Source organism: Girardinichthys multiradiatus, chromosome 20 (genome assembly GCF_021462225.1).
Source record: "Girardinichthys multiradiatus isolate DD_20200921_A chromosome 20, DD_fGirMul_XY1, whole genome shotgun sequence".
In the NCBI taxonomy this organism is placed as follows: domain Eukaryota; kingdom Metazoa; phylum Chordata; class Actinopteri; order Cyprinodontiformes; family Goodeidae; genus Girardinichthys; species Girardinichthys multiradiatus.
In genome coordinates, this window is record NC_061812.1 from 44,304,497 (window position 1) to 44,428,444 (window position 123,948).

At 39.4% G+C, this 123,948-nt stretch overlaps 1 protein-coding gene across 1 annotated transcript; it reads right to left on the minus strand.

Annotated features, from left to right (window-relative positions):
- Positions 1–13,676: 13,676 nt before the first annotated feature.
- On the minus strand, positions 13,677–117,111 carry cntn3b (contactin 3b). The gene is made up of 23 exons (XM_047348174.1): positions 116,688–117,111; positions 106,905–107,039; positions 100,795–100,930; positions 75,762–75,937; positions 70,068–70,166; positions 65,974–66,177; positions 63,465–63,567; positions 62,959–63,143; positions 62,340–62,476; positions 57,095–57,224; positions 54,793–54,943; positions 52,163–52,290; positions 49,611–49,786; positions 42,981–43,098; positions 42,094–42,252; positions 41,841–41,990; positions 39,582–39,652; positions 38,972–39,206; positions 38,443–38,552; positions 25,607–25,793; positions 20,868–20,980; positions 20,610–20,775; positions 13,677–20,099 (listed from the first exon to the last, which is right to left on the minus strand). The coding sequence occupies exons 2-23, from the start codon at positions 106,957–106,959 to the stop codon at positions 20,008–20,010; spliced, it is 3,081 nt and encodes a 1,026-aa protein (XP_047204130.1). The 5' UTR covers positions 106,960–107,039; positions 116,688–117,111; the 3' UTR covers positions 13,677–20,007.
- Positions 117,112–123,948: the final 6,837 nt, after the last annotated feature.

The following is a 123,948-nucleotide window of genomic DNA, read 5'->3' on the forward strand; positions in this document are numbered from 1 at the left end:
ATTTTCAAAATTATTCCGCTTCGTATCCCCTCTGGTTAAAAAAGGATTTGCAATTGCAAAACCCCATCTTAAAACGGCTGCATCAAATATCGCTTCGGATGTCATCGGTAGAGCCGTGAGTAAAATGAGTGGTTCTACACGCACCGACGGTCAAGAAGGTTCAGGAATTATGGTTTTATCCAAAAGACCCAGAACAAGACCCCCTGGTGATCGTTTAAGGACGGTTAAAAAACAACGACAAACGCGAAAAAGGAGATCAGTCACAGCTGACAAACGAAGAGGAAGGACGTCATCCGCAAGTTTTGATATATTTAAATAATGGCTCTTTTACATAACAAATCATCAGAGTGCACGCTGGCAGAGTTGGACTTATTTTCTGCCCCGATGACGCAGCTATCGATCGAAGATAAAATTTACACCGAGATCCAGCCTTTATCAGCAATCACTGATGGAGGGCCGATCGAGTTTTTCATTCCGTAAACCTAACCATCACTTTCCCAATATAAATATTCATTTGGACGAGGGACAAAATTAGTTGTATGTATTTAAAAATGTAAAATTACTAACGAGAATGGAACAAACCTGCCAGATGATGCACCTGTAGGGCTCATCAACTACCCGTTAAACACCATCTTCAGTCAGTGTGACGTCACTCTCGGAGATCGAATGATTTCACAATCCAGCGCTACACATCCATATAGAGCCATGATTGAGACATTGTTAAACTTTTCTGAGGATTCTTTAAAAACCCAGTTTAGCTCTGGTCTTTTTTATAAAGACACTGCAGGTGCTCTGAACTCTATTGTTACAACTAACGGCCCTAACCAAGGTCTTAACAGCAGAGCAGGCTTTACGGCAAATTCCAGGGAGGTACATCTCCTAGGCCCCCTGCATGCAGACATATTTTTCTGCGAGAGACTTCTTTTAAACTCTGTTGACCTTAAAATTAAACTTACAAGAGCCAACGATGCCTTTTGTCTCATGGCCGCAAGAGACTCCACTTACAAACTCAGGATATTAGGAGCATCTCTTTTTTATCAAAAAAGTTACTGTCTCTCCAGCTGTACGACTGGGGCACGCTTCAGCTTTAATGAAAGCAAATGCTCTGTATCCACTTTCACGTGTGAATGTAAAAACATATTCCATCCCTGAAAATTCAAGGGTATGCAACCAAGAGAATCTTTTCTTAGGCATCTTTCCCAAGTATGTGGTGATTGCGTTACTGGATCATGACGCTTTTACAGGAACACGCAATCTAAATCCGTTTGACTTTAATCATTTTGATATGGAATATTTAGCTTTGTGTAAGGATGGCAGACAAATTCCTGCTAAAGCCTTCCAGCCAAATTTTAACCAAGGTCATTCAGTGAGAGAGTATTACAACTTGTTTACGGCTACAGGACGACATCTAAAAGATCTTCCACTGAGTATAACACGTCAGGAATTTAATCAAGGATACTCTCTATTCACATTTAATCTTAACCCAGGTGAGGACACAGATGCTCTATCTCCAGTTTCCAGTGGGAATTTAAGATTGGAAATGCGCTTCAGAAACCCGTTGCCTCATACCACCACGCTGATCATCTACGCTTGTTATGATTCTATTTTAGAGATTGATTCAAAGAGGCGTGTGCTGGTGGATTATTATTAATCTAATCAGGCATGAATAATCATGAAATTGAGAGCCTGATGCGTCATCTGCTGGGAGATTTGTTTTGCGGTGTGTGGCCGTGCGACCAGCTGCCGCTGCTAGCTGACAAATTCCCAGGGCCGGCCTACTTTATCGTGAATACACATCCTTCACACATGGGGGAACACTGGCTAGCTCTGACATTGGATGAGAATGGTCAATCCAGCTTTTTTGACTCTTATGGATTCTCTCCGGATTTCGAGTTCTACCCGTCAAGCATCGTAACATTTTTAGAAGACAGATCCTCAAAAATATTGTATCATAATAATCAGCTTCAAAACACTCTGTCCACTGTGTGCGGTCACCATTGCATTTTTTATCTATGTCATAGAGCGTGCGGATTATCAATGCAGCAAGTGTTGTCGAAATACACCGGAGATGTGATTAAGAATGATTTAATGGTATCTAACTTTGTGAAAAAATATCAGAAATGTGTCATTAATCAAAGTTGTACATTTTATACTCACGGAACATGCTCTTTGGAGATGTTTCTGGATTGTTATGGAATTTAAAATGTCTTATTTTTTTTTTCATTGTTTTTTTTTCTTCTTATGATTTAATATTTGTGTAATGATATCATATGTTAGTGTGTGAAGTAGAGAACGAAGTTAGACTTGAAAAATATAATCAATAAATATTTTATTGAATAAAAGAAATAGACTACATGTTTCATTTTTCTTATAACGGTTTATGGTGAAAATGTAATCCATCGGGGTGGTAGTGTCGTCTTACGAAGAGACCTTTTTGATCTCCCATCAGCATTTTTTGGATCTTCCAGCTCAGATCTCGACCAGTAGGGAGAATGAGTTATCTGCCTTCTTCTTCTTTTTCTTCTCTGCTACCCCCATTTTCAATCGATGTACCCTCTGTTTTGAAACGCCTATATTCTTCACGAGCATAAGGGTTAATGACTGAAGATATAGGTATGTTTACTTCTGACATGGAGTGTAGAAAATCAGACCATCCTTGGGTTTGTGATGCTCCAGATTTTTTAAACGGAAGCATGAGATTTTTCAACAAATCAATCATGTGGGACCCTTTTATAACATTTCCTTTAAATACAAATTCACCTCGCGAAGTCCAACTCTCACTTCTTTCGGATAATTTCTTCAAAATGTACTCGGCATTTTTACGATTGTGTTTAGGAAGGCTTTTCAGTACTTCCGTAAGAACCTGATCCTTAGGGGCCTCGTCCTGCCCTGGGCCTTGTTTTTCTTGGGACCGCTCATGTTCAGGAACCTCTGTGTCACGCTGCAGCGTTAAACTGACCCGCTGTTTTTCTTCTTTGACACCTTGCTTAAGTAAAGTCAGATACCTCTGGAGAAGAGCATCGTATCTCTTGATTTTTTCATAAGAAGTCAAACCCGGCTCGTTTAATATCGCTCTCATTTCAGCATCCAAATTCTCCTCCGCCGTCTGTCTGATGGACGTGTCTGACTGGGTCAGACGCTTGAATTGATGAGGTGAAATGAGAAACATCTTCTGCGATGTTCTGAGAGACATTATCTCCTGATGATTCCACCCACTAGATCACCGATCAAGGGTGCAAGAGCCGTTAAGATGGGGAGAATAAAACCACCTCGTTGCTTTTTGAGAGCCAACTGTTTAGTTTTTATCCCGGTTCTTTTATCACCCAACAATCTGATGATATTTCTTTGTTTCTTCAATTGTCGGTGTTGAGAGGGTGATAGTTTAATGTTACCTTTTAGGATATTCAGTGCAATCTCGCACAGAGCCTGAATAAAGTCGGGAGAGCAGTGTGCGAGAATATCTTTACGTTTCTGTGGACAGGCCTGGTACAAAGCTCTGAATAATGGTAAATTCCTTTTTATACGCGCTGACATGATGACTTACTTTGTTCTGGGTACGTACACAGCAGGCCACTGCTGAGGAAGTATCCCCGTTCTCAGTCTGAAATGTTCTGGGCAGGTAGGCCTAAAATCGATGATTAAATATCCATGAGCTTCTCTCGTTGCGTCTTCAAAACTCTCCAAGAAGAGACCCTTTTGAGATGGAAACATTTGGCGGGCCAGTATATTCAGCTGCAGCTTATCTCTCGGGTTCTTAAACAACACCATATAATTACAGTTCAAACTAATAGTGCGACTGAACTTTCCCTGATGAAAAACATTCTGAGTCAACATCATAACACTCATATTACGATGGTGACGAAACTGGGTAAAGACCTTCATCACGTTTTCATCATCTGAGGCTTGAGCAATAACATCGTCTAGAATAATCAGATGATTCTGATCAGGAGGAAACAGGTTTTCATCTTCAAAAGAATGAGGCAATCCTTCCACAAAGGTAATATTTTTATTAATCTTCTGCAATTCAGCATACATGGGTTGAAAAGATGTGTAAATCCATACAATATTTTCTGGAACAATATCCATGACATGATTACAGTTTTGTAAAATACTTTTTACAAAGAAAGTTTTCCCGCAGCCGCTGGGTCCAACTATCATACATGAGAAAGGGGCTCTAAATCTAGGATCAAAATCAATCTCCTGTAAATCCATGTGACTTTTTATTTTATTTCTTCTTCAACTCTAATAACCGAAAGGCAGAGTTGTCCCGTCAGAAAAAAGACGTCTCTTATCATACACCAGTCGAAACGTTTTAAGAAATGTCGCGTTTGTCAAACGGAATCTCTTTTTATCCCTCCTGATCGTGTGCTGAGGGATTTCAATGACCCCCTCACTTGACCCCTGTAAGTAGCCCTCGACCAGCCCTTTGATGCTGTCAAAATTGACCCTCTCGCTGCATTCATGCGTCTGAGTGATGCCTTTAGCACGTATCACTACTTTTTTACGGTTTTTAGTTTGGTATGCATAACTCTTGGGTCCTGTCGATGCAAACTCCGAAATGCTGTCACCATCTAACTCGTCAGTAAGATCACCCAGATAATTCCCCAATTCCAGAGGAGTTTCACCACTTTTTGTCACATAAATCAAACTGTCCGTGTCAATATAAATCAATCTGTCCTGTAACTTCTCCATGCTGCTGAGAAGTTTTAAACGTGCATAAGCGGTGGTGAATGCGGCTATAAACACATTATTTGTCTTACTTGGTGGATATATGACACGTTTGCTGTAGTTCCACTGCACTACACACATTTCAGGGTTGAAAAAATGAAAATAGTTAACCCTGTATTTACTCGAGAACATGAAGCTGAAAAAGTCTTCAGGGTTAGTGATGACTGTGGTCTGAGACAGATCACTTCTTTGCGCAAATTTCCCCCAAAAACTGTTTAAACACAATTTTGCAACCTGCCTTTTGGCAGGATTCATCTCGATTTTCTCAGGGTCTAATTGGATGCCCTGATGCAGTTTGTAGTCGCTTCTATACTTTGACTTACTCTCCTGATCCACTGCTTCAGACGGATAGCCTGAAGCCTCCTGCTTACCCTTTAAAAAGCAATTAATGTAACCTTTAAAGATTGTATCACTTCTCTTTTCAAAATGCCACACCTCTGTGATTTTAGCAAGACGATAACTACACTCCAACGCTTTACAGAGTTCTACACTCGCCCACACTCCCATCAAAGCTCTTTCTTGATCATTATGCGTGCAAGGACCTGACTGGTTATTTAATTCAGCGCATGAGTGAAGAGAGTGAACACAAGTTTACCTTGGGATGTTCTGTAAGGTAAAACAGGGAACAATTGAGATTTTCACCCACTAATTCCAGCTGCACAACGTCGTTACATCTGGTTAACGATCTCGCAGCGTCGGCTAATTCAATTATAATACGCATGATGTCTGTATAGAATGCTGCTAAATCTGGAACGTTACTTGGACAGGGCGGCGGTATGGTAAAAGGTCTCCTTATTTCATGGTTATTAAAATGTTCACGTTCAACCACAGCTGGAGGATCTCGCTCTATTTGATCAGAACTAACTGCTACGTCCGTATTGAAATGACCCCCGTGCTGATCTGCGGCGTGTGACGTAGAAAGATTCTGATGACTGTCAGGTGAATCATTTTCCTCAATGCTGCTGTGTGGAGACGGTGCGCTGTTCAAATCGGAAAGAGCCTGATTGATTACGTTTAAAACGTCACCGTGCCGATCTGCGGCGTGTGACGTAGAAAGATTCTGATCATTTTCCTCAATGCTGCTGTGTGGAGACGGTGCGCTGTTCAAATCGGAAAGAGCCTGATTGATTACGTTTAAAACGTCACCGTGCTGATGTTCATTTATTACATTTTCACTGTTAGCAGGAGATGCATTTAAAACGATGTTATCTGTTACTTCTGCATTAACGGGGATTTCGTTAAGTTCATTAACTAAATTTCTTATTTCATCCAGGGCAAGTCTGATTACTTGATCAGAACTAACTGCTACGTCCGTATTAAAATGACCCCCGTGCCGATCTGCGGAGTGTGACGTAGAAGGATTATGATAATTTTGCTCAATGCTGTGTGGAGACGGTGCGCTATTTACTTCTGCATTAACGGGAATTTCGTTAAGTTCATTAACTAAATTTCTTATTTCATCCAGGGCAAGTCTGATTCGGTTATCCATTTCTATGAACATCAGAAACAAAATAAAAATAAAACTAACCTACAGAAAAAAAACAAAAAAACAAAAAAAAAAAACACAGTGATCAGTTCAGTTTAAAATCACCTTGATGTCACCAAAATGCTTCTTTAACAGAATCTGACATGCTGCCAGAAGCGTTAACGATGAGGCCTTATTACGAAGATTCCGTGAGGCTGTAGAGACTGTCTTCCTGCGCTGTCCGTTTCTGTGACCAATCTGTCCTACCATCAACTTTACCTCTGTAAGGAGAATGAACAAAAAATAAATAAATAGATAATAAATATATATATATATATATTGAAATAATCACATTAAAGCTGAAAAAAAAATAAAGGAATTCAAATTAATTCAGTATGTATGTATGAATTAAAACGTACCGTTCATTAATCCACTCACTAGTGTTGCTCTGCTTTGTAGCGCAGAGAGTCGCTGTCTTTTGGCCGGAGTTAAATATTCCGTAAAAACAGAAGACAATAAAAGTTATCTTACGCTGCGCTGCACAGCGTTCATAAATAAAACGAAAAATAGTTTTTAAAATACACAAGTTTTTTTTATTTTTTTATCTTACTCCGATTCTTTGCGGTAAAACCTCCAGATTTCACTTCTTGTTGGACTGAAACGGTGCCTTTCTGCTGAAAGCTGTCTTGATCTTTGAAAAGCGACCTTCTGGTGGGCGGATTCAATGTGGCATCTTTGGATGTATCTGTAAACAGGTTTCTATGACATTTTATTGAACTATGCTTAAAATACATATATATATATATATATATATATATATTGTTTTTATTTAATTTTTATTTCCTTACCTTGCTCCTGCTCGACAACTATGTCTTCCACAGAGCTCTCAGTCGAATCTGTAAACAGTTTTTTATCTGAGGTTTAAAATACATTCACTCTCAAAGAAAAAATAGATAGTTCTTAGGACTTACTTACTTTCTGGTGGTGCTGGTAACTTATCCTGTGTGTCTTCAGGGGAAATGATGATAATTGACGGGGGGGTATTCAAAGAATCAGTTTTAATTTCTGTGTTAAAAGAAAGTTCAGTTGTTGCGGGTTTTTCTTGTTTGGAAATAATTCGCCTTCTCAATTTTGACTGTCGATTCCAGCCACTGAACCCTCCAACTTGATCATTCGGGTTTACCTCTCTCATCAAATCTATAAATTGAAACATTGTCAAGGGTTAACTATAATATATATATATATATATATATATATATATATATATATATATATATTTTATTGCATTTAACATTTACTTACCATAATCTGATTGTGTCAAGATGAAATCATCAAGGTCATCAGCGGTGGGTTCTATGACAAAGAAACAAATATATATATATATATATATATATAAACAATATATATAAACAAAATTTGAGAACATTCACATGCATTTAATGATTTCTTAAAAATGAATACTTACTTACTTACTTACGTTTAAAGATGTCATTGTGCTTTTGTGAATTATCAGAAGTAGAAGCCACAATTTCCGGATTTCCTGAAATATTTACCGACATTTTTTCTTGTCAGTACTGGTATTTTTCAATGTAACAAGTGTTATGGTTCAAAGACATTCAGCATTTGAAGACCCTGACACTGAGGTTAACCAATGAAACAGAGCCCCAACATTTACACACAGTATTTATACCAGAACATGACAGTGTTATCTCAACTGCAAAGACTATGTTTTTAAGACCAAAACCTTTCTTGAGTTCAAAGGTGATATGTTATCTAAGAAACAGACGTAACTGCCCCTTCCTGAAATCGCCCCTAACAGTTGGATATGGTATAACTGTAACCCTGTAACTCTAAGATGAAAAAGTAAAATGTTTTAGAAAAGCTACAGGTAACTAAAATTATCATTCCTTTTTCCTAAAATGGAGTCTCTCATGATTCAAAAACAAACACATCATTGCTAGTCAATTTGTAACTTGGAAACAGTATACTGATGTTCTTTTTTTTTTTTCTGTTAATCTGATATTCGTCTTACCTATTTCAGCTGCTTTTCCAGTATGTTGACGCAGAAGCTGAAGGTTTTTCTCGTTCCATCGATGTAGTGAAGCACAATTTTTTTTATTTACTTTTTTAGGTCTTTTCTATTTTGAACGGATTTAGACTGGCTCATATATTCAACAAATAGGTCCTGCTGTAAAGCAAAATTAACTTACAATTCTGTCAGGTTACACAGTTCCTTTATTAGGATTTCATGTGATAGGTCAACATTAAGTTGATTATACCTTTAAAATATAAAAGGATGCATGTCTTTTTTTTTGTTTTGTTTTTTAGATGTATTAACACCTGAAAAAACATACAGATTATTAATAACACCCTTAAACACACCCCTGTGTGTTTTAATTGGCTCATTTAAGGCCTTCCCCGTAACACCCTTAAACACACCCCTGTGTTTTAATTGACTCATTTAAGGTATCGCCCCTAGTGACGACAACCAATCAACATCCACTGTTACGCCCCTTGGACACACCCCCCTGCCCACATGGCAACCACATGGCGCCCACATGGCCCCCACCGGAAGTCCCGCCCTCACCGGAAGTCCCGCCCACCTGTCAAAATGTTTGATGAAAGGGTGCACTTAAATTCTCTGTCATGTTTGCTGGCAACCTTGCCGAAGACATGTAGAAAGCTTTAAATTAATTTACCTCACTCTGAAAAATGTTGAAAAATCCAACCTTTAATATATGCACATTTATGGAAGGATTTTGTGTCTGGTGAACCGTTTCTGTGTTGATTTGAACATATGCTTTGGATCATTACTCTCATAAAGACATAATAACATTACCATTTGTTTCATGGAAGAGTCTGTTAGATTTTTATTTAAAACTTCATGGTTCAATGCACTCTACCTAGATTCTCTAAGAATCTTGGTAGAGTGCATCTTCCACAGTGCAGAGAAATAGACCCACAGCATCACAGATCTACCACTATACTATACACTAACAGTAGGCATGAGGGGTGTTTATCTCATCTCACCAAAATCTCAGTTTCAGATAAAGTCACAAAACTTTACTTGGTTAAGTTTTTCTGCTCTCACTCCCAGTCAACCAGCAGGGATGTATATAGTGTCTGATAGTTGTTATGGGGTCTTGATGAGTCAGATATGCAAGTCTTTGCTGCAGTTCTCTGCTGCAGTCACCGTTGATGGCCACTCATATATAGCCACGTTCAGCTGGAGGTCTCTTCATGTTAAAAGTGAGCCAACTCTCTCCATGGCCACTACATGGTTACCTAGGAAGAAGAATTGCTCTGTTACTTGATGCAGTTAGCTGGTCTTTAAATAGAAAACATTTTACCAGCTTGCATTGCAAACTGAATTTGAATGCACTGTATTATCAATATGATACAATTTGAATGTAGTTATTGAATTTTAATCTGTCTATGTGGCTGGATTGGTTTGATTATATATTTCTGCATGCAAGGTGAATCTGTTTGTACTGTATAGCACATTAAGATGGCATTTGTTATGAATGGGAGTAGTAAAAATAAACTGAACTGAACACTGAGCATTGGAGATTTTTCTTACCTTTTGCACCATCCTGCTCAGTTTGTGTGGAGGCAGGATCAATATGGCTCCACGTTGAGCCAATAGCTAAAAGAAATGGGCCTTTCTGTCACACGTTAGTTATGCCCCATGAAACAGAAAATCATGGATTGAAAATACTAAGTTTCTAGAAACTCTGATCAACCTAAAGACTTGCATTTATATTAAAGGCATTGTTCTGGGTGATTTTGTTTTATGTCTTAACACAGGATTTGTTCCACAGAATCGTAAATACATACTAAATGTGTGTGTGTGTGTGTGTGTGTGTGTGTGCGCGTGTGTTCCTGTCTTGGCATCACAGTGAGAACCATTTTCCCAATTTCACCATCAAATTGAGGACCGTTTGTACCAAAGTGAGGACATTTTGCTGGTCCTCACGACCTATTTTGCTAACGGTTAGGTTTAGGACTAAGGTGTGAATTGACTTTAGGTTAAGGTTAGGGTTAGGCATGCACTGGTAATGGTTAGGTTTAGGGTTATTGTCAGGGTTAGGTCATAGAAAGGGTTGAAAATGACTGAAAATCAATGGAAGTCAATGGGAGTCAACACATGATCCTCACTACATATAGCAAAACAAGAGTGGGTGTGTGTGTGTGTGTGTGTGTGTAAGTGTGCGGGGGGGGCATGTTAAAGATTCATTTTTATTTTAAATTTTTGGTGTAAGATGAATTTATTTTAAGACTTTTGACAGATATTAACAAGAAGTCCCAATAAATTTGGCTGCAGTTCCAAACTATTGGTACATACAGCATTTATCTTACATACATAAACATGAATCTATATTTAGATTGTCACAATCATCTAAATGAGATAAAATACCCTTTTACAGACAGTTTGTTAGGTAGCTGGTCCTTGTCAGCTCTGATCCATTCATTCACCCCCAGCTTATCTTGTTCAGGGTTGTGGGAGTGCTGGAGCCTGTCCTAGTCTTAAATCGTCGAGAAGCACGGTACATACAATAGATGAGGAAATGCAGACAACCATGCACACTTATTCTGAAGGTCTGTTATCAAGAATAAAACTAACATTCATACTTTTAGATAACAGGAGCACACAGGAAGACAGCCTAGAGCTGAACCTCCTTACTGTAAAAATAGCTCTACATCATCATGCCATCCTTAATTGTGGACGGCCTGTTGGCTTTCGAATCTAAGTTGTCATTTGGGTCCACCCTGCCTATTTCACTGTTATTTTTTATTATTTTTTTATGAACATTATCAATAAAGCCTCCACAGGGATACTTACTAGTTTATGTTTTTTTTAAAAACTACAAAAAACTACTGATCATATTAGCCTAAATTGAACAGCATCAACACAAGCTCTCTTGGCAATAATTAAACTTCTATTTTTCCGTGACTGAGCAGCACTAATGATGGATAGAGCGTGCAGCTGAACAGGCAGTGCTATGTGCTTTGATAAACTGAGTGATTATATTCCAAAACACTCCTTTACTATACAAACTGCCCCGACATATAGTAATCCTGTTCAGATCTCTTGGACTAAAAAGGGCCTGCTTTTAGAGACGTGCCAATCCCACAAGAAGCCGCTTTCTGCAGCTTTTGTTGCTTTGGATTATGGAAGGAGGTGTTTTGAGTTTGATCAGGCATTCCAGTGATCTTGCCTGTCTGTGTTCGAGTTAATACATCTCATTAACTCATTAGATTTCACTTGGTATCTGCTAAATCCTCCCTGTTGAGGTTAATGAATTATTCAGCAGCTAGGCTTATAGATCTATAGATCTTTTTTGTACAAAGTATAACATAAAAAGGAATTTTAATGAGTTGGGGTTTTGATGTGTCAGTGTATTTTCTATCTACAACTACAAATGCTATCATAAATATATAACTGAAAAAACTTTTGTTTATCAGCAGCAAAATACCTTTTTAATTTGGGAAGATTGTCCGCACCTGGAAATATCCAATAATCTCTTCCTGAAGACTGAAACATGTCTTTTATAAGATTAAATTAAACACAGTTTACTTGTTCTGCATGTATGAGAGACAGAGTAAGCTCCCATATTAAATCCTTAGGTGTTTATTAGATTATGTATTAAAGCATCAGACACAGTTAGCCAATCTGATGAAATATTAGGAAACAAGTGGTTACATTTTCCATCATGCAGTATGATTTAGCATAGCAATATCAACATTATGTGAAATATTTTCATTTAAATTTACCACAGCTTCACTTATGTACCTAAACTGTTATCTTTGATGAAAGGAAATTGGTTACATAATTGTAGATTTTAACAGAAACAGGGAAAGGTCAAACACTATTTCCATCATGGAAGAAGAAGAGGAGGTGGTGGAGGAGTATAAATACCTTGGTCTTTACCTAGACAACAGACTGGAGTGGAGATATACAGGGGTTGGACAATGAAACTGAAACACCTGTCATTTTAGTGTGGGAGGTTTCATGGCAAATCTTGAGCTGTGGACAATGTCAAACATGTATTGTTCTCTGATGAGTCCACCTTTACTGTTTTCCCCACATCAAATAAGCGTACCACCCAGACTCTTGCATGCCTAGAGTGAAGCATGCGGGTGGATCAGTGATGGTTTGGGCTGCCATATCATGGCATTCCCTTGGCCCAATACTTGTGCTAGATGGGCACGTCACTGCCAAGGACTACTCAACCATTCTTGAGGACCATGTGCATCCAATGGTTCAAACATTGTATCCTAAAGGCGCTGCCGTGTATCAGGATGACAATGCACCAATACACACAGCAAGACTGGTGAAAGATTGGTTTGATGAACATGAAAGTGAAGTTGAACATCTCCCATGGTCTGCACAGTCACCAGATCTAAATATTATTGAGCCACTTTGGGGTGTTTTGGAGGAGCGAGTCAGGAAAGGTTTTCCTCCACCAGTATCACGTAGTGACCTGGCCACTATCCTGCAAGAAGAATGGCTTACAATCCCTCTGACCACTGTGCAGGACTTGTATATGTCATTCCCAAGACGAATTGACGCTGTATTGGCTGCAAAAGGAGGCCCTACACCATACTAATAAATTATTGTGGTCTAAAACCAGGTGTTTCAGTTTCATTGTCCAACCCCTGTAACTGTTAGGCCATCTACAAGAAGGAACAGAGCAGACTGTACTTCTTAAAGAAGCTTAGGTAATTTGGTGTTCTTCTATAAGTCTGTTGTGGAGAGTGTGATCTCCTCTGCCATCATCTGCTAAGGTAGTAGCATCAACGCCAGGCACTTATAAAAGCTCAACAAGCTAATAAAGAAGGCTGGCTTTGTTCTGGGGAATCCTCTAGAACCTCTGGAGATCATTGTGCAAAGAAGGATTCTTCATAAAATGAAGAACGTTATGGAGAACCCTGAGCATCCTCTCCATGAGACTGTTGTACAACAACAGACTGTCTTCAGTCAGAGGCTTCTTTAGATCTGCTGAAAGACAAGAGCGCTACAGGAGATCCTTCCTGCTCACAGCCATCAGCATCTACAAAGGCTTTTCGAAGAAACCTGCATAATATGAGCTACAACAACATTTAATTGTCCTATGGGATTAATAAGGTATTTTTAAATTGAATTAAATCAAATTGAATGAAGGACTCTGTGTTTCTCCTATGTTTCAAATTCCAGGTTTCTGTATGTTGGTCATTTTCCAATAATGAAGAACATGATTTATTGCATTTAAAAACAACCAAGTGAATGACTATACAATCTTGTTCTATACTAAAGCTTTAAAGCATTGTCATTTTCACTTTAAGATTGGAAGGCATAGAAACAAAAGATTAAGATTGGACCTATATGTTGTTCTTGATTTGTGCTTATTCTCTAACTATGCAAGGACTGGCTGACTATATCCCTCACTGTAAGACAGCTGTAGATATTTCTGTCATTATGGTGGAAGAAAGCAATGCTGGCTGGAATAAACATTTTTACTAAGTTACAGTTATAGAAAAAAACACAAATTAACAATAATTACCATGCACAATTTTAGTATATTATACAGTTACTTTTCAATATGAAAATGCCACTCTACATGTCAGTATCTCACAGAGATCATTGATTAATACATCAGTATTAAAGCCAGAGAACACACTATATAAAACAAGTAAGGTTGTCTTTGATGGCCATGTTTAAAAATCATATGCAAGCTATATACATTATACCATTTTCTCTCCTTTCCAACCACTGAAGCTCATCTGTCTGTATGGAGATCATGGATATTAATAGACATGTTGCTGTTCTTTGATCATTTCAGTTCTAATCCATAAAGCTGACTGTGATAACCATCTTTCCTTAAGATTGTACTTTGTAGCATTAATTGAAGCACAAGGCCAAGAATATATATATACTTGTTTTTTTCGCTTTTGAGCATGAGAATAAAAAAAAAGACATTAGGCTTAACACAAAAAAAAGTTGCCCACAGTTACGCAATGTCAAGTATGAATATGTTAGCATACGATTTGACAGTTAGGATACTTCATTTGGAAATTTCACACACCACTTTTATCAAAGAGCCTTGAAGCTGGGTCACACCAGGAAACTCCACTGCATTACATGTTGAAATTGAATTGTACTTAGCACCATAAAATGTAATATTGAAAAACTAAAATGAAGCTGATCAAATATTTAACTAAGAAATATTCTTTTGTTTTGTAAAAAGATTTAAAAACGTCTAAAATAATTACAAAAAAACTCTAAATCATATGAGAAAAAAGTGGAAAAACCTTATGAAATGCAGAAATATTGAAAAAAAGTAGAAATTATTATAAAAAGGTATATCCATATTAGAGCCAAGATGAAGAGAGAATGGCTTCCCAGTGTCCTATCAGTGGTAGTTAAAAAGCTATTTTACAATTCCTAGGGAATCTGGACTAGATTTGATAATCTCTATTTCAAAATCTGAAAAAATTGGACTGGTTAAACTTGAGCTTTGTCATTTTATTGAACAGCATCTTTTTAAATCATCAATTTGTGAAGTGCATAAAAAAAGGAACTCTTTAAGTACGATGTTGTAGATTCTTAATTGCCGTCTACTTGACAATCCAATGTGCTTCAATAGACCACCTCAAATTTAATCATACCAGTTATATATCATTTGAGACACAAAGTGTAATCTATTATTATAAATATTTAGTACATTTTTGAAAACAAAAAAACTGGATTAAAATTTTGTCTCATCTAATTTTCATGAATTTAATAATGTGTATCGTCTGGTCTTATGAACTGGATGCATTGTTACATAATTAGTAATACACTTTACCCAGTCCGAAACATGATAGCCTGTTGTCGTACCATTTTACGTGCTTTTTGGCATTAGGAGCACTTTAGAATGAGACATATATGAAACCACAGTCAATCAATAGGTATTGATTGAGTCAACATTTTCTTAGTTTAAAAATTCTTAAAAAGGGTATTGACTGAAAATGTACCCCAGACATAGGCAACAACGCATGTAACCCACACAAACAAACCAAAGCAAAGCAAATCAGTCCACATGTAGCTAAAAGATTCCCATTGATTTTCAGTTGGATACAAGTCAGATGATGAACTGGGCCATTTCAGCAGTTTTACTTTCCTCATCTGAAACTCAAGAGTTTCCTCTTTGGGACTATCGTCTCTCTTGAAAATTCCCATTTGCTTTATATGCAGGTTCTTATCAAAATGTCCCAGCACATTTCTCCACTTACACTATCTTCAGTTATACAAAGTTTGTGAGTACTATATACAATAAGACATCCCACATCAGGATGTTCTCACCTTTAAACATCACTTTTAGAATGGTGTTTTTGGGGCTACATGCATCATAATTTTTTCTCCAAACATGGTGAGTGCAGTGACATCCAATGAATTCAACTTTACCCTCATCTGACCAGTATTCTCCATTATTTCACATGTATGTCCAAATCTTCTGCAGCAAACGTTAAACAATCCTCAGCATGCAGCACACGGTGAGTGTGCATAGAGGACATTTTGGTTGGTTGCCTTTCTTATTGTTTTTCTGTGAAAACCTGTACCTGCTATTTACTGGTCTTTCTGGATCTCTGCAAGTTCACCTTGGCTCTTCGGTAACTCTTTTATTATTCTTTTGACTTCTCTGTCAGAAACCTTACAAGGGGCATCAGGTTTATGGTTAAATGGTTTTCATTTCACCTTCAGCTGTGCTCATGGGAACCTTTATAAATGTAGAACTGCAGCTGTAACCATTGCAATTAGTATGTTTTGTGACAGTAAGATTTCTTTTTTTGCTCTTACCGTACCACTCTTTGCAATACTTTGTTAATGAGAAACCATTTTGCAGGTCAACAGTTAATATTAAACCAGCTGATGTGGAATTGCACATGGCAGCTGGAATGCCTTCTAAATACTTACAGATTTCATCTCGTTTTGGCTTTCTATGTATTTTTGAACATTCTTTTCTTCGTGTATTTAATACATCTCTTGAGTGGCATTCAAATTTTATTACCTATAGTTTCATTGGTAGACTAAGCTGCATGGATTTCTCTGTGGCTGCAAAAATGCTTGGGTTGTTGCCAACACCTGGTGTGAATTTTACATTAATGACCCCTGTACATCAGGTGGTCAAACTTGGACTAGATTGTTCTACATTGATAAGAGAATCTTTCCAAAGCATTGTATAGTTCGTAAAATCTTTGCTTAAAATCTCATCTTGTCATGTTCTCGTGAACCCTTGTGTATCCTCTTGTGTTAATCTTTATTAATTAAATGAACAAAGTTGACCTGAAGTTGAGCTGATGGGTAATAAAGCTCCTAAGAAGTTGCAGTATTTGAAAATGTAACTCATTATTTGCCCAACACAAGATATTGATTAGTAATATAGCTATAAATGAATTATTATGGTTAAATTAATGGTAATGTTGCAACATGGATAATAATATAAGTGCTATCTATTTTTGTTTTTATGTCTAAGAACATTGTGAGTGGCTCAATTATTTCAAACTGATTTAATTTAGATAAAAAAAAGCAAAGCAAAAAAAAAAACCTTGATTCAAAATGTCAAAGCACGCATGACTTGTTGTCAAGGGTGGATTTTACAGTTTTTAAATCCTGGTGTGACTGGCTTTCCATGCTCCTAAAAATAACGAAACAGCTAAACTACAATGAAAACACATTGCTGGGTTTGTTTTGATATGTAACTCAAAGAAGCAACAAGATCATCAATTTCAGGTTAGTGCTCCAATTCACAATTCACTAATACACCAATGTTTCTAAATCAAAAGATGAAAACCTTCCAAAAAAATCGGAAATTTCTAAGAAATTTCTGTTCAAAGCAAAACATTAAAATGAAAAGAATGACTATAAAGCCAATGGATGGGAAGTAGGAAGCGGAAATAGTGGAGGACATTTAAAACATTACAGACTGTAACACAATAGAACAGGTGCATAAGAGCTTGCCCATCAGTCAGTCAAACGGCTGAAATGTGACAGCCGCAATAATGGGCTGGGAAAATCAATATCCCATTGACTGGTCTGCAGGAGTCTAATCAACGAGCACAGAGTTTTATGAATCCAGTCAAGGAGCAGATAGGACAGGCTGATAATGTTGGCCGTTTGGACCTTTTATGATTCCTCCGAGGTCTCGCAACACCTGCTCAGATGAGGTGAAGACTTCCAGTCACCTTGCATCAATTCTTTGTGCTTTTATTTGACTTCGGCTGCGAGGTTTTTGGGGGTTACAGAGTTCAAAAAAGGCTGTAAGCTAAGGACTGTACACAACCACATGTTTGGAAAAGGCACAGTAATTCAACATTTAAAGTTCAACTGTCTTTCCATCCAGCTAACATTGCCTGGACCATATAAGTCACACCTCAGTTTCTGTTTGGACGATGAAAGGCTGCAAAAAGGGGGCCTCCTCAGCAGAGTGGTCATATTCCATTGTTACTCTTCAGCCCTGTGAGTCCAACAGATGGAGGTACAGTGGGGGTAAAATGACAGCCACGCCTTCAGCACCGCTTCTAGTCAGACCCCTTCCATTATTCTGATACCTTAATAGCTCATAAATTATGATACAGATGGAGTCGTACATTTATTATACCGCAGATCAGAAATACTGACAAAAATTTCCACTTTTGTATTGAAACCTATTGAAGCTTTTGTGAATCGGCCAACCCTTTTAACTGGAAACGCTCCCAGGCCCCAATGAAAATTTAATCAGCATACCATTTCTGATAAGGGCATGCTTCTACATTCCAAGCTTCCTGTCTTTTGTTGCTAATATTCTTCAGAAAAGCAAACAATTCCCCTGTCACAACATGAATCCTTCTGTACTCTATTACAAGGGAAAGAAAGAAAAACGCTGGGGTGAGCTCCAGTGAAGGCACTGTTATCTTGCAGTTCATTGTGCACTGTGGCAAGTGCTAGTTTGGCATTGTTGATGGTACACTTTCCGCTATATGATGTAGAACACGTCTCTGTCTAGAGATGGAACAGTACACATGGGATCAGCTTGATGTAGCTACACCACATGTGTGCTCTCCTCTATCCCAATTTTTCCGCTGGACTTAGAATGCAGAGTGTGATAGGCATTTATTATTAAGAGGAGCATGAGATGGAGAGCAAAATGCCAAGATCTATCAGAGTGTTGTGGAAGGGGTCTAAAGCTCACAAACCTGTAACTCTAACAGGTTTAATAATATTTCAGTAGTCAGCGATAAATGGGTTTCAGGCCCAGCTGATCAATTATGCATCAATCATATATTTGACAAAGCCTGGTAAAGCTCTTATAGCTGCAATGGATATTGATACAATGCCTTGCAAAAGTATTCAAACCCCTGGACCTTTTTCCCATTTTACCACATTAATTCAATGTATTTTATTAACATTTTATGCAACACACAGGTCAACACAAAGTAGTGCATAATTTTGATGTGAAACAAAAAGAAAACTTGTTTTGTCAATCTTTTACAACATAACAATCTGCAAAGTGTGGTGTGCAAATGGATCAAACCCATTTGAATCTAATTCCTCTACATAAAATCCAATGCAACCAATTGCCCTCAGAAGTCACATGAATAAAAAGCAAGATAAATGCATAAGTGTGTGGGACTATAAATACAGCTGTTCTGTGTGGAAGCCATATGGAGTGCCATTTGCATTTTACCACACGTCTTGTAAAGGACAACACAACATGTGGAAAAAGGTATTCAGCTCAGATCAGATCAGGGTATCCCACGTTCTGCAGAGTGGCTCATGGTGGTAGCAGCATCATGCCATGGGGATAATTTTCTTCAGCAATGACCAGGAAGCTTGTCAGCTTTCATGGAGAGAACATTTCATAGCAGTCCTGTTGGAGGGTGCAAGAGACTTGAGACAAGGGTGGAAGTTCACCTTTTTGTATGACAACGAACCTAAACATAGAGCTGGGTCTACAAAGGTTTTAAAGCACATTTATGTGTTAGAATGGCCCAGTTAAAGTAGAGACCTTATTCAACCTCGTAACCATTCAACTTGACTGAGCTTCTTAATATTTCTTCAAGATGATGAATGCATTTTAAGATGACTGCTAAAAGCAATAGTTGCATTGGCTTTTTCAGAAGTGTCAAAGAAGAGTAGGCAAAACACATATGCATGCCACACTTTTCATATTTGTACTAATAAAAAGCTTAAAAACAACATATCCATTTACTTCCATTTTAAATAAAATACACTGAGGTAGACGGTTGAAACATGACAAAATTTAGAAAAAGGTCAAGGGATGTGAGTGGTTTTCCAAGGAACTGCATTAGCATCAATTTGGTGAACAGCATGCATCTGAATGAATGGTTTTAGATTAATCTGACAAGCTAAATTAAGGGCCCAACCAAAGAATAATATGTAAAGACTCTGCTGTGAAAATTACTGTGTTTTTTTGCAAACACTTTTGTATATATAAGCAGCCACTTTTGCCTACTTTGGTATGGACCGTTTCATCAAAGTGGGTTTTAAGGCAATTTGATCTTAAAAGTTATGAAACAAGGTTAAGACAACTTCTAAAATGAAATCTCGAGAAGGGTGGCACGTTTTTGTCAAAGGAAGAAGTTGCAGAAAATATCATCCAGATGATTCGTCACTTCTTTTGGATGGCTATTTAAATGAAGAGGCATGTTCCCTTTAAGAGTTTTATGTGGTCTCGTCCTTTTCCCCTTTCTTCCAAGTTCTGCTTCTGAAACCCGGACCTTTGTCCAGTGGGGGGGTTCAACATAGGACAAGCTGAATGAAGGGATGAAAGAAGAGGGGTGGAGGCTTGACATCACCAGACAGAGCAGAAGAATGCACTGATGAGGACTGTGGAGCAAGACAGACGTCTGAGACTGTTGGCTCCAGAACCCCGAGCTCCCATGCCTGCAACAGAAACCCAGCAGAAGAGTTAAGAACGACCAGAATTCCACCAAGATGTAAAAAAACTTCTACCATCTAGTTCCTACAAGTCATCATAAATCAAAAGGCAAGAGTGATTTTTTTTCCATATTTAGACTACCACTGGCTAGACAGGAGAGGCTATTAAAGCATTGCGAGGAAGATGAAGTTTGTATCACATCAAAGAGGAGGTCGGCAAACCGAGCTGCCTCACAATGTTGCTCGCAGGCGAGTTGGGAGCTGCTTTATATGCTGCAGCCCTGTGCAGCCAGTCAACAAGGAATAATAACCCAATGGCAGAGATGGATGACACAGTGCACGCGTTTGGAAAAAGGTCGCTTTTCTTACGCTCAAAATAAGTCTATTACATGTGGTTGGAATCAGATCCAATGAAGCGAAATTACATTTCTTGTCTAAATGAATAAATCCTCAGTTGAACTTTAGCAGTGGTCAAAAAAGGGAAGAGACACAAAGTTAGAAGAAAGGCGAGCTCACTTAATTTGTGGATGTGAATGGGTTCGCTGCCCACACCTTCCCCGCCTTCGCTCAGAACCTTGATCTGAATAAGATAGTTGTCGCTGGCTGAGAGACTGAGCTCGGCAGTGGTTTTGTTGGTGAAGATGGTGTGAATGTCGTTGTATCGATGTCTTTTTAGCATCACCTGTAACAGGGGACGGTGATGAAGGGAAATTAACTAATGCAAATGATAAAATCAGATGATAAATTAGGGGTTTGGAATAAAACAGAACCTACCAGATATCCTGTCACCTTTGACTCTGTCTCCATGGCAACTACGCGGTCCCAGTGCAGCGTTAGTGTGGAGCCAATCATGTTCCATTGTATGTTGAGCGGAGCCCTGTCTGGTGCTTGAAAGGAAAATCAGACATAAAGATATACCAATAATTAGCTGGCTGTTTGCCTTCTGAAAGACTGCATGTGCTATATGTTTGATAGTTTACATATTTCTAGTTAAAATAGAACACACTAAAGATTTCTATGGTCGAAGTCGACCTGAGACACTAGATTTCTAATACATAAAAATAAAAAATAGGTGGCAAATACTTGTTAAGTGGCTATCGCGCTGTTTCTTACAAAAGTACTCATACCGCTTAAACTTTTTTTCAATATTATTCGATTACGTTTAAGCCTATATTCAAAAACACTATTTTCCTCAATTCAAAAATATCATAGCTGTAGCCCTCCAAAATTACAATGTAGAAACATTGCACAAAACCCTTTCAAACCACAGGAAATTTATATAGTGTGTCCATAACTTCATTTTTGAAATATACTCATTTTTATGAACAGAGACAAAAACGAACATAAAATGTACATTGTGAACAGTTTGAGAAAATATAATATGTACATCAAAATAAACTATTTACAGAAGAGTAATTAAATGTCTAAGTGTGCCAGATACATATGAGCACACATATATGTTCATAAGACCAACGAAACAACGAAAACAACGAAAATGAAAAGTGCGAGCGAAGTTTACCGTGGAAGAAAACTTCTGGGAAAAAAAGACCACTCCCGGCCGGGAAAAACCACCCGGGAAATGACATCACTTCCGGTTGTTGCGGGCATTAGTGTGAAAGAAAACCATGTGATAGTCCACCAATGTCATCACGTATATTCCGATGTAGGAAGTACAGTGCGGTCTGGATTTTAATGTTTGTTTTTGCGATTTTTTTCCAGGATTTCTGCAACAGTTTCTGGAAAATAAAAACGGTGCTCTGGGACATGTGGTGAGTAGAATATTTAAGTTGAACTCTCCTGTTTCATTTGCAAAAAAAAAAGTATTGTTCTAGCTTATTTGGTCGCAATTCTACAGCCGTTTAAAAATAGATATGCAAATGGGAGCGCCGGCGCTCCCGCCGGCTATTAAGGGTTAAAAGGTACAGAGCTACAATATCAGCCCACAATAAAGCAAACCTTCCAGTAACTATTTTTTCTTTTTCCCTACATAATAGTTGTGTGACCGTTTGAAGATTGTTCAATGGTTTGTGCAAAGTGTATGAGTGCTTTAAATGATCAAATACAGGTCCTTCTCAAAATATTAGCATATTGTGATAAAGCTCATTATTTTCCATAATGTCATGATGAAAATTTAACATTCATATATTTTAGATTCATTGCACACTAACTGAAATATTTCAGGTCTTTTATTGTCTTAATACGAATGATTTTGGCATACAGCTCATGAAAACCCAAAATTCCTGTCTCACAAAATTAGCATATCATTAAAAGGGTCTCTAAACGAGCTATGAACCTAATAATCTGAATCAACGAGTTAACTCTAAACACCTGCAAAAGATTCCTGAGGCCTTTAAAACTCCCAGCCTGGTTCATTACTCAAAACCCCAATCATGGGTAAGACTGCCGACCTGACTGCTGTCCAGAAGGCCACTATTGACACCCTCAAGCAAGAGGGTAAGATACAGAAAGAAATTTCTGAACGAATAGACTGTTCCCAGAGTGCTGTATCAAGGCACCTCAGTGGGAAGTCTGTGGGAAGGAAAAAGTGTGGCAGAAAACGCTGCACAACGAGAAGAGGTGACCGGACCCTGAGGAAGATTGTGGAGAAGGGCCAATTCCAGACCTTGGGGGACCTGCGGAAGCAGTGGACTGAGTCTGGAGTAGAAACATCCAGAGCCACCGTGCACAGCCACCGTGCAGGAAATGGGCTACAGGTGCCGCATTCCCCAGGTCAAGCCACTTTTGAACCAGAAACAGCGGCAGAAGCGCCTGACCTGGGCTACAGAGAAGCAGCACTGGACTGTTGCTCAGTGGTCCAAAGTACTTTTTTCGGATGAAAGCAAATTCTGCATGTCATTCGGAAATCAAGGTGCCAGAGTCTGGAGGAAGACTGGGGAGAAGGAAATGCCAAAATGCCAGACGTCCAGTGTCAAGTACCCACAGTCAGTGATGGTCTGGGGTGCCATGTCAGCTGCTGGTGTTGGTCCACTGTGTTTTATCAAGGGCCGGGTCAATGCAACTAGCTATCAGGAGATTTTGGAGCACTTCATGCTTCCATCTGCTGAAAAGCTTTATGGAGATGAAGATTTCATTTTTCAGCATGACCTGGCACCTGCTCACAGTGCCAAAACCACTGGTAAATGGTTTACTGACCATGGTATCACTGTGCTCAATTGGCCTGCCAACTCTCCTGGCCTGAACCCAATAGAGAATCTGTGGGATATTGTGAAGAGAACGTTGAGAGACTCGACTCAACACTCTGGATGAGCTAAAGGCCGCTATCGAAGCATCCTGGGCCTCCATAAGACCTCAGCAGTGTCACAGGTTGATTGCCTCCATGCCACGCCGCATTGAAGCAGTCATTTCTGCAAAAGGATTCCCGACCAAGTATTGAGTGCATAACTACATGATTATTTGAAGGTTGACGTTTTTTGTATTAAAAACACTTTTCTTTGATTGGTCGGATGAAATATGCTAATTTTGTGAGATAGGAATTTTGGGTTTTCATGAGCTGTATGCCACAATCATCCGTATTAAGACAATAAAAGACCTGAAATATTTCAGTTAGTGTGCAATGAATCTAAAATATATGAATATTAAATGTTCATCATGACATTATGGAAAATAATGAGCTTTATCACAATATGTTAATATTTTGAGAAGGACCTGTACTTCCTAGGAGGGTTGGCCTAAAAGGATTCAGACTTAAGGCATTTTTCATTCCGGCAACATGTTGATACATTTCTTGAGCAATTATCTTTATAGCTAACTTCAAAAATGATAAAAAAAAATGGAGAACTATTCCGCACAAGACAGTTTACCCTGTGTAAAGCCTGGGCATTCAGTCCCCACAGATTAAGCAGAAATTCATAGTCCATGTCCTGCAATTCAAATGTTTTCTTGCCCTGTCTTTGGAACCCTAAAGCGAAAGAAAACTCCAAAATGCTTTCCTCCAAAGTGGAAAGATTGTAGTGTTTCTTTTTTTAGTATTTCTGATGTAAGTGATAGGCAAACACCTTAGGAGATAAGGGAATTTTAAAACAAAGATAAAATGGTTACAAAGTTCACGTTTAATACTGTGTCTAACATTGTGCAATAGTGATTATCATAGCTAGCATTCAGTGGCGGATGCTGCTCTTTCAAGGAGGGGAAGCTCAAGTTCAAGATCGCTGATTCACTGATTCGCTCATTTCGCTGTCAATCAAAAAGGGATTCAGCCTCAGACAGATGATCCAATCATCATGCAGAAGCTGAGCGTCCGGGCCAGCCGAGGCCAGCACACTGGCCCAGACCCCCAGAGACGCTGAGCGTCCAATGGGCGGGACAAAGCCCAGCATTTATCCAATGACTCGTCTCGTTTCGCTGCCTATAGATAGGATATAGGGTAGGATATATACTAAAAGTGCACATATGCCCAAAAGCCGAAAATGGCATATGCCAAAGAAAATCAAGATTCACACCTGTTAGCAATTTCTCCTTTTTAAATCACAGCTGCACCTCGGTGTTTGCGTACAAGGTTCCGCCTCATTTCCTGCCCTCTACACGCCCACATTCAACCATAAAAGGTCATTGCAAAGCACCTCATGAATGTCAATGTGTATTTAAATGATGTGTATTTCTTTTGTGTCTCTCTTTTTATCATTTACTGCTGTTTATGTTCTTTACTGTGTTTAGTTTCTTAGTCTATTCTTGTGGCCTGTTCTTTGTGCATTTGGATTTATTTCTGTTACACTTTTCTTCTTGGTTTCGTAGCTTCTTTGTGTCTTAGTTCAGCACCATCCATGTTAATTATTCTCTCTCTATCAGTCTCTCTCCTTTTGCCTTAGCTGCTCCACATTATCCCTTGATCAACACACCTGCATTATATGTCATTCTCCACTCATCCCTCAGTATTTATGCTCCCTGGTTGTGATTGGTCATTGCTGGATTCTTTCATTGCTCTGCGTCCCCGCCTGTTTCTCCCACGGCGATCATAGGTCCTGTTCCCTTTGGGTCTAAGTTATAAGTCCTTATTATGTGATTATTAAAATTCTTCACTTCTCTGCCTCTGATTCTGCCTCCAACTTAAAACCAGACATGACAGTTAAATCTGTTACCACCAACACAAAAAAACTCTTTTTACATTCGTCACTAATTGTATCACTTTCTGTAAGTTAATAGTGCTTTCACCTGCTTGCCTCATTGCTCTGGTTCAAATGTTGTTTTTATTTTCATATGATTAAATAAAGGTGTGTCTCCACAGAATGAACTTTATAAATCTTGTGAACATGTTAAGCTGTATACATCTGTTTCTTTCTGAAACTTTTAGTCATGGGTTTTAAACATATATTCAATATTATAGCTAAGACCAGCAGGATTTTCACCATCATCTTTCAATGTGAACCTTACGGCTTTCATGAAGCTCTTCCAGCAGATGTTCTTTAAGAAGGCAGCATAGCTAGTTGAAAAGAGAAGTAATCTAGCTTTCATGCTGGGGACACATAGCATCATTGCCCCTCCTGGGACATACTTACGTGGTCTCCTTGTGGTGTTGTTGATAGGTGCTGACTGTGGCCCGGGCCCGGCAGTATTAAAGGCAGCCACAGCAAGGTAGTACACCGTGTTTGCTTTCAGCCCTGTGATGTTAACCTGTGTGTAGTTTCCAGTAATGCGCACTTTGCCAACAGTGTCAGGCTTGGTGTCATCTTCCCAGTATACAACCTGAAAGGGAATGTGGAAAAAAAAGAGGCTAGGATGTTGAAACATGATTTCATTGGTGCATTTCATTACAGTATTAAAATTTCAAAGAATATATCATGATATGTGAGCTACTGTTTGTATTTCAGAAGAGGAGATGGGGGGAAATGAATAAAACATTTTTCACAAGTGGAATGTAAATTAGTAATGTATATCCTCTCAGCCATTCAGGGCTCATAAACAGCGCATTGGGTCTTGTGATCACATAGTAGAGAAAAAGATCATCCAAATTTTCTTTTTAAAGAACCTGGATGTTGAAAATGAAAGAGGATGAATATATTTAAATGCAATAATTTTGAAATGAAAAAACATATTAACACAAAAACAGCACAGCAGGTCACTTTAGCATCAGGCTGTTTGCTGACACTGATTGGTGCAGGTGGTGCAGTGATTAATACAGCAAATTGGCAGATTTTTGGCTTACTTTAAGGTGTCTGCCATTAATGAGTCCATTTCCAGCAAAATAGTTAATACTCCTGTATTTTTTCTTTTACACTTTTTACAGTTTTCCTAGTTTGTAATTACTTAAAACCAACAAATGAAAAGTGCCAGAGTACCACTTACAATAACATTATCCCCCTGAGAGGACTTGATTTGGAATCTAATTAGTGTTGCAATCCAGCATCTAATTTAGTGTAAACACCTCACCTGTGTAGTAAATAGGTCTGTTGCCATATGGTTGGTGGTCTATTGAGATTCAGCAGCTTCAATCTACTTCAGGTCTGCGATTTGAAAATTTTGCAATGGTCGGAAAGGACAATGAGACTAGCGCTATGGCAACAAGACTGCTTTGTGAGACGGTGCCAGAGCTGACAACTATTTAGAGAGCACTATAGGGAATAAGAACAGCAAGGCCCACTTTGCATCTTTGAAAAAATTAGGATTATTTTCTTTCTTAGGGCTTTTGTTGGTGGTGTGCCAAAGTTCTGAAGCCAAAAACAAAATGTTTGTGTTGATGCACATAAAGATGGAAAAAAATTATATACACTCAACTGTATTCACCTCACCGCATACTTTTCTGTATTTGGTGACATTACAGCTGCATAAATGTTTTAGAAAGGAAATTTGAAATGTGTGATATGCCTTTGTATTTAGCTCCTCTGAGTCCAAGCTTGTTAGAAACACCTTTCCGCTGCAATGAATGCCACAAGTATTCCAACTAGGGATGCACCAATATGAAAATTTGGGCCAGTATTGATATCCAGTTTCAATATTGGTGGCCAATAACCAGTACTCATTATAATTATAATAAATATAATTATAATGTCCCCTCCTTGAACCACCACCTTAACGTGGTGGAGGGGTTTGAGTGCTCAAATGATCCTAGAGGCTATGTTGTCTGGGGCTTAAATGCCACTGGTAGGGTCTCCCATGGCAAACAGGGTCTAGGTGATGGGTCAGACAAAGAGCAGTTCAAGAATCCTTCATGAGGACTAATATATCGAGGCACCTGACGTTGCCCGGTACGGCGGAGCCGGGGTCCCACCCTGGAGCCAGGCCTGGGGTCGGGACTCGCCGGAGAGCGCCTGGTCGCTGGGTTATTCCTCGCGGGACCCGGCCGGGCCAAGCCTGAACGAGAGACGTGAGGCCATCCCCCAGTGGGCCCACCACCTGCAGGGGGAACCGTGAGGGACTGGTGCAAAGAGGATTAGGTGGCGAACGAAGGTGGAGACTTCAGCGGCCTGATCACCGGATGCTTAGGCTGGCTCTAGGGACGTGGAATGTCACCCCGCTGGGGGGTAAGGAGCCTGAGCTTGTGCGGGAGGTCGAGCGATATCGACTAGATATAGTCGGGCTCACCTCCACGCACAGCGTGGACTCTGGAACCCATCTCCTTGAGAGGGGTTGGACTCTCTTTTACTTTGGAGTGGCCCACGGGGAGAGGCGGCGGGCTGGTGTGGGTTTGCTTGTTGCCCTCCAGCTCAGCCGTCTCATGTTGGGGTTTACCCCAGTGGATGAGAGGGTCTCATCCCTGCGCCTTCGGGTTGGGGATAGGTCTCCGACTGTCATTTCGGCCTACGGGTCGAGCGGTAGTGCGGAGTACCCGGCCTTCTTGGTGTCCCTGTCGGAGGTGCTGGATAGTGCCCCTCCCGGGGTCTCCATTATTCTGCTGGGGGACTTCAACGCCCATGTGGGAAACGACAGTGACACCTGGAGAGGCATGATCGGGAGGAATGGCCTCCCCGATCTGAATCCGAGTGGTGTTTTGTTATTGGATTTCTGTGCTAGTCATGGATTGTCCATTATAAACACCATGTTCAAACAGATGGGTGTCCATCAGTGCACTTGGCACCAGGACACCCTAGCAAGGAGGTCAATGATCGACTTTGTTGTCGTATCATCAGACCTTCAGCCGCATGTTTTGGACACTCAGGTGAAGAGAAGGGCTGAGCTGTCCACTGATCACCACCTGGTGGTGAGTTGGATTTGCTGGAGGAGGAGAAAGCTGGACAGACTTGGCAGGCCCAAGCGCATAGCGAGGGTCTGCTGGGAACGCCTGGCGGAGCCCTCGGCCATGGATGTATTCAACTCCCACCTCCGGGAGAGCTTTGACCAGATTCCGGGGGATGTTGGAGACATAGAGTCCGAGTGGACCATGTTCACTGCATCTATTGTCGATGCTGCTGCCCGTAGCTGTAAGGTCTGCGGTGCCTGTCGCGACCACAATCCCAGAACCCAGTGGTGGACACCGGCAGTAAGGGATGCTGCCAAGCTGAAGAATGAGCCCTATCGGCTGTGGTTGGCTTGTGGGACTATTGAGGCCCCCGCGACCCGGTCCCGGAAGACGATGAGTAAGAGTAATTATAATGTAATGTAATAATTATTACATAGAATTCCCTACTCTTTTGAAACCACAAAAAAAACAACCCTACCGCTTACATTGGCTTCTCTGCTTCAGTTAAACACCCTGTCACTGTCACATGCCCAAACAAATACCACAGGGCCGACCACCTCCCCTCCCCCTTACAAAATGCATACACAAATGGCAGCAAGATGGGAATAAACATTGGTTATTTATATCGGCCCAGTTTTATTTATCGAACTGATATCTTAAAAACGGACTAAAATCGACCTATAGTGATGTCGATATGTCGTGCATCCCTGGTTCTAACACATGGACATGCTTTGATCTAAACCATTCCATGGTACAGGGGTCGGACAATGAAACTGAAACACCTGGTTTTAGACCACCATAATTTATTAGTATGGTGTAGGGCCTCCTTTTGCGGCCAATACAGCGTCAATTCGTCTTGGGAATGACATATACAAGACCTGCACAGTGGTCAGAGGGATTTTAAGCCATTCTTCTTGCAGGATAGTGGCCAGGTCACGATGTGATACTGGTGGAGGAAAACCTTTCCTGACTCGCTCCTCCAAAACACCCCAAAGTGGCTCAATAATATTTAGATCTGGTGACTGTGCAGGCCATGGGAGATGTTCAACTTCACTTTCATGTTCATCAAACCAATCTTTCACCAGTCTTGCTGTGTGTATTGGTGCATTGTCATCCTGATACACTGCACCGCCTTTTGGATACAATGTTTGAACCATTGGATGCACATGGTCCTCAAGAATGGTTCAGTAGTCCTTGGCAGTGACACGCCCATCTAGCACAAGTATTGGGCCAAGGGAATGCCATGATATGGCAGCCCAAACCATCACTGATCCACCCCAATGCTTCACTCTGGGCATGCAACAGTCTAGGTGGTACGCTTCTTTGGGGCTTCTCCACACCGTCCGTAACTTTCCCAGATGTGGGGAAAACAGTAAAGGTGGACTCATCAGAGAACAATACATGTTTCACATTGTCCACAGCCCAAGATTTGCGCTCTTTGCAAACCTTGAAACCAACGTTTGGCATTGGCATGAGTGTTCAAAGGTTTGGCTATAGCAGCCAGGCCGTGTATATTTACTCTGTGGAGCTCCCGACGGACAGTTCTGGCGGAAACAGGAGAGTTGAGGTGCACATTTAATTCTGTTGTGATTTGGGCACCCGTGGTTTTATGTTTTTTGGATACAATCCGGGTTAGCACCCGAACATCCCTTTCAGACAGCTTCCTCTTGCGTCCACAGTTAATCCTGTTGGATGTGGTACAACCTTCTTGGTGGAATGCTGACATTACCCTGGATACCGTGGCTCTTGATACATCACAAAGATTTGCTGTCTTGGTCAGATGCGCCAGCAAGACGTGCACCAACAATTTGTCCTCTTTTGAACTCTGGTATGTCACCCATAATGTTGTGTGCATTTCAATATTTAGAGCAAAACTGTGCTCTTACCCTGCTAATTGAACCTTCACACTCTGCTCTTACTGGTGCAATGTGGAATCAATGAAGACTGGCTACCAGGCTGGTCCAATTTAGCCATGAAACCTCCCACAGTAAAATGACAGGTGTTTCAGTTTTATTGTCCAACCCCTGTAGCTCTGGCTAAATGTTCTTCTGGCTCACTCTGTCAACAGATTCTTGCAACTGAGCTGATGACCTCTCCAGCTCCTTCATAGATATTACAATATGTTTCTCTAAATAATCCTTTCCTTGCCCTGCCTGCCATATCAAGTGGAAGGCCATGCCTTCATAAATTTGCAATTGGGAAGTAGTATGTTAATCAAAAAATTGATTGAAAAGTACTTTTCAAATGTTCAAAGCTTAGGATCTGTTCCCTGTTGAAAGAAAGCTTTGGAAACCTAAGGTGACGGTAATGACACTGAGCTGGAGCTCTGGGTAACGCCACTTCCTGTTTTCGCTGTTGCACTTCGTGAATTGTTTGGTGTGTGAAGGCTCTCTCATTTGATCTGATTTCTCTCTACTGTGATATCTCTTACTTGTTATAATACATAAGCACGGTAAAACACATACTTTCTGTTGCTGTATTTAACGTTTGGGGACTCTCCGTGTCTTACACGGTTTTTCTAGTAGTGGTAAGGGGTCGCTAGCTTAGCGTTAGTTTTAGCTCCACCATGGTTACCCGTTCTGCTGTTTCTCTCTCTGAGTCTCCTCCTCTTTCCTGCTTTCTGTGTCAGATGTTCAGTTACTCCTCTGCCTCGTTTAGTGATAATGGTACGTGTAATAAATGTAGCATTTTGCAGCTTTGGAGGCGAGGGTGTCGGAATTGGAGGCCCGGCTTCGCGTTGTTGAAAAACCAGCAGATAGCCGAGGCCCCTTAGCCAGCCATCCAGGGTAGCTCCCCATAGCAGTCCTCCAGCAGAGCCCGCGCAGCTGGGGCCTCAGGCCGGCTGGGTGACAGTACGTAGAAAGCATAGTCCTGGATCCCAGCCCACAGGTCACCACCAACCCGTCTGCGTTTCTAACAGATTTTCCCTGCTCAGCAGCACACCCGCTGAGAAGCCAACTCTGGTAATTGGCAGCTCCATAGTCAGAAACGTGGCACTAGAGACACCAGCGACCATAGTCAAATGTCTACCAGGGTCCAGAACGGGCGACATCAAATCCTGCCTGAAACTGCTGGCTAAGGATAAGCGTAAATACAGAAAGATTGTTATTCACACTGGCAGTAATGACACCCGGTTACGTCAATCGGAGGTCACCAAAGTTAGTGTTGCTTCGGTGTGTAAGTTTGCCAAAACAATGTCAGACTCCGTAATTTTCTCTGGCCCCTCCCCGATCTGACCAGTGACGACATGTTTAGCCGCATGCTGTCATTCAACCGCTGGTTGTCTAGGTGGTGTCCAGAAAACAATGTGGGTTACATTGATAACTGGCGAACATTTTGGGGAAAACCTGGCCTGATCCGGAGAGACGGCATCCGTCCCACTTTGGATGGAGCAGCTCTTCTTTCTAGGAATCTGGCCGAATGTATTAGTTCTCCAAAACTCTGACAACCCAGGGTTCAGACCAGGAAGCAGGGTCATAGTTTAATACTCCTCTTTGCAGCTTCTGTACTGCTACCCACCCATTACCCTATTAAGACAGTGTCTCGCCCATGGCCAAAATTGAATAGATAATCTAATAGGAGGAAATCAAGAAAATCTCATAAAAATAAACACAAATTAGATCGAAAAGAAAAATAAAACAATTAAATGTGGCCTACTGAACATAAGATCTCTCTCTTCAAAGACATTGTTAGTTAGTGACCTGATTTGTGACAATCAGATTGATTTATTTTGCCTCACAGAAACCTGGTGCAGCAAGAGGATTATGTTACTATAAATGAGTCAACTCCTACTAATTATTAAAATTTTCACATTCCTCGAAATACTGGGCGAGGAGGAGGAGTAGCAACCATCTTTCAGTCCGATTTATTGATAAGTCCCAGACCAATCAATAGCTACAACTCTTTTGAATATTTAATCCTTAGTTTTCCTCATCCAAATTGCAAAGCACTAAAACCACTTCTGTTTGTTGTTTTGTACCGTCCACCAGGCCCTTACACTCAATTTGTAGGTCAGTTTTCAGACATTTTATCTGAGTTAGTGTTAAATACCGATAAAGTTATTATAGTGGGGGATTTTAACATTCATGTTGACACTGAAAGTGATAGCCTAAACATAGTGTTTAATGCTATCTTAGACTCAATTGGCTTTGCTCAAAACATTAACAAACCTACCCACCTTTGTCTTCATTGTCTAGACCTTGTGCTGACATATGGCATTGAGTGTAAAGACATAACAATATTTTCTCATAACCCTGTCCTGTCTGACCATTTCTTATTAACCTTTGAGTTTAATTTAACCGAGTGCTCCACACCTGAAAGAAAATGTCATTATAGTAGATCATTATCGGAAAATGCTGTAACAACCTTTAAAGAATCTGTTCCACTTTTAATTTCCTCATTATCACTGAAAAGCACAGTGGAGGGCAGTAATTCTGTTTCTGCCCCTTCACAAATTGATTCTTTTGTTCATTGTGTTCATCATTGCGTGATGCATTAGACAATGGAGCCCCCTTGAAAAAGAAGGTAATCATTCATAGGAGGCAGAATCCTTGGTTTAATTCAGGTCTGCATACTTTAAAGCACAATGTTAGAAAATTGGAGAGAAAATGGCGCTCTATACACCTAGAGGATTCCTACTTAATCTGGAAAAATAGCCTAATGTTGTATAAAAAGACACTTCGCCAAGCCAGAACAGCTTATTTCTCATCATTAATAGAAGAGAACAAGAATAATCCTAGGTTTCTCTTTAGTACAGTTGCTAAACTTACACAGAGTCATAGCTCTGTTGAGCCATCCATTCCCTTAGCTCTTAGCAGTCATGACTATGGGATTCTTCTTAAATAAAATTGATTCTATTAAAAATAAAATCTTTGACATACTCCCGAAGATGATTACTTCATCCTCAGCAAGTGAGACAACATTGGAAATAATTGCAGAACCTGATTTGTGTTTGGACTGTTTTGATCCTCTGAAGCTTCCTGAATTATCAGAAATATTAGCTTCATCTAAACCTCCAACTTGTATGTTAGACTTAATCCCAACCAAATTATTTAAGGAAGTGTTCCCTCTGATTACCAGCCCCATTTTAGATATGATTAATCTATCTTTAGTAAATGGATATGTACCACAGGCTTTTAAGTTGGCTGTAATTAAACTTTTACTTAAGAAACTTTCGTTTGATCGAGATGACTTGAAAAATTACAGACCTATGTCCAATCTTCCATTCTTATCTAAAATCCTTGAGAAAATAGTTGCTAATCAAATGTCTGAGCATTTACACAACAATGACCTGTTTGAAGAGTTTCAGTCAGGCTTCAGAGCTCATTATAGCACTGAAACAGCTCTGCTGAAAGTCACTAATGATATTCTTATGGCCTCAGATAATGGACTTGTAGTGTGGCAGAAAACGCTGCACAACGAGAAGAGGTGACCAGACCCTGAGGAAGATTGTCGAGAAGGGTCGATTCCAGACCTTGGGGGACCTGCGGAAGCAGTGGACTGAGTCTGGAGTAGAAACATCCAGAGCCACTGTGCACAGGCGTGTGCAGGAAATGGGCTACAGGTGCCGCATTCCCCAGGTCAAGCCACTTTTGAACCAGAAACAGCGGCAGAAGCACCTGACCTGGGCTACAGAGAAGCAGCACTGGACTGTTGCTCAGTGGTCCAAAGTACTTTTTTTGGATGAAAGCAAATTCTGCATGTCATTCGGAAATCAAGGTGCCAGAGTCTGGAGGAAGACTGGGGAGAAGGAAATGCCAAAATGCCAGAAGTCCAGTGTCAAGTACCCACAGTCAGTGATGGTCTGGGGTGCCGTGTCAGCTGCTGGTGTTGGTCCACTTTGTTTTATCAAGGGCAGGGTCAATGCAGCTAGCTATCAGGAGATTTTGGAGCACTTCATGCTTCCATCTGCTGAAAAGCTTTATGGAGATGAAGATTTCATTTTTCAGCACGACCTGGCACCTGCTCACAGTGCCAAAACCACTGGTAAATGGTTTACTGACCATGGTATCACTGTGCTCAATTGGCCTGCCAACTCTCCTGACCTGAACCCCATAGAGAATCTGTGGGATATTGTGAAGAGAACGTTGAGAGACTCAAGACCCAACACTCTGGTGAGCTAAAGGCCGCTATCGAAGCATCCTGGGCCTCCATAAGACCTCAGCAGTGCCACAGGCTGATTGCCTCCATGCCACGCCGCATTGAAGCAGTCATTTCTGCCAAAGGATTCCCGACCAAGTATTGAGTGCATAACTGTACATGATTATTTGAAGGTTGACGTTTTTTGTATTAAAAACACTTTCCTTTTATTGGTCGGATGAAATATGCTAATTTTGTGAGATAGGAATTTTGGGTTTTCATGAACTGTATGCCACAATCATCCGTATTAAGACAATAAAAGACCTGAAATATTTCAGTTAGTGTGCAATGAATCTAAAATATATGAATGTTAAATTTTCATCATTACATTATGGAAAATAATGAACTTTATCACAATATGCTAATATTTTGAGAAGGACCTGTATATATGCTTCCAATAGGTTAAATTATCAGGCAGCATAGGATACATTTTCACTGTTACGCTGATGATACTCTGCTTTACTTATCCATAAATCCTGATGAACCCAACCAGTTAGATAGACTACAAGCATGTTTTGAAGATATAAAAACTTGGATGACTTAAATTGTTTTGCTTCTAAATTCAGACAAGACAGAAGTTGTTGTATTTGGACCAGAGTCTTTAAAAAAGAAACTGCTTAGTCAATCACTTAACCTGGATGGCATTAAATTGACCTCTGGTAATAAAGTAAAAAACCTTGGTGTTACTTTTGACCATGACATGTCATTTAAATCCCATATTAAACAGGTTTCTAGGATTTTCTTCTTTCACCTCCGGAACAATAGAAATATCCTATTCAAGAGTGACGCTGAAAAACTAGTCCATGCATTTGTTACTTCAAGGCTGGACTATTGTGATTCTTTACTATCAGGATGTCTACAAATGCAGTTAAAAGCATTCAGCTGATTCAAAATACTGCAGCAAGAGTTCTGATGAAAACGAAAAAGAGAGATCATATTTCTCCTATTTTAGCTTCCCTTCACTGGCTCCCTGTTAAATCCAGAATAGAATTTAAAATTCTCCTCACATAGAAAGCCCTTAATGATCTAGCTCCATCATACATCAGAGATCTGATTGTTCCATATGTTCCTAACAGGGCACTTCGTTCTCAGACTGCAGGTTTACTGGTGGTTCCTAGAGTCTCTAGAAGTAGAATGGGAGGCAGATCCTTTAGTTATCAGGCTCCTCTCCTGTGGAACCAGCTCCCGGTTTTGGTCTGTGAGGCAGACACCCTGTCTACTTTTAAGACTAGGCTTAAAACTTTCCTTTTTGATAAAGCTTATAGTTAGAGTGGCTTAGGTTATCAAGGAGGGAGCGTTCCGCCCTGTTGGTTGGAGTAAGGGGGAGTCAGGCTTAGCCTAAACCGGCTCAGTTATGGTTGAGGTGCAAACACACCCTCCATTTCTGCTACCTGTTTGACCGCTTCTCTTTTCCAATGGTTATAATCAGTCTGACAGAGGGAGGTATCCCAATCCTTGTGGTTTTTAGTATAACAATGATCATCAGTGGGACCCTTCGTGGGGTCCCACTGATTGTCCTCCAGGTATTGTTGTATATAAGCGCCATTTAACTAAATAATCTGAACTGAAACTATCTGTGTAGTTATACTGCTATAGGCTTAGGCTGCTGGAGGACATAATGACCACTTTCACCCTCTTCGCTACATTCTCACACTACTCTCCAATTTTGCATTATTTGCTGTTATTTCAGCTTTTAACTTTGTTCTCTCTTTTCTCTTCCTAGAAGCTACACCTGGCCTGGCTCTGTGTCTACCTGTGACACCTTTCTGGAGAGGGGAATTGTCTGAGCTTCTGCTGGCAACAACTTAATGCTCACCCTCTACCGATGATCCACATGGCCCTGTCTTTTAGTGTTTAACCCTTTCTCTCTCCTAGACATGGCGATTGACTGAGCTTAACTGTAACTAACTGTATGTGCTCTCTTTCAGACTCTAACCTTGAAAACTGGCTCAGAGTTTATCTGTTCTTTCTTTCTAGGTGAAACAGCTAAAGGAGCTATATCCATTAACATTTACTTTTCCTTCCCTTAGAACGTACTCCTGGATCAGTGCTTCTTCGTTCTCTTTGTGTCTCTGCTCTGTTCTCTCTAACCCCCAGTCGGTTGTGGCAGATGGCCGCTCACACTGACCCTAGTTCTGCTGGAGTTTCTTCCTGTTAAAAGGGAGTTTTTCCTCTCCACTGTCGCTACATGCATGCTCAGTATGAGGAATTGCTGCAAAGTCAACGCCAGTGACTGTCCACTGTCTCTACATGCTCATCCGGGAGGAGTGGATGCTGCAAGTCTCTGACTTGATGCAATCTGCTGGGTTTCCTTAGATAGAAAAACTTTTTATCCAATTTGAATAAATAACTAACTCTGACTGCACTGTTCAATGGTTAGGATTAATTGGAATGTATGTACCTGACTGTTGTGAAGTGCCTTGAGACATGTGTTGAGAATTGGCGCTATATAAATAAAACTGAATTGAATTTAATCTTATTTCATAACCTAACCATTCTTTCAATTTCCCCACACCTTCCTCCCTGACATATGTTTTGTTCCTCAGTCTTTGTGATGCTCTTCATTCTCTAATGTCCTCTAATGCTCCTTTTCCATTGGCTGTACTTTGGCCAGCTCCACTCCACCCAGCACATTTTGCAAACGTTTCCATTGCTGGCTTTTTCAGCCCAGTACTGGCTATGTCGGGGTTTAGCAGGGCCGAAATGTGACAGGGACTACTGCTCACTGATTGGCCATGAGCGTGGTTCGCTGTATGTCAGAAGCATTAGAAAGTGTTTGCCAAAGTAGCAAAAGAATGACAACCACAGATTTTGCAGCACACTGCAGTACCAGGAAAACTTCTAAAAACTCAAGAGCGACCTCCACAATATTAAGGAGCACTGTGGCTGAAGTGGGTTAAACCGAAAGTCATGGTGGTGGTTTGAAATCATGGACTCCAGTCATGGCCATCGTCCTGCGTGTTGTGAAAGGGAGGGCGGTCTGGACGCCATAAGCTTAATGTTTCGAGATGTTTAATTTGCACAGCACATGATAATGGAAACACTATCAGACCTTGTTCTACACAGTCAAGTAGAACAAGGTAGAGTACAGTGGAGCCGTGTGGTGCATGAACTGTGAAGAAAAAGAGGCACAAGTTACCTCTGAGGCCTTCGCAGAACAGTTTTATTCTAAGAGTAATTTACACACAAGTGGACTTTGTTTACATACAATGCTTTCACACCAAACCTTCTGAATGCTTTTTACTGTGCCATGATTCTGGAGCGGATCGCGCCGGTGGGAACCCATCCCAGACCCTGCAACAGACCAGCAGTTCACTGGTAGTGTGAACGCGTGCCGTACCATACAAGGTGATGCAAGATCAGTGCATTTGATTAGAAGCACAAAAAGAGGAAAAACATAGTAAGAGCATAAATTCGAAGACAAAAATGTTTTGTGAGGCTACATGGAGTAGTAAAGAGGTGCAGGTGCACAAGTACATTTGAACACCAAAGTAGCAACAGAAACCCAGATGAAAAAGACTTTCTTCTTTGTGCTTTTTTTTCTTCTAGATAAGCGCAACACTGGAGCAATACTGCCCCCAAAACAATCCATTGCAACTGTATGACATTGTTTGGTCAGGTCTAAAAATGCTTGAAAGTAAACCATTCCCACTGAAGGTATGGGTTTTCTCACTTTTACCGATTCCTGGTCTGGACCAGCAGTGTGAATGCGCCCTAATTAGGTGACTTCTACAGGCACGTATTCTCACTGGACTTAACTTAGAAGGTATCAAAGTAAATGGGGCTGAACACAAATGCACAGCACACTTTTTTTCAGATTTATTTACAATCTGAAAACCATGTATTATTTTACATTCACAACCCAATTATTAATCACTTTGCATAGGTGGATCACATAAAATCTCAAAAAAAACCAGTTTGTATCATTAAAAGATTTCTTCTGCAACACACGTTAGGTTTAAAACAGATGAAGAGAAAAGGAATAAAACGGATGCTTTAAATCGAACAAACAAGCTGCAGATATATGCTTCATTACCCTGTTATTTAGGGGAAAAGGAATGATTTCTCCATGAGTCATACCTCATATCCCAGAACTCTTTCTGGAAGGGAAGGGAGAATTTCCCAGATCACTTCAATTTCTGCTGCCGACAAACTTCTGGCCCTAACCATCTTAGGAGCCACACTGGGGACTGCAGAAATAGAGCAGAAATGTGGTGAGTATCCCACAGCTTCATCCAACACCATCAAACACACTAATAGCAATAAGAGAGAAGGCGCTGAATAGACCTGTAGTTTCACTGAGAAGCTATTTCCAGAGCTCTCTTTTAATGGGATCTGTGACTGACATAAGGGAAGACTATCTGCCCAGCAAATTCAATTAACAGGATACCTCCCTGGCAGCGTAGTGTGGTAAGTGTCTGCAAGGATTTCCTGTAATCTACCAGCAAGATAACTAATATCAAGTTGACATTCAGTGCTTTGAGAGGGAAGGGAAATAATAGCACTGGAAAAGGGGAAAATAATTCATCATCACTATTCAAGGTCACAGTTGTAAGGAGAAAGATTACAGCTTATTTGAGCGTTGCTTTCTGCAATGTCTGCACTGTACCGTCTTCTGCCGAGTACACTGTCGCGATGGAGCTGAACGGCCCTTCCCCTCGGTTGTTAAAGGCCGCCACTTTGACGTCGAAAGGTGAGAAGGGACGGATGGTGTCGTTCCGGAGGACGTAACGGGATACACCGGGTGTGGAGATGATTGCCCGCGTCCACTTGACCATGCCCACAGACCTAAAGGCGATTATGTAGCCGAAGCCTTCACCATTCTGCAGTTCCTCGGACAAAGGCTGGGAGTGAAACACAAAACTATAGTGATATTAAAATGCATACAGACAAAGAAACAGACAGGCCCGTCTCTGCACTGCACATTGATTAGGGGTTTAGGGAATAGATATAGCCCCTTCCTCCATCTCCACAGTCACCTTTTACCTTATCTTTTCCTCCTGCATGGCTTTGTAATTGTAACTAAAGTGCAAAACCCTTCAAAGGAAAATGCTCTCTTTTGCTGCTTTTGGAGGGAGAATTGGCTCTCTGTAGCTGAGCCAGATGAGGGGTGTCTCCCTCTAATGTAGGTCATAAAATTGCTCCACTCAATTCTGCACAATTAAGCAAAACCATTACTCGCCGATGGAGAGAACCGTAAAATGTGACAGATGACTTACCTCCCATGTTATCACTAATTCAGACTTTGTGCCGCCTCCACCTCCGACATCAGTGGGAGCTGTATCAGGAACTGAGAGGTAAAATCCAAAGCAGGAAGAAATTAGAACCCAGTTTACAAAGCTCAATGGAAAGCCTAAAATGCAGTTGTAGCCGTATGTCGAAGCAGATTGCGATACTATTTGGAGCCGCACATGTGCCCCTCTCACTGCATATGAAATCATTCTAGAGAATTCTGAATTGCAGAGTTTGGCTAAATGTCACAGTGTAAGACCAGCAAGCCAAGATTCATAATATCTTGCAAATGACATTTTGACTCAGCCCACTCAGTTTCTATTCCCATTTGCCCGTTTGTGCACTGCAGCATGTTGGAAAAAAATGACCACTCACCCCATCCTTATAGTATCCGTCTGTAAGAGCAGCCCTGCTTTAGTAACCTCTGTTAGAATCTGATTGCTATCAGTGTTTTGTCCAGCAGAGTTGAATGAAAAACAAGTTTTTTATTGGATTTGGTCTTCCCTTGTGCTCGTTTTTCCTCTCCTTAAGCTTCATGGTTACCGTCAGGGATCTCTTGTCATAATATTTCTCATCCAAGTAAAGTCTGTCTCGCACTAGTTTAAAGTGCATATATGTCTCAAACCAGAACTGGAAAATCCTACAAAGAACAGGGATCATTTAATACACAGTTTGAGATTTTTTAAATCTTTATTTTATTTTTGAAAGGGTAATAAAAATTAGCATATATCAGTACTTTTTTGGAGTGAGGTCCCCGTTCACAATTGAGAGGCTTAAAAACCTCAACATATGGATAAGGTAAACCTTACAGATTTAGAATAGCCAAGGTTGTGATCTGTAAAACCTGTAAGCTGTTTGGAAAAATAAAAAATGTGATCTTTGTTTTTCCAATGATGTTGCCAAAACCTAGTCTTGTCAGAACCTAATATTATGTTTCAGCCCTATTCATGAGCTGGATGTGTGATTATGCCCCTAGTCATATTTGTGTTAATGTGACAAAATGTATTGAATCAAACCTCATCAATGTCTGCTAAACTGTTGCCAAATGTCACTTGATATAGTCATTACCTGGCATAATATTGCTACCATCATGTTGCATCTTTTAATTACATTTTTCTACAATGAATGTAAAAGATAATCTTTATCTGTCAACATTAGCATCAAACCCATTACCTTGGACTGTACCTTAAAACCAATTATTGCATTTTTGTTTTGCAATTAACTCCAAATCTTCTCAAAGGTTAGATATTTTATTTCACACCAGAAATAATTTTGACAAAAATCCTCTATCAGTACTTTGGCTGATGTTTCAAAAGACAACTAAAAGTATTTTGATTTCAGGTGTTCTTCTTTTTTTCTTTCAGCTCGAGAAAAGAAACTTTAATTTGTACTGTATAATTTGCCTCTTTCATCATCAGATTGTTCTGGGATAATCTCCAAATAAAAACCCCACCTCACAGCTTCTATGGTCATTTTAAACACACCAGTTGACATACAGTGTGCTTCAACAACATGTAGCACGGATGGAGGAGCTAAAGGGGTGTTGTGTATAACTCACTGGCAGGAAGACTTATCCCATTAACTTGGCTTTTCCAAACTACTGATCACCCGTACAGCTCTGGGACCACCTCCCTTGGTGGGTTAGAGTTGTAGCAGTGAATATAACTTTCATTTTTTAAATAGACTTGCTGGTCTTGGCTTGGCTTTCTACAAAGGTTACTGTAGTTTTTATGTGCAAAAATATTTCTGAAATCAGATTTCGTGGCTCGAGTGTTTGAGGGCTGCTGTAAAATCTTTTTTTTTTGTCGAGCCAGTGTCTCTGCTATGCTTTTTCAAGGAACTTGCTAATTAGTTTCCAAGTTTTTCAGACCTGGAAAATAATAAAAGGAATTTCCAGATTTTTTAAGGCAGAGTAGGAACCCTAACTTGATCATACAAGTTGTTTGGCAAACATCTTCGGTTCTTCCCTAAAGTGTAAGTCCCACTTCATACAGTAAATCCTTCCATAATATAGAATTTATATACACCGTCCTGTGTCTGACTACAATTTCAGATAATCTTGTGTGAGTTCTTTTTTTATTACAGCTCAGATGAATGGAGAAAGAGTTGATGCTTCTGCTACAGCAAAAACAAAACAAAAAACAAAAAACATATATTTAGCTAATAAGCTATGGAATTGTAAGAATTAATCATGTAAACACCCAGTTTGTGCCCATTTTGAGTGCACTGAGGATAGTTTTACATACTAGCATCTTCTGTCCTGGTCTTGGCTGAAGCTGGACTCGGCTCTCCAAGGCCCACAATATTTCGGGCCACCACCCTGAACTCATACTCCACCCAGGCGTTGAGACCGACCACAGTGGCTGTCAGCATGTTGCCATTGACAACCTCCGGCACTAGAGAAAAAAAAAACAAAAACAGAAAACCAAATTATGGTGGAAGAACAAAAACCAAATAAGCAGACATCTTATTTATAACAATGATGACCAATTGCAATACCTGTATCTACAGCCTGCCAACCCACAGTGAAAGGTGTCCGAGCCTGAATTATGTAACCCGTTATGGGGCTCCCGTTGTCTCTTCCGGGAGTCCAGGACAGCTGAGCTGTACTGTCAGTGATTTCCTCCACTGCAACTTTATCTGGAGGGCCCGGAGGACCTGGAAAAATGAAAGATGATAAGGTGATAACCCATTCCAAGACGCCTAAAAAATGATGAATTTATTCACTTTAATTAAGAGCTGGTTCTGATCTGTGTTCATGCTGTGTGTGTGATATGTGATATGGACAAACCGGAGAACAAACCAGATGGGTTCTTTATTTGAAAATGAACCAGGCGTTATAAATAGAAGATTTTCCAGTGAGAATAAAAGACACTCTTGCCTGACCATGTGTCATTATTCACTATGGTGCTCTGTTATTCAATGTGCTCTGCGATATTTTGCGATGTGCAAATTAGCCAATTATAGTCATTTTCTGTGATAAACACTGACTTCCTCAAAGCACCTGGCACAGCTTTTAAGTTTGTTAAGGACAGACCTTCTATTGTAATGATCTGGGATCGGTCTGCTCACTGTGCTCGATACAGCAAGCATAAAACAAATGTACTGCGGCACAACTGAACCCAGAGCTGCCCATGGCACTGTCAGTCATTTTTACATTTCAGCAGTATTTATATGATATTAATCGAAGCTGACAGAACTTGGGCTCAGGCGACGTCCATTTTTGCTTTACTACACAGTTTTTTCCCACAGAGAGCCTGGGAGATTTTTCTCAACGATCTGTCAAATGTCTTTCACTTTGGAAGGACTTCTACCTCTAAGTGAACATACAAGGTTATTCACAAATTTGCAGAGGGAAACAAGCTGATGGAATCAGCCGTGGTTACCTTTGACAACCAGAATGGCAGAAGTGGACAGGCTCTCCACATCTGTGTCGATGACGCAGACATACTTCCCACCGTGGTTCAGCTGGATGTTGCGAATCATCAGATCCCCTGATATACTCTGCAGGAGAGGAATAAACGAGGCTAAGTGGGAGATGCAGTGTTATTTCATCAGCGTGCTTTTGGCACAGTGATGTTTTAACATTTAAAAAATGCTTTCTGCCTTCAGTGAGTCCTCAAGCCACAGTTTTTCTGCATCTCTCCAAACAACAACATGGCAGATGATGCACAAATAAAGCTATAGGCTGTCCTTCAGGCGATAACCAACCCACCCTCCCTCCTGCAAACAGCTACACACAGGACACACTGAACAAACACATTCAAGCTAATTGGCAATCATTATTCTCTAATAATGTAAACTCGAGCATGATCTGGGTGTAAATCCCAGTATAAAGAGCAGTTATTATATATGAACTGTCAGCATACGGTTGCCATGTGAGAAAACAAAATGACAACAAATGTTTTTAGTATAACCAAGAAAAAGAGAACAAGACACGTCTTATAGGCATGGGCTACTGTCCAGAATCAATAGAAACATTTCTGTACATTCTTTTAAACTTTTATTTTTATTTTTGATTTGGTTTTTTGCAGGTCCTCTTTTTAATTAAAATTGTTTAAGTCCACTTTTCTCCTGATTCAATTTGCACCCTCAGAACACCTTTGTGGTAAAAATGTGCACACACTAAAACACTGCTATTAAATCCGCATATGTAATTTTTTTAGCCTTTTGTCCCTAACCTCTTAAGAGTTGTCCAAAATTAAAATTTCCAAACAATCAATCACTTTAGGAATTTCAATCCTGCAAAGGCACGTGAACAATGGAACAACTACAGCCCTAATTCAAGGGGGCCAGGTCATGGGGCCAGACTAATGTTTTTGCTCCCACATTTTTTGACCCAAAGAAATCTGATAGCTCCCTGCATTTCAGCAAATTTAAACTAAAGAGCGAAAAATATAATTCTGAAATAATTGCTAAATTTCAGTTGCTTCATCGCATTTGTTCAGCTGGACAGTTAGCAGCCATACACAGGAAGAGCAGAATCCGAATCAGCTTTTTAACTTGCTCGTTATTTTTTTTCCCATTTTATAACATATTCAGGCATAATGGGGCTTTGATGTTGATTAAGGTCTTGCTTAAATCATAGATGAGCAACACAGTTAACTTGATTGCATTAGTATTTTTCTTCATAGAGCAATATATGGACACCTTTGGTGCCATGAATGCCCCATTGACTTCCATCAAAACCAAGTTTTTATTTTTCAATCTTACTGTCAATACAGAATAAAACCATGCGTACTGGAATGGAAGAATTTCATTTTGAAGAAAAGTAGTGATAATTGACATTTTTCTGCATTGTACAATATTTAACCATTTTCTCATTGTAGGCCGAGGATTTAAATTAATTGCTGCATGGGATAAAACCACAAAAACGTTGGGCCAGTCTGTTCCTACATCTTAGATTAGTTTTACTGAGATGCCAGAGAGAAAACCAGAGTGTCTGGAGTTTTATTTAAGTGGTCGGGATCATCTTTCCTTCAGTTGACTGAAGGAAAGAAATTCTCAGAAACGTTTACTTTCATTTAAAAAAACAGACAAAGCTGCAAAAAACACAGAGTAATACTTTTTAGTTAGGAGGTTAAGATTAATTCCTGTGTACAAATATACGGACACAAATGTGTATAGCTTATAAACAGAAGCAATGCATTCAAAGCACACATACAGGGGTTGGACAATGAAACTGAAACACCTGTCATTTTAGTGTGGGAGGTTTCATGGCTAAATTGGACCAGCCTGGTAGCCAGTCTTCATAGATTGCACATTGCACCAGTAAGAGCAGAGTGTGAAGGTTCAATTAGCAGGGTAAGAGCACAGTTTTGCTCAAAATATTGAAATGCACACAACATTATGGGTGACATACCAGAGTTCAAAAGAGGACAAATTGTTGGTGCACGTCTTGCTGGCGCATCTGTGACCAAGACAGCAAGTCTTTGTGATGTATCAAGAGCCACGGTATCCAGGATAATGTCAGCATACCACCAAGAAGGACGAACCACATCCAACAGGATTAACTGTGAGCACAAGAGGAAGCTGTCTGAAAGGGATGTTCAGGTGCTAACCCGGATTGTATCCAAAAAACATAAAACCAAGGCTGCCCAAGTCACGGCAGAATTAAATGTGCACCTCAACTCTCCTGTTTCCACCAGAACTGTCCGTCGGGAGCTCCACAGGGTCAATATACACGGCCGGGCTGCTATAGCCAAACCTTTGGTCACTCATGCCAATGCCAAGCGTTGGTTTCAATGGTGGACAATGTGAAACATGTATTGTTCTCTGATGAGTCCACCTTTACTGTTTTCCCCACATCCGGGAGAGTTACGGTGTGGAGAAGCTCCAAAGAAGCGTACCACCCAGACTGTTGCATGCCCAGAGTGAAGCATTGGGGTGGATCAGTGATGGTTTGGGCTGCCATATCATGGCATTCCCTTTGCCCACTACTTGTGCTAGATGGGCATGTCACTGCCAAGGACTACCGAACCATTCTTGAGGACCATGTGCATCCAATGGTTCAAACATTGTATCCTGAAGGTGGTGCCGTGTATCAGGATGACAATGCACCAATACACATAGCGAGACTGGTGAAAGATTGGTTTGATGAATATGAAAGTGAAGTTGAACATCTCCCATGGCCTGCACAGTCACCAGATCTAAATATTATTGAGCCACATTGGGGTGTTTTGGAGGAGCGAGTCAGGAAAGGTTTTCCTCCACCAGTATCACGTAGTGACCTGGACACTATCCTGCAAGAAGAATGGCTTAAAATCCCTCTGACCACAGTGCAAGTCTTGTATATGTCATTCCCAAGACGAATTGATGCTGTATTGGCCGCAAAAGGAGGCCCTACACCATACTAATAACTTATTGTGGTCTAAAACCAGGTGTTTCAGTTTCATTGTCCAAACCCTGTACATTTATATTGCTAATTAAATGTCATTACTGTGTTTGTTGAAATGAAAATATAAGCAAAAAATGCACAAATGTATATTAAATGATGTGTGCATTAGGCTTACAAAATTTAATGTTGTGTGTCTATGAATGCGGCCATCGAACTACCTAATACCAAAACTCTGCCACACAAATGATTGTAAGGTGCTAAAAGCTTTTTTGAATACTTTGGTTAAAAAGTATGTTCAGCCAGCCCCATGAATCCTTGTAAGTCAAACTTGTCAATACAACACAGCAACTAATTCAAAATAAGAATTGCTGGCATTGTTACAGGGTGTCAAGCTTAAAGCACACAGACAGACTTCACTGTTACCTCTAAAGGTGGCGTTTTAAGATTTTGAAATATTGTCCCATGAGATTTGTTTACACCCCTACCTAATGACAGTACTGCTACTTTTCCTGAAGGTAATTTTACTTTCGGAATCTCATTCCAAGCCTAATCACAGCTTTTAAAAACAGCTTGTTTTAAGGATTTCAACAGAATCAGTTGTTCATTAATTTTCCAATGGTATACTTGACTCATGACTCAATAGTGCAAGTGGTTGCTGTACTGACAGAAGATGCCATTGCTGATAAAGGAAATGGTATTTGTAGGGTATTTGGACAGCTGGCTCCAACTTCAACAAGAAACTACATTTATCAGGCTCCGGGCACAAAGATAATATTTCTGATGGCCCCACAACAATACAACACAGACAGACATATCTCGGATCGTCAATTCAAAATACTGTGGATGCACATTACTCAGCTTATATTAAGCATTTAGTGTATAAAAGAATCTCGAACTGCTTCATAAAATAGCGCAGAGACATTCGGCACATAATGACATTGTCTAAAACCAGGAAATGCATAGTCTCTAGGCATGTTTGTGTCATTCTGACACAGAGTGCCATCAAGATATTTATAGGCCCATCTTGCAGAGTCACATGCATCACATGCTCCCGACCTGTTAATATAATGTTGATGCAGTCTGAAAGGGACCTTTGGCAGGATGAGTCCACTTACGCCAAAAAGTCAAACAAAATGACATTTGCTTTAAGGTAAGAACGTTATACATAATCTCACAGGGACAGATTTTATCCTGACAATTTCATAGTGTCTTTGTTGTGACTGCTGATGGTATCCGCCCTCTGAAAGTCACCTCTCCAAGCCGCCAGTCACAAAGCATGTCAGCCTGTAAAAAAGTTATGCTGCAATAGAAACTAGTCACCTGGGGCCAAGCCAGGTAAGACTCGCTGCAGTCACAGCAGATTTCATCAAGCCTGGTGGCTAGTCATTGTAGTTCCACTCTGCCACAACAGTGAAAGAAGGCCAGTGGATCGGTGTCTCTCTAAGGGACCCCAGACAAAGAGAGCAAAGCCAAATGTATGCGGCCGATGGGAGAAAAACACTATCTGTACTTCCTCTTTTTCTGCTTTAGCACTTTTTTCATCTCCTTTGCTGATTCCTGACAGGTTTTATGCACTGAGTCAGATTTGTGCTCCAATGTCAGCCACCACCTGGACAAGCCAAGAGCTAGGAATGACTTGCAAGGCCTCTTGTCTTTGCAGGAAGGAAGTGATGGGGCAGGTTGGCTTTAATTATGGTAATTAATTCATCAGAAGCTTTTAAGCAGGGTGCTGGTAATCTCTCTGGACAGGGGAAACAGATTCTGGGTGAAACTATATCTCATTAAATGCCATTGCACCGCTCAATGTCACCAGTAATTGCCATTTTCATTAATGAAGATGTGGGTATGGCATGTCCACAAAACTGTCAGGGTCTTCCAATATGATATCAACCTTTAGCACATGACTGTCACTAATTGATATATTGCAATGCACCAAGCAAAATGAGAGTGAGTGAGTAATTATTTATATAATGACAAGCTCTGAACAATTAACTTTGCCCTTGGTCAAAGGCAACAAACATTCAACAAAAAGTCATTATTTTAAGGTATAAAGATTTCAAATAAAGCCTGGTGTCAGGCTTGCCCTTGGTCTAAGCAAGGCAGCTCATTACTTAATTATTTCAGGGCTCAAGATTCATAAATAGGTATGCAAATTCAATTATGGCAGAGGGAGATGATAAGAAAATCTTCTCCCTTGACGTTCAGGAATTAGAAGTTGAAAGGATGAAAAGTAGAAAGACTTTATTAATCAGGACCCTTTGTAATTAAAATAGCATTTGCCAGTATTTTTAGAGGTGTAATACACGGAAACTCACAGTCAGTTTTAGGAATCATGAATATACTGTAGACCTTATGATTTCTATCTGGTAGAGATACACTAACAAATTGACATCTGGCCAGAACTGGACGATTTTACATCGGTTTAAATAGGTTTACAATAAATCTATTCTGTGATGTGTTTATGAATGAAGTCAAAATTAGCACAAAAGGAGTTAGAAGCTTGGGCATCCCCCTTCCTGTTCAACTGAACAGGAAGGGGGATGTCAGCAGATAACAGGAAGACTAAATCTATTGGAGCAAAAGTGTACTCTGTTGTAACTCTGTTGTGGAACATACTGGATTTGGAAATGTTGGCAGTTTTTTTTGGAGCTTTCACAGTAAAACCAAATTCCTGCTTATTCTACAGGGAATATGCACAGACACTGTTGTTTACAGATAGGAATATTAATCTCACTAATTATGTTGCCATGATGCTTAAGATGCTTCATGTATAGGACGCTGAAGAAGGTTTAAAGTGCCCCTGGCTATTTAGGTTTTCTTTGTGCTGAAAAGCTCACAAAAACACTTAACTGCAGAGCTGTGTAACACTGACTGCTCTCTCTTTCTCTCTCTCACAGGCATAGTGTGATGTCTCTGACCCCAATATGAATAATAAAGACACTAATAATATTAATATTAATAATACTTGATTTATAATCAGTCACAGAGAGACTTCTTGAAGCTGCTGCAATGTTACAATTAATTAATTAATGATTCAACATTTACGGAAGATTTTACTGCAAAACATTATGTTGGACAAAGCAATTTTTTATTTTGAATGGAACTTGTAAAAAACAAAAAAAGTTATATATGGTGATATGGAGGGCTTCTATATTTTGAGATAGACAAAATGTTTGTGACCTATCATCTTATTTTAAAGGAATAAAAAATAACCTATAGAGTTTTTAAGTGATTTGTTTTATACTATAGATGTCTCTGTCTAATAACCTGGAGGGTTTTACTGTATTTGTAGATTACCGTTACCCTACTACTGAAGAAAGTTGAACTGGCACCAATCATTATCAACAGGTAGGAGCTTTACAGAATTTGCATGATGTAACTGGCCACAAAATCTTATCAATGCATCCCTATGTACTGGGGCCTCCTCAGATTTTTATGACAGGAAGAAAAATAAGTAATAACTTAGAATACTATCCTTGATATTCAGTTCACTACTGACCACTGAGAAGCTCTTAAGTGGGTACCTCTTGGCATAAATCGTCCTCCTTGGGTAATATTGGTGTCTAAGAGGTGCTTAGCTGGCCAGTGGAGCATGCCCTTGCCCTTGCCACATAGCAGGGCCCAATTAATCCCTCTACAGGCAGAAAGTAACTGAGTTAAATGCCTCTGAATGACTTACCCCACCCACTCTTTCAAAATGATCGCGGTCTCCCTGGAAGTTGATGAGCTGGCCGTTGATTGCCCATGAGAAAGAGACGTCCAGAGCTGGATCACAGGCAATCTGGCAGGGCAGCACGATGCTCTCGCCAACAATAATCTCCATGTTAGTGGGCCTCATGGTGATTCTGGTGGGCTCTGGCCAGACAACAGATGACAGTGCACGCATGTTAATTCCTGCCACCAGCACCTCCAGTGCCATCCCCTGACCCCTGCAGCTGCGATCTCACTACAATTCACAATTAAATCAATTGATTGTCATTAAATGGTCCATGGATGCTTGCCTAAACAAGCATCTTAATTTCAAGCCTTACTTTTGGTGAAATTTAATGTCTTAGGTTTGCATTTAATGTTTCAGGATCAGTTTGGAAGACAGTGTTCTAAACAGAAATGCCGAGAGCAGAGCATGTTCCCAGCTCTGACTGTGGTGGATTGAGGACCTTAGAGTACTTTGTGGAAAGGTCACAGTAATTAAATTCTATGACATTAAATAGTTCAGCTGTCAGTGTAGGAAAAGAATAGAAGCTAATGAGAATAAATTTGACTGTTACAAACACAGCACATTAGACTAGGGGGCTACATAAATATGTTCTGTTAGAGCACTTAGATAATGACCTTTAACTACATCATGGATGATGTTTGTTGCTGCTTAACTGCTATTTCTTAGATCGTGTAATATCAGCCATGTTTATATGGCTATAATCCTAGTTATAAACATTACATATGCAATATAAGTACAGAAAAAAAATCAAGACTTTTTCCAGCCATTGCCTGCCAAGAAATTGACCTTTATTTTACAATAATTGCAAGAAATCCAATCATTTGCCTATAAGCCTTTCTTTAATAATGTTTTTTACACGGAACAATAATTGGCACATAAGGAGTGTGCTGCATGGTGTCTCTTCATAAGTTTTTCCAAGAACAGAGATGATAATAAGCTTATTATCTGTAGTGGGAACCTAATGCTGGCCGTATATCCTCATATGCCAAGAAAACTGAGAAAAGGGTGGTTTTACACATTTCCAGGATTCTGTACTACAGTATACTTCTGATATGGAAGTAAAAAATATTTCAAAGACTGGAATGAGTACACCAGCAAACACCCCAAAGATGAAGGGTAATTAACCCAAATTATTTAACTGCCTATAACATCCTTCCATCCAATTAGGATCACGGCACTGGTGTCATAGAGTGTCTGCACAGAGTAAACCACAGCTAGTTTACCATTTGTCCATCTGACATTCAATGTCAATGCAACTGTATTTTATAAGCCTTATAATGAGCAGTTAATGTGCTTATTGTTCAGAACAACAGAGCTCACTATATGAAAAGATGTGATAACACTCTAAAGGCACAGTTCCAGACTTTAAATAGAGGTTTTGTTAAAATTGAATAAGTATTTAATATCCAGCAGGAGTTACTGTAACTCATGTGTAACTTCCTTTAGTATAAAAACAAATTAGTTGGTTCCAGAGGTTGACAATAAATGCCAACAGTGTGTGTAAATGGTATTTTACAAACCTTTAGTCTTTCATCATGTTTACACTGGGTGCTTATTTACACAAGAAGTCAATGCTTTTTTTTACAGGAAATGAATATAGAAGGTGGTGCACCATCAGTTATCTTCCTGTGTGAAACACATACCAAGAACAGAACATTTAAAACTGATCCTGTCAGAGAAACTACCTGATAGTAAGAGCAAGTCAGTGTGAAAATCCCAAAAATAGCATGCACCTAAACAACTATAATACTTTTTGCTTAATTTTCGAGGAGTACTTTTATATCAGAGTGAAATTCTGACTGAAAATATTTTACAATAAGACCTTAACTGGATGTTTTTTATTGTTTCTTACTTTATAGATCCTGTTCATATGCGAAAGATATTTTCCTGGCCTAAATCTTTATCTCTTATCTTCACATTTTACATTTTATCTTTTTTTAAAATGTATTATAAGTCACAGGGACAGAAAAGAAAAAGGATAGAAGAATGTTTTTAAAGTTGCAAGTTGATGAGGTACAAGTTTGTGTGGATGGGGTCTCAGAAAGGCTGGACAACAATAGATCAAAACCTCTTAAGATGATAACGTACAGAGGAAAAATGTGCACCACACTACATTTTAGCCATTATAACATTTGTTTTGCTTTCCATTACCTCAGAACAATGCATTCCAGTTCTGGTTCCACAGACCCCTTTCCAAACATCTTTTCTATGCTTTCCTGTTCAGCACACCTGACTCATAATAAAGAGTCATTAAGTGGCTTCTGTTGGACCTGATGACAACGATTATTTACAACAGCCGACACATTCTGGCAGGTAAAATCCAAAACATATTTTATCTTTTTCATTACAACTTTTCTTTTTTTTGAAAATATAGAAAACATTTTGTTATTACCCCTGGAAAGTGAGCACAAGCAGTGCTTTAAAAACAGGGTTACATAATAATGAGAGTCCAGGGGCAGTGCATGCAGCTCAGCCTGATTAGCCTTGGCTGACATTAATGGAAAAGGTCTTACCAGTGATGAGGAGCCTCCCAGTTGTACTGGCTGTTCCAAACCTATTTTTGGCGGTGCAGGTGTAGCTAGCTGCGTCCCGTTTGGTTACATTGGCAATCTTTAAAGTTCCATTTGGAAACAAAGCAATCCTGTGGGAGAAAGAATTGGCCTTTTACTGTTTTGAATGAGTTTGAGAGTGTTTTATTTTGTATTGCATGCATTCATCGTACTTCGTACTTCGTTCTGTTTTCAGCACATTCAATAAAAAAAAACAAAAAACTTTCAATTCTTTCATGGTGTTTTATTGCCTAATTTTAAAACATTTCTGTCTAAACGTTAACAACTAATAGTTATACATCACTTTGACCTAGATTGTACTTTGACCTAGTTTTGCAAGGATTCCAAGAGAATCAAAATGTAAAAGGTGGGTGAGCAGCTAAACCCTGGGACCTGATACTGAGTAAAAAACACACTTCACAAAGAGCATTCTTGAATGCATCAATAAATAAATGTGCTTTAAAGACATTATGTTGGTGAGAGAAACCTCTGTCATGCTGTGAGGTTAATTAAAACATATTCACAAATATACCAATCTTGGTCTAAATCTGCAAGTTAGACATAATAACATAGTGCTACATAAGGAGAAGTAAAAATCCTACAAAAGAAGGCATGCATACATGAATAAGGGGAATAAGATGAAAGCATATCCTATTATCCAACTACGGTGCCTTTCAAAAGTCTTCACAACTTTTGAAGTGTGTCACTTTTGGTCAAGTTATAACCAAATACTTGAATGTGTTCTACTGGGATTTTAAGTTCTGGGTCAACACAAATAGTGCATGATTTTGAAGTTTAAAGGAAACTAATACATGGCTTTTCAAAGATGTTTTACAAATCAAAATCAGGAAGGCGTGGTGTGCATTTTAAATCCATCATATAGCCCTACGTAAAATACAAACCAGCCAAAAGTCACCGCATTAGTAAATAAAACCTACCTGTTTGTAATTGTGAAGACCAATGGAAAGCAATCTGTTAGAAATCTGAGACTGTGGTGGAGATTCACATTCCAAGCAACTGCAAACATTCAGCCAATTTTACAATAAGGTGCTTTAGTTTTAAGCAAAATGGTGCATTAGAATGGACGAGTCGAAGTCCAGACCTAACTCCAATTGAAAATCAGTAGCAAATCTTAAAATTGAAGTTCACAGAGGCTTTCTGTTAATATGACTAAGTTTGAGCTATTTTTCAAAGACGAATGGGTAAAAATGTAATTCTCTAATTGCTGGTCTTTCACATCCTAGTGAAATACAAGAACTGTGTGGTTGTAATGCAACAAAATAGAAAAAAAACCTAACAGGTATGAATATTTTTGCAATGCAATGTAAATAAACATAACCAAAGCAGTGACAGAAGTAATATAACTAAATATGTATATATATTGTATAATATAACTAACACACGAGAGCAAGTTCTGGTCTGCTAGAATTAACTCCTCTTATTGAGATACCTTTATTTAAAGCTGGTCACATTAAACTCAGATGGATCTGTAAAAGCCCGGGTATGCTGTGCTGCTGATAAACAACACTTGTTCCACTGCGTCAATTTGTAGCACAACTGCATATCTGAATTCTTTCCTTACAGTGTCGGCGCTTAATAAAAGCAGGCTTCACACGCAGTATGTTAAATGTCAGTCAGTAAGAGAATTCTACCAATTATCTCCGGCTATAGATGCGGCTTCCCATCACGAGCCACTGTGCTGTTTGGGCACGATGCTTGGCTCACATTGTTTTTTCTCAAAACTCCTTTAAAATGAGCGGGAGTGGAATGATTCAAACAGCATTTTTTCACCGAGCAGGCATGCCTGTGCTGGAGTTTTTTTTTTTAGCCAGTAAGCGTGGTGCATTCACTCGCAGCAAAGTTTAGTCACTGAGTGTGCTTTTCTTCTCCCGCCAATCCGTATGTGTGTGTATGTGGATTGATCTAATGCATTCTCATTTGGTTTTTGGAGCCCTCCACCTATGATTTGGCTCTTTCGTTTTCTGTGAAATCTTCTTGTATATTCAACACTTCATACAGGGATGAGCAACAAAATAAATTAAGCACCACTTTGTGCAGCTGATATTGCTGTTTGATGTTGGTCACTGTCTGGATGCTGCCAGTGTGCAAAGTTTCTAGTCTTGAGAGGCTCCTTGGCTCCCTAATCTACTGCTAAGCTTTCATCTCTGCAGTCTTGTTAGTTTCATCAATCACACTCCTATATTGCTTTAAAGCAACTCATAAAGGAGATAATTGCAGGTGCAAATGCTTCACTTTCACTTTTAAATTGCTTTCGCTTTCCAAAAAGGAATAGACGTTACCTTCATCACTGATTGAGTTTCCCACTCTTTTATTTTCTTAACTTTTTAACATGTGCAGTGTTGATACAAGCACCTGGCATCTTCATATCTCACATCAAGTGATTTCCATATCAAGGTGCAAGCAATATATTAAGTATTTGTGCAGTTTTCCTGTTGGGTGCCCTACTCTCTTTCTCCTCATTAGTCTCTTTTTTATGTGTTCACACAAATGCCAAACACACCATTGAAATGAATCAGCTTGCAGTGAATGTGAATGAGAGCTGCTGGAAATGTACATTTGGACTCTTATAATACCTTTCAGTTCTTTGCAGGATCTCATTCCCCTTCTTCCACAGGCTAATTGCTGGGGGCGAGGCCTGGGGCTTGCATTCAAGAGTGACTTCACTGCCTGAGCGAGCTTTTAGCAAGGCCTTTAATGGACTTTTGGAGAAACTCGGTGGTGAAGCTGTATGTAAAAGAGCAAAAAGAAGGTGTGAGATAGGAAAAAATATGACAAAATCTTAGTCTTTGCACAACTGCAGAGTGTCTTGCAAATCTATTCATACCGGCCAAAGTTTTTCACACTGTGTCATGTTACATCTATAGACTTCAATGTTTTATTAGGGTTTAATTTACACAAAGTGGTGCATGACTGTCAAGTTAAAAGAAAAGGAAACATGGTTATAAAATATTTTCCAGCCCTGTACAAATCTAAAGGAAAACAAAAAAGCTCTAATCCCTTATTTTTAAAACAGCTCAAGTCAGCTTAGATGGAGAACATCTCAATTGCAGTTTTCAATTCTTTTCACAGATTTGCATTTGAATTTATGTCTGGTCTTTGACTGAGCCATTCTAACACAAAAATATGCTTTATTTTTAAACCAGGCGTGTTGAATTTCAGTCCTTGAGGGCTAGTATCCTGTCACGTTTAGATGTTTCCCTCGTGGAAAACACCTGAATCAATTGCCTCCTCAGCTTTTAGTGAAGTTCTCCAGATTACTGCTAATGACCTAATTATTTGATTCAGTTAAAATAAAGTAGAGACACACCTAAAAGTAGCGGGACGCCGGCTCCCAAGGATTGGACTTTGGCACTCCTGATCTGAACCTTTCTGTTATAGCTCTGGCTGTATGTTTAGGGTAGTTGTGCTGCCAGAAGATCAATCTCTGACCATTTTTCAGGTATTTTGCTTTGTTTTTTAAGATCAGCCTTTATTTAGCTCAATCTATCTTCTCTGTCACTGCTGAAGAAAAATGTCACCATAGCATGATGCTGCCACTGCAATGTTTAAGAGGGAGTGTTTGGGCATCCACTACATGGCTTGTGAAAAACTGCTAGTGGGCTGGATCAAGGCTTTCTTCAGGATTTTAGATCTTTATTTGAGTTACTTGGCAGAAAGCTGCTACAGATATCACAAACAGTGCTCAACATAAAATGTTAAAATGTCCAATAAATAGCATAATGAACACAGAAGATAAAAACACATAAAAATGCATAAAAGATTTATCACAACATCAGCATCCTCTTAACACACATTTTACTGAAGCTTTCTTCTTGCCACTCAAACCTGAGCTATGGATCTTTGCAGCTCCTCCAGAGTTACCATGTTCTTCTTGAACATGGTAACTGATTAATGCTCTCCTTGCTTGACTACTTGGGTTAATTCAGACAACATTATTGTGGTATGTTTAAAGTTGTGCCAGTACTCTTTTTGATTATCAGATGATGAATTAAACAGAGCTCTGTCAGATGTTGAAAGCTTGGAGTATTGTTTTATATATTGTTTGACCTGTATACTGCATTCCTTGGTTGTCATTAGGCTGTTTGTTCACTAATTTTCTCAAAAGAAAAAAAAATAAATAAATAAACTTTCACAGAACAGCTGTATTTATTAATTTGGTATAATGTTTAAAGGCACTTTTTAGGGGTATGAGAGTAAAAGGGGCTGAATTCATATGTATACGTTTATTGTTTTATTTCTAAAAGTAATAGCATGCATCAATTTGTTAAAGTCACAAAGTTTGCTCTTTTAACATGAAAACCTGTGTTCTGCAAGGCACTGCAATGGTATTGAGATAGACTCTCTTGTAGCTTTTTATATATTAGGAAGATAAGCTGGAAATGACAGCACAAAGTAAGCATAAAAGCTTACTGGGCCATGACATCCTGGTCAGTTCATTCTTCAACTGCAGAAAAAACATCATATCCCCCCTTATCATATATCCATCCTGCAGCCGGGGTCTGTAGTCATCATCACATTTGAGTTAGCCATCATTAGGACCATCCAAGTGTCATCTCATGTACCAAGAGAGAATTAAATTTCTCATGGAGCCAGTCATCAAAGCTTTGCAAATAAATCAATACCGGGTCTACATGAGAAAGCATGCACAATGCTGCAGTGTTGGTAGTATCCTAATCAATAGATGAAACGACTAAAAGTAAAATGAGACACTCTATCAGATTTATATTTTCGCTGGCAGAACCCACGGTGACATCAAATGAGGGTGCAGACTGATTTCTGAGGAACATTATAGTGGGCGGCTTTCTTATCTTAGCAGATGATCAAATACATTGAAAGATAAGCAGAATGAGAGCAGAAGAAGGGGAGCAATCTTACCTAACACCATTAGCTGGGCACTGGAATAAACACTGCCATGTTTGTTTTCAGCCACACACTGATACATCCCGGAATCTGACAGGTTTAACGCTGTTATGGAAAGGGCTCCGTTTTCGATTTGTACACGGCCCTGCAGAGTAAAGAGAAACAGTTCTGCATATCCCTTGCAAGGCCAGTCTATTATGTTCAAAGGCACAGCAGCAAATATTCATGCAACATGAAGGGAGGAGGACAGCAGAAAAGGAGAAGGAGGAAAAATAAAATAAATCCCAGGCAGCATTGTGTCACTGCATTTATATTCAACCTAGAATAGATGAGGAGGCATTTTTGAAAACTGCAAACTTGAATCTTAGACAAAGAATTTAGGAAATGCTGGCAAAAGCACAGGCAGTCTATTAAAATGTCATTTATTTTCTGTAGTCATTCAACTGGAAACACTGTGATGGCAGCTCAGATGATGACGGGTGATTTTAACCAAATAAGCTGGTAAGAGATCCAGATTGCTGCAGGGGAAGAGAAACAAGACTTCGTTAATTATCCTCTCACAACATGACAGTCGATATACCAACGTAAATTAGATATAAGCTTACTAGAAACACAAAAACAAATGTGTACAGGCACTGTACATTTACATCTGTTTGAAATAAGGCTGAACCCGTTGTTTCTCTTCCCAAGGCAGTCTTTGTGCATTAGCCGTCATAATCCTTGTATTATCTAGTCACTGAGTAAGAGCTCTGTCAAATTAAAGAGTGAAAAGTGAATGCAAGCTATTAAAGTGATTGACATGTTGGATAAGGTTGTTGATCTGATTTCTTGTCCAGTTTAGACAGCTACCATTCTCACGTATCTCTAGTAACTAAACCCATGGTTTTCAAACTGTTACAAGTACCACTGGTTGTATCTGGGGTGCCTTTATTAGAGCTTAATAATACAAAAGGTAATTACAAAGGATTAACCAATAATTTGTAGTTAAAAACTACAAATTGTTTAATTAAAGTGATGTAAGCTTCATTTGAAACCTCTTGAAATACAGTAAAGGAAATTTTAGGAACTTCCCATACGAACTTAATGCAATTTTTCCATTTACTTCTGAAGTCAGAACGTGGATCTGAGAATGACAACAAACCGGAATTAATACTGCCATCACGATGTTGCGCATGTGCTTTTCGTTTTATGCAGTAACAAGACATTGAGCCATTTTACAATGTAGATGTACCCAGTCTGATTACCAGATCAACCATACTGCCACAGATTTCTGGACATGTCAAAAAATTCCACTGCATGATTGCTGCAGTTTTCACAGCTCATACCACACCTATATACCCTTGCTACAGGACCAATACAATAGTGACTCAAATATCATGGCAATGACCCAGTAATTGGTTAATCTCAGACTACCCTGTGCAGTTTGCACTGATGAAGAATCACTAACTTGACATGTTGTATGCTTTAAACTTAATAGCTTCTTTTCTACCGAAAGACTGAGGTCCATGGGTTTAAATAGTTGGGATTTTTTTTTACCTGGGTAAAAGGATCCCCGAGTTATTTGTCTGATGTCTGTTTCCACTGCTCTGAAATGCTGTGGAAAATGTATTTAAACCAGCCTTAGGATGCGTGGGGAAGTAGTGAAAAACCGCACTACAACTTAAAAGAAGCAAGAGGCGGTAATACGATTTTTTTTGTGCCAATTTTGACGTACACGCCATCATTCCGTGTCATTGACTCAAAGTCCCGCTGAATGTCTTCAGCATCAAAAACACTTAAAAGAGCCTGAACCACATCATCCATACACCTATTGTATGTCCTCTTCCTTCAGTCCACTCTTGATCACAAAAAGTACATCTTGCATAAAGTAAACAATAACAACAGCATGCAGGTCTTAAATATGGTAGGTGAGTGAAAGTCAGAAAGAACACTGCAAGAAAAGGTCCACCTATCATTGTTGCTCAGCACATAACCCCACTCAACAATCCCGGGGTAATCTGAAAGCCCTACCACCAGACCAGGACCATTTTTTCGGGAATGTGTGGACCCAGGAGATTGACCGTTACTTGGGTAAAGTTTTACGGGCGGAGGGCTTTCAAAATCCTGGTTAATCCTGGTGGCTGAAAGTGCATTCAATGGAAAAGTGGCTCATGTAAAATTGACTGCTTGTCCTACTTTATGATCTATTTAGTAAACAATTATTTGAACACTTGAGGGGACTCATAGGAACTCAATATGCCATCATATTTAACATGATAGGAAATACCAGCTTAACTGTGTTCCAGTTCCAAGTTTGAAAACCAGTGGGATTTGTTAGTTGACATAATGACCAGGTTTTCATTTGCAATTAAAGCTAATAAGCCGTTGGCTCAAGGCACTGACTTGGCGATGCCCGAAGCCGCTAGATGATTTCATACCCGAACACAGGGCAGTGACATAAGCATGTACCAAGCTATACTGTTTAAACCAATAAGAACATTCAATTGCATTAACCACTGTTCAGCCTAGAGAGGACAGCACTAAGATGGATTTAGGACAAATATTGAAGAATAAACAAGTTTACATGAAATTTAAACAAATAGCACAGTAACATAAAGATAGTACACATAAGGCCCATTTTATACAGTTTATCTGCAAAAAAATTGTTTTGGGTTTAGTTCCTCTTTAAGAAGTTATGCTGTATTCTGTGAGTGTGTGTTGTGTGTGTGTGTATGTGTGTGTGTGAAATATTTAATGAGAAGTACATTGTCAGAAGCACAAAAAAACTGTTTACTGCAGCCATGACAAGCTTTATATGCAAGGCATTCATATTGGATTCGGGGTTGGTAATAAAACCTCCACTTTTCCCACTTGTGTGGTAATGACCCTTTGTTGAATATCTAAACTTAAAACTTGAGAAACTTTAATATCTTTGTAGAACTTTAAACATAACTAACCCATACCCTTTGATCTGTCATATAATACCAGCAAATAGGGAGGTTTTTATTTGTTTTTGTGACACAACAAAACTAACTGAAAAAGTTCAAGTCATGTTGTACTATTTAAAATATATTTTCAGTTTATTGCTCAACTTCAGCATTAATCAAAGTGTCAGCAGTAGGTACAGGTAGGTGGATTTTTTCTATTTTAAACACTACTTGAATGACAACTTATAACTACAATATGTGAAGTGTATTTACAGTTACCTGGTGCATACAGGTACCACAATTTAACTGTTTTTGTCTAAACAACTGTTAGTTAATAATATTGACACTGATTCCAATAATTCTGACAATTTTATGACACTATTCTGATTTGAAATGTTACACTATTTCATTGGATTTTATCCACTAAAATAACTTGCATCAAACCCTTCAATATAGAAAAAAATGTCAATAAAAACAATACAATCACATAATTTAAACTACATATTAAGAACTGAATGTGCAAACGGCAAAACCACTGAGGTTTAGATTGGAATCAAGTCATATAACCTGTGTGTAAATACTTCAGAAGTAAGCAGTTGATTTTTTAATGTTGCAATTTTTAGAATAATTCTAAAAACCTCTGGAGAACTACTGTGTTTGAGTTGTTTAAAAAGTGTGAAAATTACTAAATTAGCTGTGGACTTTAGTGTTAGCAGACTAAAGTTAGTCCTTTTACAAATTTGCTCAGGCCACAGGATTTTTGAACTAATGTGGGATACAACCTGTGTTTATTCTACTTTTAATGTATTGTGTGAAAGTTTTCTTGTACACTATACACAGTATAGTGCAATAATAAGAACAATTTTAATGCCACTAGGACATATCTAACTCATTATATGGTAGGTAAATTCAACCTGGAAAGACTCACACAGAGAAGACAGTGATGCAATTAGAAAAGTTTATTAGTGAATGTTTATTTCTTTGGTGCTCGGACCCCAGTGGAAGATGTGAATGCTGAGAATGACATGTGCTTGAATGAACATCTTAGGGTTAGATTTAAAGATCCAATCCTGGGGGTGGAGTGGAGGCGTGAGGAGATTTGGAAAGAAGCCAAATGGTGGAGATGGGGTGGAGGAGGGTCAAAGTTCAGCTGCAGAATGGAGGGTTCCATGGATGAAGATCTTTTAAAGCGGAGCCTTGAAGGATGATTGGCCGGGGAGAAATGCAGACTTGACAATGATTGGTGGAGCAGAGCCGCATGGAGGAGTAATTAGACGAAGCTGGAGGTGATGGTGAGTCTTCCATGCTGAATTTTCGTTTAAACTCCATATCTTAGATTGCTATGGGGTACTGTTTGTAGCTATACAGTCCAAAATTGACAGCAATATGTTTGGTTATTTAGCCTGTCGTAACAGAAAGAAAATTAGGGTTCATTTTTTAAAGTCATTTTTTTCACCATGTCATTCATACATTTAAAAATGGCACAGTTCCAAACTAAATATCTATTTATATAACTTGCCAACTATTTATTTAGTTTCCGAACTAAATTTTTATTTTGCAAGCTAAATATTTAGTTCCAAATTAAATATTTAGTTAGCAACTAAAAATTTTGTTCCAAACTAAATATTTAGTTAGCAAGCTAAATATTTAGCTCCAAACTAAATATTTAGCTTGCTAATTAAATATGTAGTTTGGAACTGTGACATTTTTTAAATGTATTAATGACATGGTCAAGTTTTGACTGTGTAACTTTACAAACAGCACCCCAGATTGCCCCCTAGAGGCAGATTTCCTCACCAACCCCTATCTTAAATCAAATATGGCTGCCATGTCTATTAAACATAGTGATAGCTGCTGTAAGAAAATTTGTTGTTTGTACTAACAATTTGTATGTCAACAAATCACTAGCACACACAGTGCTGTACAAGTCGAAGGTGTGAAGATGTTCCTTGGTGGTTTGAATGTTTTAGCAATAGTAATTACCCTAGCTCCTGAGCACAAAAGTTACCAAAAGAGGTCATTTTTTTTAAGTAACTTAGCATGAGTGGACAAAAAATTTAAAAAATGTAGTCAAACTTAAGTCAGAACTCCAATTTAGAAAATAATACATTGTTAATATTTTAATATTTAATCGAATGTATACACAAACTCAGTGTGTTATTCCAGCAAGTTGTGAAAACCTTCTGCTAATATGCAAACTGTGAGAAGAACATAACACACAAATTAAATTTCTATACACCGTCTCTGCACATGAGGAGGAAGCAGATTGCCTACTTTTATCTATCTTTTTAGTGCTGGCAATGTTCACTGTTTCATCAATATAATTGGAGCAAAATGCAACAAAAACCTCATACCTCAGCCATCATTTGCTCGCCATTCTTCAGCCAACTGTAGGATGGTTTTGGCTTTCCATTGGCCTTACACTCCCAGAAGAGGTTCTCCTCGATGGACTGAGCTGTGTCTGTTATTGTTTGGAGCCACTGAGGTTTAGCTTGAAAAAAAAAAAGAGAGGATTACCAGCTCAAACATGTATTTTAATTATTAAGGCTTCTGTCACGTACATACTGGTATCAGGCTTTATAATGTCACAACAGCAAACATATTTAAAGTTTATGTGCTGCTCTTTTAACACATGGTTATCAACATATAAATTACAGATTAAGGGTCTCATGAGATCTCTAACCACGGGGGCTGACAGTTTTAAAACGCCAGAGTATTTCTTGTTAATATGAAGTCTGTTTTGCAAAGTCTTATCCAGTTGTTGTCTGCCTATGACTTTGACAGAAAAGTCGAATTCAATCCAGTTATATTTAAAACATAGCCATTTTTATTTAAATGTGTTTCAAAATTCAAAGCAAAACAAAATTTTATTTTAAAAAATATATCCCCACATTTAAAAAGCAGAAGGTTTGTCCATGAGAATATTTATTTTTACTTTAATCCTCATAATTTAGCCAGAATTGTCTCTCTTACCATGGTAAGAAACACGACCCCGAGCAGCATTTTTGCCCCGTCGGTTCTCTGCTATACATTCGTACGTTCCTGCATCTTCCTGCTGAAAATTAGGAATTTCAAGGACGGCATTCGAATTCTTCATTTTGACTTTGCTGGGGAAAGGGACGCCGCTAGTTCTCCTCCAGCTTATTTCTGGGACAGGGCTGCAAAAAAAAGGAAAGGAACAAAAGTTCCCAGGCTTTCAGCTCCCAGTCACTGATCAAAGTGTGACTCAATGCAGAAGGAAAGTAGATAAGACCAAGGCTTGATTTTTTTTTCAAAGTGTGGGAACCCAGATTTTATACATTCTTTAAGGAATTTGGGATTTATACTTCATATTATTTTTAGGCTGGCACTTGTTCAACTACGTATTGGGAAATCAGAGAAAACATACATCCTATGATTTGCTTAAATAGCTCTAATTTATGTTGGAAATGCATCTACAGTTTATGTGGCACACAAAATATAGCAAAACACTGACTTACTTTCCTAGTGCAAAACATTCCAGTTTGACCGCCGATTCCTTTGCAGCTGGAACCGAATCTGGAAAATGAACTTCTATTTTGGGCTCATATTCACCCATTACACCTAGAAAACAGAGAGAAGAACAGACAACAAGCTTTTTATAGCACTGATGAGGAGCGGACATTGCAATGTGTCTGTCTGCATCAGAAACAAAGCACTGACAGAGCGGGACAGCTAACACAAAATGTCTTTATGGGCATGTAGCAAAGTGACCATTGAAGGGCTTATTAAGGAGAACACATCATGAAAAAGATTAGCTTGGTGGAAATAACTTGCAGAGATTTTGAATGCAACTTCATTTAGAACTTTATTTATATTCACATCGCTGGGATGGGTGCAAATATAGCAGCATGCCCTTTGTTATTACCAGCTTCAGTGCCTGTGCCCGGGAGCAAGAGCAGCTTTGGTGTCCTGTGTGTGCCTTTTTGTTAAAAAGCAGAATAGACAATAATAAATAAAGGTGTTTTATGGTAGCCTCTTAACTAATAATAAGTATTAATCTGCAGAAATGTAACAGTAATGACTTGTGAAATGTATGCGGTTAACAGTCAGATCAGTAGTTTGGTATGTCAAGATATACAGAGAGATACAGGCAATGGTTTCTTAGTTTCTAGGTCATCAAAGCAGCGCCTATTAATGGCTGTATATTATTACTAAACATGCTGCAGGTGGTGGAAGAAAAACATTAGCAATACAGAAGTCTTTTTTTATATACTCGTGTTATTTATTTGCCCTGCTATATTCTTTCACTGTGGAAAACCGCAGAAGGATATTTTTAACTTCCCACTACAGCTTTGGTTATTAGTTCCTTTGTGATTATCATCTGTTTTGCATCAAAACGATTTAAAATATAACTAAATTCTTAGCTCCGTAAAAATGTTTCCAACCAGTCAGCGTCACATTGCAGAAGTCAATTTAAATATTATATAAAATTAATTCTGTCTCAGTACAACATGCTGCTTCCACACTGATTCAGCAGAAGTCATGTATGAGTATGTTACCAATATCGAAGTGTAGCAAAATTTTGAACAGGTGTGAAGCAACAAAAAATTTATCCAGGAAAGCTGCCAGTCAGCTGGCCGAACAAAGACTGGACAAAGACTGTTACACTTCTAAAAGTCAGACAAATATGGCTGTTTGTGTTTGTTTCAGGTCAGTAAAAGCAAATACAATCATGGTGTTGAAGGTAATGAACCTTCAACCTGTCAATTTTTTTAAATACCACTAAGACAATGGTTGGGTAGCTACAAGTAGCATGTCTGCTAAGCAGCCAAACAGGCTGGCTGCTTAGCAGATAGCCCAACTAATCAACCAGCTAATATCACCCTGTTATGCTTGTGTTAGTCTGTACAGAGCAGAACAGCAAGAAGATATAATATGAAATAAAAACTTCAAAAATCTACTAATACATTTTGTAGGAGCTTATTCAAATTTATTTGCTTAAATTCATGTATCAGAATCACTACAACAATAAATAAATATAATAAATGACATTGTTATAATTTTACTAATCAATGTGTTATATTATTTTAGCAGCAGTAGGAATACACTTTTTCAGATTTAATGTTTAATGATTTATTGTTAGCTTGAGCTAGTCATTAGCTTGGGACTCCAAGATTAACTCGTTTGAAATACACAAAATGAAGACACTAAGAGAATTATCTACTGCACATAGGTTAGTAATTGTATACCCTTTCAACTGAATCCCACAACAGAAATTTGGTATTATTCCTTTCTGGTAACGTGTTTTCAAATTGTGGGATTTAAGCACCTAAGATGCTAAAACAAATCTTATTTTAAAATCTCATTTTGGCTTGTAACAGTATTTTAACTAGAAGATTCCAAGTTTTATTTAAAATATAGACATTCAGTCAAGCATGGCAAGCAAACCTTAGCTAATTAACTTTCATTCCTACATTTGACATAAAAACACATCTTGTTTATTTTCCCAAAAGACAATAGAGCATCATAGGTATCAGAAAGAGGAAAAGTTGACCTTTAATGTCCTAAAACAGCTCTAACCTCCAAAAAAAAAAAGCCAGTGCAGAATTTTGAGAAAGTACAAATTTACACATTTTTACACTGTTTTGTTTTTATATCAGACATGCCTTACATGTTCGGTTCTCTGTATGTGTTTCACACAAGACCAACATGGGACGCACCACCCCTTTTCTTTATTTAACATGTAAATAATTATTAGATTTTTTGGTACATAACTGCTCACTGTAAACATGACATTTAAAGGTTCTCAAAATAATGTTTGCATTATCTCTATGACGTCTAACTCTGCTTTGGATTTATATTAAATGAAGACATCAAGTGAGTAAAAAATGATAAACTATCCCTTTAATTTCTCCTATAAAAACTAACAATAAGAGAAAATATTCCAGTGATAGATACATTTATGACATAATAACACAAATTTTAATAATATACACAAACTAAGAAAAGTTTTAGTGTTTTTTTTACCATCACTCCTGAGGACCAATGGTGTTGGAGAGCTGAGAACCTTCTGCTTTGTGACAGTGTTGTTAACCACACAAGTGTAGTTGCCCACATCTGAGGGCTCCACTTTGGCTATATACAGGCTTCCAGTCTCCTGAGAGATGAATCTTCGGCTGTCTTGTTGGACGGAGTACGGGTATTCATTGAAAATCCATGCAAATGTCAGCTCTAGAGCACAGAGAAAAACAGTTAGTCTAGTTTTTGTCCACAGAGTATACATACAGATGGAATGACTGAATCAAAGAACTCTTTTGCTTTATGTTAGAATATCACATTATTTGCATCCTCCTATACAGGTTTCTTTCGAAGGAGATACCAAGAATGAAACAGCTATGCAGAACAAAACAGAAGACCAAAAGAAAGGGACCGAAACAAACTGGATTACAGCACGTCAGTGGTCCTCCCCTGACACATGGCCTCCATTCTCCGGGTCCCTGAGCGACTTAGTTTAAGTGCGTTACGAATGAACGAAAGGATTGAGAGATCAATGGATTGACATACAGATATAAGAACATGCTGTCATTCCTTTTCACAAGCTACAGGCCCACCATAAGAAAGGAAAGACCTGTCATGAAGAATTATAGTGTAATTTTCCAAAGCCTCACTCAAGAAAGGAGGTGCTTCATGCAATCTTCCACTTCAGGGGTGAGGGGGGGTAGGGGGCAGTATCAGAGTCAAAAGGTGCATGTAATGACTGTCAATCATGTCCAACACCATGTGAGGAGGGAGCGGGGTACAAGCCACTTGGCTTTTGACCGGCTGAAGCGCCCATGCTGAGCGCAGCGATGCAGATACAAAGCTCCTTCTGATTAGGCAAGCAGGAGCCACATAGCTCAGAGTCAGCATAACCCCCATCTGAACTGGGCTGCTGTAATGAGCAGTGATAGAACTCTGCACAGCAGTTCTTCGTCAAGTGCCCACTGAAATGCAACACAAATACTTTTATGCAGAAAAAGTGCAAAAAGGCCTTTTTTAAATAAACAAAAAAAAAGCTTTGTTGCACTACAGATGCAGTACAATAACAATTACGGTACTTTTCCATTGCATTTCACTTTTCACATCTGGGTGGTGTGATATTGCATGTGCTGGTGAAAGAGAAAGCTTTTTCACAATTCAGAGTCAATCAAGCATAATGTAAACCTAAAGAAACATCTCATGTTGTAGGTGTCTAACACCGTTCAGTAGAGTGCAAGGTTACGAGGCACATCTGTGCTTTCAAATTTAAGAGGAAAGGAAAAAAGGATTAAAAGGAGAGAGAGAGAGAGAGAGGCAGGGAGGTGACGAAGGGAAAAAGATGGCTTGGACTGCTTTACTTTCATTCACTTTTCACGAATGTGGTAAAACACAAAAGCACTACAGTTACAGCACCCTGCCGCGCATAAGCCTGTGTCAGAAAAGGAAGCTGTCAAACTGTATTTCACACAGAGTACTCTGACCCATTATCCCACAGACCAGCTGTAAAATGTACTGCGACAAACTGTTCTCTTGTGAGAGAAATTGGTTGTTCCAGTGTGCAAGCTATTGTATCAAGAGGTTGACAAGCTAGGCCGCAGCCATTGTGGCTGTCCTCGGTTTTCTGTAGATATGCAGCATGTTTGGGGCTGTGCTGCCTGCAACTTAATCTTTTATTTGTAGCCTTTAATTCATACAATAAAGTCTCTGATTTTCACACGAAGAGCATCCTTTCTGTAATGTTTAGGGATATAAGTCTGCAGCCAAGAGCTTTATGTTCTTTAGCATTCAGATTGTGCAATGTCATGCAAATGATTTGTAGCCCTTGAACTGTTTGACATTTTGTCATGTTATAACCACAAACATCTGAAATGTTTTACCGCAATTCTATAAAATGGACCAACATAAAGTAAGACATTTAAAAACAATTCCATAGTAGTACTTGTTAATGCATGGGGTTATGGGGTTGTAGTTCTGTTGGAAAGTGAACCTCTGATCCAGTCTCAAGTATTTTGATGCCTCTAACAGGTTTTCTTTTAGGATTGGCCTGTTGTTAGCTCCATCCATCTCCCCGTTAACTCTGACCAGGTTTCTTGTTCCTGTTGAAGAAAATCATGCCCACGGCATGATGCTCCCACTGCCATGTATTACCATAGAGATGGTGTGTCCTTGGTGCTAGTCTTCCTCCATCCATACTATTTTTCATATAGGCCAAGAAGTTTCATTTTGGTCTCATCTGACCACAAAATTCTGTTCCATATATTTGCAGAGTCTCATACAAGGCTTGTGCTGAACTTCAGTTGGACGTTTTGATTGTTTTCTTTTAACAATTGCTCTAATAAGATTTGTGAAGTGCACAACTAATACTTGGGCTCTATCTCTTTGGCTCCTGTAGAGTTTCCTCCCTGCTATTTTTAAGTAATGCTCTCCTTGCTCAGTCTACCAGTTTAGGTTGAAAGCCATGTCTTGGTATGCCATAGTCTTTGCATTGTTGGACAATGGATTGAACCGTGCTCTGTGGGATGTTCCTTGGTTTACATGAAGACATTTGTTCACTAATTTTCTTTAACAAAGCTCTCACCTTTGTAAGAACTGTTTAATGATAATGTGACCTCTGAAGGCAAATAGTTACACTGGATTTTAGTGTTACCATTTCCACTAGTGGTATTAGTGGTATCAGAGTAAAAGTGGGCTGAATAAAATTGCATGAAAATGCATGCATGGAAATGACATGCATGAAATGTTAGAAAACCATGTATAGTTTTTATTCTATTCTACAATTACACAAAACTCTCTGTTGGTCTATTTTATAAGAACCCAATAAAGCACATAAATACATTTACAAGGCACTGTGAACAATACAAATGCAGCTAATTCAAACTTTGTAGCACTAAATCTCATTATTTAACATTTCTGCAAACCTTATGTTAGAGAGTGACAGGTTATAGTTTTGAGCAGCATGTTTTTTTTTTTTTTTTTTTTTTTTTCCATTGTAATGTGATTCCTTTGTAACCAGAATGTTTTCTACCGGATAAGCAGATCAATACTCTGTGCTAATTAGCTAACTTTAGAGGTGCTGTTTGTCTGTCTGTGGTTTTCTTCACATTTTTACTGCTCCTAGCTTAAGGTTTTCTACTTTCCAGCCTTTGTGCAATGTTTAGTTAACTGCCTGTATACTGCACTTGTGTATTCACAGTGAACCTGATGAGAGCATTTCAATATTCACACCTTACAGTCTGAGTAAGCAAATAAGACAATTTCTTTAATCTTGTGTTGAGAAATATGCTTCTTTAATTATAATCAAAACAAACAAAACACACAAGCTGTGACTGGTTTTAGTCCCTTGTAAAATCTAGATCTTTGTATTAATATATGTAACTGGAATGGAAAGGGATTTGGTATGACAATGTACCAAAAGATGTTGGTTTTCAAAACTGCAGAAATGTTCTGTGATACCTTTCCTACAATTTAAAGTCCTTTTGAATATTTTCCAACAGATGCCTGAGGAAATTCCAAAGGGACCAGTGTTATTCTGGCTATATAGAGCATAATGTAATCCAACTCTGCCCCTCCTACAACTGTTGCTGTGAATTATTGGTCAGCTGGCTGAAAAAAAGGCTCCTACACTTTCCCTCGCCTATAAAACAGACAATGTTGGCGGTGTAGAAAATTTTCATTTCATGAAAAGTGTGGAAAGTAGTGTATTAGTTCAATTGCTTTTCTAAACTAGAGCTGGCAAGGTTAGCAACTAGAGTAGATAGCACAACAAATGAACTAGAAAACATCAGCTTTAAATGGTTGTGTAGCTGTATATATGCCAAAAGGTACAATGTTATGCAGAACTGACATGTTTATTAAAGGACTATTATGAGATATAGAGGGTGTTTATTCTATGTTAGATAATCAAAACAAATAAATAAATAACATTTTCACTTTTCACACAAGGTTATCATACCATGAAAACCACATACTGGCCCATGCTTAATTATACATATAATCAAATATCGTTTTATCAAATGTTGCAAAGTAAATTGAGACAAGTCCTATGGGTAAAATAAAAATTGCACAAAAATAAGCAAACAACAGCTTGATATGGCAGCTCTTACCTCCAGAATGTGGCGGAGCTCCACATAAAAGAACCACTCCTTGGCCCTCACGGACGTTGACGGCACTCCTCACCGACAGTGTTTTGAAGTTGTCCAGATCTGATGAGTCAGAAAAGATTGAAATTGAATTTTTTAGCAGCTTAACAAAGCAGAATCCTCAGCAGCATAGCACTCTGTTTCCAGTGGTGTTTTCGTGCAGTTTATTCATCAAAGAAACCCTTCTTTGAGGTTGGTTTTGGAACACAGGTTTTCCATAAACTCCCCTCACTGAAACAAAGAGGAGAGGATTGAGACTTTAACGGGCCATCATTGATAGCCCCAAAGGCACCTCCTGACAGCAACTGATAGTTTCAAAGGCGCCGGGGTGCTGATGAAATAGATGGACCTGCCTTGTTGATGTTTACTCCAGCAACACGGCAATTTAGCTTGCAATGACGATATTAGACTGAAATGGGATAAAATTAGAGAGGTGGAAGGAAATGCTGTGCGAGGACTGGGAGAACACAAGGGGCATGACAAATGACAGTTTGCAGAGCCAGCAGCAATAAGTAACATCATTATTAAATGTGGTGTAATCTTGCACTTAAAAGCATTAGCTTCCCCATCAATACTCTCAGCACAATCTATCGCCTGCAAATGAATGAGCGTTTGCTGGGGTGTGGGGGAAGGGGGGTGGGCAAAACCTGGCATGATAAACTACCCCTGGCTTCATGACGGATGGAGGGAAGCTGCCGCAGTCCGCTCTGATCCCTGTCTGCACCCTCTGGCTAACAGCCTGGAGTAATTCTTCTAAACACAAACAAAAGAAAGTCAGTGTGACCGATAAGGGAAATTAGGAGAAGGAAGATTATGGAGAGAAGTGGGACAGAGTGCTGCTAAGATTAATGAGCAGCTCTCCGTTGACCGTGGCACAATCAAACGGAGCCAAGTCACAGCAGGGCCGTAGGAGGCCACAGGAGGAGGTGACGGGCTTAAAACACAGACAGAGGTAACATCCTTTTGATCTCATCAGGCTGCCTTAATAAATACTGATTCTATCTATAACAACGTTTCTGATTCTGAGAAGCTATGCTGAAGCAGGAGTCGTACCTTGCTGATCTTATAGCTGCTGATAATCATAGCAGCAACACATTTAAAAACAGGGGGAGGTGAATCAAAGAACTTCTAATTGCCTAGCAGACATGAAAGGATGACTTGTTTGCCCAGATTGTGCACATTTGCACTAAAAAGCATCAAGATGTTGCCAGGCTCAGTGCTTTAGGGGGATACGCCTCCCTCTTCTGTAGCATCTGAACAGAAGAATAATGGGCTTCATGGGAGTCAGCTGACCACACACTGTAACTCTGAAAGCTAGAGGCCAAATTCACTACAGCTGCAGTGATTCCTTTGTAAGCAGAATCAATCTCTGCCATATAAGAATGGCTGGCCTAGAGATTACAGAGGGAGGCTATCACAGTGCCAGAATGATTGGTCTGGGCAAGGGCGCCAGTGTACAGACATTCCCTGTTATAATATATTTTATCCGGCAGAATTCTTAAGCAAAGATGTTGCAGAGGCACCACAGCACAACTCAACTACAATATTTACCAAACATGTACCTGATAAATTCTAACAATTTACAACTTAGTTAAGTTAACATTTGATGCAGTTTGGATCCTTTCTATCCATGTGGTAGGGCTACACTACATCAGAAAAATCATGCTATAGCGATATTATTGGTAAATATTGTAATATAATGAGTTACGATAAATTCACACTTTCCAGACTGTTTTCTTTCTAATGTGAGCTCCAACACTTTGTGTCCTTTAGCATCTTGGACACTGTGAGACTCCATCCATCGGTCTAATATACTGGCATGCAAAATATGTTTTCATGACAAATGGAGGATATTTGCCACAGTCTTTTGTGATATTAGTATTGCACACGCAGATAATGCAAGAAAAATATGGCGATACAGTGTGCATCCCTACCAGCTGTTCAGCAACAAAACTGAAAAAGTCTGGCCAGATATAAACTGGACAGGTTAATAAGCCACTATAACAGCTACAATGTTTGAATTATGAGCACTGGGGATAACAACCTGAGATGCATAAGACTGTGAAATCTTTTTCTTTTTTTTTTTTTTAACTGGCCCTCAGTTTCTACATCAGTTATTACTGTACGTTGTTTTCATTCAAACAGAAATTAATTTATACCCATCCAAAAAAAGATTTCCCACTGCCCCTGCCACACTATTGCATATATGTCTTGCATTTTAATGACATTCACAGGTAGGAGGCTTTGAGCAAACAATGCTCCACCATTGCAATTCTATCCATCTGAAAATGCAACATGCAAAATTAGTTCTCCAGCTAGGTATGTACCACTACTATGGAGTTTATGGTCAGTGATTTTATTTAAAGTTATGGAGTTGGAAGTGTTTATAGCGAGTCCTACAAATCATTTCTATATAAATGAGCAGCAACCTTTGACCTTAGTGTTGATCCTGATGCCTTCCCTTCTCTGCATCATATAGATACACACCTCCAGACCAGGAAACTTAACACTCCTGCTTTAAAGATGGAGTCACCCTCTGTTTTTTAGCATTAGGGTAACATATGGCTTGTCCTGCAACATGACTGTGGTAGCAAAATCAGGCTTCATCTCTGAGACATGGGTGATAACAATTTAGCTAAAATATGTGACTGAGGATTCCTTTTCTGATAAATAACAGGGTAGGAATAACACCAAAACATGATGTGCCTTCTGTCATAAATGATTGTTAGAGAAAATTAAAAGATAGACACAAATGTTGGATGATATAAATATGTTGCCACTCTTTATTTTTAGAGAAATAATGTGTATAAAAGATGTTGCACGACAGCTTGACTTTACACAATTTGATGTTTCTTTCAGTGTTATAATAATTTTGTACTGCTGCTCTATACTCGTTCCACTAACAAGCCACTGCAGATGCCGTGTCATTTCTGATGTTTATCAACAAAACTATAGGATTTTTACGAAGTACCTAAAGTTTTGTTGAAAGGATTCTAAAGCTTGTCATTATGAGTTGACACATGAACAGCTTTACTGACAGAGCCAAGCAAAAACAATAACAAAAAAAAAAAAACTGGTGACCTGATAGTCGATTACTCTCTAGTTGTACATCTCACACTTGTGTTCAACATGAGGGTGCCTTTATTCCTCTCATGAAACAGTTTCACATTTAGGCCTTCTCCTGATCGCCTTGATGCCAGCCATTGTAGACCAGGAGCATTCATCAAAATGTCCAAAGCATACAGCCATTACAGTTTGGACCCAGTTACCCCTATATATATTAAATGAATGAAAATGGCCATTCTTCAGTTCCCAATGTTTCTCACAACTTGTTTTCAAGTCAGAACAGTTCTGTCCAAATTTGACCAGTCTATATACTGCGGTTAAAGCTGCACTAAGAATAGGATGGTGACGTAAATCAGAGAATTTCCAACTTCGTCAGCCCTTACCGGTTACTGGCAAAGTAAAGTCAAATAATAAAGTCAGAAGAAGGAAAGAAACGTAAAAAGCTTCTCAGAAAAGAATTGTTTTCAATGACGTGTCTATAAGTCCTTCAGGCTGCAAGAGAGAGCAAGATTTACTGCAGATAACAGGATGGCTGAACCATCGAGAGGAAATTTGCTTTGAAGCTTTAACCTACAAATTTTAATGCAGCATCCTGGATTGGGAATGCTGGCAGCCTTTTTGAAATCTCATAGTAATGATAAGGGTCAATTTTCCAGGCAGTACACACACGGACTGTGTTGACCGTGGCAAATATAAGATGCTAAAGATAGCCTAAGATGTCAAATTCCTAATCGTTTTGTATTTGTATTTAAAATAAACTGTTTTATGGTGAGTGCTTTCTAAATATAAATATTTAATAATGGCCATGGCAGGAAAGATATAAATTTAAATGTTCTTCTTATAGAGAAATCAATGGAGAACTTTCAAAGAGAAATCAGATTAATCTGAAATCAGTACAAGCACGTCAAAGATATGCAATAACCAGACAACGGAAATTGGCCAGAAAACTGATCCATGGATCTCTAAATACAATTTTCACAGTTTCTCCTCAACCTAAGGTGACCTACATGGCCAAAAAGCATCAAAATGCTCTTTTTGCTATTTTACAAACATTATTGAAATATTCTGTAAATCCAACTCTATCTTAAAGTATCTCTAGTTGGTGTACAATAATGTAGTTCAACAAGAGTTGAACTAGAGATGAAAGAACTTTAAATATTTCCCTGAAAAAAAACCCAAAAAACTGTGTAATAGCCCTTTAGTTTCACCATATTTTCTTACAACCCTTACATTGTGCACGACACAGAGAGAACACCCTATCACCATTAATGTTTTATTTGGCATGACAGTGCCCTGGGCGGAGACCCATATACTCCAAATAAAAAGTCCCCACAGTTTTAGACCTTATTAACGTTGCTCAAATGCTTCCACTTGCCTTTTTTTGGCTTCTAAAACATAAACGTCTGGGACTTGTCTTATGTATCCTGGCCACTAATAGCAGCCTTGGTAAAGAGACAATCAATGAGCAAAGAGTCTGGTGTATTAAGCTCTCCAAAAAATAATTGACAATAAATTAACAATAAAATGAATCTCCTTTATTACAAAGGTCCCAAGCCCCCCCAAGACACAATCAATTTGGTGGCTGTAGTTCTAAGAAAGTAGATATTTTTATCTGCTACTACATAATTACTTTATAGGAATATTTAGGTTGTAATGTCTTGTATACTATAAAAAATAATATGATGAATGTTTTGACTGCAGCAAGATTTTGAGGGCAAAGTAAAGATGGAGGAATGACATTTCTATCTTAGGGCAGTCGCCTCATTACAGAGGAAAAACAGAGTATCAGCCTTGCTGATCTTTCAGGCCTCCCTCACCGTGCATTAGGCAAGACAATAAATGTCAAGCAGCTCTGTTCCTCAGCCGGTCCCCACAAGTGAGATTCATTACTGAGCTATAGGGATAATGGCAGTTCATCTCACGAGAGGAAGTGTAAGGCTCCCTATCCTAGGGACAAGATCAATAGTCAGCAGGCTTGATCAAGAAAGAAGCGGTACTTCTATAGGGCTTGTCTGGAAGGTAGAACCCCACTCCACACAATCACATCCCAGAATTTCTTTCTAGTCCCTTTTATGCAGCCAGCTGCCAGAGTAGCAGTCACCCTGTCACAGCGTAACTTGCTCACAAACTGCCATATATGTTATATGCAAAGACATATGTGGCGATTACCATCCAAAGATACAAATATATTTTAAGAATTATTCTTGCCTGACTGCTTGAAAGTGTAGATAACAAGAGCTTGAGTATGACTTGGCAAAATATGTCTCTGTTTGGACGAGGCGAGGAGGCTGTCAAGAGTTTGAACCGCTAATGAGAATCAATGGGGTACAGAGACAGTCAGAGGCTACCCCTGTGTTTGTTGCATCTGACATTTCACTCAATTACCATGTCCCCTTGTGAAAATCTATTCCCAGGCAATCTAAATTAGAAATCGGAAGAGTAAATGGAAAGGAAAAAAAAGGGAAAACAAGTTCTGGGCCAAAAGCATATTACAGGCATCAGGGTGACATACTGCAGATACAAAGAGATGCCAGACTGTCATAACTGTGTCAGAGCCATGCCAGGAGTGTTACCAAATGTAGCAGCACTTACATGCAAACTGGATGCTGGCTCTACGGCTCAGGATGGAACCCCATGTGTTGAAAGCCATGCACTGGTACACCCCCGTGTCTTGGTCCTTGTCCAGGTTGCTAATGATCAGGCTGCCCCCAGACATGTGACGCCGGTAGTCGTTGCCCAGATCAATGAGTGTCCCGTTCAGTGACCATCTGGAAAATGCAAACACAATCAGTGGCTGAGCCCCCCTGGAGATGAACGCTCAGTGTTTATCAGAGATCCTTTTGATCGGTCTCCCTATATCATGCTGAGAGGATAAAAGGTGAGTAACAAGGGTTGGGTTTCAAATTACCAGGAAAGAATCTGCAAACTGCTTTTGTAACAAGTTATGGGGAAGGAAAATGTCACAGTTCACAGTGTTGGATCCAATTTGTCTGAGATTATTTAGGTTTTGCAAGGATTTGATCAATGCGTGCTGGCTATCGGATTCTATGAATAATGTGTCAACAGATATCAATGTAGAGAAACTGAGGACATCAGAACAGCTGTTTGTTGGGTCTGATGATCTTGTTCACCACTATACAGTGCCTTGTGAAAGTATTCGGCCCTCTTGAACTTTTCAACCTCTTGCCACATTTAAGGCTTCAAACATAAAGATATCAAATTCAAATGTTTGTGAAGAATCAACAAGTGGGAAACAATCGTGAAGTGGAATGAAATTTATTGGATGTGTCAAACTTTTTTAACAAATAAAAAACTGAAAAGTGGGGCGTGCAATATTATTCGGCCCCTTTACTTTCAGTGCAGCAAACTCACTCCATAAGTTCAGTGAGGATCTCTGAATGATCCAATGTTGTCCCAAATGACTGATGATGATAAATAGAATCCACCTGTGTGTAATCAAGTCTCTGTATAACTGCACCTGCTCTGTGATAGTCTCAGGGTTCTGTTCAAAGCGCAGAGAGCATCATGAAGACCAAGGAACACACCAGGCAGGTCCGAGATACTGTTGTGGAGAAGTGTAAAGCTGGATTTGGATACAAAAAGATTTCCCAATCTAAACATCCCAAAGAGCACTGTGCAAGCAATCATGTTGAAATGGAAGGAGTATCAGACGAATGCAAATCTACAAAGACCCAGCTGTCCCTCTAAACTTTCATCTCGAACAAGGAGAAGACTGATTAGAGATGCAGCCAAGAGGCCCATGATCACTTTGGATGAACTGCAGAGATCTACAGCTGAGGTGGGAGAGTCTGTCCATAGGACAACAATCAGTCGTACACTGCACAAATCTGGCCTTTATGGAAGAGTGGCAAGAAGAAAGCCATTTCTCAAAGATATCCCTAAAAAGTATTGTTTAAAGTTTGCCACAAGCCACCTGGGAGACACACCAAACATGTGGAAGAAGGTGCTCTGGTCAGATGAAACCAAAATCGAACTGTTTGGCCACACAGCAAAACGATATGTTTGGCGTAAAAGCAACACAGCTCATCACCCTAAACACACCATCCCCACTGTCAAACATGGTGGTGGCAGCATCATGGTTTGGGCCTGCTTTTCGTCAGCAGGGACAGGGAAGATGGTCAAAATTGATGGGAAGATGGATGGGGCCAAATACAGGACCATTCTGGAAGAAAACCTGTTGGAGTCTACAAGAGACCTGAGACTGGGACGGAGATTTATCTTCCAACAAGACAATGATCCAAAATGTAAAGCCAAATCTACAATGGAATGGTTCACAAATAAACGTATCCAGGTGTTGGAATGGCCAAGTCAAAGTCCAGACCTAAAAAAAAATCGAGAATCTGTGGAAAGAGCTGAAGACTGCTGTTCACGAACGCTCTCCATCCAACTTCACTGAGCTCGAACTGTTTTGCAAGGAAGAATGGGCAAGAATTTCAGTCTCTCGATGTGCAAAACTGATAGAGACATACCCCAAGCAACTTGCAGATGTAATTGCAGCAAAGGGTGGTGCTACAAAGTATTAATGCAAGGTGGCCGAATAATATTGCACGCCCCACTTTTCAGTTTTTTATTTGTTAAAAAAGTTTGACACATCCAATAAATTTCAATCCACTTCACGATTGTGTCCCACTTGTTGATTCTTCACAAACATTTGAATTTGATATCTTTATGTTTGAAGCCTTAAATGTGGCAAGAGGTTGAAAAGTTCAAGGGGGCCGAATACTTTCGCAAGGCACTGTAATTCCCACTGGCATATTCCAAGATCTTTTGTGATGACATTATATACTAACAAATAGATTTAAAGACATTCAAATGCACTGCTTTTCAAAACAGAATTTAAACTTTTTCTTTTCCGTTAAAAGCTCGGAATGACCAAACATCAGATGGAACCAGAACTTCTGGCTTCCCTGCTGTTTATACATTTCACAACCCCTTGTAGTCCATAGGACAGAACATACTCTTCTCCTATACCCTTTCATGTTGGAGTATACAGAGATAACAAGATCTTTGAACCTTCCTGTACACTGTCCAGAGACTTTGGTCCTCTCTTATGCTCCCTTCTCTTGATCTTACCTTACACTATATAGAAGATCCAGGTTTGGCACCTGAGATGGGCAAGGAAGGGATGGTTTTACATCTGGTTAATCTTTTTAACCTGATGATATTACCTCTTTTCAGTTTGATGGCAGTCCAACAATATTCATATGATCCCTGGAAGAAAAACTGGCCCGCAGCATCACAGATCCACCAACATTCTTAACAGTGGTTATGAAGCATCTTTCCACATATGTATCCTTTGTTGAATTGGATTTATTACAATTTAATTTGAAAAATTTCCTTGTGTTGTAATCTTTCACTACCACTGAACTTCATTGAAATTAACCAAAATACAGTTTTACACTGTGACACTATTACTCTTTGGTTTCTTTCTTAAACTTGATGAATTTGGCATCAGAAACCTTAAATATTTCTCCACGTTGTGAAAACTTTTAGCGCTTCCTATAGACGTCAATCTTATGTATCTTACATTACACCACTTGAGGGAACCACTTACACAGTCATAACCAGACATTTACATACATGTTATAAAAAGACATATGTGTGAAACATCATATGTGTGAAAGAAAACTAACCCAGCACATAACGCTGCACACACAATTTCCTCAATGAAACATGATGGTGACAGTATCATGCTGAAGGGAAGCTTTACTTCACCCGGGACAGAGAAACTGGTCAGAGTCTATGGATGGAGCTAAATACACCCTGAAAGAAAGCCTATAAGACACTGCAAGTGACCTGACATTGGCATCTGAGCCACTGCTATTAGTTCCTAGCAATTAGATATATTTCTCACACACTGAAATCTTTTAAGACAAGAGCTTCCAAATCAAAATGAAGCTTTTGTAATCAACTATATGTGCAAAGACAATGAAAACCATAAAAACAAAAGAATAGTTATAAAAAGACATATTACAATTTTTCTCACATTTTGTAAGTAAAGCAGTGTGTTGCAAACACTCGTTTTATGTAGACTTTAAAGCAAAGTGCTGAGACTTATTGGACACACTCCCATCCATGCTGTTTTTGGGTCAGTTCCATGCTTTTGCACATGTATTCACACCCCTTGAGGCTTTTCACGTTACCACCACAAACCTCAAAGTAGCGTATAATAGCAACCTAAACCATCCAGATGGAAAGACCATCCACCAAAAATGACAGGCTGGGCAACCAGAGCAATAATTAGATAATCGGCACCAGAGGATCTGGAAACTCTGAAGGAGCTGCAGTGATCCACACGTCTTTTGAAAGAACAACCATTATTTATTTGAACTGTAGTTTTGCAGTTTACAAACCACTGCGAACACATGGAAGAAGGTCTGGTCAGATAAGAGCAAAACAGAATTTCTGGCCTACTTGCAAAACATCATATGTGTGAAAGAAAACTAACCCAGCACATAACGCTGCACACACAATTTCCTCAATGAAACATGATGGTGGCAGTATCATGCTGAAGGGAAGCTTTACTTCACCCGGGACAGAGAAACTGGTCAGAGTCTATGGATGGAGCTAAATACACCCTGAAAGAAAGCCTATAAGACACTGCAAGTGACCTGACATTGGCATCTGAGCCACTGCTATTAGTTCCTAGCAATTAGATATATTTCTCACACACTGAAATCTTTTAAGACAAGAGCTTCCAAATCAAAATGAAGCTTTTGTAATCAACTATATGTGCAAAGACAATGAAAACCATAAAAACAAAAGAATAGTTATAAAAAGACATATTACAATTTTTCTCACATTTTGTAAGTAAAGCAGGCAACATACTTCCCTTTTTAGGTCAATTAGGATCTCCAAAATCATTTCTGTTTTTGAACATTTTTCAATAATGAGCAAGATATTTTTAAAGAGAGTTTTGTTTTCAAATTTCTTTAAAAATCAAAATTTTACATACACCAAGATTGCCTGTATGTGCAAAGATCATGATTATATGACATTGTAAGCATCTGACAGGTTAATTGAGTACATTTGAGGCAAACGTGATTGTGTTTTAAGGAAACATGTCACATTATCAGAGGGTGAATGAACATTATTTTTTACCGTTTTTGTTTCAACTTTTCTTTTAAGGCCTAATGTGATCCTTCCTACATCTGATCATACATTTTATGCCTCAGCCTAACCAAGTAGTTCTCCAGCTAAAACCTAACAAAGTATTCTTCGTGTCTAAACCCATGTCAAGTAGTTCTTTTGCATGAACCTAACCAAGTAGTCCCTATCTCTCACCTTATCTGACTAGTTGTTGTCCTTAAACCTAATTCGTTCCTTTACCTAAATGTTACCAGGTAGTTGGGTAGTTCTTATGCCTGAGCCAAACTAATGAAAAAGCAGTGGAAACAAACAGTGAACTAATTATTTTTCATGACTGTATCAAAACTAAAACCATACTATTTAAAATAGCTTAAAGGGAGCTTGTTGTGTGACCTTGTTGTTAGCACACAACACAATTAGGCTTCATTGTTTGTTTTATTTTATTATGACATTGTTGTATTGTTAAAAAAGCAATACAACAGGCCATAATGAGCATATGGCATAGGTACAAAATTCATTGAGAGTGACAGGATTTGATATCCTGGAAATAGTTGATGAGCATCGCTGTAAATATCTAGGTTTTCATTTCTCACATTAATCACTGTGCATACTTGAAAGATTTTTGCCCTGGCTGTAATTTCTTAAGATTGCGCAATCAGAGGCAGATTTGAATCTGAATGGAGATTAAAATGTCTAAATATTTTTTGATATTAACAGAACAAATCCAAGCAACTGAGCAGCCTTGGCAGATTTATGCGCTCTTTGAGTGCTTTCTAATTAGTTTCTGTTTGTGCCTTTGTGTTTCTGACATATTGCTCTCTGACACCTTCGTATTACATTGTCTACAGACCATTTCCCTTAGAAAGGTCACAAGATAGTCTGTCATCCATGCTGAATTCAAGAAGTGACAGCGATTAATTCCAGCCAGAGTGAAAGACAAGGCGCTGAATAATATTTGCACTCGACAATAAGATACACTTCTTATGTAATTCACTGTAATCTGTGATCGGCCTGATTTGACAGGAGGAGATGCGAAATCCCCTATGGAACCTGAAGCAGCAAGCAGGCTGTAGTGGCGGCTTGATCTCGGAGCATTACCACAGATGAAAAGTTACACCTCACGTTTCTTATAGAATCTGAGAAATCAAATATTATTGGAATGCTGGGTATGAGTCTCCCTTCGGATGATGAGAAGGGGGGAAAAAAAAATCTATATCACTTTTAGCCTCCCAGGCAAACTATCAGGCAGTTAGAATGATGCATCATGCAGTCTTAAAGCCAACCCCCCCCCCCTTCGCCCCTCCCCAGTTTCCTGCCTGACAGACTACAAAAGACAAAGCTGTCTTTCATCTTGTAGCCTGCATTATTCATCTAACAGTCGCTGCCAGTCACTTAATCTGACTGATTTTGTCACTGTTTCTGCAGTGTTACTTTCAAACAGTCCTTGCTTCTCGTGAGCATCAGCTTCCCAAGAACACGTGGAAATATCAACATTTACAAGCAAACGCTCGTCCTTTTGTCTGTGACGTCCCCAGGTTTCCCTGGCTTTAAAAACATCCTCTGCTAGTGCCAAAGAAGGGATTATTGTATGGGCAAGAGAGGAGGAGTTTAAATGAAAAGGGATAGATAGCTAGTTAGACTTGGAGCAGCCCAGTGTGATTGAATTTAATGGGAGATGAAAGCAGACAGCCTGGGCAGATCACACACCGTGAGTAAAGTTAGCTGCTATAATACAAACGCCGCCCACCCTAACCCCACGTTGAAATGCCAGAGACATGCTCTGGTATTTAAATTCTGTTCAGTTGTTTATCTGTTTCAAAACACAGAGTTTACTTTTATTTGTATTTACTAAATGCCAATTAGTGAAAACCTTTTAGCTCAGGAAATCATCAGAGTGGGTGAAATCTTCGCTATGATTCGGTGTATCATCTTGAGTGAGCTTGTTGCAGCAAGACAAAAAAAAAAAAGAAAGAGACCTCCAGGACACTGTAAATTATCAATGTACTGCTGTCATCTGTCAAATCACCAATGACCACTTATAACTCACAAGTGTCACTAGAAGACATGCTTAGCCAGACCATTATGCTACCTCCATCTGTTTAGAGATAATGTTTTAGATGATTCTAATAGTTCAAGATGTTTTTAACTGTTTACAATGACATTTTTAGGTGCTTGTTACAGGATGGTTTTACAGTGTGTTGCAAACACTCGTTTTATGTAGACTTTAAAGCAAAGTGCTGAGACTTATTGGACACACTCCCATCCATGCTGTTTTTGGGTCAGTTCCATGCTTTTGCACATGTATTCACACCCCTTGAGGCTTTTCACGTTACCACCACAAACCTCAAAGTAGCGTATAATAGCAACCTAAACCATCCAGATGGAAAGACCATCCACCAAAAATGACAGGCTGGGCAACCAGAGCAATAATTAGATAATCGGCACCAGAGGATCTGGAAACTCTGAAGGAGCTGCAGTGATCCACACGTCTTTTGAAAGAACAACCATTATTTATTTGAACTGTAGTTTTGCAGTTTACAAACCACTGCGAACACATGGAAGAAGGTCTGGTCAGATAAGAGCAAAACAGAATTTCTGGCCTACTTGCAAAACATCATATGTGTGAAAGAAAACTAACCCAGCACATAACGCTGCACACACAATTTCCTCAATGAAACATGATGGTGGCAGTATCATGCTGAAGGGAAGCTTTACTTCACCCGGGACAGAGAAACTGGTCAGAGTCTATGGATGGAGCTAAATACACCCTGAAAGAAAGCCTATAAGACACTGCAAGTGACCTGACATTGGCATCTGAGCCACTGCTATTAGTTCCTAGCAATTAGATATATTTCTCACACACTGAAATCTTTTAAGACAAGAGCTTCCAAATCAAAATGAAGCTTTTGTAATCAACTATATGTGCAAAGACAATGAAAACCATAAAAACAAAAGAATAGTTTTAATTTTGATCCATTAAAAACAGAAGGATCTACATAAAAATAGCAGTACGATCATCCAGTTGTTCGGTTTTCCAACTTTGGATGCTCTACTCATAAATAAATTGATATTGTGTTTTTTTCAACTGACACATTTATTTATGATTCCAGCAGCAGGTCCTGAGTTGATTCATTCCAGTGGGAAACCTAAATGTGCAGACAGTTTCTGCTCGATACATTTGCCACACAAAGGGAAACATGCATCTTTACACGTCCACACCAAGCAGTGCTAATCCTTGGCCACAGGCATATTGGACTGTAGCTGCAGCAAAAAGAATCTTTGTTGGGATTTTTACACAGCCTTCCCTAACTGCTGTACAGTTTAGCTGGATGAGGTTCTGCTTTGCCCAGGTAATGCTTCATCCAGCTCGGAAACTGTTTCTATACAGGCTCTGCTTAACAGTCTTCTGGACTGAGGGTCAATACTGATCAGTCAGCCTGAAAAGGATCACTGCAGGACACTGATGGAAACCCGTAACAGACTCTTTCTGGCTGTATCTGGGAAAGAGTGTTTAACCCCAACCATCGGGCCAAACCGATAAATGCAGTTCACTCACGAGAACCTAGGAAGAAAATATTTTCCTTTTGATTTTGTATTTTTGTATTCCCCACACTCCCCCACAAGCTGTTTCTTCCGGGCAATAATTGCTATTATTTTAAAATCTCTATTTGGGTAAACTGATAGATTTACTGCTCCTTCAGCCATGCTCAGTGTTAGGAAAGCTGTAGGCCATGTCTTGTGTCACTATCGGGAGTCAAAATATACAAAAGAAAGGGTTGATGTTTCTTATAAAGGTTTTGAAAAGCTCTAAAAAGTAAACTGTTAAATTACATGATAGTCAATTCAATATTCTCATCAAAAGCTGGTGCCAAATTCTGAAACAAGAGGTTCAAAGTCCAGTGAAAGTACCGGAGTCACCAGTGTTTTCTGCAATTCTTTCAAGCACATAGTAGCACAGCACATTCTCTATCTCACAGGCTGCTGTACACTGCCAACCAACTGGCTCAAAGAAGGCTGCTACACATTTTTTAAATTCAGCTGTTTAAAATTTCCCAAAACACACTTGTATTTATTTACAAAAATATGTAATCTAACCAATACAAATATATAGACAGATTGAAATTAAATTACCTATATTCAAGCCTACCTCTAATCCAGCGAAGTCAAGTTCAGTTTATTATGGCGTTTGGTAAATAATTTCTACTGGATCAAGTCATTGACTTTTGCAGTAACCCCTCATACAGAGCACACCCTTGGCATCCAGAAGTCATATGAAGATATGCTACTTTAAGTGATAATGCCCCAGCATTGCCTTTCTGTGATCTGATACTGTGGGACATGTTATTTGATCTCTACCCATGGATTCTTTTGACATGTAGAATAATTTCAAGGTATGGGTTTTGCAACTTTGAGGACATATATACCACAAATGTGCACCACTGTTACAGTATTTATGACTTTTGCAGTAACCCCTCATACAGAGCACACCCTTGGCATCCAGAAGTCATATGAAGATATGCTACTTTAAGTGATAATGCCCCAGCATTGCCTTTCTGTGATCTGATACTGTGGGACATGTTATTTGATCTCTACCCATGGATTCTTGTGACATGTAGAATAATTTCAAGGTATGGGTTTTGCAACTTTGAGGACATATATACCACAAATGTGCACCACTGTTACAGTATTTACTCAAATGTTGCAGCAATGACCTTTTAAAGGTTTTACTTAATCTCATGCAACACTATGTAGACTCTTTGTCTGCAATAACAAAAACTCACTTGCCTTAGCATGTCGAATGATTGAAGCAACTCCAACTGCAGATGAATCAAACTACCTTCTACTATAGCAGAACTCATGCACTGTGCATAAATAGTTGATCCCTAAATGATCAGGTGATCATTAAGTACAGGTCCTTCTCAAAAAATTAGCATATTGTGATAAAGTTAATTATTTTCCATAATGTCATGATGAAAATTTAACATTCATATATTTTAGATTCATTGCACACTAACTGAAATATTTCAGGTCTTTTATTGTCTTAATACGGATGATTTTGCCATACAGCTCATGAAAACCCAAAATTTCTATCTCACAAAATTAGCATATCATTAAAAGGGTCTCTAAACGAGCTATGAACCTAATCATCTGAATCAACGAGTTAACTCTAAACCCCTGCAAAAGATTCCTGAGGCCTTTAAAACTCCCAGCCTGGTTCATCACTCAAAACCCCAATCATGGGTAAGACTGCCGACCTGACTGCTGTCCAGTAGGCCACTATTGACACCCTCAAGCAAGAGGGTAAGACACAGAAAGAAATTTCTGAACAAATAGACTGTTCCCAGAGTGCTGTATCAAGGCACCTCAGTGGGAAGTCTGTGGGAAGGAAAAAGTGTGGCAGAAAACGCTGCACAACGAGAAGAGGTGACCGGACCCTGAGGAAGATTGTGGAGAAGGGCCGATTCCAGACCTTGGGGGACCTGCGGAAGCAGTGGACTGAGTCTGGAGTAGAAACATCCAGAGCCACCGTGAACAGGCGTGTGCAGGAAATGGGCTACAGGTGCCGCATTCCCCAGGTCAAGCCACTTTTGAACCAGAAACAGCGGCAGAAGCGCCTGACCTGGGCCACAGAGAAGCAGCACTGGACTGTTGCTCAGTGGTCCAAAGTACTTTTTTTGGATGAAAGCAAATTCTGCATGTCATTCGGAAATCAAGGTGCCAGAGTCTGGAGGAAGACTGGGGAGAAGGAAATGCCAAAATGCCAGAAGTCCAGTGTCAAGTACCCACAGTCAGTGATGGTCTGGGGTGCCGTGTCAGCTGCTGGTGTTGGTCCACTGTGTTTTATCAAGGGCAGGGTCAATGCAGCTAGCTATCAGGAGATTTTGGAGCACTTCATGCTTCCATTTGCTGAAAAGCTTTATGGAGATGAAGATTTCATTTTTCAGCACGACCTGGCACCTGCTCACAGTGCCAAAACCACTGGTAAATGGTTTACTGACCATGGTATCACTGTGCTCAATTGGCCTGCCAACTCTCCTGACCTGAACCCCATAGAGAATCTGTGGGATATTGTGAAGAGAACGTTGAGACTCAAGACCCAACACTCTGGATGAGCTAAAGGCCGCTATCGAAGCATCCTGGGCCTCCATAAGACCTCAGCATTGCCACAGGCTGATTGCCTCCATGCCACGCCGCATTGAAGCAGTCATTTCTGCAAAAGGATTCCCGACCAAGTATTGAGAGCATAACTGTACATGATTATTTGAAGGTTGACGTTTTTTGTATTAAAAACACTTTTATTTTATTGGTCGGATGAAATATGCTAATTTTGTGAGATAGGAATTTTGGGTTTTCATGAGCTGTATGCCAAAATCATCCGTATTAAGACAATAAAAGACCTGAAATATTTCAGTTAGTGTGCAATGAATCTAAAATATATGAATGTAAAATTTTCATTATGACATTATGGAAAATAATGAACTTTATCACAATATGCTAATTTATTGAGAAGGACCTGTATGTGTCAGGCTGAGTGAGGTTGTTCTAAGACCAAAGTGCAGGAAAGAGCGAGGGAGCAGCATGGTTAGTAGATAAATGTATTTAATGAAGGAACAGGTAAACTTACAGGTGCAGGTAGAACAGAATAAATCACAGGCAGGTCAAAGGACATTGATTGGGTAATGGAAAGATTCCAGGCTAGATTTCAGGAGGAACCAGTGGAGAACAATTACAAAAAGGGGGTATATGTACTGAGGGAGAGTGGAGAATGTTCCAATGAACACAGAGTTAATCAGAGAGGAATCAGAATCAGCTTTTGGGAGGGAGACTGAGGGTAACTGAGGGAGAGTGACTAATTCATATTGATGAGCAGGAAGTGCAGAGAGGTAACATAAAACATCTAAGTGAACAGAAAAAACCAAACACTGTGACCACTAAAAGAAAATAAACAGGGAGGAACCAGATCTATAAGGAAATACAAACTAAAACAGAAAATATAGGAATCCAGGGAAGTAACAAAAATCTAAACACCAGAATGAATCTAATAAACCTGAATGAACTGAAATAATGCAAGAGCATAGCAACGCAGAGAAAGCAAACAGAACACAAACTCAAAACCCCAAACACAGGCAGATTATGAGAATATGGTAAAAACAATTAAACACGACCATGACATAAGCAAAGGTGTCTGACTCTCAATAAACATGGATTATATATAATGGGAACACATTATAACCATGCAAAACACATTTTTAGATACGTTAACATACTTATGTAAATGGCAATATAAAATATATGTGAAAGCAACTTTTTTACAGACTGTTTAACCTGTTGTGGTGATCTGAGACAACTTTGGAGGTAGTCTGAGCAGAGCCGTCCTTGAGCCACCCTGAGACAATTCACATCTTTATCTACAGCTGGTCTGAATGGGCCTTAAAATAAATAAAAACGTATTTAGCTGCTCTAGTAGTTTCCTAATTGAAGATGATGAGTAAGAGAGACTGTGTCTTTGCAGTGGCACATCTACAGCTGCAAGCAGCCCTCCTCTGTCAAATTAAAGGTGCCTTCGCCAATGACACTTCTGAAACAACTAAAGATATATTTGTTCTCCCTCGCTTCCAACTGTGTTTAAACACTGTGTGTATATTAGCCAATCTTGCCACTTTATTCTCCGGGAACTCATTTTACTTTCTGGTTTTATTTTATGTATGTTCTCATTAGCTGCTTTGACAGACATTTTATCTGTTGCTGTCCATTTGTTTTAATCTGCTTTGGTTACTGTGTACCGCTGGTTACAGCACTTTGGTCAAACCTGGTTATCCTTAATGTGCCTGATAAATAATGATTTTATTGTAATAAATAAATGTGGATGTTGGAGTATGTAGTATGTTATGTTCTAAGGTTAAAGTGTTTTTGGAGGCTCAAGTTTTCTAAAACTAAAAGGTGAAGAGGAGAAAATATAAAAATGTTCAAGCAGCCAATAACACAAAGGCTGGTAGAAGCATTACAGGAGGGCTGCTCAATAATGAAAAAAATAATCATTGTTATTTTGATCAACACACTTTGATCAACCCAGTATGCTTTGCATCAATTCACTTTATTAGATACACTTGTTCAATTACTTGATAACATATACAGCAAATAAGCCAGCAGCAACTCAATGCATTTAGAAGTGGATGACTAACTGAAGTTCAGACCAAGGATCAAAATGAGGAAGAAATAAGATTTAAGTAACACACATAACCATCTCTTGGGTTAACAGAGTATGGTCAGAAAAAGAGAAAATACCCACCGGCCGTTTAAGGGACAAAAATATCTGGCCATTATCATAGGTCAGGGCAGAATGGGCAGACTGGTTCAAGATGACAGAAAGGCACCAAGGTATGCAGAATATCACCAGATTTCAATCCAATAAAGCACATTTGGGATGTGATGGATTGGGATATTTGCATCATGAGTGTGCAGCTGACATATCTCCAGCTTCATTTTTTTTTTTTTTTTTTACTTAAATATTTATTTCACATGAGACATACAAAACAGTCCTACTTTTTTTAAATAAAAGTAAAAAAAAAATGAACTTGAAATTAAACATTTTGCAGTATCAGATGGCTGACATGACTTAACTACAACTGACCCACCAACAATGTTCAGAAGTCTTCCAAACATTTCCTCCTTTCTTAGGACACCTTCTGTCATGTTCCCACAGTAGCTGCGGATGTTCTCTTCACCTAAAACACACTTTAGCTTTATCATTATTTTTTTGGGCAATCTGGGGATCAGCACATATAGTTAACAAATGCTTAAGCTCTGCACTGGGCTCAGGTCTCTCCTGCACAGCTGTCTGTCTAAAGAGCAGAGCTTCAGCTCAGCAAAGACTGAGGGGAAGCTGCAGTGACCAATATGGTCGCTCCGTCACTGTTAATTAGTGTGAACGTCACTGCAAAACTTGGAAAGTCTGTCAGCTTGTTAAACTCAGATTTTCTCTGTATTCCCCGATCATATCACCAATTAGGAATAACATTATGACTCGCATGAGCACTCTGTCTGATCTGCAGCTATGCTGTCCCATGTGCAACTAACTGCAATGCACTCTATAGTTGGACACCTTTCTATCAGAACCAACAAAAACTGATTCAGAATAAACAAGCCAGCCTTTCTTCAGAAGAGCAAGACCTTCCTGGACGAAGGGCTATTGCCCCCCTAACTACTGAGTGAACTTCATTGCAGATTTTTATCAGGTGACTTTTATGTCACAGGAAAGGTAAGGTAAGGTAAGGTAAGGTAAATTTATTTATATAGCGCTTTTCAGTAACGAGACACTCAAAGCGCTGTACATACAATTACAATACGATCACAAAGAACACAGAAAAACAAATCAAATGCTAAGAAATCTAAAAATGTATTAATCAATTCAATTCAATTCAAATTCAATTCAAAAATACTTTATTAATCCCAAAGGGAAATTAAATTGAATTTGAATCCTATTGAATTGAATTGAATTTGAATCCTTCTGAGAAATCTAAAAATCTCTGGTCAATATTACAATGATACAGATAACATTAATAATCCTTTGGGTTTTACTGGTAAGAGCTGGTTCTAAACCAATCTTTCTAAAGAGGTAATTATATCATTAAGTCCTCTATGTAGGGGAAAGCATCTTGTGCTAAGAAGTCTCATCATTCCACTGAATTCTAACTAGTGAAGCTGAGTCACTGGTACAAAACAGCTTTAATCCACATTTTCAGGTGCTAATAATATATTGCTTTTACTGGTGCTGAAGTTGAACTAAGTAATCTAATCAAGAAAGCTGGGTCATTGGTGTAAGAGCAGCTAAAGTCCAAGTTACTAATAATGTTTGGTTTTCGCTGGTAAAATCTATGAAAAGTAATGACATCACACATTTAGGATAAGAGGGAAAAAAATCTGAAACAGTACAAAAAACCCTCAGCAGGGGTAAGCAACAAACACATAAGTAAAGATTCAGCAAGGGTACGGTGGAATCTTGAGGGTGCGAATGTAAGTCTGAGTGTGTTTGCAAGAATTAGACTGTGGAGGCGACTGTGGCTCAGTAGGAAGAGTAGTCGTCTTGCAATCAGAAGGTTGTGGGTTCGATTCCAGCTTCCTCCTGCCATATGTCAATGTGCCCCTGGGCAAGGCACTTAACCTCAAGTTGCCTACCGATCTGCGTATTGGTGTACGTATGAATGTGTGAGTGCAATTGGGTGAATGTGGCTCTAGTGTAAAGTGCTTTGAGCAGTCTGTATGACTGGAAAAGTGCTATATAAGTTCAGTCCATTTACAATTTACAATCAAACTATTCTGGTCCAACAAAGTTCACCTAACTAAGCATGCACTATTCTACTAGTGTAAAGTGCTTTGAGTGGTTTGTATATAAGTTCAGTCCATTTACTGTCAACACTGATAGAAGTGCCATTGTCCTTGAGAAGAGAAGTGGAAGTTTTATTAATCGGCCGCATAGTCCTACCACACAGCTGGTAGGGGAGTGCTGGGGAAGAGCGTCGTGTTTATATAACAATAATCGACAATAATATTTGTCGATAGCCAGTTAGCAGAAGTTGCCATGGCCACATTGGGCAGCTAGATTTAGAAAAACAATAAATGTTGTGGTTCAGGCAGTTGTGAATTTCCAACCACCTTAAGAGTTTTACTGGTATGTCTCAAATGCGAATCCAAATAGCCAAATTTCTGGTATTTTCCGCAGATCTGGAGCGTACAACTTCTCCAAGATTATATCCTTTAACCTCTGAGTCCAACCGCTGCCAGGGTGCGATTCTGTTCAAGAATCGTGTCCAGCTTGTGATTCTGTTCTCTTAACATTTCAGTCTGAGTGTTGATTGCTCTACAGACTCCATCTAACATATCAAAGTCCAAATATGTACACATTTTCTACGTCCGCGACCGACAATGTAGTCAGGCACACAAGGGGAAAATTTTATTGCAGTCAGCCTTGATATGAAATGCCTTGCTTATACTCTTTATCTAAATTGAAATACGGCATTTAGAAAATCATGCAGAAAGGCGATTTTAAGATTTGACCATTAACTTGCCATGTAAGAGTTATGGTGCTCATTTGGCAGTGATTTTGGACATATCCAAAAAAAAAAAAACACAACAGAATGGCTTAGCTGCTGGTCATAAAATGTAGGGCAACAGTAGTAAAGTGATACAGGAGCATTATTGTCCTATGGCATCATGACTCTCTATGCCATTGAACAGAAAGGCACAGAGGGAAAAGTGTTATGCCGGAATTCCACTTTGACCATTTTTCCTGCTTTCAGCATATCAACTTTAAGAAAACAATGTTCACTTGTTGCAAAATGTACCCCACTTACTAACAGGTCTGCATTCATGAAGGGATACGATAAGATAGTTTTAAAGTGGGTTTCTATGTCTGCCTCTTTACTCACAGTAGAAGCAGAATGTGGCAAAATAGTTTTAATACCAATCCTTTTCATTGTCGATTACTTTGATTTTATGACAAATTTGATTAACTACACAGCCCTAGTTATAAGTAAGACACAGTCCAGCAGAATTGCCCTGTGTACATGCTGGCAGGTCTGGGCATGAACTCCTTGTGACCTTGAGGCTCCCATCAATTTTGCATGAGATCTCCTCATCAGATGGAGCAGGAATTGTACAGCAGCAGTGGATCACCTGGGTTTTCTCCGAGCCAGATGCCCACAGAGACAGCAGTGACCAAACATACACACACACACACACACACACACACACACACACACACACACACACACACTCACACACACACACACACACACAGAGAGAGAGAGCTTTAGAGCTGTTAATGGAAATTCAATTACTGGCCAGGGCACTCTCTACAATTATGTTTAGTAGGTTATCGCGGCAGAGTTCAAATAAATTGATGTTAATTTTGCTTTGAAGCCAAGTGTAACACAATGAAAATTCCTGAACCCACTCTTTATTGCTGTGGGTGCTGTTGTGTGTGCATGTTTGTGAATATGCATCAGCTCATAAATCCTGTGGAATTACTGAAATATTGGCAGACGTACAGCATGTGTGCACACAAGTTAAAACACCTTGTTCTGTCATCAGCCCGGTTATTACCTACTGTAATCACAAATTTTGTTCTGAAAAAATTGCTTTTTCTGAAGAAAAACATAACAAACAAGATGCATGTCTAATACATGCCAAGAGAATGAGCATGCATCTGCTACCCAGAAATTCTTAAATTAAGCATATAGTTGAATCAGCACCCTTGTGGTTTCTCCAGTTTATTTTAACCAGTCTAAGGGTTGGAGGGTGTTTCACATCACCTAAATAGACAATTAAACATCCAGAATATAAAAATCAATTCCATTTGAAACTGTTTCAAGATTCAGAGATGTTACCTGACTGTGCTACAATAAAATTACTATCAAACACATGGAGATCTTTAAAACCACGTCTTCCTTGTTTTATTTGTTTTACCCAGCAGAAATCTTTAAACTAAGGTAGAGTCATACGTCTGCCTGTAGTCAAACTATGTGATAGCAGATACCAGGCAGAGCACTTTTTTATTCCCACTTTCCAATCACCGCTGTGCCCTTGATCCTGTGTTACAGCAAATTCATAGTAAACACAGTGACAGGTGTATTCATAAAGCAGCGCTCCAAGCCCCAGAGTGTGCTCCGGTGCTGCAGCGGACTATTTGTCAAATGAAGAACTGTCAGGGTTTTCCCGTTCGCATGTTTGCGGCGTCACAGAGTGGGCGAGTGGGAAGGGAAGGTGGGGCGCAGAACTGGAACAAGTTCAGTGGGACGGAGCCAACAAGCGAGTCGAAAACATTGTGATTAGAATCATTTTATCACTGTACTGCAATACATTAGATAAACTGTACTGAATTTCCCTCTTGTTCAGCAACCAGGACGCCTCTGCATCACTGTCATATCACAATACTGTCATTAAAGAAGAAAGCATTAATTTTTTTGTCTTCGTTATCCTTATCCTGTTCATTAGGTATTACTGGCATCTCCGGGATGCCAAACTGTTTTGGCCTCTGCTCAGCTGAGTCTTAAGATGGATTTTTCCCATGTGTAAGTGCTGAGTGTGTGAGCAAACTGTGTGACACCTTCTTTGAGATTGACACTCCCTCAATAACAGTCATTGCCACAGACACTTAAAAAACAATAATGAGGATTTTTTGTGAACTGTAAAAATATTTCCACCATTTGAACTTTTCACATTTTGTCAAGTTACCACCACAAACATTTATGTGCTCTCTGTTCATATCTTGTGAAACTTGTGGCTTAATTCAGTATTTCAGACAAAAAGGCCAGGGTCATGCAGCAAAGGTCCTGAGCTCGGGAGTTGTTAAACCCTGGATAGACGTGTCAAGGACAAGTAATGCATAAGTATAAGGTAAAATGAATTTGGGATGTGATTTTCAAATATCAAAAAAATCTGAAATGTATAGCATTTATATATATATATATATATATATATATATATATATATATATATATATATATATATATATATATAGAGTTCATCTCTGTGTAATTTATTCTCAGTATGAATCCAACCAAACAACATCTTTAAGACCAAGCAACACAGCAGACAGGTCAGGGAGAATGTTGTGCAGATGTTTAAACCCGTTATTGAAAAATGCAAACAGTGTGGAGCAACAACAAACCTACCAAGACATGAACATTGACCTAAACTGCCAGAGAAGAAGTAGAGAGGCCTATGGTAACTCTGAAGAAGCTGCAGAGATCCACAGCTCAGATTGGAGAATCTGTTGTCAGGACAGCCATTAGAATGGCAAGAAGGAAGCCATTGTTAAAATAAAGCCGTAAGAAGTCCTGTAAGCAGTTTGCCACAATCTATACAGGGGCAGAAGGTTCACCTTCCAGCAGGACAACAACCCTAACATACAGTCAGAGCTATAATTCATGTCTTAGAACAGCCTACTCAAAGTGCAGACCTAAAGCAAATTTACAATATGTGGTAAGACTTAAACAAATGCTGTTTACAGATGTTGTAAACAGCAAAGATAAACTGTCAACAATTTCAAAACTCTCAAAAGAGTTGTGGGGGAAAGCTCGGGGGATAAATACAATCACCGCTACAAAATATATGCCACACTGTTCAGATTTTTTTTATTTAAAAAAGAATTTAAAACCATGTTTTTGATTCTTTCCACTTCACAATTATGCTCCACTTTGTGTCGGGCTATAAAACCACACTGAAATACATTGAAACATGTGGTTGTGCAAGAAGTCTGAAGGGTTTTGGATAATTTTGCAAGGCTTTATAATGTGGATTCTATGTTTTAGTTTGCATTGATCGAACATCATGCACCCTGTTGTAAATACTTAAATGTGGATTCATTTGTAGCTGAAATTGTCGCCAACAAATGCAGCGTTTAGTCCAGCTCAAACAGTCCCTCTAGCACTCTTCTTCGTCTTCAGGAAATTACACAAAGAATCAATTTTAAATATTTATGCCCTTGGCGGTAATAGCCAGGCTTAAGATGGGAGACGCATATCACATATTATTGTGCTGTTTTGGAACACAAATTCACAGACTACAGCATTGTTGTCTTCTTTCACAGAGTTTGTAGATGGCATCAAAAGTGTCAACTTACTTTTCTTTTTTCTATTATTTAGAGCATGTTGGGCTTTAGGATTTACAGGTTTTAGAAGATTATTTAAACACAGACTTTGCTGTTCTGTGGATTCATTAAGCCTATGTAAGACATGCAGTAGTCACCATTAGTTTTAAAGCATCTAAAATCTTCATCCTTATTCATGAGTTGATGAGATTATGTTATGATTAATTTTAATTGTAACCTACAAACTTTATTTTCTATTTTTAACAGCTCAGCAGGGCACAGAAGAGGACACAAAGGCAGAAATCGGTCTTAATTTGACATAAAGACTGACTTCCGACTCCAGAGGCAATAAGAAGAGGTGATTTTACCAATATGTTCTGAATGTTGTAGACATAATTGTTTCTTCAGATCTAGATAATGTGATTGTATCACTGTATAATTGAAAGGGATGAAACAATCTCCCATTTGACTGGATTCTAATTTTGTTTGACTTGGTTGTTACTATCTACAGGGGTTGGACAATGAAACTGAAACACCTTTCATTTTAGTGTGGGAGGTTTTATGGCTAAATTGGACCAGCCTGGTAGCCAGTCTTCATTGATTGCACATTGCACCAGTAAGACCAGAGTGTGAAGGTTCAATTAGCAGGGTAAGAGCACAGTTTTGCTCAAAATATTGAAATGCACATAACATTATGGGTGACATACCAGAGTTCAAAAGAGGATAAATTGTTGGTGCACGTCTTGCTGGCGCATCTGTGACCAAGACAGCAAGTCTTTGTGATGTATCAAGAGCCCCGGTATCCAGGGTAATGTCAGCATACCACCAAGAAGGACGAACCACATCCAACAGGATTAACTGTGGACGCAAGAGGAACCTGTCTGAAAGGGATGTTTGGGTGCTAACCTGGATTGTATTCAAAAACCATAAAACAACGGCTGCCCAAATCACAGCAGAATTAAATGTGCACCTCAACTCTCCTGTTTCCACCACAGCTGTCCGTTGGGAGCTCCACAGGGTCAATATACCAAACCTTTGGTCACTCATGCCAATGCCAAACATCGGTTTCAATGGTGCAAGGAGCGCAAATCTTTGGCTGTGAACAATGTGAAACATGTATTGTTCTCTGATGAGTCCACCTTTTCTGTTTTCCCCACATCCGAGAGTTACGGTGTGGAGAAGCCCCAAAGAAGTGTACCACCCAGACTCTTGCATGTCCAGAGTAAAGCATGGGGGTGGATCAGTGATGGTTTGGGCTGCCATATCATGGCATTCCCTTGACCCAATATTTATGCTAGATGGGCGCGTCACTGCCAAGGACTACCGAACCATTCTTGAGGACCATGTGCATCCAATGGTTCAAACATTGTATCCTGAAGGTGGTGACGTGTATCAGGATGAGAATGCACCAATACACACAGCAAGACTGGTGAAAGATTGGTTTGATGAACATGAAAGTGAAGTTGAACATCTCCCATGGCCTGCACAGTCACCAGATCTAAATATTATTGAGCCACTTTGGGTTGTTTTGGAGGAAACGTTTTCCTCCACCAGTATCATGTAGTGACCTGGCCACTATCCTGCAAGAAGAATGGCTTAAAATCCCTCTGACCACTGTGCAGTACTTGTATATGTCATTCCCAATACGAATTGACGCTGTATTGGCTGCAAAAGGAGGCCCTACATCATACTAATAAATTATTGTGGTCTAAAACCAGGTGTTCCAGTTTCATTGTCCAACCCCTGTACATTAACTAATATTTAAATGTGCAGTCTCTTCCCTTCCACAACCAATACTGTGTTTTTTTCAAGACCTATTCATAGTTTGACCACTTCCTGAAGGCATGTATTTCAGCCTGTTTGGGACATTGTGAACTTTTAATTTCTTCATCAGTAAAATAAATGGCAGGAAATTTGGTGCATTCTATTTTTATATTTGAGCAAAAAAAAGAGAGAGAGAGAGAAAAAAAAAGTGATCTCCTTGCCCGAAGGAAAACACGTCAAGGGCGATCAGTGTCAAAAAAAAGAGATGCAACCAAAGTAAGGGCAAAAAAAAAATCATTCCTTAAAGTTAGATTACAGGCAAAAAATCTAGTGTCTTTAAAAGCATTACCAAAAATGTCAATCTACAGTGACGAGAGCTTGCTGGCTTTAACATCAATTTGTCCTTTTTAAAGCTGGTCTCACATTCTATTCATATTCATAATTGAGGGCAGTGACTCCAAGCGTTAGAGCTGCTGACCTAGAAGAAGACTGCCAATCTGAGTTATGCTTGTTTTTTTTAGTGCAGCACCACAAACTGAAGCAGAGTTCTGTGAACAAATGGGAAGTCAGTGACCAACAGGAGCTATAAAATCACATGTTCTTGAGTTTTCTGCAAATTTCAGCCAGCCAACACATTGCATTATGCACTGTTTGGAAGCCGTTTTTCTGTGACTTGACAATTCTGATCCTATGTTAATCTTCCTTTGATTTGTTCTCCACCTACTGCTGACCAATACAGCTGGCACGTTAGCTGCTTAAATGCTCCACTGTGCTAGCTTGTTGCTAAGCTCTCTGCAGCTGGTGACGGGTGAGGGAATCAGGGGTTATTTATGGGAGCTGGTGATATTTGTTGCTGTCATGTGAATTGAGTTGCAGTCTGCTATTTGACATGAGGTTGACAAAGGTGGAGAATGAACATAAACTAAAACAATGACATGGAAAACACCAATTCACTCTGGGAAGCTAATGAGATTTGCAACACTAGTAATAAATTTATTTGGGTATGTCACAGCAAGCAATTGTTTTCTTATAACATGATGTTATTTGATGTATTGTTCATATGAAATATTGATTGGAGCAGCTTTCATGTGACAATCTGCTCTAACAGTGATAATCTGCTTGTGTTTGCTCTTGTAATGTTACGTCATAGCTCCTTTATTAAAGGGATAGTTCAGGATTTTTGACAGTTCAAAGATTATAAACAGGTCATATTTTATTTGCAGTAGGCTAGATATCTTTCTTTCCTCATTTAATGTAAATCCATATTAGTCGGTAGCTCAGGCTGAATCTAATGGATAGTTTGAGATGGACCCAGACCAAAATGGACCTCTAGCATCTTAGAACTCTGATTTCTAAAACTCCATAAGAGATTATGTTATGACTATGTTAGGACTATTTTATGAACATTTGATTCACTATCATGTTCATATTAGGCTGTTATTTACACTGAAGCTGATGATTAGGTAGATTAGATACTGAAAATGGAGGTCGGAGGCGATGCACCACCATGGATTCTGCTGTGTGAAACACGTACTAAGAACGGAACATGAAAACTGTTTCAGGTCACAGTAACTATTTAGCTGCGAAGTAAGGTTTTTGTTAAATCAATAGCATTCATCTAAGCCACTGTTTTATATGACTATATGAAAGTTACTCTGATACGTTCCGTTCATTACATTTATTAAATGAAAAAGCTACTAAACAGACCTGGCCTTCTGGGTAAATGTAAACCCCACACATCTTGAGCCCCAAGATTTGGGAAAATATTCTGTGGGCTGATGACACAAAAGTGGAAATTTTTAAAACAGAGCTTTTTATTAACAGACCATCACACTGAGAGGGAAAAATGGTGGTTATAGTGTGAGGGTTTGAGGTGTAGCTATCTCAAGACCTGGACAACGTCCTGTAACTGAAGGAATCATGAATATTGCTCTCTACCAGAATATCCAGGATAATCTATCTATCTATCTATCTATCTATCTATCTATCTATCTATCTATCTATCTATCTATCTATCTATCTATCTATCTATCTATCTATCTATCTATCTATCTATCTATTATCTATCTATCTATCTATCTATCTTGTCTGTCTGTCTGTCTGTCTGTCTGTCTGCCTGTCTGTCTATCTATCTATTGCAAAAATAACTGGGTCTCGATCTGGGACTCGAGTCTAATGAGCAATCTTTACGTTAAGCCACAGACTGTAGCTCTGACAGGTGATACATTCAATGAAAGGATGTTTGTTTTGGTAGACAGGGACGGTCACAGCTGGTAATTGCTCAAAGCAATCTGTTCATGTTACCTTTTGTTTCATGGTAATGACCACATGTGTGTCTCTCAATTCAACTCTAGGCTTTGGGTCCTAATTTTAAACAAAGACACTGTGAGTTTTTTTAAATAAAAGCAACTGTTGTCCTACATCTTCAAAAATGCTACATTGTCTCTTATTCCTAATGATAAGCTGGACAAGATGCCATGCATTCAATAAAGGAAGGATGCACATACTTAATGCTTAGTCCCTCACCTCAACTCATTTATATGGCCAGTAGAATTTAACTTTTTGGCCAAAATGAGACCCTAGTTCAATCGTTACATCAGCTTTCCCAAAATAATTAGTTGGAAGGGTTTTGCTGGCTTTCCAAACTGTTGTTGTACATTTTTGTTTATATGAAAATTACCAATATTGAGACTTAGATGATTGTTGATTTCCCACCCCCACGGTCAACTCATTGCCATAGTTACACCCAAATCTGCTTCTGATTGGCTGATCAGACTCCTCTTCATGAAGCTTGGGCTGCTAAGAGGCTGTGCTGTGGTGAAAGAGACACACACGGATCCAGACAAATCCAGAAATTTTTCTTCACCAAAGAAGCTGAGCCTGACCCAGCCAGAGCCAGGACTGATCATCCTGTTTAGATGTTAATTATTTGTATCTTAAGTATCTCCTTTCTTTATTTTTTAAGAGCAGTTTTTAACTCTTTGGAAAGGTAGATAAATTCATGCTTGATGGATAGATGGAACTGGTTATATTGACAGGTTTTCGGACTATCTTCACTTTTAATGCCAATTAAGACTGATTGAATTTAGAACACCAATGCCTTTTAAAGTAGAAAAAAAATTGCAACAGTTGTTTAAATGATAGAAGTCCTTTATGGCTGCACTTGGACTAGCCATTAGCTTCAGCCTTTGAGACCAACTAATCTGGATTTATACTAAATGAAGCTTCTAAGTGAGTTATATACTACAGGTAAGATCTTAACTGAACTGTTATAATCTTTAAACAGGATCTCCCTTGGAGAATCCTGAACTATTCCTTTAAAACATCAAAAGAAAAATCCTCTGCAACATTACAAGTAAACTTCAATGGCCATTAAGCTGTGGGTGAAATAAAGCAAGTGACAGTTTCTGCTTTATCGGCGGGATGGCTCAGGTTGCACAACAGGTATAATGATACTCCCCCCTGCTGCTGCGCCACAACTATGTTTTCAGCTCCGGCGCATTATAGGAAATGTAAGCATTTAACTGAATGTCACTCACAAGGTTACAGCCTCCCTACTCTGTATGCTGCACATCTACATGGTGCTGACCAAGCTTCGAAACACAATCCACCACAAAAAAGAAGAAAAAAAAAACCCCACAGACAGATGCCATTTTCATTCAAGCTCCCTGCACTGCCAGAGAATAGCTAGAGTCATATCAAAGGATCTGTGGTGCAAATGAGTCACAGGGATTTCTCATCTAATGATTTCTTAAGCCATGCACCAATTTATAAATCTTCAGTGCATGCAGCAGTTTAAATCTTTTTATAATCAAAGTTAACCTCAATCATCTTTAGCTGTGGGCGTATTCATCAACCACTCTGACATCACATCACAGCAATAGTCCAAAATAGATAAGCTTTTTTTTTATTCAAGTTGAAATGGATGCTCAATTAAGCCATTCCATTTTTGAAGCTTGGTATTCTATTTTCTTGTTTGATCCTTTATCTCTCTCTCCAGCATACATGACAAGAAAATATTTTCTGAAGAAGTCATTAACAAGCAACTAGCAGTGCCCTCTTTGATTTTGCAGCAGTGAAGCAATTAAGATGGAGCTGAATTTCCTCTGTTTGACGCAGTTGTGCCCGTTAAGAGGTCGAGACTTTGCGGCGGTAGCATACCTGTACTGCAGTTGAAGGCTCCCCTCTGCCTCGCACGTGATAGTCGCATGGTGGTCCGGGGAGTTGATTGGCAAAATGAGGTCGCTTGGCTCTGTCCTCCATCTTGGCCCTTGAAATATGACATCCTCTGTACAAGCTGCAGAGAGTGGAAAAAATTTTTACTTGTACAAACCACAAAATTTCTCTTTGACCTTAAGGAGAAAGTGCTAGAAGAATACACACAGCCAGAACAAAAAGTTAATATTTTAGAAAAACCGAAGCATTCAGTCTGAGGTTCTTTTTCATGATACCAAATACAGTATATTGTCTCTCTCTAAAAAGTGTTGCTCTGTACAAAGACGTGCAGAGAATACAACAGAATGCAGTCCTCAGGCTGCATTCATGCTTGTGTACAATGCTTGTTTATCTTGTAGTGAGCTCAGTATATCCCTCTCACCATTACTAGGCATTAAAAGCTCACTGAGAAAAAGGTGCAGTAGCCAAGTTAAGCAATCAGAAGGAATGGTCGAATTTTGGACATAATTCAGTACACATGCAGACCAGCGATAAGTATTTAAATGATTAAACAGGCACCAAGGAGCATAAGCAATTCCTATCAAGTGTTACAAATGTTGTCCAATGCAGTGGTTCTCTAACATTTTATAACAAGTACTACTTCAACTATCAAGTACTAAGGTTTCCAAGCACAACTTCCTCTTGGTTAAAAGATACAACTTAATTTCAGCACCTCAAGTGGTATTTAAGTCACAAACACAAATACTTAAGATCTGACTTTGACTTGTAGTCCACAGTCTCAAGACTTCAGTAAGGCCCATGGCCTGGAACCCAAGTCAAATAAACAATTTTTATCTCATGTATTCAGGTGTGAAAGTAGGCCAGTAAGCATGGATCATTTGAGTAAATGATTACTGTTGTCACCTCTGATTTACCGTAGTGTATACAAATGACTGGATGTCAACACATCACAAAAGCTAATGGTGTGAGGTTTTTCACCCTTTCCTGCCCAGAACTGCAGTTATTTATTGCTTATAGTTAGCTTGTACCTGAGGACGGCAATCAGAATATTCCACTGGTTTTCCATCTTACAACTAGAACAGTGTAAAGTTGGGTGTTGTGTGAAAGTTTCACATTCTGACTTTAAAGGTAAGAGACGTAATTCTCAATTTACTGTTTTCTGCTCCAACTTAAAATTTGGGTAATCTTTTTCATCATTTTGTTTTGACTTTGTTTTATTAACTCTACAGAGGTTAGTTAGCTTTTTGTAATTAACTTCTAAACGGTGGATAAAAAAACTTATTTTAAGTACCACTAAAGACAGCCTAAGTACCACCAATGGTACTTGCACTACAGTTTGAAAACCTTACATCCAATGCATATCTGTTTGGTTCCTCCATCTGGTTTGACCCAATGGAGGAACCATTGGGTGTTTTGTTGGACGGTCATATGCACCACCAGCTCATTTTATTATGAGTCATTCATTTATGTCATCAGTGTTAGTCTGCTTGTGTACCTTTAATCACTGTTTTTACTGACAGTTGGAATCCTGAGCAACTGACTGATAACACAAATGCTAGACACTTCTTGAAGAACATGTCATGCATTTAATTTACTTATGAACACATGATTGCCTTTTTTGACCTAAACCATCTTCCTCTTTTGACAGACACCTGCAGCAGTGAAAGTAATATAAAAATAGCAGCACATGCCACTTATGCTTTTATTGCAGTATCTTTAGTGTTTATTTAGCTAAGGTGTCTAAGAGGTGAGTCTAATGAGTCTCACAGAGCCGGCTGATTGGCACAATGTAATAGAGGTGTTCAGTGTTAATTATCAGTCTAAGACAATCTACTGACAAAAGGAGTTAAAGACTAAAATTAAGCGCTCAACAAGAGGCAACTCCTAGTCCAGACAGCCATTTTTCCTAAATTCCATATTACCACTTATTTGCAAGCAGGTGAAAATATGAAACAGAGATCTATTTTAAGAATAACTACTGTATGCAATGTTACATGTGCACCAGATAATAGGAGCCTTAAGGAGATGCACTCATCTGCAGGCAGCCTAAAACGAAGGGATGTGGAACACAATCTGGTAGCAAATCAACGCAAAGTCAACAGACGGCCAGAGAAGGTCTAATTAATATCCTACTGCTAGCAGATTGAGGCATGTGGCAAGCAATTGTACACGTGTTAAAAATGTGTCATGAAATCAAAACAGGTTGAAAAGCCAGACAGGACAATGAGCTGTGCCTGCTGTAATCTGCAGAAAACAGAGAAACAAACAAGCAAGCAAATATACTGTACATATTTGTAATTTTCTAGTACTTCTAAGTTGCTTTTTTTTAATCAGAACATAGAAACATGCCCTAATATTACTACAGTACAGCTTTTTCTGAACCAGTCATGACAAATTACCTCGCATTGTTATGCAATTATTAAAAACTAATAAAACTAATAACTTAAAGTTACATTCTGTATGACCTTATTGGCCTGTCACACTTCTCAGCAAAACCTGTGTCAGTTCTCTAAGGTATGTGGGTGTTCTGTTATGAGACAGCCCTTCTACAGTCCTGGTGCCTCGATTTATGTGTATGGAACTTTGGTCTTTGCCTAAACCTTTACAAGACAGTTTTCCTTTTCTTTTGTAGCTATTCTTTTGTAGTGTTTTTTCATTTCTTTGCAATACTGCCCTGTTGCATGACTTAATTTAAGTCAAGTTCGGTTTGTTGGACACTTTTCACACAATAGTTGGTGTAAGTTTTTATTCAAAAAATGCTTGCTTTTGTATTTCTGCCCACATGACAGGGGCAGTTTTTGAAACATAAGCTTTGCTTTAATGTTCCATTGTATAATTTAAGTGGTTTAGTGCAGCGAACTGTCTGAATTTGTTATATAGAGATGAACATACAGTGCCTTGCAAAAGTATTCACCCACCTTGGCATTTGTCATGCTTTGTTGCCTCACAACCTAAAATTAAAATGGATGGTTTGACAGTTTACACCAATTAATTTACAGAACATGCCCACAACTTTGAAGATGTTTTAATTTTTTTTGCGAAGAAACAACTAATTTGACAAAATAACATCACCCCCTAACGTCAGTACTTTGTAGAGCCAACTTTTGCAGCAATTGCAGCTGTCTCTGAGTCTCTATGAGCTGACCACATCTTACCACTGGGATATTTGCTCATTCCTCAAGGCAAAACTGCTCCAGCTCCATCAAGTTGGATGGTTTTCACTTGTGATCAGCAATCTTAAAGTCTTACCACAGACTAACAATTGGATAGAGGTCTGGACTTTGACTAGGCCATTCCAAAAAGCAGTATGTTTTGGGTCATTGTCCTGCTGGAAGGTGAACCTCGTGACCTATTTGTAGAACTCCTTGGTCTTCATGGTGTGATGTCTCTTGCTTATTGGTGATGCAGCCTCTTGTGTTTCTACAGGCAGATAACGTAAAGCTTTGACTGCACAGAGGTGGACTTCATTTCACTAATTATGTGACTTTTTAAGGTAATTGGTCACACCAGAACATTTTGGGGGCCTTCATAGCAAAGAGAGTGAATACTGTCCTTGCATTTTGCTTCACAAATATTGCAGCGAGTGTAATCTGCATCGCAGCGCACGACGTCATTACGCTCTTGTGCGTGCAATGCTGTGTTCATGTCCAGCATGGAAAATCACCCACTCTTCCACTCCCTCAGTGTCACAATGATGCGTTTAAGTAGCGTAACATGGTTGATTTTACGTAATTAGATATGTACTAACGTACAAACAAGGTAGTACCAACGGAATTCGGGTGGTATTTATAAAATACCGAATTCAGTACCCATCCCTACCCAGGTCGCTTGGGGCAAACTGTAAACAGGATTTCTTGTAGCTTTTTTTCAACAATGGCTTTCTTTTAGTATCTCTTCCATAAAGGCCAGATTTGCAGACTGTACTGCTAATAGGTGTCCTGTCAACAGATTCTTCCACCTGAGTTGTGCAGCTCTTTCGGTGTTAACATTTTGGGTGCTTCTTTGATTAATGCTCCTTATGAATTGCTTTTAGGATTTTATTTGGAAGACATTTAAAAACAATGAATGCTGGTTCTTTCACCTCTAAAAAATGTCCCACTTTGTGCCAGTCTTGCACATAAAATCCCAATAAAATACATTTCAGTTTGTGGCTCTAATATGAAATATAGCTAAGATGTTCAAAGAACTTGAATACTTGGTATGCAATATAGATTGTTTATAAATGCAACATTACAGGTGCTACCATTTTACCATCAAAGCACTGAATAAGAACTAGCACCCAAAGAAAGAGACTAAGGCCCTGCTAAAAAACACTCGTAGGGGAAGGTGAGACTGCTTGGATCCATCTCTCCCTGGGGCGAAGTGCGTGAATTACCCATGAGCCAATTTGAATAACATTCACTGGGAGCTACAATGTCATTTGAACAAGGGTTGACATTCTGGTAGAGTGTCTGTGCCTCTCCTGCTTGAATCCCAGGTGGCTGCGCAAGGGGAGAATGAGGCACGGTGGAAAGTAGATTGGGCTAAAATGCAAGGCTGGATTCATTGCATGGATTCTGATAATGATCTGGACAGGCCAGGAACAGGAATAGGAGTCCCAGGTGTTGGTGCAGTGGACTCTAAATGTGCAGCAGTCACTGGGGAATGGTGAAGGACATCATGCTGAAATACTGTACATCCATGTAATGCCTTCAGCTTAATCAGAATAACCTTTATGGTTTATGCAGTTTCTGAGGTTATTAACAATTGTTCTGATTCTGTCATCTTGTCTCTAAAGCATATATTAAATAAATGGTCCTTGCTAAAAATTAGACATTCATTTGTAGTGCAATGAAAGAAAGTATTTGCCTCCTTACAGATATCTTGTTTTTGATTTTCAGACCATCAAACAAATTATCGGCTCAAACAAAGGTTTGACTGAATTCAAAACTTTTTAAATGATGATTTCATTTATAAAGTGAAGAAACTGTCTAACTTAATCTTTCCTTCCTTGTTAAATCTTGAAATAACCGCAATTCACCAGACTATTTTTGCTTTTTGCTTTTGTTCAGTTTCACTGGCAACAGCCAGCCCCGATTCCTGCCTGGCCGATTAATCAACAAATCCTTAAATAGAACCTGTCTGGCAACAGGAAGTAGGCTAAAGGATCTTAAAAGTAACATATCATGCCCCAATTTAAATAGCAAGAATAGGTAGAAATAAAGTCATTAAGATCTCTCATTCTGGAAAAGGTTACAACACAGTTTTTAGGGTGAGAACACTTCTCTATAAACAGAGAAAACACTGACCTGTGGAGAACCTTCCAAGCAGTGGTCAGTATACCAAAATTGCTACACTCAAACATGGTGGCCATAGTGTAATGGGCTGAGGCTGCATTGCTGATTGAAGCAGCAAAAAATAAATGGAGCCATGAATTCTGCACTCTAGCAAGACATATTTAAGGTGGACGGCCAGTCATCAATTTGTGACCTTATCTCAAGCAAACCTGACAATGATCCAAAGCCCACCAGCAAATCCACCTTCTGAAAAACTCAGAAAATACACAGTGAAGGTTTTAGAGTAGCCTAGTCAAAATCTGGACCTAAATTAAATTGTTCTAATGGAACTTAAACAAATAAATTACACAAAGGGACCAATATTCCTTCACAGATATATAAAAGCATTATTGCCAGTTTTCACCAACACTTGACAGCAGTTGTTCCCAACAATGGTGGCACAACCAGTTGCTAGGTTTAGGGGTCAATTACTTTTTCACATAGGGTCAGGTTGGTTTGGATAGCTTTTTCCCCTAATTAAAGGCATGATCATTTGAAAATAGCTTTCTGTGTTTAGTCTGACTATTTCTGTCTGGAATTAAATGTTTTTGATGATCTGACACACTGAAGTGTGAAAGAAGAAAATCTAGAGACAAATATTTCTTAAGAGCACTGCAGTCTGTTACACCACAGAGAAACACAAAAGTGACTAAAAGTAATTGTTTGTAATGAATATATACCCCAGACACATTTTTAGAAGAAATGTTCTGGTGACATCAACCATGACATCAAGCTGCAGTGTAGTGAGACTGAAATGCAATATGTGCTAAGATGTCTTACCTGCAAGGCATCCAGTGATTGATAGCAGAACAATTTGTTTCCATGGTAACATCATCTTTAGTTGCCGAGGGCTAATGAGTCTCTCATCCAATTGCTTCTGAATGGAATGCACTCCCTTGAATAGAAGATTTTAATCTGAAGAGAAAGTAATTATGGGTGTGATTAAAATGTGACATTTTGAACCAAATACGACAAGCATACATACTGTGGCAGAAAAAAAAAACACGATTACAGCGCTACTAACTTACATAATTGGTACTTATTATTTTTGAGTTACACTGAGTGAGGGGAAAGAGAATCTCAAGGAAGTGTGAGGAGACGAGTGAAAAAACAGGAGAAGCGAGGACAAAAAACATGAGGATATACAAGACAGCAGTGCAATTTTCAGGTGGCATGGAAGATGCACCAGCTGGTAAATAGCTGTTTTCTTTTGCTGCGCCTGTTTTTCGTGGCGCCTAACAAGCAAATTCTTTCAGCTTTAAAGAGGAGTGAGGAAAGAAAATGATTGACCTCAAAAAGTACTTTTCTCTCCCAATTTGACTATTAATAGGAGCTGGCAGTCTGTGTACCAGCACTCTACAAAATGCCTCTTCATACTTTAACAATGTGTTTGGTGTCCTTTTAAACAACATCAGTGCTGGTTTTCTTTTAATATCTGAAAAATTATGAGATCAACGAGTAATACAGAGCAACCACAAGTTTATCAGTCTACTGATATAATAAATAACCTTGTTAACAGGCAAAAAATTAGCATTGTTTGTAAATTAGGGACTAACTAATGAATAGCTGTATACATCAGCCCATCCTGTTAGAACAGGCTCCCTGTGTATGCTACAATGACTTAAATTATGCCATTTTTGTCTTCTGAGTTGAGCAGAGTTGCAATTCTGCTAAACAAGTACTAATCTTTACACATCCAAGAAGAATTCCCAGGAGGAATGGTCTGATTTGGATGTAATCTGATGCACCTGCAGACCAGAGATGAATATGTACATTGTTCAATTTGTAAGGGACTGTACCATCTAGAACTCCACCAGGGGGCAAAAGTGGAGCAACACTGTTGCCAGACACTTTTGCATATTATCTGAAAATCTGTCAATTCAGTGAGTAAAGCTAAACGAAGACAAAATATGCCTCACAGATGCATTAAACTGCAATACTAGCACTTAACGGAGTTTCATAGAATTTACATGAATACACGAGGTTGGATGTGTGGGTTGTGCAATTGCTCGGCACATAGGTTTTTCTATTTCCAATGCGGTGTGTGATGACATGCATGTGTGGGTACCTTTACCTCCCTTCTGGTTCCAGCACTGTAACATCTTTAGGGCCCAAATGTAAGGCGATTACATAGCTGACATACCCATCACTGGTGTGCATATGGACAACATTAAATTAAACCATTCCCTCTGCTTGCTTAGTGTGGATTTACCTTTGTTGCTATTTTGTATTTGGACGCAACCTTTAAGAACTCAAAATACCAAATCCATGTTTTTGTCCAGTATTGTTACATGCGGAATGCTAAATAATGTCAAAACCCATCAATTATAATTATGCAGATTCTGAAGTCTTACTCCATAATTATTATTTTTTTTTTTTTTTACAGGCGCACATTTTTCTTAAGTCAAATTAGGGAAATGTTTTCAAAAATTCACCAAAAACAACTGCTGGTGACCAGAGACATTACAGTTCCACCTTAGAATCCTCTCTACAAGGCTGTTGGCAATGGTGGTCCTGAGTGGGTGTGGGCTGATATGAAATTCTCAAAATAATATATTCTTGAGTAATAATTCCATAACTTGGTGGTTTCAATGTATTAACACAAATATTTTAAACAAATTATATATATACAATGATCTCTAATCATTTGCTAACCAGCACGTAGCTTGCTGGCTGAAAAACAGCATCACCTTAATTAAAGTAATGAGTGCCTCTTCTTTAGTGTACCTGCATTGACTGTTATTGTTATTTGCAACTGGATTTTTTTCTAAACAGCTGAATATTTTTTTTTATGTAAGTATGAGAAAAACGTAGGAGAGGGCACTATTACTCTGTCCTCCATACAGCTAGAGAAACCAACATCTCTCTAGCACTTTCTATAGCATCTCATTAAAAGGATGTTATACCAGTGGAATATTACAGAATATTTTAACAGTTTTGAAACTTGGTATACCTTGATACCAGTAACCCTCCCATGCCTAGTCTTGATGTACAGATAGATTACTAGGAGACAAACTACAATTAGAAAAGTAGTTAAGATGTGCAATTTTTTCTTATTATGAAAAGTGCTGCTCTGATGTCAGGTAGAATATTTATTAAACCTTATGCTAAAATAAGGTCTTAATTTAAAACTTTCAAATGTATTTCATTCTTTACTCTGCAGACTTTGAAAGTATCTTATATGGCATAAATCAGGATTAGCTGTCCTTTTTTCCAGGTAGATGGTACATAATCCCACAATTTTGCATCAGCAATGGATGCCATGGACAATGACTGGGGCTGAAATGCTGCTGGTCAGTAAGTGTATAAAAAGCCTGTATTACAATCATACATATAAGGCAATATTTATACTCCAATAGTCTTAACATGCTGTCCCCCTGATCCATTTGACACTTTGTACTTTTTCTGAAGACACTGGGATGTTTTTCTCCAAAGCAAAATACAGGAAAGACAATATAACACACATGACAAAATAATGATAAATGGTGATTGTGGTGTTATTCTGAATTTAGTGACTAGAACGTATGCTGCTCATTAAGTGCCAAGGTTTTGTTTGGTGCAAACAAAACACTGAGGATATACACATGTGGTGGCTCGAGTTATTAAGGAAGCTGCACCAAATAAACATGAAAAACAAAGTGGCTGCTAATTAGTGCTGTAGTTTTAGTTAAAAAACAATTTCCCCAGAATAAGACCCTGAGCTACATGCTGCATAGAATTTATTTCTATACTATGTCAAAATTTACTAAAACGTCAGTGTGACCTTTACACCAAAGCCTACTAAATATAGGGGCCGCAAAATGTCACTAAAGAATGCAACTATGGTGTTACTACTGAATATTTTGATGACTATATCAGCAGTTAACCCTAATTTTCCTCATTCTTATGAGTGAGTATGAGCTTAAGTATCTTGGTCAATAAAATCTACATAAGGTGGGGTCATCAAGGGATGTCCTTCCAACTGACTAAATGTATTATTGGCATGCACACTGTGAATGGATGGCAAAAAGATAACCTAACACATCATCCATGCAGATAACAAGATGTTTAGGATGGCACACAAGATTTCTTTTCTTGAATTTAAAGCATAGAATGCATTTGAACAGCCTGCATGAGAAATGTCACAGAGTTCACATATCCTTCACATGTTGCTCGGGTGAATGTTAAAATTATAGACAGCACCTCTTTGGTTCCTTAATCTCAGCTGTGTTCTCTGAAAGCACACATGGTATCTGGTCACAATAAATCAGTTTTTTTGTTGGATGTTTACCATGGAATAATGATCAGAATGGGGATAGTGAGGGAAGATCCCCAGACAATGAGGGGGGTTTGTAGACATATTTGAAACCATTACAGTTTCAGCACTTTGTGAAGTTTGATAGGGACCTCATTTCTGGTTTGCATGATGCCATTTTGTGAATTTGCCCAGTAAGGGGTGGCTGTAAAAGTATTACAGTAACATTCATTACATTCATCTGGAAACAGGCATTGCACACTGTACATTACAGTGCAGGATTATGTGATGTAACTACTGGTTTTAAGGTCAGGCAATTGCACACCACAAACCAGTAAGTTGATCAGTAAGACTGCCCAGCTCTACAACGTGACCCCTAGCAAACCTTTCTAGGTACTGGTAATGTTATGTGTCCAGGAAGCATCATGCGTTGCTGGTAAAACGTGTTTGTTGCCAAAAAACTTCCTCTAACCCCTACACTCTAGTCTTGATGACACCCCTCAGGCCGTGTTGTGGCCATGAATCTGCATATCTACCAAATTATGTCTAAAATGGACAATTAGTTATGAGTGCTTAATGAGTTTACAATAGTGTGATACAAATAAAAAGCTAATACTATTGATAATGCAATAATATACAGTATGTGTTACATTTATTCACAAGCTAAACATAATAGTGAGTGCACTCTTAGTGACATTAAAATCCATTCCCTTTGAATTTCTGTATCACTTGGAGCCATGACATAATCATTGCTCAAACCAGTGGACACTGGTTCAGTTTCCTTATTTGAAATGGAAAGGTCTAACAATGCAATTCAGAGAAAATAGGACGGGCTTTGCGTGAGCTCTGACCTACATCACAGTAAGTGGAAAATGATACGCTTCTCAGGATTAAGAATTCAACACAACCCCTTATCCTCACAACACAACCCTGTTATGTGGATTAACCCAGAGCTATTTTGGAATTCTTGACTAAGACCTACACACTTGTGTTGCTAACTTATAACTATAGATTTATTAGTCCTGGGACGATGTGAAAGGCATGGTATTGAGAATCTTCCAGTGATGCCCGAAGCAAAGTACAGTCTGCAAAAAAAGGCAAAATCATGCCATTTGCTTGATTATAACTTAATGGCCAGTGCTGGCATTGCTTGACTGTCCCATTGCCAGTAATTGTTCCTCGTCTCCTATAATTGCATGCACAGCCAAATTCAGAGTGGATTTCGTGGTGTCTTTCAAAATTTAGTGGGCGTTTTGCCACTCTAAAAAGCCATCGCATTGGATTACACGCTTTGAGGGGGTACAGGAAAAAGGCAAAAAAAAATGTGTGCCGCATTTTTCAGTTTGAGTGTAGCATTAAGAACTCTCCTCTTTCTGGATGATCCATCCTTGCCATCTCAACCCTTCAGTCCTACAAGTTTCAAGATGATAAAAGGAAAATTTCCTTGGGAAAAAACCGTCCTTGAAAATCAAACAGTCCATATCTGCTGATATAATGAATGTAATATCCTGGGCTTAAAGAACCAAAAAGGACTTCTTTCGCTTTTGAGTATTTTGTGTATTTGCATTATGTAAATCAAAAAACAATTGTTGGAAAAAGAATTAATATGTATTTTTTAAAGCAGATTTCAATTTCACACAAGGGTCCATCCCTTTATGTATTTTGTTTTGCTGTTGGGAAATTTCAAACCTTCAAAAATCTGCAACAGTCTGAACCCTTTCAGAGCAGGAGCACACAAAGCTTTTGCAAATCTGAGATGAAAAATGTACACAAATGTATGGACACAGACAATGAAAAAAACTAAAAAACCTTTGCCCTCTGAGATTTGTTGCACTGAAGATGCGGTGGAATTTCTCCCCCCATCCATTCAGCTTTCTCAGCTGGAATGATGAGCAAAAGATTGCTGTGCCAAATGTAATGAGGCGTTGCACTTTCACCTCCACAGAAGCTAAACCTAATGGAAGTCATTGGCTAAACGCATTGCAGAGTAAATGAGATGACTTCTTGGTTAGCGGGGCTGTTGTTTGGCGCATAATTGATAGGAAAGGTGGTTAAAGGTATCCATCCTCCCCCCCGAGGGCAGCATAATTGCAAAAGAATCTAATAAGGTAGGAAGGAAAGGAAACTTTTTATCAAAGCGGCACACATGCTCAAGGTCTGCATTCCGATCACAATCTGTATAGAACAGCCACAAACCTGGAAGATCTGCACGTACCAAATCATGCAAAGAAAAATAAAGACTCATTCTGAGCAAATTGAACACCGCTGGCAGATCAGGTGTGAATTCAACGCAGCTTCTGATGCACTCATTCTAGTGTTGTTATTGTCTTTACAGCTATCGGCTGCCATCTCCATCCAACCACTCGGAAGGAGAACCTGGGAGACAAGAAGCTGCCATGCAATCTGCATACACAGCTGCTCTGGGCTTTGGCCAGTAAATGAAGGATTCACAAAAAACAGATGCCTTTTTCCCCAAGCCAGGTGACCAAAAGACAAATACCAAATTAACATCAGTGTTTTCAGTTAGAGTGCAGCAAAATGGCTAACAAAAAAATAAAACAAAGGCTCCTTTATTCAGTCATATCAAAACGGCTCCAACAGCATTTACTGTGACACCAAACAATGAATGTAGCAGTGATCTTTGTCTCCAAATTAACCATTTAATTTTGATTTAACTATAACTTAGAATGGACCAAGGGTGTTAAATATCCATTTTAAAAGGCTGTTATAGAAGGCCATTAAACAAATTATTTTAACCTTGTTGTTAAAGAAATAAACCTAACCAGGATCAGACAAAAGCGTTTATTTAGTAGATTATCCAACCCAAAGCTGTTTTCATATGCTGATGGATTGAGCTCAAACAAGACTTGCACCAAGTGAGGTTGGAGTTACACTGTGACTTAATAGAATAGAGCCAACAGTTCAGTCGGTCACCCTTTCAGTGGACTCTGCCAGGCCAAGTACCCGCAGGTTTTCCAGGCCTAGACATTTTGCCAATAGACCGAAGCTAGTTTCTCCGAGGCAGGAGCAGGCTTCCTTTAGCTGCTTAATTCACTGGCTGGCTCCTGGAAGCTCAACCCCATCCATCGGCTTCTCCCCTGAGCCTTTAACATCTTTTGCCTTGTGAATATTGTTAGCTAAAACATGTAAATTCTACTATTTATATGTCTTTAGGAAATGAGCAACACTTTAGAAATTTCAGGTTGACCATTCATTGTTCTTATTTAGACCAGAAAAATATATTGAAAGTGTTACTTTTTTGTCCTTTGTTTCAGTCCTAATTTAGTCTACAGAAAGACATGGGGTGTTAAGCCTATTCAATCTATACTGCCTTTTCAAACACTTTTAGACAACTGTAGACATCTTCAAGTAGATCGCTATTCACTTTGTCAGTCAGATTACACATTGTTGAGATAGAAGGCAACATATTTTCTTTGTGAAAAATAATGTTTGAAATCTGTCCCGCTTCAAGTGGCCTGGTAGTTTGGAGGACGTCTAGATTATTTGCATTAAAGGGTTCGAAAGAGCAACCTATAAGGGTTCCCTTTTTATAGATGGACAAACAGACAGACAGACCGACTGACCGATCGATCGATAGATCATGCATATTCCTCTTCTGAATTGTTTCCTCTATATTTCATGCACCGTTTATGCTGTGCAGTTTTTTGTACTGCAAAACTTTGGAATGTAAAAATAGCAACTTGACAGTGTACTGGAGTACAACAACTGTCAGAACAGTGGATGAGGTCACTGTAGGGAAATATGTGAATGTATGACAAGATAATAAGTATAAACTCTGCTTTGGAAATAGAATTCAGGTACTGGCCTATTACTGGTATCAAAATATTGCTTTTTAAATGTTATGATTTCAAAGCCAATAAAATGTTCTGTAATTATCTTCCTACAATTTAACTGAATTGTAATGAATTTAAATTAATCATTAAAAACCCTGACATTTTAGGGTATGGAAAGCAGCTGGTTTCAGGCTACCTGAGCACATATTCAGACTATATACTTATTTAATGTTGTATAAAATCTCCGTGTTGGTACTGTGTCCTTTTTCCTGTGTAGACATAATATCATCAATTATACTTCAAATACATTTTCTTAAGAGGAGGCATTTGCTGTTACCAGTATCTAGGTATACAACAGTTTCAAAACCCCTAACATTTTTTATCCTAGCGTTCCAATGATTTTGAAGTCAACTTTCAATGACATGCTAGATAAAATGCTGAAGTGATCTGGCCATTGTCTGTTGTGCTTAGAATAGTACTGTACTGCCCCTTCCCCACCTGTTGTCTATTAAGCAATGCCGCAGGCTCTACTAGAGCATATAACCCAACTATATAAATTGACATGTTACATTTTTTACTGTGACCGCAGCTTTTTTTCATTTTAGACAATTTTATCAAATGTACGATTTTCCACGGCTGTACGAATCATAGAACAGTGCAGCAATGTCCCTCTCCCACCTGTTGCTGTGCACTGCTGGTCAGTTGCCTGAAAGAATGATACTACAATTTTTCCTTTTCTCACAGGGGACACATTTAGCTGTTTTATTTTTGGTCTGGTAAAAAGAAGGTATTAAGAATATGAAAACTAGTTGACGGGTTAAGAACAGTATGACTGGAAGCCAGCTATCTGAGCAAGAACTTTTTTTCTATATTTTTGCTCAGTCTATGAATCAGAATCAAAACAACAATAGATAATGTAAAGATAATTGTCATGATGTCATGTAATTTTACCAGCAGTAGAAATTTGTTGTTTGTCTGCTTTGACTAAAAACTGTTAGATCATGTAAAGCATTTATGTTTAAAATTTCTATGCAAGTACCGTAATACTGTAAAAACTATTTTCATTGGTCTGTACTGTAATAATCCCATGCCTAATAAAATTCCTCGATATGGGCACTCCCCCACACAAAAATCTGTGACTGATTTACGTGTTTTTAAATCTGATTGCTATTGTCGCTCTCAACATCTGGCCAGGATCCACCACCACACATCCAGTTGTGCGTTTTTTTCACATTAGAAATCCCTGATCCGCTCGAAGACAGCAGGACACCCCCCCCCCCCCCCAACCCCCCACTGACTCCCCCTCGGCGTTAAACACAGCCAACGGCCAAGGCAGGGGGCAGGACACTAAGTGCACTTAAAGGAGAGGGTAACAGCAATCTACCAGCCCCCCGTTCCACCCTAGATACAGCCACAAAACACATGACTGGAGGTCAAAAATGAGGAGCAGGAGACACTTGGGCGGACTCTTTACAATTTTTTCTTTCTCCCTTATTCCCTTCAATTTATCTCACAGCTTTTGAGGGAAAAATGAAAAGAAGACTCTGTAGACTGTAATTGCCTCTCTGGTTCAATCAAAAGGGCTTTTGAAAGCAAATGGTACCACAGCACAAAATCATCCCCCTGCCTTGCCATGCTGGATATTGCTGCATTACAGAATAACTCCCTCCATGGCTTTAAAAACATGTTTCACCTCTCATTTGGCTACTGCTTGTTATTTCCAAATATGTGCAAAGGCTCTATAAATAAACATGAAGAGAGAAGGAATGGGGAGGGGGGATTGCTGTCCCTTCTGAATAAGGAGGATACTTTGAAGATGCGGTCGACTGCATTTTTCCTTCTCCCTGTTCCGTCCGTCTGAGTGGGAATAAAAAATAAGGAGGTGTGTAGACCCACTGGTGGGCAAATATTTGGGTGTCCAGAACAAAGCAGAGTTGTGCTGAGCTGTTAAAGTGATCTGCTTAATTACTATCCCCCGGTGGGTTTTCACTATCACCACTTTTAGACACAATAGGCAAATATGACGTTGTTAGACAACTTGTGCCCTGTAAAGAGCCTTCAGATGATATGTGTGAAGCAAATAAACCAAAGTGAATTGATGCTGAATTCTTAAACAAGTTTGAGTGGGAGCTTTTGGTCCCGATGCTGCGTCTCTGACTGAGCAGAGCAGCACCATATTGACTCTGTCCTAGATGGAGGGAAATGAGCCCCAGCAGTGAGAATCCCCAGAAGGACCATCCAAACCATTTGAGGCTCATCTAGAAACGCAACCATCAGCATCGTGCGTGTGTGTGTGACTGCGATCAGCACGCACATCCTGTCTCAGCATATGAGTACATTCCCTCACAAATTAAGATAAGAGTGTTCTCTCTAGAGGTAATTGTGTTTCGGGTGATTTTTTCCCCTTCTATGTCAAATTAAGTTGCAAACTTGGCAGGACAGGTTTTTGTTTTTTTTCTTTCATACATCCTGTACGTCTAGTTGAGAGGAAAAAATGCAAAAGCATGCAGAAATAATATCAGGGTGAACACTTACTGCTCCTATGATGTAGATTTTTTCCTCTTCATTAACCTTCTTTAGTTGTAAGTCCAGTATCCGTCAGATTTGTTGGCTCAGATGCATTTTCTTTCTACGAACTGCAACTCTCCGAAATCAAAAGAAGAAAAAAGAAGAAAGAAAGAAGGCACTCTTCCCTCCAAGAGGGGAAATTACACTCTGTCCCTCAATTCAGCTGAATTAGGCGGGATTGGACGAGCACCACCTCTGCCCCTGTTAATCCAACGATCAGAAGTGAATGTGTAGACTGAAGCTGGGGAGCGACGCGTTTCCTCGAGCTCCTCGTCGCGTTGCGTGCGCTCCTAAAAGACGCAGCCTGAAAGGAAGAAGCGGAGAGAGAAGAGCAGAGAGGGGAGGACAGCTGTGGCGCCACCGACTGAGGCGATACTCACATTGAGCGCATCCCCGGGCTCTGCTCCCTATGATGTGCGCAGGAAGAAGCGCCCACTGGTGACGCGTGAAAAAAAAGCAACCGACACCCTTGCCACATATACACACAAACCCATACACACACAGTAATGCACCTCTAGCCTATGAGCACCTGCTATTTCCACTGCTGGAGTGAGTGCTCATCACATCTCGGGATACTTATTGTTACACTGCGCTGATCTCAAGTCAAACTGAGAAACATAACCTGAAAATATATATTTTTAATTATAATTAAATAAAACATGCAGAACAATCATTGGGGTGTAAATATTGATTATTTTACTATCCTACTGGAATAGTGTTTGACTTCCAGTCCATACAAAGGATGTTTGTGGTAAATCAAATTACTGACCACTGAAGGATGATCAGTACATTCAAGAAATAAGATGTTTCTGTCGATGCATGTTTTGGTGATTTGATTTTCATCAGAAACCACTAATGGAAGCCCTGAACATCACAAATGGTGATGAAAGGTGAGCTTTTGTCTCCCAAGCTCCCCAGTATTTTCCTGGAAATATTGGGGATCATCAAGATGTTTCTTGGAAAACACGAGATGCCTTTATGTTCTTTTGGTGAGCAAAGCTTTTTGCCTTGGAACTCCTATCTCTGGGGCCTGAGTTGCACAGAAGAATCAGAGCTCCCCAGTCACTGTTTTGCAAGTCTTAAGTAAGTCTCAAGTCTTTATCCTCAAGTCCTGAGTCAAGTCTCAAGTCAAGCTAGGCAACTCTCAAGTCAAGCCCTAAGTCTGAAACCTCGACATCCATTTGAGTATTTTTTAACAATGTATTTAGCAATTATATGTTCAATATAAATAATACATCATGTACATTTTAAAATCTGTATTTATCTCAACATGTGATGAAACCAGTGCAACTTACAAAACACACAAAAAGTGATTCTGAAATTACACCTCTACATTGTACAGTTCAACTAAACTTAGCTGCAAGAATGGTCTTCCTTTAAACCATTATTTTTCCAGAATAAACATTCAGGGAAAATGCAAAAGCTGAACTTCATGTTCAGGCAAAAAGTGCTGACATTTCCATGGTACAAGACAAAGAATCATCAAAGTGAATACATGTCCTCTGCCCTCTCATCCAATCTCTGTGTGAGCATGTGTTCGTATGTGTCCATGCGTGAGTGACAGAAAGAGCAAATATTAACTGAACAATGGACAGGAATATGCACGTTGTTGTTTTAGTTAGCTATTCTGCATTGCATTAGCAAAAGACCAAATTGACCGAAAGTCTGTTAGTCATTTGTGCACGATGAGGCCATGGAATGATACCTCCATAGCTGAAAACCCGCTCCACTGGAGCATGCAGGCACTGCTAAAACTCTGGTGGCCACATGAAACAGTGAAGAAAGAGTCTCCATGTCTGTTGCCCAGAACAAGAGGGCATTTTGTCCATCAGTAATATCCAGGGAGTGACTTAGCTGTAGCGCTGGACTGGTCCTCACATCCTTCTTATGCCTCTTACAGTAAGCAGCAAGAGTCCTCCCCTTTACAGTTCTTTTGATCTTAATCAGGAGTCACTGGTTGCTCTGACTTTGGAGGATCTGCAATATGGAAGAAATATAGTCTCATTAGATCAGACTTTTTTTAGACATTGAATGTATAACACAGAATTTATATCCTGTGCAGTTATGTATGATTTAAAAAAAAAAAAAAGTATTTTATTTTAAATTTGGAAGCAAAAATTCACCTGAAAAAAATTCAACTTTTGATATTTTTTCATCTAATCAAACTGCATGAAGTGTTTGACTGACCTGATGACAGCTTGTGTGCCATCTTTGTCGGCAGAGGCCCTTGTTTTACAGAAAATTTTGATTTGACAATGTCACAGGGTAACATTAATACACAGAGCACTACACTGATGCCTGGAGGAAGGGCTTCAAGCCATTGCTCCAGCTGTCATTGGGCCAAGGGAAACACAACAGGTTCCAAGACAAGTTGAAAGAGAGACTGAGTGGAGTGGAGCCATGCAGATTAAAAAGAGCCAGTTGAAAAGCAACATAAGAATGAATGTTCTGGTAAATCACATGAGCTGATTTGCTGCCTTTGCTGTCCACCAGCAGGAGGATCAATAAATCCAGGAACGAAGGTTTTTTTATCTGTGAAGGTCTGTTCGTGCTTTTGGTAACTGCACTGTAATTCTTTACCCTGTTATTTTTACAATAACTTACCTGCAGCCCTGTTTTCAATTAAAACATACTGGAAACAGTGCCGCAACTAAACTACTGGCAACAACGCGAATGTCATAGCCAAAGTGTGTGGATGGGGCCCCATATGGATTTTGCTCAGGCTGTATGAGTACCAAGTTACATCTACTGATCTCGGCACAGTTCATCTGAAGCCTAGAGCAATGTATATGCACACAGGGCCAGTGTACCAAAAGCAGGAGGAGAGGATGTAAAATAAGAGCAATGCATTTGAGTAGAAGAAGAAATAGAGGGGGCTCGGTGGTGAAGCAGGGGTGAAACATGGAACCCATATTCATAGGCTTCATGATGCAGGGTCCCAAATGTAAAATTTTAGCTGGGGTACTGTTAAAACTGCAGCCAGTATGCTCCTAAAAAGGGGGACCTACAATAAATTATTGGCAGCACTGTGGGCAGTAAAGAACTATGTTGGACCACTTGTTTGCTGAATATTGGACCATTTGCAGGTTGCTGGACGCCGCTATGCCTTTCCAATGTCATCGGCCATTTTGTACCGCAGGATAGTCTGTCCTACAAAACCCAGCGGCCACTGCGGCTGATATGACTGGGCCGTCCCAGGTCTGATGTCACAGGAGGTAATATAGGAAGGCGAACGTTTGAAAGAAGCGCTTTCACGTTGGATACCGGACCAACATCTGAAGCATCTCTCTCTGGAGAAGAAGAGGTCCCATGTGGATTCTTCATTTATTCTCCTTTGTTGGCCAACGAAAAATTCATGAAAGAGGCTTCTGGAATAAGAAGGCCAGAAATTTCCATTTGCCAATCGAAGACGCGAGTTTATCATGCACGGAGTTTCAAGGAGACGCAACTTTCCCTCCTTGTTTTGTACTAGTTGACTGCTGACAGTCAGATCATATTTTTTCCTTTTCGCCAGGAGGCCAAAAGACGGATTGACCACTTTCTTGGAATATCCGCGAACGCGTGGAACTCTTCACCCCCCCTTTGTTCTTTTTTTCCTCTTACTCGCTGCCCCAAAAGGAAGACTTCAACAAGTAAAATCCACCTTTTATTTTTATTTCTTTATTAGGAATAAAAATAATCCTGCCGAAGCTGGGCAGGATAGAGGACGTTTTAGTGCGATGTAGAATCGCCACTTAGAGTCTAATGTGTTCTGAATTGTATGTGCATGCCATTGTTCTTTTGAAACGTGATTACTGTTGTTTTCTGAGGCCGCCGAGTCTCGCAAGTTGTGCTTTTACTGTGCAAACACCAGCGCAGGTGCGCTGTGAAACTGGACTGCTATAATAACCTTATGGTGAAAATCAACCATTTTCTTTGTCTTAAACTTCATGTTTTACTGGTTTGTTGCCAAAATGGTTTATGATCCTTTGTGTGGGCTGAGTTTTACAACCTTGCTGGGGGAAGGTTTATGACTGCCCGTGTCCCGCTGAGCTACACTTTGGGAGGGGTGCCCCCAAAGCTTTGTTCAACCATATTCCCCTTTTATTTTGCCATAACTGCCGGTTTGATCTCATACACACCCACTGCTGTTTTGTTTATTTTGTTTAGTTAGATATTTTACCCTTTTGTGTAGAACTTTGCATGTTTGAGTAGGTGAAGATCATTGGATCGAAGAGCTGATTGTATCAGGCTGACTGGTTTAATAAATTTTCACGTAGATAAAGAGAAGGCGTTTTGTGTTTATTTTGTGCAACTGATTTGTCAGTCAAAATAAGGTTAAAGTTCCACATGTTTCGGCAGAAACGGTTGATTAAACAGTGACATCTCTGGTAATAGTTATCAATTATTACTAGGTATTTAACGGTTGTAATTATCAAAGGCGTTGAGCCACAATTACAACACCAGAAGATATCTCTGGTTTCGATTCATAAATGAGGATTTTTGTTTAAGAAATTAATTTTCGCAAATTATGATTTTTAATTATAATTAATGATAAATATTATTTAATCAATAATCATAATCCTTACATTGGCGTTCCTTAGACGGGCCTTAAAAAGATAGACATCACATCACAGTTGCACAGAATTAAACAATTGTGATATCCGTGAAAGCTAGAAGTTTTATTGTGAAATTTTTGAGTTTTGCAGAAAGCGTTCGTGTCGGGGGAGGACTGTGGGTCGGACCAAAACGCAGAACAGAGCTCGGTAGCCGCATCATAATTTATTCCACACTCCAGGTAGTATGGCAAAACGAAGCATGAACAAAACATAGTCATGGTACAAGTAGCTTAAACGAAGCATAGACAAAGCATAGACATAGAAACGTAGCGTAGCATAAACGAAGCATAGACATCACCGACATAGAAACAAGGAACCAGCGAGGAACTAAACAAACAGAACAACTAATATACACAGAGCACAGAGAGGGGAACAAAAGGCAGGTAATCAAAGAAACAGGGAACAGGTGTGACAAGGAACAGGTGAAACAAATACAAAGGCTGAGGATGGGTGAAAGGACTAAAACAGAAAACACAAACTAATCAAGAGAATAAATCAGAGGAGGAAATAAAGAACTAGAATAACTATGAACTAAAGTAAACTGAGAAACTAGAGGGGAACATAGAAACAATAACTTAAGAAATAAACAAAGAGCCATAAGGAGAATAAAAATTACAAAATAAACCAACAAGTCCAAAATGTCACTCCATGACAGTTCGTGAGTAGAGGATATCTTGACTAGAGTTTGCTAAGTTCTGCTGCAGAGGATAAAATAATCGTTCAGAGGTGTTTTTTGTGGATGCAAGGTGAAAGTTGGTTTAACTTGTGGAAAATTTAAAGTTAATTTCCAGCCGGCCAGCCCTGCTGCAGTGGCTGCAGAAAACCAGGGCTGATAAGCAGCAGACCTGCCTCCAGTGTCCACTTTCTCTTCTTCCCTTTCCCTTTTTGTGTGTGTGTTTACTTGATTACTCCCACTAAAGCATAGAGTTGGGTAAGCCACAGTTTGAACGGTCAAACCTGTGTGCCCATTTTAAGCAAACCCATACACCTGGAAGATGCGAATCAGACAGCTAGCTGAACAGCTTAGCCTGTCTGTGTTGCTGCTAATTAATTTAGCTATCATTTGTCACAAGAACAGCTTAGCCTGTTTGTGTTGCTGCTAATTAATTTAACAATCAGCTAAGTCCAAAATGTCACTCCATGACATAACCCCCTCCTCAATGTCGGATTCCAGACAACCACTTGGAGACTAAAACAAAAGTTCAAAACAACCCGACCAGGGCGGGCGGAGGGGGCCCCGGAAGGAGGGCAAGAGTCCAAAACACAAACCACCAAACCAGGGTGGGAGGAGGGGGGCCTTGGGAGGAGGGCCAGAGTCCAAAACAAAAATAACCCCCAATAAACAAAACAAAAAAACCAAAGACCATAATCTCCAGGGGCGCATAACAAAATCCAGGAGGCCTATGATCCGGAGACCTGCGACGAAGTAGCCATCGAAGTGGTTGATGATCCGGAGGCCGGCAGTAACGAAGTAGCCATCGAAGTGGTTGATGATCCGGAGGCCGGCAGTGACGAAGTAGCCATCGAAGTGGTTGATGATCCAGAGGCCGGCAGTGACGAAGTAGCCATCGAAGTGGTTGATGATCCGGAGGCCGGCAGTGAAGAAGAAGCCATCGAAGTGGTTGATGATCCGGAGGCCAGCAGTGACGAAGTAGCCATCGAAGTGGTTGATGATCCGGAGGCCGGCAGTGACGAAGAAGCCATCGAAGTGGTTGATGATCCGGAGGCCGGCAGTGACGAAGTAGCCATCGAAGTGGTTGATGATCCGGAGGCCGGCAGTGACAAGTAGCCAAGTAGCCAGCAATGAAGGAGCCGATATCTCGGAGGTCTGCGGCGAGGATGCAGGCGCCTCAGAGGTCTGCGGCGAGGATGCAGGCTGCCTGGAGTCCGACAGCGGAGATGTCAGGCAAACCCACGAAGCGAGGAGTCAAGTAGTGTATGACGTGGCGAGATCCTCAGAGACTTGGCCCTGGCGTCCAACTTGGACCCAGGCAGAAACCCTGAAGACTTGGCCCTGGCGTCCAACTTGGACCCAGGCAGAAACCCTGAAGACTTGGCCCTGGCGTCCAACTTGGACCCAGGCAGAAACCCTGAAGACTTGGCCCTGGTGTCCAACTTGGACCCAGGCAGAAACCCTGAAGACTTGGCCCTGGCGTCCAACTTGGACCCAGGCAGAGACCCTGAAGACTTGGCCCTGGCGTCCAACTTGGACCAAGGCAGAAACCCTGAAGACTTGGCCCTGGCGTCCGGTTCGGAGTCAGGCAAAGAGTCCGCCAAAGAGTCCGGTTCGGAGTCCGGCAAAGAGTCCGGTTAGGAGTCAGGCAAAGAGTCCTTCAAAGAGTCCGGCAAAGAGTCAGGCAAAGAGTCAGGCAAAGAGTCAGGCAAAGAGTCAGGCTCTGGTGTGTCAGGCAAAGAGTCAGGCTCTGGTGTGTCAGGCAAAGTCAAAAAGTCAGTCCGTATCTCCAGTAACACCCCCCAGAGGAAACTGAGCAGGTGCTCAGGACCAGGTCTTGGAGACAGCCCATCCATGGGCTCCACCGAAGCATGGTGTGGGAATAGAGGCAGCCCGCCCACGGGCTCCTCCGTGTCATGACGAGGCTCTGTAGACCCGGCGGCGGCCGGCTGAGGCT

Bases quoted from the DNA above. Each gene is read 5' to 3' on its own strand.
- cntn3b (XM_047348174.1), bottom strand. From the start codon at position 106,959: ATGATGTTACCATGGAAACAAATTGTTCTGCTATCAATCACTGGATGC. The intron at 54,944-57,094 runs GTAAGATTGCTC...TTTTACATACAG, and splicing joins TGCCCAGCTAATGGTGTTAG to CTTCACCACCGAGTTTCTCC. The intron at 42,253-42,980 runs GTAACCACGGCT...TCATTTTTCCAG, and splicing joins TGCCATTCTGGTTGTCAAAG to GTCCTCCGGGCCCTCCAGAT.